This window comes from Tachyglossus aculeatus, chromosome 14 (assembly GCF_015852505.1).
Source record: "Tachyglossus aculeatus isolate mTacAcu1 chromosome 14, mTacAcu1.pri, whole genome shotgun sequence".
Lineage (NCBI taxonomy): Eukaryota > Metazoa > Chordata > Mammalia > Monotremata > Tachyglossidae > Tachyglossus > Tachyglossus aculeatus.
Window position 1 is genome coordinate 20,436,173 of NC_052079.1, and position 127,263 is coordinate 20,563,435.

Below are 127,263 nucleotides of genomic sequence, written 5' to 3' on the forward strand. Positions count from 1 at the left end.
CAGAATGCAGAAAGGGCAGTAAACAACCCTCTTAGGGCCTTCAAGTGTAACTAGCAGACTTGGGGCCAAAGCCGTTACACTTTTCCTTACGACTGGCTGCTTTGGGTTTAAATCCTGTAATGCAGAATCTCAAAAGGTTCAAAAAGGGAAAAGCAAAAGGGGACTGCTCGCTTTGTACTGTAAACACAGCCCCGGGAAACTAACCCAAACACAAATCTCTTGAGCACCAGAGTGTGGTAAGTGAATCGGGAAGAGCACAACACAAGGGAAGGGAGAAGGGGAGGTGGGGGGGTGGGAGGGGAGGGGGAAAATAAAAGGAATAAAATAAAAATACAGGTCAGTCAGTTGGATGAGCTATACTTACGTACATGATGTTATGAGAATCTGGCAGGACTCAGAAGCAAGCCAAACAGGGAGTTCATTTATCCAACTGGAGAGGATTAGGTTCATTGCTTCCCGTTTCAAGGACAAACAGATTGCAAGGATTTGATCGGACCACCAGAGCGGGCCTCTGTCTTACACAGGCCTCGGCATGGGATCAGCCTAATCTCGAAGAATCATTCGAATGATTTTGGCAATTTATTAATAGGCTATACAGGCCTGACTGCACGCAGTGTTCAGTGATACTTGCTCTCTGTTTTGGAAAGGTTTAAATTTAAGAGCTCGTTTAGGCTGACTCCAATCTCTTGGCACTTGGAAACTAGTTTTCTCAGGTTATCAGTTTTACCTCCTCCTGATGCTTCGAACAAGAGTTGCTGCAAAGAGACAGGGAAGCGGACAGGTCAGGCCCAGGCCCGGCTTGAGCGTTACCACATCAATGGACATGGCAAATGCAGAAAATTTTTTTTCGCAAGCATCGAGTTGAAACAAAAAGTGAAAACATTACATCTTTCCACAGTGTTGCACACAGAGGTAACTTCTGAAAGGCTCTCTGATATAAATGATGGACCTGGAAGATAGAAATGTCAACTCCACGTTACCTAGGCAAATAAAAAAAGAAAAAGACTCTGACAACACAGACTGCCATTTGGTCTAATAAACCATTCCCTCAGAGAACAACCAATACGCATTAGACCTCGAGATGCGTCACGGCTACTGAGACGCCACACGGGGTTCTGACTTCCATTTCCCCAAATTTAGTGGAAGACAGAGTGTTAACCCTGCAGTTTCTCTTTAAAATTCGGGGTTAAGAGATAAGACCGAGGGTAGTTCCTGCTCTCTACTGAAATGCAGTTTAAAAAGGAGCCGTTCGGTCAACGACAGCCGCTTACCTCTCTCTGTCCCTTTAGAAAGCACTCGGCAGCAATGGCTCTGAGAAAGAAGGAATATAAAAAAGGGGAAAAAAAAATTACATATCTTGGTACATAATACGATGCCCCTGCTGGAACAATACTGATTTCTGGGTGCACAACGCCCTGAAAGGAACAGGAATCTAACTTCCAACTGAAGGGAACCTATAGTGAAAAGAAAAATTCAACAATTGTTTTTAACAGCTTTGCTTGAATGAGACAGCGTTAGAGAAGAGGGTCAATGTAGGGTAGAGGTCCTAAGGCCTCTTAAAATAGGGGCAGAGAAGCACTAGAGAAAAACCACCATGTAATGTACACCAAAGCAGAAATTCTTCCCCAAAACACGTGGGATTAGATGCTCTCTCTGCATCTTTTCCTTCCCGGAAAGTGCAGGGCCTAACCCTTCCTCTCATTTGGACCCATCAGCCAGGGCTGAGAAACTCAAATTCTGGGGTGGAGGTGGGGTGGGGTGGGGAATCCTTTTAGAGACCGAGAAAACACCATTTTCAAGTTTACCTGTGCGTCGCAAACCTTACAAACAAAAGCTATGGCTATGAAAACAGTTATATGATTGTTGCATTACATTTTCCAGATGGCCAGGCATGTTGGGATATTATACGTAAACATCTTGGCTTGCAGTTTCAGAATCTGAACATTGTCCTCTTCCCATTCTTGCTGGAGGAGCCTGTGAAGTACATTCAGAAAAGTGAACGCAACATTGAAATCGCGCACCATCCCCGTACCGAAAGGGGTCTCGTGTAATGACTTCAGGTTTTAAATCTTTTATTTCCCCCAAAAGCCCTCTTAGACGGCACCAAGGAATATCAACCGAGAAACCCGGCAGCGAGCCGAGTGGGTATCTGCTGCTCTTTGGCAGGAAGGCACACCTCCAACCTCTGCCCCAGGACAGAAGCAACGGCGTACCCTTCAAATTTTCCACAAGCGTTTGCTTTACCTATGTATTTTTCCTTCATGCAAGCTTCTAAAAAATACACGGCATATCTAAAAAGTGAATACGGACGTTACATTTTCTGCGGAAGTGAGAGAACACATCATAAATGCTCCTCGGACTACAGTACAAAGTGGATCAGAACAATAGGAAAATTGACATTTTCTTTCCCCATCTTTTATTAGAAGAATCAAGAGGGGCATAAAGAAGAATGTGGGCAAACATTAACCCAAATAATGGTCTGCTGAGAAGGATCGACAACTTACTCACATCCTACATAGTCCAAACAAGCTTTTTTTTTTTCCTCCCTTTTGAGCATGGGTCCTCTGCCTTCTAGACTGGAGTTGAGCAAAGGTCACGAGGGACTCCTGCTGTCCCAATAGGGACATCCTGACCCTCACTTCCCGCATGCTCCGAGCAAGCGGGAAGAGGAGGGATTTATAGGTGGAGGCGACGGCGGCAGCAGCAGCAGCGTGAAGCCTGGGAAGGTTTTGATTGTGGCTGGACTCTGCGCAACGAAGCCACCAAACTGAGCCTTGTCTTTCATGGTGTTTGTGCATTTCCTCTCCATCCCCCCGCCTTACCTCCTTCCCCTCCCCACAGCACCTGTATATATGTTTGTACGTATTTATTACTCTATTTTACTTGTACATATTTATCCTATTTATCTTATTTTGTTAATATGTTTTGTTGTCTGTCTCCCCCTTCTAGACGGTGAGCCCGCTGTTGGGTAGGGACCGTCTCTTTATGTTGCCAACTTGTACTTCCCAAGCGCTTAGTACAGTGCTCTGCACACAGTAAGTGCTCAATAAATACGATTGAATGAATGAATGAATTTCTACTGTTTCATCTTAAGTGCTTGTCACTAAACCCATCCCCATCATTATTTCTAGACTGTGAACCAGCCCGTGAGTGCTAAACGCGGGTCTAATTCTCACCCACGGAATCTCACTCTAATGCTTTACACACAGAAAGAAGGCACTTCAAAAGGACTAGCCATAAATGCCAACTTTTCATTTTGAGTCTGGGGGGCAAAGATTAAGTGAGAGGACAGAGACTGGGTGGGTATCGGCCTGGTTAAGAGTTCACAAGCCAGGATTATATTGCATTTATTGTAAACTGTATTAAAAATGGTATTTATTAAGTGCTCACTGTGTGCAGAGCACTGTACTGAGTGTTTGATTACCAAGGCTGGGTGTCTACCTCGAAACAATGTGGAGGCTATTGCCCCTGTGCCATAGAGGAGTGGGCGCATCTGACTGCTACTACCAAGTGTATGAATTGAGGCTGTATAAATTAAAAACATTAACATTTGCCTCTGGTCTGGCTTTGCCCTCTTTCACTCCCTGCGTATTAACTAACAACCTCTAGGTTTCAAATGCTTTTGGTGGTGAATTGACCATGAGTGAGACTATGAACTCCACTCTAGGTCCTCCACTATTAGCTCTTGTTAGGCCACTGGATGGAAAGGACAACCCTAAGGAGTTGAACCTTGATCCAAGACATTTTTACGGAGCTCCAAGTCCACTCCCTCACACAACGCGTGTGAATGTTTTGGAACATTTTCTGCACTCGTATTTGGATTCACCTCCAAGACCTGTAACCAGAAGCTGGTAAAAACTGGGCTGAATTCAATGGGAAGTAGGGGGAATGCATTTACTGTAAATTTGTGAATCTCAAGACCTCCAGGGAAGCTTGAAAAAGATTCCTATTCCTGCTCCAAGAGACTGCAATGGAGGAATTCATCATCTCCCGGTTACAAGGAAGGCCAGAACAAAGACATTCACTCCATGTCCTTTGGGGGTGACTTAGGGAAGTAGGCTCCAGGATGGTTCATTCCAGGTCTCTGACAAGACTTCAAAGTTTTCCAATCGGGTTTGGAAAGGTACAAAAATGAAGCCTGGGCCTTCCCATACTCATTCTTCCTAAAACCTCATCCCACTTTCCTGCTCTGGGTCCAAAAATGAAAAGGTGGCACCTGGGAACAGAAGACCCAGTTGGGGGGATGATGGGGGAAAAGGGGAGGTGTAGAGAAAATCAAATCTTCTAACTACACAAAACTTAATTATACTGCTCTCGAGTTAAGCCATCAAACCCACGCATCTCCTTAAACGCATGGACAGTGCTAGGAGAGGAGCACCTTGACAATTTTCCATACTCCCTTACCTTAGTGCAAGTCCAGAATTGGTAGGCATCGTAGAGCAAAATCGTTCCAAGATTTTGGAATGCTGGGACTTCGGAACACAGCTCAAATAATAGAAAATCACCTGGAAAATGCAGGTTCCAAAAATGAAGGCAATTAGTAAATGACTACCTGCGAGTTTGACCACAAAGACAAAGTGTTCTTTCAGATGGTATGTGTTTTACTGATAAAATTCAACCAAGAATTAATGCCATTCTTCCCTCAGCCCAGGGCATTGCCTAGAGTCAGTTTTTAAGACTGGTGGGCTGTGATTTGGATACTGCTCTGTAAAAGGAGTGATCCAGTCTAGTGCTCAGAGTTACTTCCATTCCTGAATCCACGATTTGATGCATGCTTTCCAGTTAAATGGCAAAGCTCATATTTTCCCATTTGGTTTATAAGGAGCTTGACGCTGACATTAAGGAGCATTAACAACTACTGTGGCTGGAATCCTTGGATAAAGAGTTCCATGAAAGAAGGATAAAGAATAATTTTTCACTGATTACAAATCCAACCTTGAGCTCTGTGCCTCAGTAGAAAATTTAAAAACTTCCCCTTCCATTGAAAAAAAAACAACACCAAAAACTGAAATATCGTCCACAACAGTAGGAAGGGTATCTCTTGAGTGCAATGCTCTGTAGGATTAAACCTGGAGTTAACACTCTAATAGGGCTAGCAATCAAAGCTGTTTCCACATTCTGACACCAATTCCTTACCCTTTCACCTCAAAACCCCCACCCAAATTTTATGGATATATATATATACAAGTTTGTAAGAACCTTATTTAGGCATTTTGAGCCATTTGGACATTGCTTAATGTAAAATAGGAACAGATCCTGAAACTTATCCATGCTATTACATATATATATATATATATATATATATATATATATATAAACTCGTCAATTCTTATATATTATGTGTGTATGTGTGTGTGTATATATATATAGAGAGAGAGAGAGAGGGAGAGAGAGAGAGAAGCGTACATATGTATATTTTTTGTTGGTGAAAGGGTGAGGAATTATTTTTAAGGAAGGACCATGGTAGTCATAGTGCAAAGATAAAGGCCCTCTCTCAGATTTTACCCAATCAATGGTATTACTGAATGCTTATTGTTTAAAAGGGACTCAAGTGCTTGGAAAAAAAAATAAATAGTAATGATAATAATAATGGCATTTGTTAAAGCGCTTACTATGTGTCAAGCATTATTCTAAGCGCTGGAGTAGATACAAGTTAACCAGGTCGGACCCAGTTGCTGTCCCACATGGGAGTCACAGTCTAAGTAGGAGGAAGAACAGGTACTGAATCCCCGTTTTACAGATGAAGAAACTGAGGCACAGAAGTGACTTGCCCAAGGTCACGTAGCGAGCAATTGGTGGAGACGGAATTAGAACCCAGGTCCGGTGACACCCGGGCCCGTGCTCTTTCAACACAAAGGAGTTGGAAGGCACAATCCCTGCTCACAAGGGGCTTACAGTCTAGAGGGGGGAGACAAATATTAAAATAAATAACCAATAGGGGAAATGGTAGAGTGTAAGAAAATGTACTTAAATGTTACTGAGCTGGAGGGTGGGCTGAGGATCGAGGGCGTAACGGAGGGCGGATAGGGGACTTACAGCTTGATCAGAGAAGGCCTCTTGGAGGAGATAAGAACAATAAAAATAACAATTATGATACTTGTTAAGCGCTTACTATGTGTCAAGCACTGTTCTAAGTGCTGGGGTAGATACAAGGCAGTCAGGTTGGACACAGTCCCTGTCCGGCATCGGGCTCCCAGCCTTAATCCCCATTTTACAGATGAGGTAACTGAGGCCCAGAGAAGTGAAGTGACTTGCCCAAGGTCACACAGCACACATGGCGGAGCTGGAATTAGAATCCGTGACCTTCTGACCCCCAGGCTTGTGCGCTAGGAGACGTAATTTGAAGCACGGAAGCAGCGTGGGTCAGTCGAAAGAGCCCGGGCTTTGGAGTCAGAGGTTATGCGTTCAAATCCCGGCTCCACCAATTGTCATCTGTGTGACTTTGGGCAAGTCACTTCACTTCTCTGGGCCTCAGTTACCTCATCTGTAAAATGGGGGTGAAGACTGAGCCCCCACCCATGGGACAACCTGATCACCTTGTAAACTCCGCAGTGCTTAGAGCAGTGCTTTGCACATAGTAAGCATTTAATAAATACCATCACTATTATTATAAATGGGCCTTGGAAGGTGGGGAGAGTGGCGGACTGCTGGTTATGACAGAAGGAGAGGGTTCCAGGACAGAGGGAGGACAAAGGAAAGGGGTCGATGGCGAGATACATTAGATTTGAAGTTCAGTGAGTAGGGCATTGTTAGAGGAGCAAAGTGTGGGCTGGATTATAGTAGATCGGCAACGTATCGAAGGACACTGAGAGCCGACTGAGTGCCTTAAAGTTGACGGTAGGGAGGTGTAGAGGTGATTAAGCAACAACTGGAGGTTTACAAAGAGTGGGGAGTTGTGGGTTCAACTTCTTTTAGAAAAATTATCCGGGCGGCAGAATGAAATATGGCCTGGAGTGGGGAGACAGATGTGGGAGAGGGTAAAAGCTTGGATCGGCAAGATAGCAGTTGGGATGGCAAGGGATGGGTGGATTTTCGAGAAGCTGTGAAGGTTGAGATGACAGGATTTGGTAACAGATTAGTTGAGGGTAATGCCAAGGGTGCGGGTTTGTGAGACAGAGAGGACGGCAGTGTCAATCAGTCAATTGCATTTACTGAGTGCTTATCATGTGCAGAGCACTGTACTAAACACTTGGGAGAGTACAACATAATGTAACAGACACATTCCCTGTCCACGGAGATGGAAATTTGCGGGGAGGCCAGGATTTGGCTGGGAAGAAGAGTTCTGTTTTGGAAGGGTTAAGCTTGAAGTGGCGGGGCGACCTCCAAATAGAGATGTCCCGAAGGCAGGAGGAAGTGCGAGCTGCGGAGAGGAGAAAGGTCAGGGCTGGAGGTGGAGATTTGGGAATCATCTGCCCAGACACAGTAGCTGAAGCCATGGGAGCAAATGAGTTCTCGAAGGGAATGGGTCTAGATGGAGAACAGAATGAGAAGACCGAGCTGTGGGGTGCAGCTAGCGAAATCCAGACATCTCAGGCCCTCCTTGTTCATCTCAAACTCATTTTCACCTGCTTATATCTGCCCTTTCCTCCACACAGCAACATAGTTCTCCACCTTTGTTGACTTGCTTGCCCACTGCCCGCAGCGGCTGTTTCGGACGTTTAACACTCTCCTCACCCGCCCTGCCCCCTATTTTGCCCCTGAATGGGTGTAGATGGAGAATAGAAGGGGGCACAGAAGTAAACCTTGACAGGACTCCCACAGTTCTGGGATGGGAGGCAGACAAGGAGCCCGCAAAAGAGACTGAGAAAGAGCAGGTACAGAGACAGGAGGGGAACCGGGAGGTGAAGCCAAGGTTAGATAGTTGCCCAGAGAAGCGTTGAGGTCCCCAGTGCTGGAGATAACTGAGCGGTTGAGGTGGATTAGACTGGAGTAGAGGCCACTGGATTGGCAAGGAGGTCATCGGTGACCTGAGAGAAGGCAGTTTCCTTGGACTGGAGAGGGGGGAAGCCATAATGCAGGATTCAAGAAAAGAACTGGAGGGGAGGAAGTGGAGGCAGTAGGAGTTGGAAAAGGAATGCTAGGAGGAGGGAGTTGGAGGGAGGTAACTGGAAGAAGCCATGGGATCATGGGAGGGTTTTTCCTAGGAGAGGGGATAGATGGACAGGTTTGACAACAGTGGGAAAGGAGCCGTTGGCAAGTGACTGGTTGAAGATGGTGGTCACGGAGGGGGCAAGTGTTTTAGTATGGTGCGATGGGATGGGGTCGGAGGCAGAGGTGGAGGGGGTAAATTTGAAGAGGAAGAGTGTGGGACTGGAGAAGAGCAGGGAAGATTTTAGGAAGATCACACACGATGGTTTCAAGTGAATCAATAAGTGGCTAAACGGTCCGAAACAGGTCGCGTAGCCAAGGGGCAACCGAGTCGATATGGGTGGAGAAGCCGCGTTGCTGGATGGGGGAGAGGGCTGATTTTAGGCAGAAGAGAGTGAGTTTGAGATGAACGAGGTGGGCCTGAGATGTCTGGGTTCCGCTCGTAGCGCTCTGCAGCTGGCTTACGGGAGCGGTGGGATCGCACTGTGGGGGTGAATGAAAGAGGGACAGAGGAAGTTGAGTTCAGCGGAGTGCGCAGAGTTGAGGGTGTGGATCTGTGCATCCAGTGCACATAGGTTGGGTATGACGACCTAAGGGGGCATGACGGCTGGAAAATTGGACGGCTCAAGAGACCAGAGGTTTCTGTGGGGGGACAGGACTGATCCGCACGGGTTGGAGGGGCTGGGAAAAAAGGCAGGTCAGAGAGTGGAATTTCAGGGATTGTAGAGTTTCCATAAACGGTGAGATAGAGCAGGCATCATTGTCGGTGAGATGGGGTGGAACAGACAGTCGATGGAGCTGAAGAGTGAGGGGAAGCGGGTGGCTGGAAGGTCATCATCATCAGGAACCTCCACAAGGATACTGAAGCTTCCGAGGATCGGTTTAGGGACAGGGAGAGAAGGAATGTGAGGACGGGGGTCTGAGGGGCGGTAGATAATGCCAACAAATAAATGGAGTGTGGGTGGTAGAAGTGGATGATATGTGCTTCAAAGGAAGGGAAAAGGGAGAGGTGGGATGGTACGAAAGTGGCACTGGGGGGCAAGAAAGAAGCCAACTCCTCCCTGTCCCATTAAGTCTTGGGGAGAGGGAGGGATGAGGCTTCCTTCTGGAGACAGACCCCCACACCTCAATAAGCTCAGATGGATTCTACAAGAACGTCTATTCGGATGGCATGCAAAGTTTGTGAAAGCAGTCTGCAAAGACACACGTATCATAAGAGTTTGCACCTAAGATTGCAACAAGTTACATACATTGTCTTACCCTATTATGAAATTCATAGTTGGTCCAATAATCAGCAGTACTAAAAGGAATCGGGTATCGGGTGGGGACCGTAACCAGGCATCTGTTCACTAAATCAGTGAAAAGTTTGAACTCTTGGACTTTATTTTTAGATCCAACAGCTTTGCTATTGGCAAAGACCAGATAACTGCCAAAATAAAGAAAACATTAAACATTGTGCTTCCGAAGTATTAAAAGATGCGTTCGATTACCATGAAACCGGGCAAGTCCTCCCCTTCCGCACCCCCACGCCCAGCCCACCGCCGCCAAAACTTTATTCTCACAAGGGAACAGAACTTACTCCATCCAAATGTCCTGTACCGTTTTGGATCGCATGACTGCCCCAAGAGCGGCCTCAAATGCATCTACGGCCCCTTCGGTGCTTGGGTGAATAGACTGACAGAGGCTGTTGTGAAAAAATTAAAGTTAAAAAGGAAATGAGTTAGGCCCGCCTCTCACTTGGACGTGTACTTGATGAGCTGAGAAAGAGGAAACGCTTTAACTGAAAGACAGATCATTTCAGTGAAAGAGGAAACGTAAACTGTCAGATCAGAAGTCTTACCTTCAACATTAGGGAATTATTTTGTGCTTTTTTTGTTTTTGTAAAGCCACTTACATGTTGACATTCTTAAAACAAGGCATGCATTAAACATTTATGTTCAGCAAAGAGGCGTTATACATTTCCTCACTTCAGGCTAGATAATCTCTCACCAGTAAATTTGCCACAAATATGGGATTTGTTGATTCAACATCTCATCATCGAAATTTCCTTTACTTAAAGGTGATGGAAAGTCACACTGCCCTGGAACCTTCAAGAGATACCTGAAACAAGAACATGAACTAAGGTCTGAAATGATTTCCAATCTACCGTAATATAATAAATCGTATAAAAAGAAATCGTAAACATTTTGAAAGCGAGAGCCGGTCTGAGCTAATATGAAACACTTAAGAGCCGCACTTCCATAACTAGACATCACGATGCCTGTACAATAGCTTGTTGCTGCATTATCACAGAGAAAAGGTGGCTAAATGAGACTAGTCCTTTTTACCAGAAAATGTTCTCTAGTTCTAATCTTTTTACCCTATTTCATCCTTCAAATCAACCACAAGAGAGCAGCATGCACTTTTTAAATTTCCACGTAAAGAAAGGGAATACTCTTCATTAGTTGAACGATCTTTTGCGTTTTGGAATCAGGGAACCAAAAAAAAAAAATCTAGCCAACTACTTCTATATCAGTATTGGATTTTTTGAGGAATGGGATACTTCAGGGAGAACGGAAATTTCACGTGTAGCTCAGAAAGACAAAACACTTGCCAAAATCGAAATTAGAACCTATTTTCAAACAACTATTCTTGCTGTCTCCTTAGACCCCAAATCAACAAAGTACAATGGAAGAAATTGATCCTACCCACACTTTTATAGATAATGCTTATCCAACAATGAAGGCAAATCCATACCTAATATCAAACTGTTTTACAAATGACTATCCCTGAAATAATACATTCTCACCAAATGACAGTTTTACTTCTAATCAAACAGCTTTGCATTAAACTGCAAAACAACCCAACCAAAATGTATAGGTGGAGGGGGAATAAAAACCCTTTGAAAGACCAGGTCTTAAGCCAAGTCCTCCTCTACAAACATTCCTGCTCCACAAAATGGGCGCTATAAAGCCTTTCAAAATTCCTCCCCAGAAAGTCTCTTGTTCAGATTAAATGCAAACCAAATGATACCAAAACCAGCTTTCCATTGACATTTCTGAGAGCAATTAAACATCAACTGGTCTAGGAACTGAAATTACTGTATTCCCTCGCACGATAATTCTCTCCTTCCCCTGAGCTCCCCACTGATTTTTGAGGCAGAGCAAGATTATTTTTGTAAGGCGTGACAGGGAATAGAGTCTTTGCTGACCTGTCTCTCCCCATTCCAGTGCATACTTTTCCTCTGCTGACCGGATCATCTTTCTATAGACCGTTCAGTCTGCTTCCCCACTACTTGAGAATCACCAGAGATCGTCCATCCACCACCACATCCAACAGAAACGTCTTACCAATGGCTTTACAGCCTTCCATCACCTTGAGCCCTCCTATCTTATCTCGCTGATTTCCTACACAAGCCAGAACATCCCTCTACGGCCAATCCACTCACTGTACATCAATCTCATCGTTCTCGCCACCGAACCCTTGCCCGCATCCTGCCTCTGGGCAGGAACTCTCTTCCCCTTCTCATCTGACAGGCCGGCGCTCTCTCCATCTTCAAAGTCTTATTAAAATCGCATCTCCTCCAAAGGCTTCCCCACTGGGTCCTCATTTCCCTCCACCCCGGCTTTTTTTTAAGGTATCCGTTAAGCGCTTACTCTGTGCAAAGCTCTATACTGAGCACTGGGGTAGATACGAGCTAATCCGGTTGGACACAGTGGTAAAACCCATCTTAGAGACGACAACTGAGGCCCAGAGAAGTTAACTGATTTGCCCAAGGTCACAAAGCAGACAAGTGGAAGAGCCAGAATTACAACACAGGTCTAACTCCGCTACACCCTCTCCCTTTCGCACTTCCTTTGAATTTGGATCTCAACCTCTTAGGCACGATCCGTTGCCAAATTGTACTTGCCAAGCGCTTAGTACAATGCTCTGCACACAGTAAGCACTCGATAAATACAATTGAATGAATAAATGAACCAATATGCACCCCACCTGCACCCCTAGCCCCACACTTATGGACATATCTTTTATATCTGTACTTTATAGATCTGCAATTTATTTTAATGTCTGTCTCCCCTTCTAGATGCCACATGCTATTATGGACAATAACAAAAAAAAAAAAATAAAGTCTTTTGTAACGCCACTACTTTGGTAAATATTTAACTCAATTCTCCCAGCGCCCCATAAAGAAACTAGGCACTTGGGGAAGGCTGCTAACTCTTTCTGAGCTGAGGTGCACTACATGGGGCTCTACTGGTTGGGAAAGGTGACTGCTCCATAGAGAGTTCCTTATGCAGCTAACGAGCTGAATTCCTAGAATTGTGTGCTATTCCTAATCCCTCATGGAACTGTCACGGTTCTGTATTTCCAAAGTGCGCAAAGCACTTCCTCGGAATTCGCCATTTCCCTCTGTAGATTAGCGGCACAGGAAGCAGGCATAAACATGCTGAACGCATTCGTCAAGGACAAATAATGGTCTCAGAAGGATAGGAAATTAGAACCATTCCAGAATTCCCTCCATGGGGAGGGGCAGCGTGGCTCAGTGGAAAGAGCCTGGGCTTTGGAGTCAGAGGTCATGGGTTCAAATCCTGGCTCCGCCACTTTTCAGCTGGGTGGCTTCGGGCAAGTCACTTAACTTCTCTGGGCCTCAGTTCCCTCATCTGTAAAATGGGGGTGACGACTGTGAGCCCTACGTGGGACAACCTGATCACCGTGTAACCTCCCCAGCGCTTAGAACAGTGCTTTGCACATAGTAAGCACTTAATAACTGCCATCATTATTATTATTATTATTATTAGGTTGTGGGGGGTGTTTTTCATACCAGCAAACCCCTTTCCCTATGGGTAACATGCAAAACTTTTTGCCTGGTCCATCAGAACTCTGCAATAAGTACCAGGGGTGCCTGGTTTTCCGGAATTTCTGCGGTTCCTCACAACTTTCATCCCCTCAGCCTCCGTATTCCTGCTGCGTCTCCTAAGGTGCGGGGACATGAGACCTTGGAGCAGTGATTTCAGAAACTGTAGCTTGTGCCTCCAAGGAGGGCTATAAAGGAAGTGGCCATTTCCAAGAAACTGCTGAAAGCTCTCAATTCAAAAGTGGCATTTGCCATCCGCCAACAGTATCACATAAGGAAAATAATAATAATAATAATAATGTTGGTATTTGTTAAGCGCTTACTATGTGCAAAGCACTGTTCTAAGCGCTGGGCCCTGAAGAAATCTCGCTGGGCCCTGAATCACTTAATGTATTTTAATTGTAGAAGAATCTGCAAACTTACCGGAAAAGATCTAAGGGGTTATGCTCCTCGAATCCGGGTTCAAAGAATGGTGCAATAAACTCTCGCAACAATGGAGGAATACTGTCTGATCGATCCTATAAACAGATGCATATCATATATATTCTGCTAATTTGAAGAATACGATATGAAGTTAAATACAGGCTTAACCGACCTGAAAATAACTAGGAAACTGATTTAAAGGGGAGCTTCTTGGAAAAGGGGTCAGAGGCCATTTTAATGCATCCCCCTCTAGCTAGCCAGAAATGGACAAAGGCGAGTATGCTCGATAAGTACCACTGCCACTGTCAAATGCCTTTCCCACAGCATGACCTGGTAATCGTATATAAGAAGCAAATCGGCAACCCGAATAGATCTCGGTTTTTACCTGCAAAATCAGGAATTTGCACACATGATAAAAAACCTGTGCGTTCTGAGGGTGGCTCTCAAATGTCGAAAGCCACACTGCACAAGCTTTGTCATACTGGTCCACGTGCAAATACAAAGCGACAAGGGCTTCCAACAACTGGCAATTCACGGGACATGACTCCAACAGTGATTTGCAGAGTTCCATGGCAGCTTCGCCCCTATAAGCCAAAGGGATTGCATTGGAAGATGCGTACCGGAAAGCTCCGCTTCGGGAAACTGTAACTTCGGTGAATTTGGCTTTACCTGTCGAGAAGCTGCTGGAGAGCAATCATATTTGTGTAGAGCGGCAGACAGACCTCGATTCTCTCGGCAACTGAAAGGCTTTCATCGGTGCAGGCTAGGACGGCATCTGCCCAAGAAACAAACGCCCGCCGCTGAAAGCTGAACAGAATAATCTCCAACGAAATTTCAATCCCTATGACTTGCTTGAATTCGGAGACATCCACAGTAATACGGGAAGCGCTTCTCATTGCCCGCTAGCTGGCCTTCCTAAACGCCACCAAAATGGCATTGACCTTAGTACCACAGAAGTGCCACACTACATTCTGCAGCTCTACAGCTTTCTATTTACAAGGGAGCCCTCGAGCTTCATGACAACAAACAGAAAAATTATCTGTTTTAAGCGCTGGGGAGGATACAAGAATTATCTACGTGGTCTGGGTCCTCATCACCTTACATAGTAACTCCGTTTGCAATTATGATCCACTTTGGAAACGCACACCTGTAAATTCCCCTCAAAACCCATATTTTCCAGCAGACACTTAGTTCGCTTAGGCATTGGCCAACCACGTATTTATGTTCCTTATATGCACGGGCTTAGAAATGGGCCCATTTTTGTTACAAATAAACACGGTGAGAAATTCCAAGGTCAAGTCACATGCGTATGACGTACCTTCGAAAACAGCTAACAGCATGTCAGGATTGGTCTTCACATCTTGAACTGTTTGCCAGGGTATTAAAAATGGCTCTTTATTAACAATCCTTGAAGGATTGGCGTTAGTTGGATCGTACAATTTCAGAGGGAGAGTGTTGAATTCAATGAGATGTACGTAGGCTAGCCAAGCCAAACAGCGGTCACTCGTCGTAAGGTGTTCGGCCACAATTCTCTCATTCGCTGACTTCAAAGCATTCTGTGGAAAAAATGAAAGTTCAATCCAAAAGATGATTATCGTCATTTCTGAAAACAAGATTACTCATGTACTAGACGAGGGTAATCAAAAGTGCAGGAGTACAACGCACCTAGGAATGAATTTAAGGAATAGAAACTAAAAATAAAGGAAAATGATTGACAACTCCCTTCCAGCCACAATGAATTCAAAACCATGTTACTTCAAAGAGAATGTTCATAAAGGACCTGGCTGATTTTTTTTCCATAATAAAAACCATAAAGTAGTATTTCGATTAAATACATTTCTGACTACCTTGGAAGTTAAGAAATTCAAGAAAAAATATATTTTGTATATTCAAAAGTGCCTCAGTATTGAGAATTTGTTGCCACTGGAAGAAAAGGAAAGAAATGTTAAGTCACGCTGAAGTTCAAGATTGGTGTAAATTTCCTTCTGATGAAGGTCTTTAGAGGGAAATGCTCCCTGAAGATTCCTTGCACTGAGGCGAGTTATTTCTCAATTGTTTTATTCTCCATATTTCGCAAAAAATAAGTCATTCCTCCATCACAACACAGCTGTTCACCTTGACTTAGAATTCTAATTATACCTGTACAGTGTAGGGATTTTGTAAATTTAGGACAGATGAGGCAGTTGGGCAGAGTACTATTTGGCCTGGCCGGTAAGATTTTCTTCTCCTAGAGGGATGAGTTCAGAAAACAGTACTAGAGGCACAGCTGAAATAAAAATGACAAAACTAAAGTCAAAATATCCAACCTAAAATGCGTTCAGATGTTCGAGTCACCAATACTCACCTGTAGAATAGCAAGGGCATTTTGGTGTTTTCCAGTGAATAAACTCAGCTGAACTCTGAAGAAAAGCGTCTCCAAAAGTTGAAAGGAGAGGAGGTCGGACTTTTCTTTCTCGGTGGCTTCCATTAGGAACTGCAGCATTCTTCCACATACATAATCCTTTCCATCAAAAGTCGTTTCTAGGTTCAGGAACTACACAAACATATTTTGGATCATTTCATTATAGCTGAAAACTTTAGGGCACTCACTCATTCAAAATTTGAATTCATTCAAATGGATCTGAACTCATTCAAAAATGAGATCTCATCTGAAATCACCACCAATCAATATCTGGGTAATCTTAAAAAGTTTCAGCACAACCACCTCTTCTTATTGTTTACTCACAAACTGGGGCGGGGGGCTGTGGATTGTTTAGGATGCCAAAAGGCGGTAAGGACACTGACCCGATCGCTCTTTCGGTCAGAAAATCGCGTGGCCGAGGGGCAACGGGAAAAGGGATGACGCTGCCGAGGCATTTAATCCCTAATCCAGGGGTAAATACAACGTGTCTGCTGTGTGACTACAATAAGTCACTTGGCTCCTCTGTGCCTCAATTACCTCATCTGTAAAATGGGGGTGAAGACTGTGAGCACCACTGTGGGACATGGACTGTGTCTGACCTGATTAGTTCCTATCCACCCCAGCAGTTAGTACAATGCCTGGCACATAGTAAAGGCTTAATGCCATAAATATCTGAAACAAATCTGCCATCGAAACCTGAAATAACCTGAACATATTAACACTAAAAATGTTCTGCTGCTTCAGTGCTGCAAAAACTGTAACATTCATTCATTTTTATTGAGCACTTATTGTGTGCAGAGCATTGTATTAAGCGCTTGGGAAATACACAGTGCACAAGTCTCAGAGTGTCCTTATAGGAAAGTCACATAGGTGAAATTATTTCCTACTGAATTTCTATTTTTCCTGGGTAGACTGCTATTTGTGAGGCTTCTAGGATTTGAAGGTAACAAGAATGTACCCTTTGTGGGAAGCTGCAAGGCTTGGGAGTCAAAGGACCTGGGTTCTAATCCCAGCTCTGCCACGTATCGGCTGTGTGACCTTGGGTAAGTCAATCAACTTCTGTGCCTCACTTCCCTCAGCTGCAAAATGGATCCTCCCATAGGGTGATCAATGAATCAACTGCATTTATCGAGAGCTTATTGTACTAAGCGCTTGGGAGAACGGGGCTGGTAGGCACATTTCCTGCCCACAATGAGCTTACAGTCTAGAAGGGGAACAGACAGTAATGTAAACAAGTTAAGGATGTGTACATAAGCGCTTTGAGGTTAAAGGAATGGTAAATAAAAAGTGCAAATCCAAATGCAACATGCATAATATAATATGTCGTATGGCTCGGCGCAAAAAGCCCGGGCTTAGGAGTGAGAAGTCATGGGTTCAAATCCCGGCTCCGCCGCTTGTCAGCTGTGTGACTTTGGGCAAGTCACTTAACTTCTCTGTGCCTCAGTTACCTCATCTGGAAAATGGGGATTAAGACTGTGAGCCCCACATGGGACAACCTGATCACCCTGTATCCTCCCCAGTGCTTAGAACAGTGTGTTGCACATAGTAGGTGCTTAACAACTACCAAAATTATTATTATTATTACCCCAAAGTTGAATATAGCACTTGACACATAGTAAGTGCTTAAATAGCACAATTATTAACCTTCTGTGTTTCAGCCAGCAATCTATTTTGATACAGCTCACAAGACACCCCAAGAATGAACAGCCCACTATATGCCACTGCATGGTCGCACTATATTAAACAACAAAGAACCACCCAAATTTACTTACAGTCCACCAAATTTGGTAGGTAGGGGCATACTCTACAGCTGTTTCACACATTTCTTGCACCTCCTCCTTGGTTCCCCTTTTTGAAAACAACCTGAGGTAATGGCACCAAATTTCTGGATTTTCTTTATTGTTTTCCAATGCTCGCGCCAGGACATTTAAAGCAGAATCCAAGCACTCCGAGGATGACCTGCAGGTTTCGTTTTTTTAAAGAGAGAGAGAGAGCCACTTAACTGTGGTCTGGACTCAATTTGCTCATTTGTAAAGTACACATACCAGGACCACGAGCAATAGACTCTTTCATCTTGACTATTACTCCATTATAAACACCTTGTAAAGAGCCAGCCTCACTTGCATAAAATTGTGCAATGGATATACAGCACACGACATTCACCCACTAGGGATCTCATTTGACGTAAAAATTACATTTCCCTGGTGAAAGTTAGATTTGAAGCCAGGAAGGCGGGTTACGATTTTAAAATACTTTACCTCATGAAACTCAACAACAAATCTTCTCTTCAAATAGAGGTAAGCAAGTGTTGATCACACACGCAAAACCAAAATGCAGCCATAAGATGATCTCCTCAAACATGTTTTCCATTACTTTTCAGCAGTGCTTTTATGATTCACATTTGCCCAGGAAAAGTTAAACAACTCTTTCAAGGCCAAGAGCTGCTAGCAGAGAATTATCAAAGCACTCAATATAAAAGCACTTTTCAACTGTCAAGGGCTTGTTATCTCTATGGGAAGATAATTCTCTCTAATGACCCCATCTGTACCAATACGGCATCATTCTTTTGACCTTCACTCAGCAAATGAGGCAGAAAAGAAAACAGTCATTTCTATATGACCAAATACCCAACAAGATGAAAAAGTTAAATTAGTTCCAAACTCACAATTCTTACATTATCCATCTTTAAAGACAACATTGCATGTGCTGCTGGCTACTGCTTAGCAAACATTTTGTTTAGTGTAGTTTTCAGGGCCATTTTGGGTTAATAAGAAAATCTGAATCCTCAAATTACCGAACCTTTGGAAAACAGCGTTCAGAAGATGAAAAGTACTTCTCAAAAGTAATACAATCGTTACAACTTTAGAGTTACGATGGAAAAATACATCAGAGAATGTTGGTTTAACTGAATTCAGCATTAGAAGGGAAATTAGGTAAAATGTCATTTGGCTACGAGCCGTAACCAACCACCCCACCCTCAAATGTTCACTTGCCAATGGCTCCTTCCAAACTGCTTTCAAAGATTCTCATGCACCCCCGTCCTAAAAGAACCTTCCCTTAACCGCACTGCTCCCTCATTGTCCTACCTCTCTCGAGCGAGTTGTCTACACCTCCTGCCTCTACTTTCTCTCCCCAGTTCTCTCCATCTGCCCACTTCACTCCATGGAAGCTCAGGTCACCGTCGATCTCCTCCTTGCCAAATCCAACAGCCTCTACTCTATCCTGATTGTCCTCAACTTTTCAGCTGCCTTCAACATTGTGGACCACCCCCTTCTCATGGAAACATTATTTAACCTTGGCTTCACTGACACTGTCCTCTCTGGTTCCCCTCCTTTCTCCCTGGCGGCAGATTCTCAGTGTCTTTCACAGGCTCTTCAAACCTCCCAATCTGACAACAAAGGTTTCCCGAGGCTCAGTTCTAGGTCTTCATCGTCACACCCTCCCTTGGAGAATTCATTCATTCCTGCGGCTTCAACTACCATCTCTCTGTGGATGATACCCACATATACCTCTCCAGGCCCGACGTCTTTCCTTCTCTGAAGTTTCACATTTCCTCCTGCCTTCAGGATATGTCGGCTCCAGTGTCCTGCTGAAACCTCACACTTAACATGTCCAAACAGAACTCTTCATCTTTCCGTTCAAACCCTGTCCTTCCCACATCTCTCCCATCACCAACCTCCACGCTTCACAAGCCTGTAACCTTGGCGTTATCCTAGACTCACTTCTCCCATTCAACTCAACCCATTCAATCTGCCACAAAATCCTGTAGGTTCTACCTGCATAAACTCACCCTTTCCTCTCCATCCAAACTCCTACCACGCTGATCCAAGATCCAAGCATCTTGACTAATGTATCAGCTTCCTCGCTGAATTCCCTGCCTCTTGTCTCTGCCAAATCTACTCCTTCACTCTGCTGCCCAGATCATTTTTCAGAAAAAACCTCCAGTCCACATCTCCCGACTCAAGAACCTCCAGTGGTTGCCCATCTGACTCTGCATCGAGAAGAAACTCCTTTCCATCAGCTTTAACTCAATCAGCTCTCCCCCTCCTACCTTCACCTCGCTGCTTTCCTACAACCCAGCCCGCACACTTCGCTCCAAAAGCCAACTGACCATCTGTACCCCAATCTCATCTATCGCACTGCCCGACACTTGTGCATATCCTTCAAAAGAAGAGCTATGCAACCTTTTTGTGTAATGAGTATTACAAAGCTCTGGGTGGGGTCAAGTATCTCTGAAGATCTAATTGTAAACCGTTTCAAAATAATTTTAATCCATTCTGTGGCTTTAAAAAGCAACAAAAACTCCTTTGCCACTAGGAAGGAAACGCAGTGGTTCCAGGTGAAACTGTCCTAAAACACAAAACAATTGGAAATATGAACTTGTTACCCAAAGATAAGCGCTACTTACCCATCATTTTGATTCAAATACTTATATGCCAGTTTGAGCCAAAGCTGCACATCAGAAGGGTTTTCAAGTACACTTGCTTCTAAATTAGAAATGTCATCTGTTTCATTTGTAAAATATCTGACATCATCTGGAGTGACAACTGTATCCAAAACCGGAATACTGCTCTGTTGTTCTGGTGGGGAAGCTACAAGGTTGAATATGTCTTTGTTGAAAGAAATAAAAAACACCCCAGCCCCACATGCCCTACAATATACATTTTGATAAAATAACCCTCTAGTGATTCATTACACTCAACATTTAGATTCCTAAAATAATATTCATTTATATTCAGTCTGTTAACTCTGCATCATCACCTGATAAGGGACATACAGTTCACTTCTGCTGTCCAGCTACATTCCAGCTGAATTCAATGGCCAGTTTTCCTGGAATGGTGGGGTTGTGTTCTTTAAGAGCTGCCGAGTACAGAAAACTTGCCCTGCAGAACCCACTCTATTGCAAACACCACGAGGATATTAAGTATATTTATTAAGTGCTTAGTACAGTGCTCTGCACACAGTAAGCGCTCAATAAATACGATTGAATGAATGAATATGCACAACCCTTTCTCCCAAAAGCACATCACAGTCTATGCACATAAAGCCCTTTGATTCTGCCATACTTTCTGAAAACACATTACGGCAAAAATGCCTATATATTTTCTTCAGGCCCAAAGTGTCTTACAAGTGAACAGCTTAGCAAAAGACGACATCTGGAAGCACGTTTCTCTTAACGCGATTACTAATTTGCAGAGGCTCTGTATCCACGACCCATTCAGTGCATCTGCACGAATGTGGTGCCAATATTGCTGCGATCCTTTCAGCTCCAGGGCTGTTGGCTTTTTATCTTCACATGGGACCCATTCTCTTACCGTATCTAATAGGTCCCACAGACTGTTCCTCATCACCACTGCTGCTATCTGAAACGGGTTTTCTCCAGAACTTTGGTCTCCATTTTCTCTTATCTTTGTAAGTTGTGAATGGAGGTGCTGTTTGCAAGGTAAAACAACACGCATTGGTTGGGAATGTACACCGTTTAAAAGCGTGGCTTATAACTCAAAACAGTAATCTGAAGTCAGTGAGTTGTATTTCTTGAACGCTGTGGTGTGCAGAGCACTGTACTAAGGGCTTGGGGGAGGTACACTATAACGGAGTTGGAAGGCACATTCCCTGCCCACAATGAGATTACAGTCTAGAGGGTGAGGCGGACATTTATAGAAATAAATTATGGAAATGTAGTTAAGTGCTGTGGGCCTTCAATAAGGCCTTGAAGGTGGGGAGGGCGAGCCCACTGTTGGGTAGGGACTGTCTCTATATGTTGCCAACTTGTACTTCCCAAGCGCTTAGTACAGTGCTCTGCACACAGTAAGCTCTCAATAAATACGATTGATTGATTGATTGATTGATCCGAAGGACATGAAGAGGGAGGGGCATTCCAGGCCAGAAGCAGAATTGTGGTCGAGGGGTTGGCACCAAGACAGACGAGATCCTGGCAACAGAGGAGCGAAGTGTGTGGCAGGAAAGCAGTTTTCCATACTAAAACCAGTATACAACCAGTAAACTCATCGGATAAAGTGCCACTCAATAAATACCAATGTTGATACACACAATGCAATCCTACGAATTAACCAAAACTTTGCTATATATTACAGCACACTGTACATCGCCTTAAGATAACATAAAAAGCACCTGAAGGTTTAGAAAATGAAAGCCTACTTACTGTGACCTTTGCTTTCATTGATATTGCTAACAAGGAGAACTGCCATCTGATCCATTGACATGCGATCTTTGTTTACTCCGAAAAGCTTCTCAACGTACTTTTCTGAAACCCATGGTTTTGAAAAATTAGAAAAGTCAAAGCAGGGTTTTGGAGTTTCAAGTACTTATAAAACCAGTTAACTTAAAAACTAAAAAGAGGTAATTTTAACTCACTCACCAAATGAGACCACCTTCCTTTTTATAGTTTTGAATATGGTTTCTATTAGATGGCATTTTCTAAACTTTTAATTTTCTACTGGCCGGAAAGCATTCCTAGTTCATTTAATTTTGGAATTTGGGATCGCCTTCTTAAAATCGTGCCCAAATCTTAAACAAGGCTTTCAATAAAAACAAACTAAAGAACTACTTGAATTGCATCTACTGTGTGGATTGCATGGCATTAACATCCGTGTAAACATTTTCAACCCCCCCGCAAAAAAATGACTCTTTGCAAAGGAGAGAAACAAGTGCTTATGTTCCTTCAAAGGCAATTAAAAAAAAAAACCCTCTCACTTCAACGTGTGCACACTATCTTCTCGGGATTCAAACGCCAGCCATCAAATGTAAAAGTGCACTCTACATTACATATATGACTATGTTTTAATGAGGCTGCAAAACAACAAAAGTAAACTATTGCATCATGACATACAAGGAAATTGCAACTTCACGTCCTTTTTAGATTTATATTGGATATTAGGGATATCATGTTGGGCATCAAACTGCTCAGATTTTAAAGCTTCTAAGAATTAAAAATTTTGAATACTGTTTTGAATGCGGATTTTTCTCTAAGTTTAACTTTCTAAATGAAAATACAATCTGAGTTAGGACATCTTACAAAATGCAAACTTCAGCATTTCTTTGGTTTCAACTTTTTGAGCTATTCCAAATTTTTTTTAAATGGCATTTATTAAGCGCTTACTATGTGCAAAGCACTGTTCCAAATTCTTGAGAAATGAAAATAGTTCAGTGATTCAACTAATTTAGTTTTCATATACAAAAAGGCTACTGATTTCAAACAAAAAAAATCTGGTAATTTCACATGAACTTAGTAAGATCTTTGGCCCATCCACAATTTATAAATGCTAAGGCTAATTTTCCAGACATAATTGATATTTAAAAAGACTGACTCCAAACCACCCCTGAAGGAATCTTAATACTTGGCTGGACTATTTTAGGTAATACAAGCTATTTCTATACTGGAGTGGTAACGTTTGAAAAACAAAAACCAACCTGGAGATCTTGGCACAGAGCAAGCATTTAATAACAAACGATCGTACTTAAGAGAGTGACAAAATATTTTCCCAAATTCAAAAAACGCCAGCCTCAGCTAGTTTAAAAACGAGATTCAGCATACTTGTTTCAAGTTTTCACAGGATGAAAATACGAAAATTTGAAAAACCTGTTGCGGTGGTGATCTCCTCCTCTGTACTTTTCTCTGAACAACCAATCAATGCTAAATTATAAGAAAGAATGTCCTGGAATAGTTGTTTTCTGCTAAGAGTGCAGTCCTGCATATGCTGCCTAAATTGACGAAGCAAGAAAAAGGAATTATGCATCTGAATGGCCAGCAAGATGCTCTCAATTACAGGAAACGTTACTGGCTTCAAATGACTCACCACTGACAATCGTCGTCATTACACGTGCCTGTCAGATCAAAACGGCAGAAACACTGTTTCGGTTCAATCATATTACTATATGATACAGAGCTGAGGTAAAGTTTTTCCTTGGTTCGAAAATAAGGACTGAACCTAGGAAGAAGAGAAAAAAACACGTTAAATCCTGAGGAATCTACAGCACCAATTTTGGTCGTAAGCACCTTTGACACATTTACCAGAAGACAGTTTACGGTACACGTTTCAGGCCGCGTTCAATGTCTCCTGGCATTCCTGAAATCCAAAACAAACAGACCACCACCCTTCCCACCTTCAAAGCCTTATTAAAAAATCACACCTCCTCCAAGAGGCCTTCCCCAGCTAAGCCCTCCTTTCTCCTACTCCCTCTCCATTCTGCAACTCCCTTTCTTCTCTCCACCCTCAGCTCCACAGCACTAAGGTACGTATCCGTAATTTTTTTTAACGTCTGTCTCCCCCTTCTAGACTTTAAGCTCCTTATGGGCAGGGAATGTGTTGACTACGTTTGTTTTATCGTACCCTTCCAAGGGCTTAATACTCTGCACAAAGAAAGTATGCAATATGACTGATTGAAAACACAGTTCTCAAGTGATCAGAGCATGTCTTTATAAAGCCACCAGGCCTACAGTGAATCTATTTGAAGAATAATGAGTTTCGAGGTAAGTTCTACATACACACTTAGCACTGAAAAATCTAACAAAGAGTAAGTAAAAAATGACCCCTCTTGTAGGTACTTCTTTCAGTTTAGCCCCTCCAAATCATTCTGAGGTTTTATGATACAAACGCAATAAAGTCCTTCAAACGTATGCAGCTGAGGACCAAGGGAAAATTACAAGGAATTGAATCTTTACTTTGTGGTAGGATTACAAAACAGTGAACCTGCATGCAAGATTTGTATTAAAAACAATAGTAGTAACTTAAAGGAATAATAATGATGGCATTTATTAAGCGCTTACTACATGCAAAGCACTGTTCTAAGCGCTGGGGTAGCTACAAAGTAATCAAGTTGTCCCACGTGGGGCTCAAGGACATAATCCCCGTTTTCCCGATGAGGTAACTGAGGCACAGAGAAGTTACGTGACTTGCCCAAAGTCACACAGCTGACAAGTGGCGGAGCTGGGATTTGAACCCATGACCTCTGACTCCAAAGCCCGGGCTCTTTCCACTGAGCCACGAATCAACAGCAGATACTAATAGCAATAGTGGTAAACTAGTTTCTAAGCGGTTACCGGGTGCAGAGCCCTGTACTAAGCCCTGGAAAGGAGTACACGAGTGGGAATGAGACGTGAACCCGTAACTTGAGGAGTGAGCAAAGTTTCTGAAAGAGATTTCAAATGTATAACCAATTGAGGAATGAGATCTTAATCACATGGATCTTAGAAATTCTGCCAGCTGAATAACTGAAGATTTATTCAATTCTGTCCTCAAGCCAGAACCTTGGCATGCATGAATACCAATCAATCGCATTTATTGAGTGCTTACTGTGTGCAGAGCACTGTACTAAGCGCTTGGGAAGTACAAGCTGGCAACATATAGAGACAGTCCCTACCCAACAGTGGGCTCACAGTCTAGAAGGGGGAGACAGAGAACAAAACCAAACATACTATCAAAATAAAATAAATAGAATAGATATGTACAAGTAAAATAAATAAATAATAAATAAATAAATAAATATGTACAAACATATATACATATATACAGGTGCTGTGGGGAAGGGAAAGAGGTAAGATGGGGGGGATGGAGAGGGGGGATAACCACAAACATGTTTGACAACCTTTACATCAATCAATGGCATTTATTGGGCATCTACAGTGTGCAGAGCCCTGTACTAAGCACTTGGGAGAGTACAGAGTTGGTACTCACTCCCTGCCCACAACGAGCTAATAGTCTAGAGGGGGAGATAGACATTAATATAAATACTTTAGATGTACAAAAGTGCTGTGGAGCTGTGGTGGGGTGAATACCAAATATCTAAAGGTCACAAATCCAAGTGCACAGATTTATTCAATCGTATTTATTGAGCACTTATTCTCTGCAGAGCACTGTAATAAGCGCTTGGGACGTACAAGTCCGCAACAGATGACACAGAATGGAGAGGGAGATGAGGAAAAGAGAGCGAAGATGACCCCTATTTTTCGCATCACTTTCTTAGTCACCTTCCTGCATTACTCTAAAACTGGAACTTGCAAGACGACAGAAGCCTCAGGAAGGATTTGTTTTCTGAGAACCGGCTGGGATCAGACACCAATAAGAGATGATGCCCATCCCTTGAAAATCACATATCATTTCTGGGAAGACCACCCGCTTACGCAAGGTTCCCTCAGGAAAAAATGAAACAAAATGGCCCTGAGAGCAGGGAACATCACCAAATATAGTATCCTCAGACCTTCATATTATACCTGTAAGATTTGAAAAGGAGAAGAGGACTATGATACGGGCCAAATGGAAATGGCTTCCCTTCTGTTTGTTTACCCTGGGCTGTAACAAGATCCACATCCACAGAAATTTCCTGAGAAATAAAAAGAGAAATGTTTCAGAAGATCAACAGGCTTCTGAAAGCTGAATCTCACTACAGCATATTTTTAAAAGCGGTTATGGAATCGTTACCTGACCACGCAAAACTTTTTCAGTTGTGAGGGTAGCGCTTTGCAAAATCAGTTCTGGCAAGCTGTCGGCCTTAGAATATAATCTTCTCAGCTCATCTATATTTAACCCCAGGAAAAGTTCAGGTTTTTCTGTAGTGTTTTTAGTTTTCTTATTTACACAGTCTTTGTTGGGGGTGTCTGTGTGCTTAAGGTTAGGTTTAGTGAACGAGTTGGACTCCCGGAAGGATCTCCTTCGCTCCCTATTTGATGTAGACAGAATTTCATCATCAACGTCATTCTCTCCACTGTCAAGAGTCAATTTGTCTTGGGTTAAATCATGGAGGGAGGGCTGAGGTAATGTGAATTCGGGCTCCTCTTCCACCGGAGGAGCGGTATTTGGCTGTTCCTTGGTTTTAAGCGCACGAGCCTCTTTCAGCTTCTGAATCTTTAGGGCGTACTCATATTCCAGTTGCTGAAGTCGCTTCTTTTCCAAAGCAATCAGTTCAGCTGAATGTTTTTTGGGACTCGATGCAGGAGAAATATCCAGTTTTAACATTTTGTTTGGCTACGAAGATAAAGCTCTGATTAGTTCCACATTTGTCGTCTGATATTAAACATGAATAAGACAACTGTAGCCTTTAAAAATTATCTGATAAATTCAATACCAAGGGCAGCCGTACATTTCACAGAGCTGTGGCTCTCAGTTTCCCAGTTAAATGAAATATATATAGTATAGTAGAGAAGCAGCTTGGCTCAGTGGAAAGACAACGGGCTTGGGAGTCAGAGGTCATGGGTTCTAATCCCGGCTCCGCCACTTGTCAGCTGTGTGACTTTGGGCAAGTCACTTAACTTCTCTGGGCCTCAGTTACCTCATCTGTAAAATGGGGATTACGACTGTGAGCCCCGTGTGGGACAATCTCATTACCTCGTACTCCCCAGAGCTTAGAACAGTGCTTGGCCTATAGTAAGCGCTTAACAAATACCATCATCATCATTGTTATCATTACTTCTCAAAAAGATTTATAATGTGAATGTCCTGGGAGTCGGGGAGAAGAGAGGTCTACAAACATCAAAGTGATTTCTCCTCACCGTTCAGTTTCCACAGCAAAATATTTTTATGCTCATTTATTCCATTCCCCCTTACCTCCAAATATAAAAAAATATTTTCCACTTCAAATAATTACAAATATAGTAATGTTTCCGTGTCTTACTCCAAGGTGGTCTTGTTCCAGTTTCCGTTTCCCTATTTCTTTACTAGCCACTGCTTTTGCTCGATAAAGCTCTTCTCCATATTTTATTGCCAGTGCTTTCTTTACAGTAACTCGCTGTTGAACTCTATGAATCTGAAAGGATAATCAGAACACTAAAGCGCTATACATTTCAAAAAGTAGCTAACAACCTAAAGTGTGTGTGGGGGGGGAAACTCTGTCTAAAGTTTAAAAAATGGGTCTAACACTTGAAGGCTCATTAAAAATGTGAACTTGTAAAAAATCTTTTACCAAATATAAAGAAATTATAGCTCTGCATTACTTGACATATTTAAAGTTTTTTTTTTTACAGGTTGCTGGGAAATTCTAAAGCACTTTAACCAACTCTAATTATGTGGGGCCATGAAGCCCGTTATTGGGTAGGGACTGTATCTGCTGCCAAATTATACTTTCCAAGCGCTTAGTACAGTGCTCTGCACACAATAAGCGCTCAATAAATATGATTGATTGATTGATTGAAGGACATCATTTAATGGAAGTGGAATGCTTAGCAGAGTAGGGTGGAGGCCTGGAATTAGAGCAAATTTGAATTTGAAAATGCACTATTACTTGTTCCTGAAGCTTTTTTAAAAACATTCTGTTGGCGTTAAGTATCTTCTCGGTTGCTTGAAGCTGTTCCGTGAGTTTTGTAATCTTTGTTTCCGCATTTCGAACAGATTCTTTTTTCTTGGCCTCTTGCTGCAAGAGATTCTTCAACACAGACTCATCTTTCAACAGGAGAAGCCTAAAGAAATAGTTTGACTTTAAAACAAACTACACTTAAAAAGGTTACTGCAATAATTAATACAGCCTAATCCCTACTCCAATTTAGCTCAAGAATTATGTCTGGCATAGACTATATTGTCTTATTTGAGTACCATTCATTCTGATATACAATTCAGAAGAACATTTTTCTGGAGATTATTTGCTAGGAAAACGTCCAGACAAGAATGCTTCAAGACCACAAAATTCAAATAGCCTAAAGAGAAAAATGACTACCTGCCAACCCAGGATGATTATGGATACAAATGGTGATCCACAGAAAAAACACAATTTTTGACAGATCTCGGAACACATCCAGTGAGGGTCATTATTAGATCCTGGCTTTGGAATTTTAAATTATTTTAGGAAAAACAAAAGTGGTCAGGCTAATCACATGAAATACATTTTCACTGATAAGACCACCTGTTGGATTAAGTAATATAAGCTTGGATCACCACTATCGATACTTATGAGGTGGCCGAAAAATTAACACACTCTTTTTAAAGAATCACTGGATTCATTGCAAGGCAGATAAACAAACAATCCCCAGGCTATTTTACATTTTAAAAACTGCCACAATTAAAACTCCAGAAGGACCAGCATTTTTCACATTTTCACTGTATCTCATTGATATTTTCAATTTAGTCACAATTCTATTAGCCAGATTTACTAAATCATTAAAAAAAAAAGGTACGGTCCGGGAAAAAAACCCAACACAGATGCTAAAACATGGTTTTTGAAAAATGGCAATGCAATTATTCATTTTATATAATATCCCTTAAGAACAGGGGCAAATAATTAGGTTAGAATTCTAATGCAAACTTCATTAGTCAAAGAAAAACCTATGATATTTATGAATTTTTTTCAAATCCACTTCCTTTAGATATAATTTCTATTCAACACTTGTTATAGGGCTGCCAATCAGCATAAATACATTTTTTTTTCTACTAGAATATTTGGGGTTTCATTTCTAAAACAAATCAGTATGTACCCTTAATCCACAGAAAAACTCCCCACTGATTAGATGTTCTCAGTTTTCTAAATACAAGTCCATAAAGCAGTCTTTCCCCTTGAATATCCATACTTAAGTCTCAAAAGCACAAGGAGCAATGCCAATCTTAACGGAACCAGTATAGTGCTATTGCAGGCTGGCCTCATGTTGACTTAATTATTAACTTATCTATTGATAAACTTTAGAGATTGTTGTTCTAAAAATGGAAGATTGTTTAAATATTACTTTTTCCAACTATTCAAACCTCTGAGGTTGATCATAAAACGAGCTATTTTTGAAGGCCACTAGATCTTAGATCCAAAATGAAGCAGAGGAAAATGTGACTTACTTGTGTTTCTTAAGCTTCGCTTCAGCTTCTGTAACCTGTTTAGTAACCATTGCTATTCTACAAACCCCATCAATTTCAACATCAGAGTTTGCAGGGGATGAACTGGTCTTCAGCTGATCAGATTTTATTAAACGTTGCTTTTCACGACTATAACAAGTTGAAAAAAGCGAGTTAATTATTGCGATATCATCAGTGTGTAAATACTGTAATTCATAAAACCCATCACCAAGCAATTAGAAATCACTTCTATTTTTACAGTAAACAGCAGTTTGAATCAACAACAGAATTTCTACATTCACAGAGACCCCCTATTTTAACCTTTACCGGGTTACTTAGATTCAGTCTCACTTTCGTTGAAGATTGTTCCCTAAAATCAATTCTTCTTTTCTCATGTTTGCTATCTGAATAAGGTAGCAATTTATTTTTCTTTGCGCCTGAATATAAGGATTATAAAATCACTTCACTCGGTTCAGTCTAAAATAAATCCTTCCTCAGTCGTTTCCAACAGAGGTTCAAGTACTTGATCAATTGACTGCACAAAAATGTCGCCCTTACCTGGCAATCTCTTCCTTTAACAGCCTATATTCCATCTTCTTGTCTTCTGGTAACGCCTCAGGAGTTCTCATGGGATCATTTTCTTTTTCTGCTTTTGGAGGGGCTTTGGGCTTTGAAGCCTGCTAATGGGGAAAAAAAAATCTGAGTCACCTTCAAAATTAAGGGCCGTAATAAGAAATATCATATAAATAGCAACAATACTTTAAGTATCTCTACGCTTAATGTACATGGGTTAACAATGCCAGCAACTTAAATGCCTTGCTCACATCTTGTTTGTTTTTCAAACAGTCCTCTGTTTAGAAAGGACAATCAAATGCTCCCTTTTGCCTTACTTCCCATCTCCTACTTACCTCCGCCGTTCGTCTTGCTTCCTTTATCATAGATTCCAGTCCTCCAAATACACTATTTGTTGAGTTGGAAGGTTCACCGTCAGACTCGCTATCATCAGAACCATTGAGGGTCACAACCACGGATTTATGTTTAGGAAGCTGCAATGACAGTCCATTTGTTATGCTAAATGGCAAGCGGACATATCTAGTCTAACGGACAACACTTTGATTTTACTCCCAATTAATCGTGTCCTAGTTATGTGCCAATCAACGGTATTATTTGAGCACCTTCAGTGTACCTAACACTGTGTTAAGCACTTGACAAGAGACAAAAGACAAATTGCTGTGCCCAAGGAGTGTACAGTCAAAACCCAGAATCAATTACTGAACAAGTGCCTAAATAATGGAGAATGTAAATCAACAGAGAAGCAGCGTGGCTCAGTGGAAAGAGCCCGGGCTTTGGAGTCAGAGGTCATGGGTTCAGATCCCGGCTCCGCCAATTGTCAGCTGTGTGGCTTTGGGCAAGTCGCTCAACTTCTCTGTGCCTCAGTTACTTCATCTGTAAAATGGGGATTAAGACTGTGAGCCCTGTAACCTCCCCAGTGCTTAGAACAGTGCTTTGCACAGAGTAAGCGCTTAATAAATGCCATTATTATTATCATTATTATGAATGAACTACAGTGCTAAAGGGGTCAAGAGTACACAGGTAATGAGGTGAGATTTGGGAGAATATGAGTGGTGAAAGAGAAGAATTCCTCAGAGAATCCCTCCTAGAAGCGGTGGGATTTCAACAGGGCTCTGAAGACGGGAAAAGCGATGGCCAGCTGATTTGAAGTGGAGTTCCAGGGCAGGAGGAAGGCTGTGAGCCACAGGTCAGAGGTGGGAGAGGTGAAAGAAAACAAGACTCAATGACATTAACTTAGGAGGAATGAAGAATACCAGCTGGGGTTGGACTGGGACGAGAGCTGACAGCGTATCTTAAAGCCAAGTCTGGAGTTTCTGCTTGGCAAAGAGAGGACTGGGGAGCAGCTGGAACTTATAGGAATTGAGAAATAAGTGCAGAATGAGGTTCTAGGGAAATTACTCAGGCTGAAGAATGAAGCGTGAACTAGGGCGGGAAAGAGCTGAAGGCAGGGAATGCAGTGAGGACACTGACGGAGAAGACTAACAGGGATTGGAGGAGTTCCTGAACCAGGACGGTGGCCACCTGAATGGAGCAAAGGGGACGGACCTGGGAAACGTCATGGAGGAAACCGACCGGGTTTAATAATAATAATAATAATGATGATGGCATTTATTAAGTGCTTACTATGTGCAAAGCACTGTTCTAAGCGTGGGGAGGTTACAAGGTGATCAGGTTGTCTCACGGGGGGCTCACAGTCTTAATCCCCATTTTACAGATGAGGTACTGAGGCACAGAGAAGTTAAGTGACTTGCCCAAAATCACACAGCTGACAATTGGTGGAGCCGGGGTTTGAACCTCTGACTCCAAAGTCCATGCTCTTTCCACTGAGCCACGCTGCTTCTCTGTTTAGCGACCCACCGAGTTGACAAAGAGTGAAAACTGAGCTCCTGGGCCAAACATGAATTTCTACTCTGCTCTGAAATCACTACTGGGACTTCTCTTCCATCTTTGAAAAATTTTGGTAATTGGCTTGGAAAATGAACTAACTGCCTTCACTCCGATGGGACGCCACGGCTCACGTTCCGAAAACATGACGATAAAACCAAGGATAAAAGATGAGGGATCTATGGTAGAAGAAAATGATCGCTTCTTGTGTGTGTTGCTTTTTTAAATCTCTCTCAAAATGCCAACACACAAAGGCACTAATTATCACGCTTATGTTTGGGGAACACAATTGAACATAACAACAGTTCCGGCCCTTCAATGGGCTATACTTTCTAACAATTGCCTAATTACTAATATTAACAACGATACCTTGGTCTGTTGACGCTGTTAATTATTACTGTCGGGAATTCACTGTTACCTTTCTACCTCCATCCACACAGATTTCAATTCCTTGCGGGACGGGCCCTGGGTCTGATCCAATTATACTGTGTCCACCCCAGCGCTTAGCACAGCGCTCCGTACATAGTAAGCGCTTAATACCCTAGCCACCGGTGATGATGGGAAGAGGAGGTCGGGGAAGAGTGGAGGAGGGGAGGGCGTATGGTTTGCATGGCCCAGGGAGAAGTGGACAGTTTCCAGAGAGCTACCATCATAGTGCCGCCAATGCTGTCACTTCGCGGTCCAGGGCCACACGGCTGCAGCTCCAGAGATTTGGTAACTTCGTCGCAGATCTTCCGAGACGCCCTCGCCACCTGATGAGGCAGGGGAGAGGGCCTGATTCAGCAACACACACTCTCCTTCGCCGCAGGAATCACGCGTCACACGGGGTTCCTCTTGGAACCAAATGTGGCGGGTGAGGGGGCCGCCCGCCTGGGGACTCAGAACTGAGGGCATCACCATTGGCTTCACTTTTACAGCAGGGAATGGGGTGGGATGTCGCTGGGCCATCCTGCCCCTTTGAGCTATAAAGGTTCCCAAGTGGGAGCCAAGAGAGGGTGGCTTTGGGCCCACAGGGTGAACTCAAACTCTTCTGGGCATCCCCCCACACACACCGCCCGCACCCAGGGAGCAGCAGGCGCTTGCCCACAGGGGCCCAAACCAAGCCCCGTATGCACGGATAATGGCCATGGGTGGATTAAGCACAAAGCTGGACAGCATGGAGGAAGGGGACGACTTCAGGTGTTGTGCCACGTATCTACCCACTTATCACGGGCTCCCACGCGTGCCACGTCTGTTTGGAGCGCCAAGTTAAGTCGTAGCAGTGGCAGAAGGGAAGCTAGCTCCAAGTTCGTTTTCTTTCTGTTTCCCCCTCAGTGTCTGTCTGTGTTTCCCTCTCCGTCCCTTCTCCCCTACTGTGGCCACCGTCCAGATCCCCCCACCCACCCCTTCTTTGCCCAGCTTCCCTGCTGGGACTGACGCAGGTGAAAGTTTCCCGCAGAATCGGCCTCGTGGGCTGGGCCAGAGCGGGAGCACGGTTAGGGGCCAGAGCTCAGCCCCCGCTTCCTCCTCCTCTGCCAGGTCGGCGGCTTTCCAAGCCGGGGGAAGGAGGAGTTGTGAGGCTGGGGCGGAGGCAGCCAAGTGCACGGAAGTACCTTGAGAGAGGGGGATTCTCTGCCCTTTGGCTGTGCAAGGGGTGGAAAGCCCTTCCCCTACATGGTTCGGGGTGAAGGTTTCCCAGGCAGGAGCCTGGCTCCTAGGAGTCTGAGTCGCTGGCCTTCTGGAAGGCAGCACCCACACACTCTGCCCACTGGAGATCCCTAGGTGAGCTGCCTGTTGCTGCTATCAGGAGCTCGAGAGGGGAACGTTTGTGGATAATTTTGTCTCTTGACCCTCTTTCCTTCACCTTCCTTTTTCCTCTTGCTTCCCTCCCTTTCCCCTCGCTTCTCTTTCCCCTCCTTCCTTCCCCTTCCCTCCCTCCTCTCATTCCCCTCCCCTTCCCTTTTCCCACCTTCTTCCCTTCCCCCTCATCCCTTTGTCCCCTTTCCCCCCTCCATTCCTTTTCCCTCCCCCTCCCCTCCTTCCCTTTTCCCACCTCCTTCCCTTCACCCTCATCCCTTTGTCCCCTTCCCCCTCCATTCCTTTTCCCCCTGCCCCCCTCCATTCCCTTCCCCTCCCTTTCTCCCCCTCCTTCCCTTTCCCCCTCCATTCTTTTCCCCTCCCTTTCTCCAGCTCCTTCCCTTTCCCCCCTCCATCCCTTTCCCCTCCATTTCTCCCCTTTCCCCACTCCATTCCTTTCCCCTTTCTCTCCCTCCTTCCCTTTCCCCTCCTTTTCCGTCCCCCTCCCTTCTTCTCCCTAACCCTCACTTATCCCTGCCAGTAGCAACATCTGCTGCTCTAAAGCAGCCGTGCTCTGCGAGCCGTAAAGGCACATGTCGCGTGGGGGTTCCCACAAGCATGGCTTTCTACAGGCTAGGATCCCTTCATGTGGAATGCTCTCTAAATGACCTTAGTACACAAGATATTTTTGCTTACCGAGATGACAGTTCGCGGAAGCCTCGGTCCTCTGTGAAACTTGGGGTTCTGTACCCGAGGCTGGGACACGGTATTAATACTGACAATAGAAAGATTACTTCTTGGCACAGGATGAGAATTGTTTGGAACCGGAGGGGAAGGTGGGCCACTATTACTGGATGTCTCCTAGTGGGGGGAGAAAGGTTATATCAAGGTGAAGAAGCAGTATTGAACATCTACATTTTTAAAGAACCGAATCTACTTGACTTCAGTCGGCTGGGCTACTGAATCTAATCTCGTTCTCGTTCCGGAGAGGACGCCCAGTGAACTCTAGCTAAGCACTCCTCGCTGATGCTGAGTAGAGAAACGAATGTCAAAGTAAACCTGGCTCAAGATTGCCATCTTGAGCTCCGGGTTTCTACTTACCTCAGACTTAAATGCCCTTTTATTAGCGAGAGATTTGAGGAGTTCCTCTCGGAGGAGCATTTCTTCTTCTTCCTCTTCATCTGCAAAAGGAGGTTTCGGTGGCTGCTCGGGATCTTCGGGGGGAAGGGGTGGAAGAGGCGGAAGAGGCGGCAGAGACTCAAGGGAAATGCAGACCCCTTCGAGATAAGGCTGGTTCAAAGGTGGTATGGCCTAGAATCATTTAAAAAGGCAAGGAGGTTTACACAGTCACCCTCGTGACAGGAGTTACTTAAATAATACTTAATCACGGACGAATGGCAAACTTTGCTTTGAAAAAATACTTTGGAATAAAATTTCACGTCACAGTAGCCTGACCCTCAATCTGCTCTGAACGAGGGGTGCCTATTTGATGTACCAATGACGCAGCTTCTGTGATACTTCAGGATACGGAATGGGTAACAACTGGCAAGATTTGTTGAGGAAAGCAATGGGGAGAAATCGGCCGAATTAAAGATTTTGACCACTTTGCTGTCTTTTTTCATCTGATCGGGCCTACTCTGTGCGTGCGCAAAGGTTGGGATTCCGAAAGGCAAAACACGTTCAGCACAAACTACCCTTCCATGCCCGGAGGGCAATGTCCATTACGGCCCGCCTTCTTTACCGCCCCTGCCTCTGCCCCTTGCTTCTTGATCGACGTCCTACAGAGGACTCTCTGGTGTGGATCCAGAGAAGATCCCTGGGCAGGCCAGCTAAGAATGGGAATTAGCCTCCCCTGCTGCCTCCACAGTGAGCCTGGACGGAAGAAGACGGGAGTAGGAAAGAGAAGGTCAAACGGTGCTTCCCGCCTCCATCTTGCTTGCAGGGATTTCAAACTGCGGGCGGCTACGAGGGCCAATTAATCACCCTCCTTACTCCTCTCCAATTGTTCCTGTCCTCCCATGCTCCAATGCCGCCACTCCAAATCAGAGATCTTGGTTAGATGCTGAGAGTATTTGTCTGGGTGTACTGGCCAAGAGAGTGCGACCGTGTGTGGGAGGAAGCAAGTGTGGGACGAATGAACCCCGTTTCCATCATCCTGAGAAGCAGCATGGCTTAGTGGGAAGAGCCTGGGCTTGGGAGTTAAGGGATGTGGATTCTAATCCCGGCTCCACCACCTGTCTGCTGTGTGACCTCGGGCAAGCCACTTAACGTATCTGTGCCTCAGTTACCTCATCTGTAACATGCGAATGAAGACTGTGATCCCCACGAGGGACAACTTGATTTCCTTGTAGCTATCCCAGCGCTTAGAACGGTGCTTGGCACATCATAAGCACTTAACAAATACCATCATCATCATTATTATTATCCTGGGTGAAGACGGGAAAGCCTTTAGAATTCATTTCACTTTCATTTCCAGATGTCAATGGGAAACCATTACAAACAGCACCCACTGAGTTACCGGAAGGCCTGGTGACGCTTTTCATCTTTTCCCATGCCTTAAAAACCGGAAAGTTTTACCGTGAAATAAAGACACTAAGTTAAGTTAAAGGAAGTAGAAATCATTAAAACATTACTCACTGAAACCTGAGGTGGTGGAGGTAAGGAAATGGGTGGTACTGGAGGAAAATAACCCAACGAGCAGTCAGTGAAGAAAGGCGGCTGCATTGGCGAAGCAGCTAAGGAAAAATATATTCCGTTATTGCAAGAATGCTTTTATAGAATTACTCCAACAGAAACAATATCAATCAATGGGATGTACTGAACACTTACTGTGTACAGAGAACTGACCTAAGGGCTTATAAAATGAAAATGACACTTAAATGAGAAGCTCAGCAAGGCGAATGAGGATCAGTGGAACCTAGATTGGACAATCCAGGCCTCTAAATCCACCTGGCAATCAAAAACGCCACTTCTCACCCAAAAAAAGGCAAAATCACTAGCCCCTTCCAGTGGCTTCTAGACTGTGAGCCCGTTGTTGGGTACGGACTGTATCTGTTGCCGAATTGTACTTTCCAAGCGCTTAGTACAGTGCTCTGCACACAGTAAGCGCTTGATAAATATGATTGATTGAATGAATGAACGAACGAATGGCTCTTCTCCCCACCCAAGCAGGAAGGCAATACGTCAGTAGTAGCAAATGGGAATGTGTTGGCTGCTAAGGTTGCATTTTTGGTGGTTTGTTTTCAAAGCACTTGTCTTTTTCTAGTATCATTTGCACATAGGCAGCACAGAGTTCCAACAATTCCACTGTTGTTGTCCCCGCCTAGCAAGACAACTGGTGGTCAAGGGGGCTAGTTGGAGGCCGAGACCTTCATTGGCCTGCTTAAATGAAATGCCAAATTTCTGTCTGCAGTCTTCACTATTCCCCATCCTGTCAATCTTCAAAATAATGGAAATAATCGGGGGGGGGGGGGGGGGCATCTGAACATTTCTTGTCTTAGGGCTCATCTCGTGTCCGAAATTCAGAGTTGGTCATTTCTTCCATGGAATAAACTCAGGGGGAAACTTGGGAATTCCAGAAAGTGAATGCACTGCCCAAGGGATGGATCACATTGTGGGTCAGAGCGTGCTGTGAAATTTCAACAGCAACACTAGTACTGGTGACTAAAACACAGTGTTCTGAGAGAAGCAGCGAGGCTCAGTGGAAAGAGCCTGGGCTTGGGAGTCAGAGGTCATGGGTTCTAATCCTGGCGCTGCCACTTATCGGCTGTGTGGCTCTGGGCAAGTCACTTCACTTCTCTGTGCCTCAGTTACCTCATCCGTAAAATGGGGATGAAGACTGTGAGCCCCACGTGGGACAATCTGATCACCCTGGATCCCCCCCAGAGCCTAGAACAGTGCTTTGCATGTAGTAAGCGCTTAACAAACACCATTATTATTATTATAGGATTCTGAGAAGCAGCGTGGCCTAGTGGAAAGAGCACAGGCTTAGGAGTCAGATGAACTGGGTTCTAATTCTGGCCCCATCACGTGTCTGCTGTGTGACCTTGGGCAAGTCACTTCTCTGTGTCTCAGTTATCTGCAAAACGGGGACTAAGACTGTGAGCATCCACCTCAGTGCTTAGTACAGTGCCTGGCATACAGTAAGGATTTAAATACCATACAGTCCACTTATTTTCACTTTAAGAATCATACTGGGATCTCCTAATCAGGTGACATTATTTTATACAGGCACCTCAGAGACATGAAAATGAAAAACCTCAAAAAACTGGAATCTTACCTGGAGAGTTTGTTTCACTATCTGTATCCATAGCGACTTCCTCATAGTTGTCATATTGATAGATGCCTCCCGCACTTTCTGGTGGCTGCTTATCTAAAGAGCGTCTCAAGTCTGTATCTAAGGACTAAACACACAGAGCGAGGCCTGCTTTGAACCGAACTTTAGGACAAAAACTTAAAAGGGGATTCTACTTTATTGCAGGAACTGAACGCTACGGGAACAGTGATGTACAAGTAACTATTTATCCATCTACATTGGAAGGAGTCACTTGGATTTTGGAAGCAGAATGTCCCATAGGAAAGCTTGGATACCATATACTAAGTACTGTACTGGATACTACTGGGACCTAGTAAGTACGCTGTTTATGAAGACAGGCAGAGCTTTTTTCCCTATTACAAACGTACAATTAACTATTTATCCATCTGCACTGGAAGGAGTCGTTTGGATTTTGGAAGCAGAATGTCCCATAGGAAAGCTTGGATACCATATACTACATACTGTATTGGATACTACTGGGACCTAGGAAGTATGTAGTTTATGAAGACGGGCAGAGCTTTTTTCCCTATTACAAACGTACAATTAACTATTTATCCATCTGCACTGGAAGGAGTCATTTGGATTTTGGAAGCAGAATGTCCCATAGGAAAGCTTGGATACCATACAGTAAGTACTGTACTGAATACTACTGGGACCTAGTAAGTACGTTATGAAGACGGGCAGAGCTTTTTTCCCCTATTACAAAGGATTTGGCACTGACGCCTTCTGGCTCCAAGCCTGGGGGAGTGGGAGAGAAAGACTGTAAAATTGGCTAGAAATGTCGATCCTGGAGATTGGAAATGGGAGACGCCCAACAGCTGTTTTAATAAAGGCAGAAACAGCTTTTGAAAAATCTCTTGCCTTCCCCACATCTTTTTCTAGCTTAGAAGTTTGCTCTCCTACTGAATGTCCAGGCAACGGGGATCCACTGGGTAGGTTTTTCAGCTAACCATTAAGGGATTCTTTTAGAGAGGCGGGAGGGAAAAAAAAAACCTTAGGTACCTTCTCTGTAGAAAATCCCCAACGGAAAACTCCCAAACTCCAAAAAATCTGGGTTTGTGCCGATGGCCCTGAGCAAAGACTTTACCGAAGGTGATTTGTCAGAGTGGAATAGGATGGGACTGAGTGAGTTCTTGGAGGATGAAAGGCAGAAAGTTTGGCAGCTCCAATGTGAAAAAGCTGCTTCCCACTCATACAAACAGTCCACTAGCCAGAACCAGCCTTCCAAAACTAGAACTGAGTAAGTATCCGTCATGGGTGCCTCCCATACTGCTGAGTAATTAGCCAATTCCCTGAAGTAAACTATATTGTTTAAAGACACCAAAAGTACAGCAAATTTAGCCTGCTGTCCCTCCTTAATTATCTTTGGGTTTGTTCAAACACCATAATTTCTCCATTACAGCAGGGATGTCAACTCCAGCTAAGCAAGCTCTGCAGTTCAGGAGGGCAATGCAAGAAGGGATGACCTCAAGTTTGGCTCCCCTGGTCAGCACGTCCTCCTTGGCCTATTTTGAGGACGTCACAAACCGTGGCACGTGCGCAACGGCACAGGGCTAGGTGCTAAGCACATATTTCCTCCTTTAGTGGACACCTCTCACCTCCTCTCTGGACTTCTTATACTTATTCCACTGCCGCACACCAAAACGTTCCCTGGCTCTTTCCTGACACTCAATTCCCAATCCCCTGTCTACCACCAAGTCCGCAGTACTGGAATAAACTTTCTTCCCTTTCATGATTCAGTCTCAAAGCGGCTCTTATTCCATTTCGTTTTAAGACGGTCCACATAAACAGATATTACGTCACAGTTGTATTTAAATAGTCCAGGCCCAAAGGCGTAAAGCACAGAAAACTCAAGACTACAATTAGGAATGCTCGGCAGCGGGCATATGCAATCTGTTGCTTTCATATGCCATTCACCAACACGAACGTGTATCCAGCACCGTTGACTGGTACTTGAAAGCAAACAATCGAAGTAGAAGATGGGGTCCCTGCCCTGAAGGAATTTACAGTCTTTCGGGAGGAACTTACAATCCTCGTTTGTAGAAGACGGGGTCATTGTGGCAGGGAATGTCACTGTTCTTACTGTGTTGTACTTTCCCAAGTGCTTAGTACAGCGAGGAATTTACAGTCTTTTGGGAGGAACTTACAATCCTCGTTTGTAGAAGACGGGGTCACTGTGGCAGGGAATGTCACTGTTCTTACTGTGTTGTACTTTCCCAAGTGCTTAGTACAGCGAGGAATTTACAGTCTTTTGGGAGGAACTTACAATCCTCACTTGTAGAAGACGGGGTCACTGTGGCAGGGAATATCACCGTTCTTATTGTGTTGTACTTTCCCAAGTGCTTAGTACGGCACTCTGAGCACAGTAAGCACTCAATAAATACAACAGTGATAAAATTGATAACCCCTGTCAGGAAGCCTGATGGCAGTCCAAGAGTCTTGAACCATCTGGCTAGTCGTCATAGTATTTCTTGTCAATAATGGATGACGACGGAGCCGTTTTAAGTACGTCATCACTCATACAAATTTTCATAACTAAGAGCAGACTGCTGGAAGATAACCCGCGCGTCAGGAAATCCACTAAACCCCAGGGTTTCCTTAGGCTACGTCTATTCCCAGACAAGCTCTGGGAAACGGGAAATATATGGAGGGAGCATTTGGGCAAAGATTGTTTAAAATTTTGAAGTACATCACTTGCATGCCTCACCTTGCTTCTCGATCTCCTCTTTCCCCCAACTAACTTCATGAACCGGTTGTACTGCTCCTCTTGATTTGAGAGATCTCTGATTTTTCTTATTTCCTCTTCTCTTTTTCGTCTTTCTTCTTCTTCGGCGTGTTTCCTCTGATCCTCTTCTTTTTGCCTCTCTTGCTCTTTTTGCATCTGCATTTTCTTCCATGCCTTTGTCTGTTGTTTTCTCAAAGCTTGCTTAGCTGTAAATGAAAAACATGCCTAGAGTAAGTACACCGTAGGTATTTGTTAAGCGCTCACTGTGTGCCAGACACTGTTCTAAGTGCTGGGATAGCTACAACCTGTCCCACGTGGGGCTCAGAATCTTGATCCTCGTTTCCCAGTTGAGGAAAGTGAGGGACAGAGAAGTTAAGTGACTTACCCAAGGTCACACAGCACACAAGTGGCAGAGCTGGGATTAGAACCCAGGTCCTCTGATTCTCAGGCCTACACTCTTGCCACTGGCTCACACTGTTTCCCTAAGGACACATTTCTGTGTCAAGGCCTTCAAAAGAATTCAAAAATCTACTCACACACTATACGAACCATACACATATATTATACAAACCACACCACAGTTGGATGAAAAATAAGTATTACACAATATAACTCACCTGTAGTGCTAACTTTTTTGGTTGAGTGTGTTTTTGTACTGGTTTTAACTTTCTGTTGCAAAGTCTTTGTCTTTGTCAACTTTTCCTTGCTTTCTTTCATCACCTGTTGTTCTTTCTGTTGCCATTTTTTGCTGGCAGACTGAAGGGCCAGTAGCCGAAGCTGCAATTCAGATAGCTCTTCTTCATCTTCACCAAGTTTCTTTACATAAAAAAAATTAACACAAGCTCAAAAAGGAAAATTTTCAAGTTTGACTAGGAAACATAGACTAATGTGACTGGAATGTTTTGTTTACACCACAAACATCTCGATCCAATATAAGGCGGAACTGCTATGCAAATAAAGAACAACGAAACCTGAGTGATTTATCCCCCTGGGCCACCGCAACTCAACAATGGTACTTCTAGCAAAAGCGGATACTGGTTCAAAAATAGGTCTAGCTGGAAAGCAAGGGACTCCAGGAACATGAAAGAAATAGAATGGGAACTAGAGGAAAAATACAAGACCTAGGATATGTAAGGATATGTGGGGGGAGGTGAAGAGAAAGAATGGTCCCGCAAACGCCCTTCCTAATGTTGCTTCCTTGAGGTCTACCCCCTGATCCCCTGGGCTAGAGAGCTTTGAGCACTCCCTCCAAAAACAGGTCTTCTCATCCTTGTCACTGTCCCTTCTTCGTAACCTGTAAAAACTCTGCACTCGGTACAGAAAATGGGCAGTAACGGTTTAGAAGGAGAAATCTCTGGGGTACTTGATTAGAAATGTTAGTGATATTAGGAGGTAGACAGAAAACTTGTCATTTGGAGCTCAGGGGCAGACCATGGGTACTGCCAAGGGAGGGGAAGGGCAGAGAAGAAACGGAGGAGAGGGGAGACAAGGAGGGAAGAGGAAAGGAAAAAGGGAGAGAGGGGGAGAAAAAGATAGGGAGAAGGAAGGTCGGGAGAATTCGGTACTCGCCCTCTCTGCCTCCCAGACTCTGGGGCCAGAAAGGAAGGTGTTTCCTGACACCCAACCCAGGTAGATGAGGCCTAGTCCTCCCAGGGAGCCTGGAGGATCCTCTGGGCAGCGGCAGTCAGCTGAATGTGTGCTCACTGCAGCCCTGTCCCCACCAGAAGGATGGCACGGGAGCTGTGGCTTAATAATAAAAATAATGACAATAATGATATTTGTTAAGAGCTTACTATGTGCCAAGCACTGTTCGAAGCGCTGGGGTAGATACAGGATAATCAGGTGGTCCCACGTGGGGCTCACAGTCTTCGTTCCCGTTTTACAGAGGAGGTCACTGAGGCCCAGGGAAGTGAGGCCCAGTCTTCGTCCCTCTTCTAGACTGTGAGCCCACTGTTGGGTAGGGACTGTCTCTATATGTTGCCAACTTGGACTTCCCAAGCGCTCAGTACAGTGCTCTGCACACAGTAAGCGCTCAATAAATACGATTGATAGATTGATTGATTGAAGTGACTTCTCTGACACAGCTGATACGTGGCAGAGCCGGGACTAGAACCCACGACGTGACTCCCAAGCTGGCTCTTGCCACTAGACCGCCCTGCCTCCTCTCCAGATAACTTTCCAGGCTACGCAGGCAGACCAGCAGCATGGCCTACTCAACAGAGCACAGGCCCGGGAGTCAGAAGGGCCTGGGTTCTACTCCCGCCTCCGCCACCTGAAGCAAGTCACTTCACTTCTCTGGGCCTCAGTTTCTGCACCTATAAAATGGGGACTAAGACTCTGAGCCCTGTGTGGGACAGGGACTGTGTCCAACCCGATTTGCTTGGATAATAATTTTGGGACTTGCTGAGCCACTACTATGTGCCAAACACTATTCTAAGTGCTGGTTCTAAGGGTGGACACAGTCCCTGTCCCACATAGGGCTCACACGCTTATCCCCATTTTGCAGATGAGGTAAACTGAGGCCCAGAGAAGAGCAGACGTGTGGCAGAGCCAGAACCCAGGTCCTTCGGACTCCCAACCCTACGCCCTATCCACTGAGCCACACTGCTTCTGTATCCAAGCTGTATCCACCCCAGTGCTTAGAACAGTGTCTGGCACATTAGGATGTGCTTAACAGATACCATAATTACTATCAGAAGGGGGTGAGGAAGATGAAAGGCTAATCCTCCTGTGGGCATAGTGAGAAGCAGCATGGCGCAGTGGATAGAGCCGGGGCCTGGGAATCAGAAGGTCATGGGTTCTAATCCCGGCTCCGCCGCTTGTCAGCTGTGTGACCTTGGGTGCGACCCTTCGCTTCTCTGTGCCTCAGTTCCCTCATCTGTAAAATGGGGATCGAACCTGTGAGCCCCACGTGGGACAGGGACTGTGTCCAACCCGACTGGCTTGTGGCCACCCCTGCGCTTAGTACAGTGCCTGGCACATAGTAAGCGCTTACCAAATACCATAATTATTATTATACGGTACTTTCCCGAGCACTAGGTCGGGGCTCTGCACCCAAAAAGTGCTCAATAAATACCACCGATTGAGGGTTGGGTCACGGAGCTTAGAGCTTTGAGCCAGAGCCCGGTGAGAACAGGTGAAAACAAGGCAAGCGGCAGGGTCAAAAAAGAAAGCCATCATTTCAGCTCCGAGAGGTGGGCTAGGCTAGATACCGCTGCCTGTCCTGTTCAAAAAGCCTCCCGTACTCCCACTGAGGCACGCAGGCTCCCCTCGCCCTGACCAGAAGGATGGCTGTCAGAGGACAACCCTCAAACACTGATCCTCCAAGGATCTATTGTTGCCCTGTCCCCAACACAGAATTGCATTTTTATGTTCTGAGGAAGTGGTAAGGCAATCGCTTAAATTCAAAGATGACAAAGATGTTATAGGGAAGAGGTTAGCAATTCACATCTGCTGTTCAAAGACTTACTGGGAAAGCAAAGGACTACTTCTGAAGCCTTCTTTTTCATTCTAAATACTAAGGGTCTTTTAATCTTTAAGGGCTGAGGGCATCTGTGTAGATTTGTCACAAAACGTGCTAGACCTTAATTTAGAATTCGGCATTATAAATGTTTAACCTTTTTTACAACTTGTTTTGCCCTTGGTACTTCAAAATACACTTAAAAAACCTTTTGCAATAAAGCTGAGATAAACTAAGGAGCAACACAAGATCAGTTGAAGTCTACTCTGTGCATCCAAAAATGGTCTCAAAGCAGGAGCTGTGCTTTTAAAGCAGAACCATGCTACACATAAAAAAAAAGCCCTTTTTTAAATGTTCATTAACACTGAAACATGATGCGGAAAGAAAAAACCTTTTACCCTCAAAGGAGCATCGTTAGATACTGAAGAGGCATTTAAAAAGAAAGATTTAAAATTGGGGCCCTCAAGCAATCTTAAAACTGCTGCATGTTCTTAAAACCTTAAAAAAACTGATAAACTTAGGTTATCACTAACACTTATTAACTACTTTTGTTTTGTGTCTCATCCATTTTAATCACCTAGACCAGAAATGAAGTGACATTTTGGTCTGTGATCAAATTTTTGCATCACTCAATTCTTGATCCATACAATGACCAACTGTATTTCTTCAGTCTCTGGAATAAAAAGATGATTTCCTCATCTGCGTTCATTTAAAATAAAATTAATGTGTTATGAGAATATTTAATGCTCTAGCAGAAAACCAAGAATTAGCCTAAAGATAAAGGAATATGGAAAAAGTTGCACTATTAAGAAAAGTAATGCACTCACCATTTGTAAAAAGAAACAATTTAAGGCAAAAGCAGAAATGGAAATTGAATTGTGCGATACAAATGACATGTCATTACTTTGGCTTACTTCTTAATTTACTAAGTTTCTCCAAAATCTATTTTACCAGAAAACCACCGAGAGTTGCTACTGCTTTGAATAAGAGGCTATTATTCACCTTCGTGCCTGAAGGAAAAGCAAATAGTACATTCTATTTACTAGTCCCAAACCCAGCAAAATACTTTAGAAAAAGCCTCATTTCAAGGACAGAGAGCTAAATTACCAATCAGATAATTCTGAGGCAGGAAGGAAAGATAGGCACTGATAAGATTCACCTTTCAGAAAACTGAAGAGAAAAACACTTTAAAAAGAGGCCAAAGCTGCTTTTCATTAAGATATTTCAACCTTACAAAACTATCACAAAACTGTCACAAAACTATTACAAAACTGTCACAAAACTATCACAAAATTTACAAAGCTGTTTTGTTTTGTTGTCTGTGTCCCCCCTTCTAGACTGTGAGCCCGTTGTTGGGTAGGGGCCGCCTCTATATGCTGCCGACTTGTACTTCCCAAGCGCTTAGTACAGTGCTCTGCACACAGTAAGCGCTCAATAAATACGATTGAATGAATGAATGAATGAATAGTCTTTACCTTTTCTGATAGAATATCTGAAGTGCTAATCTTCCGGGTTAAACTTGGCTCTTTGTCTTCTAAACCTTCAAAATAAAACAATCTTTTTTAATGTTTTAAGAATCCCACACAGTTAACAGTAAAAATAACGTTCAAGGAGGAAACCAAAATCAAAACCACCAGATGCTAGGCCTGGGGAGTAAAAAAGGATATAACCCTGGTAATAATGATGGCATCTGTAAAGCGCTTACTATGTGCGAGGCACTGTTCTGTGCGCTGTGGTAGATAACAAGGTAATGAGGTTGTCCCAAGTGGGGCTCAGTCTTAATCCCCATTTTACAGAGGAGGGAACTGAGGCACAGAGAAGCTAACTGACTTGCCCAAATTCACACGGCTGGTAAGTGGCGAGCCGGGATTAGAATCCAAGACCTCTGACTCCCAAGCCACTAAGCCGTGCTGCCTAGTCTCAGGGAATAATATTAATTCTTACCGAACACTAAGGGGCCATTAGATATATACTTCCACAGTTCAATACCAATACTGGCAACCGACACTCAATAATAGCCTTAGCCGGTCTGTGAAAGGTTATCTGATTTACTTTTAGGGAATGGCTTAAGGCACTGAGCTCATTAGGCTCATTAGGAACAAAGGGCAAAGCCCTTCCTTAGGAAGGATGAAAAACCCTGGAGAGAAGCAAAAAAGGGCAATTTTGCTTTGATTTACATACCTGCCACTTTTCTACGGTTACATGAGACACTCAGAAGACATGCTTTTATGATTTATGACCACATAAAGAGGGGAACAAATGAAGATGAATATGTACACTTAATTCTCCTCTAATGCTTTCTTTCGTGAAACCAGAATGCTGCTTGGGAATTACGGAGCCGCCTTCTAACTGCACGCGTCTAGCTGAACAAAACGTAACGCGACGTGAGAAGAACGTGCTGTGCCCGTCGCGTGGCCGACAGAGGTCACGGCCCGCGGGTTTTCCTCACTCGGGAATCATCAAGATCGCAACCCCCGCATCGTGTAGAAGAACTGCGTGTTGTTCCTTTCAAGATGTAAGTGAATTCGATATTCACAAAATACTCCAGGTAGGTCATTCCCACTACTATACTGGTGATGTGACCACCTGTTCATTTAGCAAGGGGCCCAGACAAATTCACGATTGATTTCTTTGAGATTTCTCAAGCAATCTCGTGACGTGCATTACAACACGCCACGGGGGTGAGGAAGGAGTGGAAGCATTTGGAATGCTAGAAACTTGCTAGGAAAAACAAATACCTACCTCCTTCCCCTCCCCACAGCACCCGTATATGTTTGTACAGATTTATTACTCTATTTTACTTGAACATATTTACGATTCTATGCTGAGAGCTCACCTCCTCCAGGAGGCCTTCCCAGACTGAGCCCCTTCCTTCCTCTCCCCCTCGTTCCCCTCTCCATCCCCCCATCTTACCTCCTTCCCTTCCCCACAGCACCTGTATATATGTATATATGGTTGTACATATTTATTACCCTATTTATTTATTTATTTATTTATTTATTTTGCTTGTACATTTCTATCCTATTTATTTTATTTTGTTGGTATGTTTGGTTTTGTTCTCTGTCTCCCCCCTTTTAGACTGTGAGCCCACTGTTGGGTAGGGACTGTCTCTATGTGTTGCCAATTTGTACTTCCCAAGCGCTTAGTACAGTGCTCTGCACATAGTAAGCGCTCAATAAATACGATTGATTGATTGATTGATTTTGTTAATGATGTGCATCTAACTTTATTTCTATTTATTCCGATGACTTGACACTTGTCCACATGTTTTGTTTTTTGTTGTCTGTCTCCCCCTTCTAGACTGTAGGCCCGCTGTTGGGTAGGGACCGTCTCTATATGCTGCCAACTTGTACTTCCCAAGAGCTTAGCACTGCACACAGTAAGCGCTCAATAAGTACAACAATGAATGAATCAAACAGCAAATCGATCATTTCGTCACACCTGCTGTGCTCACCTGCACTCACACCCTACCATTTCTGGCCCCCCGCTAATCTCGGTCTGCCCCGTCTCTCCAAGTGGCTCAGGCATTTCAGAGGATCTAGGACCATGAGGTGGCTCTGGTTGTGGTGAAGTAAACCCACAACTGACCCCAGATGACTTAATTGTTCTGCCTTCCCCGGTCACTCCCACAACTTAACACAATAACTGCTCTTGGTTGCCAACGACCCAGACTGGATTTTAAAGCGGGTCAAACTAAAACGACAACAGCATTCCTTCCATTCGTGATTCCTGGAGCCACAAGTGAGAAGGGAATTTAAACGCCATCAAATGACCTGGCCTTATTCCTTCCCGAATCTCTCAGTTCACCCATAACGTGAGGGTCGCATTCTCGATGGAATCCGTGTGAAGGAATGCTACAGTGTGCGCGGCATGCGCCTTGACGGACATCACATCTCAGACTAGCGAGCTGTTCGAAGAACATTCCCAAGCAGCATTCTGCAAAGAGAACTGAAATGTTCTAATCTGACAAATTTCAAATTCATCCCTTCGTATCCCACAAGGCAGCAGGCCGGAAAAGCACAGACAAATGATTAGAGGTTTGGGGGCTCTCGGCGATATCTACCCTTGCTTGGTTGTTTTTAAGGGGAATCAATCACATTAAATTAGAGTCCCCATATTAAATGCTATTCTGGAAGAGTCAGGGATGCAAGTTCAAAAGGAAAAAGGAAAGCAGCGCGACCCCTTTCAAAACCATTTTAAAATGTACCGATCAGTAGTTTGTGATAGTTTTCATTCGACTCAAATGTTCCTCGAAAATAAGATTAAAATACTGCTGCCTTGATTTCCAGCTCTTCGGGGGAATTGCGAAATGGGGGCTCAATCCGAAATGCTCCTCAAAATAAGATTAAAATACTGCTGCCTCGATTTCCAGCTCTTCGGGGGAATTGCGAAATCTCACCTTCAAAATAGATCTGATTTTCACACACAAAAAACTTTTAAATTCAATTATCTAAATCTTCCCATTCCAATGTATGATTTTGGAAGTAAAATTAAACCTAGGTACACGTTCTAAAAAGAGCACCTCTTCATTGAAAACATTAAATTCTGTGATAAATGCTGCTCTAGAGAAGATTTCTAAATTCCAAACATCAAAGTAGGCAGTATATCATGAATATAATTTACAGAAGAGCAAGGCCTATTGGAAAGGGCACAGGACTAGAAATCAGGAGACCTGGGTTGTAATCTTCACTCCTGAATGACCTTGGGTACGTCAACTTCTCTATGCCTCAATTTACTCACCTATAAAGTGGTTATAAAATATTTGTTCCCCCTCCCCCTTGGGCTACGAATCCCGTGTGGGCAGGGACTTTACTCAATCCAATCTACCCCAGGGCTCAGTACAGTGCTTGAAACATAGTAAGCATTGAACAGATACTATTATCATAGTTTCTAAAACATGAAATCTCAGCTAGACGTAATTCCTGGCAGTTTTACTAAGAGAACACTTAATCCGGTTACCTTGACTGGATTCCGAAGGCTCAGATTTAAGTGACAGCTGCTTGGCTCTGTCTTTAACTTTTTTCAATCGGTTTTTATCTCCTGGCAAAGTCAATTTCTGCCTGAGAGGTTTCAGTTCAAATGCCTGAAAAGTTTTAACTGGTGCTTTCTCCTCAGGAGATACTTCTTTCACCGGGTCCTTGGTAATACTGTCATTTTCGCCGGCTGTTTGGTCCTCGGAGATTGAGATTTTAGCACGGTCATACGCATTTTCTTCTTTGTTACTTAGAGCCAATTTTTCATCTTTATTAATACACTCAAGCTCCAGTTGAATCTGCTTATATTTCAGAAGCAAATCTTCAAAACTCTCTTCCCCGCCGCTTTCATTTTTGTTTGAATAATTCTGTTTCCTGGAGGGAGATCTTCCAAAACTTTTGGCTGAGAAGCATATTAAGGAAAACTTCCAGAGAGTCAAGATTTCAAAACTTTACACGCTGGATTTTGGGTGCATCAACTGTTCTAAAATCCTCTGGCAAGAGGTTTCTAGGAAACTGCCACAATTATGATTCAGTGCTAAATACTCATTTTTTTCCTACACTTTCCACCCACATTTAACATACTTCTTCGCCACCCAAGCTTTCTTCAGCTTAGCATGGCGCAAAAAGTACCTGCACATGTGTAAGTCCATGCATGTAGAGATACATATACATGGGTGTGTGTACACACACACCAACACAATACTATTACTATTGCACACTACTATTAAGGCTTTCAGTCCCTTCTTACACACCATTTTTCCCAAGTTCATTCAAACTACCGGCTGTAGTAATTCATACATCAAGAGAGCAAGGCCTTAACTGTGATCCTATCACTGGCTGAGCAGCAATCACATCACCAGAGAGCTGGCCGGGCTTGTCATCGACAAAGCGGCACCCGAGGCCAGGCAGATTTGGCTACCTAATAGATCTAGCACGGTGGCCTTTAGGACAGGATGCTTTATTTACCGGAGTGGCAAAGTGCTTCAGAGGGCACTGAAGCTGTCTCTGAAAATACTCGGTCTGGTCCCCAGAGGAATTACGGTGCTGTCCTTGGATCTATGGCGCAATCGAGTCACGCTGCGGAGGAGCCTCCGGGAGACAAGGCGACCCTTCCTCGCACAGAAGAGCAGAGCTTGCTGATGCCCACGGGGGGACTGGACGAGAGCAAACCCGTCACCAGTTATGAAAACCCATTCAGGTACCTATCGCGCTGACAGTGGAATCTCTCGCACTGAGCCCCGTGGAACTGACAAACTCAAATTGGCCATGACTTACATCTCCTGAGTGAATGTATCGAATACCCGCTAGACTGAAGAAAAACAAAACCCCCAGATGAACCCATGATCAAAAGTGTTATCTCATCAACTATTTACAGATCCAAGTATAATTTCTTTAATCAATCAATCGCATTTATTGAGCGCTTACTGTGTGCAGAGCACTGTACTAAGCGCTTTATATTAACATCTGTCTCCTCTTCTAGACCGTAAGCTCGGTGGGGGCTGGGAATGTGTCTACCAAGTCTGTCGTATTTATTAATAATAATAATAATAATGGCATTGATTAAGCGCTTACTATGTGCAAAGCACTGTTCTAAGCGCTGGGGTAGATACAAGGTAATCAAGTTGTTCCACGTGGGGCTCACAGACTTAATCTCCATTTTACAGATGAGGTAACTGAGGTACAGAGAAGTGAAGTGACTTACCCAGTCACACAGCTGACAAGTGGCAGAGCCAGGATTCGAACCCGTGACCTCTGACTCCAAAGCCCGGGCTCTTTCCACTGAGCCATGCTGCTCTTCCAAGCGCTTAGAACAGTGCTCTGCACACAGTAAGCGCTCAAATACGATTGAATGGTGGAACTAATGAATGTTTGATTCACTCCAAACTAATACTGGCTGTACAGTAACCCCCACAATGCCAAGACAGTTACATGCTAGAGAAGCAGAGAGGCTTAGTGGAAAGAGCCCGTCTCCATCCCCACCCCGCCTTAGCTCCTTCCCTTCCCCACAGCACCTGTATATATGTTTGTACATATTTATTATTCTATTTATTTATTTTACTTGTACATATCTATTCTATTTATTTTATTTTGTGAATATGTTTGGTTTTGTTCTCTGTCTCCCCCTTCTAGACTGTGAGCCTACTGTTGGGTAGGGACCGTCTCCATAATGTTGCCAACTTGTACTTCCCAAGCGCTTAGTACAGTGCTCTGCACACAGTAAGTGCTCAATAAATACGATTGATTGATTGATTGATCCATCACTGGGCATCAGGGAAGTCATAAAGGCAACCAATGATCTAGTTCTTCAGAAGACACTTCCCGACAAATCCCCATCCTCGCTTCTCGGGTCAACCCATGGCTTAAGACCTCCAAACCAGATCAGGACTCCAGCGATCAATGCTATTAACTGAATGCTTACTATGGGCAGAGAACTGTACTATGCACTTCAAAGAATACCACAGAGTTGAAAGACGCAATCCCTGCCCTTAATGAGTTTGTCTTTATCTTTTTAAATGGCAGTTTAGGGTTGGGGTAGATACAAGCTAATCAATTAGGACACCATCCATGTCAAACATGGGGATCACAATCTTAATCCCCACTTTACAGATGAGGTAACTGAGGCAAAGGGAAGTTAAGCGACTTCCCAAGGTCACACAGCAGACAAGTGGCAGAGCTGGGATTAGAACCCAGATCCAGGCCCGTGCTCTGTCCGCTAGCCCACACCGCTCCCCATCTACAGGGAAAGAGACATTAAAATAAATGGCTTAGCGGAAAGAACCCGGGCTTGGGAGTCAGAGGTCGTGAGTTCTAATCCCGGCTCCGCCACTTAGCTGTGTGAGTTTGGGCAAGTCACTTGGCTTCTCTGGGCCTCAGCTACCTTATCTGCAAAATGGGGATTAAGACAGTGAGCCCCAAGTGGGACAACCTGATAACCTCATATCTATCCCAGCGCTTAGAACAGTGCTTGGCACGTAGTAAGCGCTTAATAAATACCATCACCATAACATTAACATAAATTGCATTTGGACATAAGTGCTGTGGAGCTGAGGGTGGGGTGTGCTTAAAGAGTACAGATCCAAATGTGCAGGCGAGGCAGAAGGGAAAGAGAGTCGAGGAAAAGGCCTCTTGCAGAACACGTGCTCTTAATAAGGCTTTGAAGGAGGGGAGAGCGGTCGTTTGCCAAGTATGATGGGGAAGGGAGTTTTCAGTCAGCTCCTCGGTAAACTGGGGATTAAGACTGTGCGCCGCATGTGGGACATGGATCGGGTCCCACCGGATTATCATCGATCTATCTCAGCGTTTAGAACAGTGCCTGGCCCGTAGTAAGTGCTTAACAAAGACCATATTTTTTAAAAAGGAGGAAGGACAACAAGCAAGCTGGCGCTAGAGGTGTGAAGCGTGCGGGCTGAGTTGAAGCAGGAAATCAGAGCGGTGAGGTGGGAGGGGGCGAGCTGATGGGAATGATTTAAAGCCGACGGTAAGGAGTTTCTGTTTAATGCAGAAGTGGACGGGACACCATTGGAGGTTCTTGAGGAGTGGGGAGACTAGGACTGAATTTTTTTTTCCGAGAAAAATGATCTGGGCGGGATGTATTTTTGGAAAAATCATCCGGATCTCCCGAATTTTTAAAAAAAACGATTCTGGTCGGCACCTTTTTAAGACAAATGATCTGGGCAGCAGAGTGACACTTGGACTGGCGGGGAGACAGGAGGCAGGGAGGATGGAGGAGGCGGATACAGTACGCCAAGGAGGATATAAGTGTTTGGATCAATGTAGGAGCGATTTGGATAGAGGAAAGGGCAGATTTTAGCCATGTTGTGAAGGCAGAACCAAACGGGATTTGGCGACGGGCTGAATCCGTCTGTTGCTTCTTGTGGTCCGGGACTGCGTCTGCTGATTCTGCTCTATTGTACTCTCCCAAGAGCTTAGAACAGTGCTCTACACATATTAAGCACTCAGTAAATACTACTGAATGAATGAGGTGAGGATAAAGCATGCAATCCCCTTGCCCCCTCCTATCTCACCTCGCTATTCTACTATGACCCAGCCCACACACTTCCCTCTCCTCACTGTACCTCTATGCCATCTATCTCGCCGCCAACCTCTTGCCCACATCCTGCCTCCGGCCCGGACCGCCCTCCCTTCTCATATGTGCCGGAAAGTTACACTCCCCACCTTCAAAGCCTTATTGAAGGCCCACCTCCTCCTAAGGGCCTTCCCTAAGCCTTCACTTCCTCTTTTCCCACTCCCTTCCACGTCGCCTCCAACCGCACAGCACTTGGGTACATCTCTGTGCTTTTATTTATACCAATGCCCGTCTCCCCCTCAACTGTAAGCTCACTGTGGGCGGGGAACGCGTCTGTTCTATTGTTGTACTGTACTCTCCCAAGTGTTTAGTCCAGCGCCCTGCACATAGTAAACACTCAATAAATATGACCGATTGGTATGGCCTACAGTGATGAAAAAGACAAGGGGAGGTCAGGGTTTGGGTGGGAAAATGAGGAGTTCCGTTTTAGACGTGGAGGGGAGAGAAAGAGGGGGGTTCCGGGTAGAGATGTCCTGAAGGAAGGAGATGAGGAAATGCAAGACTGCAGAAGGCGAGAGTAAATTTGGATACTATCCACGTAAAAATGATGGTTGAAGCTACGGGACCGAATGAATTCTCCAGAAGGGGTGTCAATGCCGACGGCGAATCAGTCCATCGTATTTACTGAGGGCTTACTAAGGGCACAACACTGTTAAGCAGTCGGGAGAGTACAACACAACAGAATTAGCCCACGTTCCCTGCCCATAACGAGCTTGCAGTCTCGACGGGGAGAATACAAGACGATGCAGAGCTGAGCCTTGAGAGCCCACCCCAATGTCAAGAGGGTGGGAAGCAGAGGAGGGGTCTGCACTCAAACCCACTATGGTGTTTGGCTTTGTCCTTTAGCCAAGTGCGCCCAGCAGTTCTATCTACTCTGGTACCTTCATCCACTTGTACCTCTTTAACTTTCCCCAGAAGCACCACAGAAGCAGGAATCCCAACTACTTTTCGGTGTGACCCTCTACCGCTTAGTTCTGTGCACAGAGGTGATGACGACAGCGACAGAGGGGAATGGAGGCAGACTTACGACTCTTCTCATGAGCCTGCCTTCTGAGAGTGTGTTCTGCCTTCAGTCAAAAGCGACTAATTCACGAAAACGGCACCCAGTTACCAATAAACAAAACAAAAATCATCAGGAATCCATTGTAGCCATGAATTTTCTTCCTCTTTCCAAACATTTTTATGAGAAATTCTACAGCGGCACAAAGTACCGACTGCTTCTTTTCCTTTTCTCTGCCCACTGTCTGAGGACCCTGACAGTCACATTCAAGTGTCCCCACAAAGGGAAGTCGGGGTGGGGGGGAGGGGGTGGAGGGTGATGGGGAAAAAGGAGACTGGGATCATTTACAAACAAGGTAACTGGTGAATAGGAACACTGTGGCATACCTGGGCGTCAGAAGACCTGGATTCTCATCCCAGTTGCGCCACTTGCCTGCGGTGTGACCTTGGACAAGTCACTTTACTTCTCAGTTTCCTCCCCTGTAAAATGGGGATTCGATGCCCGTTTTCCCTGCTACTCAGACTACGTTCCCAATCTGGGACAGGGATTACGTCTGACCGGCTTAGTCCGGATCGACCCCAGTGCTTGGCAACAGGTTGAGCACTCACTACCCCAATTATTACCATTATTATTATTTAGTTGGCCAAGGCTGCGTCGGGCAAAACTGCGACTGAAAATCATCCGCGGTATCTGTATTTCCTTAAAGGTCCCAGTAAAATACAATACACCCAGTTCACCGCACAATAACCCGGATGACACATTAGGGAACATTCTTATTCCACTTGGACCCTATTCTTGTATAACACGACCCTCAGACTGAGGGTCTTGGTTCAGGAAAAAGTCGTGACAACCAAAGCACGATGCTGCTGCTGCTGCTACATTGCCCTCCTCCGCCTCAGCCGTGCTATACTGAACCATACAGGAGTTTGTACGATCGCAAGTTCACAGTACTAATACATAGTAATTAGGATTGGGTATAAGCCATTATACCCAACAGCAGACATAACGTTGGAACTTATACTTGAAAACGTCAGCCCCGGTGCTTTCTTCAAACCATTTGCCGGCTCACGAATTAAATCAGTGGTTGATTGATCAAACACTTCCCAGAACGCGGTTTCTTCAACGACGCAAACCACCCCACACATTAGCAAACTCCCTGTATTTACCTCCTGTGGCTTTCTACTCTACTGAGGCTGGAAGTAACTGAAAAACCCAGTGAGAGGGTGTACAGAAAGTGCTTGGGCCGCCCTGCGGACCCGACCGCCTTACAGGATTCTGGGCCGCCCTGACATAGGCACAGAGAGTTAGCGGGGTAGCAGCAGGGTGGGTAACTTGGGGGAGAATGTCCAAAAATGTAGTCTACAATGCCGTCGGCTCTCCCCCTCTTCCTCCTCCTCCCCTTTCCTCTCCCATCACACCCCACCTGGGGCTCTTCATCTCTTTCAAGCAGCATTCTCTCTCTCCCACCTCCGAGTCTCTGTTCACGCCATTCAATACTTCGGGTACTTGTTAAGCGCTTGCTATGTGCCGAGCACTGTCCTAAGCACTGGGGTAGGCATAAGGTAGTCCCACACAGGGCTCACACTCTTAATCCCCATTTTCCAGATGAGGGAACTGAGGCCCAGAGAAATGACACGACTCGCCCAAGGCCACACAGCAGACACGTGGCGGAGCCGGGGTTAGAACCCATGAGCTTCTGACTCCCAAGCCCTTGCTCCATCCACTAGGCCATGCTGCTTTTCGAACAATCATAATATATTAATAATAATAATATTTCCTCCCACCTGTACTCTATGGGCCTTCAAATATGCCAAACTTTGTGAAAATCACAAGCCCTCCAGGAAGCCTTCCCCAGTTAATTTTTCTTCTCCCAAGATCACATTCATTCATTCATTCAATTGTATTTATTGAGCGCTTACTGTGTGCAGAGCACTGTACTATCCTCCCAAATACCATCCTGGCATATTTCTGTGCCAACCAAGCACTTCCACACTGACCCACGGAGCTTCGGGACCTATCAACTTACCCTATTTAAAAACTCCCTTATCCCACATACCCAATTAATCTACGTAACCAGTTGGCCTTTTTCGTCCAAACTGGAAAGTGCTCTGTGTCCGTCCACTCCATTAAACTACAATAATAATAATGATGGCATTTATTAAGCACTTACTATGTGCCAAGCACTGTTCTAAGCACTGGGGGGATACAAGGTGATCAGGCTGTCCCACGGTGGGGGGGCTCACTATCTTCATCCCCATTTTACCAATGAGGTCACTGAGGCCCAGAGAAGTAAAGTGACTTGCCCAAAGTCACCCAGCTGACATTTGGTGGAGTCGGGATTTGAACCCGTGACCTCTGACTCCCAAACCCATGCTCTTTCCACCGAGCCATGCTGCTTGTCTAAATCTACAAGATCCCAGAGGGATCCCAGGGTTCCCAGAGGGAACCGTGCCTTCGTAACCCTAGTGAGCTCTCCAGGTCCGTAGAACGGTACGCCACACAGAGTTGGCGCTCAATAAATACTACAGATTGGCTATCGATCAGGAAGAAATGTTATTATCAGGGTACTAATACTATAATCACTAGTCTGGTCATCAAGGGGCACAGTTCATTGGAGTTAGGTTGGTGTTTAGGCTTGCCTGGGGCCATTCTTTAAAAGAAGGAATATTCCATTAGAAAATGTATTGTCAAAAAATGTCTGGCCCCCCTTTCATAGGAAACATGGCGCGATCTACAATATCAGCCCCAAATCAAAAATAAAACGAGCAGGGCAGAATGGAGAAGCAGCGTGGCCCAGTGGAAAGAGCCCGGGCTTGGGAGTCAGAGGTTATGGGTTCGAATTCCGGCTCTGCCAATTGTCAGGTGGGTGACTTTGGGCAAGTCACTTCACTTCTTTGTACCTCAATTACCTCATCTGTAAAATGGAGGTTAAGTCTGTGAGCCCCCCGTGGGACAATCTGATCACCTTGTAACCTTCCCAGCATTTAAAACAGTGCTTTGCACGTAGTAAGTGCTTAATAAATGCCATCATTATTATTATTAATGGGCGTAAGACTTGACAACTCTGGTTTGGCAGATGGTCAGATGATGTTCTCTAAATTGCCTTGGCCTTCGGCCACAAGGAACCTAAGGTACTTTACCTTAGGATAGCAACAACCAACTCCACGACTATCCCGGGAAAAAAACATAACTTTACCATAGATTTCGGGATTCCGGGCCCGGTGCTGACGAACAACATTAATAATAATGAAAACAATGGTGGTACTGTGTGCCAAGTGCCGTACTAAGCGCTGAGGCAAACACAGGATAATGATAATAATAATGATGGTATTTGTTAAGTGCTTACTGTGTGCCAAGCACCATTCTAAGCGCTGGGAGAGATACAAGGTTGTCCCAGGTGGGGCTCAGAGTCTTAATCTCCATTTTGCAGATGAGGTCACTGCGGCCCAGAGAAGTGAAGCGACTCGCCCAAAGTCACATAGCTGACAAGCGGCGGAGCCGGGATTAGAACCCACGGCCTCTGACAACCCAGCCCGGGCTCTTCCCGCTAAGCCACGCTGCTTCTCTAGAAGAAACAAGATCATCAGGTGCCACGGGGGCCTCTCTCTTAGCAGGAAAGAGAAGGGGCATTGGGGGCTCTCTTTTAGGGAAAAAGGGGGGTCACATCCCCATTTTGCAGATGATGGGACTGAGGCCCAGAGAAGCTGGGGGCTTCGCCCCAAGCTGACAGGCCGGCAAAGGGGCTCAGCGGGACGGATTACGGCCTAATCGTTCAATCGTATTTCTCGAGCGCTTACTGTGTGCAGAGCACTGTACTAAGCTCTTGGGAAGTACAAATCGGCAACATATAGAGACGGTCCCTACCCAACAACGGACTCCCGGTCTAGTCACAGAAAGCCCGAGCTAAGGAGTCGGAGGATGTGGATTCCGATCCCGGCTCCGCCGCTTGTCCACCGGGTGACCTTGGCCGGGTCACTTCCAGACCTCATCTGGAAAACATGAGCCGCACATGGGCCGGCCTCCTCTTACCTCGTGGGTCCCCCAGTGCTTAGCACAGCGCATCTGCTGGGTGACCCTGGGTGAGTCACTTCCCTTCTCCGGAAAACATGAGGATTGGGAGCGCGAGCCGGCCTCCTATTACCTCGTGGGTCCCCCAGCATTTAAAACGGCGCATCTGCTGGGAGACCTTGGCCAAGTCACTTCCCTTCTCCGGGCCTCATTTGGAAAACATGGGGATTGAGAGCGTGAGCCACACGTGGGTCGGCCTCCTATTACCTTGCGGGTCCCCCCAGCGTGTCTGCTGGGTGACCTTGGCCAAGTCACTTCCCTTCCCCGGGCCTCGTCTGGAAAACATGAGGATTGGGAGCGTGAGCCAGCCTCCTATTACCTCGTGGGTCCCCCAGTGTTTGGAACAAGCACATCTGCTGGGTAACCTTGGCCAAGTCACTTCCCTCCCCCGGACCTCATCTGGGAAACATGAGGATTGAGAGCGTGAGCCGCACGCAGGCCGGCCTCCTATTACCTCGTGGGTTCCCCAGCGTTTAGAACGGCGCATCTGCTGGGAGACCTTGGCCAAGTCACTTCCCTTCTCCGGGCCTCGTCCGGGAAACGTGAGGATTGAGAGCGTGAGCCACACGCGGGCTGGCCTGCTATCGGCTGGGTGACCTTGGCCAAGTCACTTCCCTTCCCCGGGCCTCGTCTGGAAAACATGAGGATTGGGAGCGTGAGCCTGCCTCCTATTACCTCGTGGGTCCCCCAGCATTTAGAATGGCGCATCTGCTGGGAGACCTTGGCCAAGTCACTTCCCTCCCCCGGGCCTCATCCGGGAAACACGGGGATTGGGAGCGTGAGCCGCATGCGGACCGACCTCCTATTACCTCGCGGGTCCCCCAGCGTTTAGAACGGCGCATATGCTGGGAGACCTTGGCCAAGCCACTTCCCTTTCCCAGGCCTCATCCGGGAAACACGGGGATTGAGAGCGTGAGCCACAGGCGGGCTGGCCTCCAATCTGCTGGGTGACCTTGGCCAAGTCACTTCCCCCCCCCCCGGGCCTCACCCGGGAAACACGGGGATTGGGAGCGTGAGCCACATGCGGACCGACCTCCTATTATCTCACGCCCTCCCCCCCCCACCCCCAGCATTTAGAACAGCACATCTGCTGGGAAGTCTTGGCCAAGTCACTTCCCTTCTCTGGGCCTCGTCCGGAAAACACGGGGATTGAGAGCGTGGGCCGCAGGCGGGCTGGACTCCTATCTGCTGGGTGACCTTGGCCAAGTCACTTCCCTCCCCTGGGCCTCGTCCAGGAAACACGAGGATTGAGAGCGTGAGCCGCACGTGGACCGACCTCCTATTACCTCGCGGGTCCCCCAGCGTTTAGAATGGCACATCTTGGCCAAGTCACTTCCCTTTCCCGGGCCTCACAATAATAATAATAATAGCATTTATTAAGCACTTACTATGTGCAAAGCACCGTTCTAAGCGCTGGAGGGATACAAGGTGATCAGATTGCCCCACGGGGGGGGCGGCTCACAGTCAATCCCCATTTTACAGATGTGGTAACTGAGGCCCAGAGAAGTGAGGTGACTTGCCCAAAGTCACCCAGCTGACAACTGGCGGAGCCGGAATTCGAACCCATGACCACCGACTCCAAAGCCCGGGCTGTTTCCGCTGAGCCACGTGGATTGAGAGCGTGAGCCACAGGCGGGCCGGCCTCCCATCTGCTGGGTGACCTTGGCCAAGTCACTTCCCTTCCCCGGGCCTCGTCTGGAAAACATGAGGATTGGGAGCGTGAGCCGGCCCCCTATTACCTCGCGGGTCCCCCAGCGTTTAGAACGGCGCGTCTGCTGGGAGGCCTTGGCCAAGTCACTTCCCTCCCCCGGGCCTCACCCGGGAAACACGGGGATTGGGAGAGTGGGCCGTACGCGGACCGACCTCCTATTACCTCGCGGGTCCCCCAGCGTTTAGAACGGCGCATCTTCTGGGAGACCGTGGCCAAGTCACTTCCCATCTCCGGGCCTCATCCGGGAAACACGGGGATTGGGAGCGTGAGCCACAGGCGGGCCGGCCTCCCAGCTGCTGAGTGACCTTGGCCAAGTCACTTCCCTTCCCCGGGGCTCATCCGGGAAACACGGGGATTGGGAGCGTGAGCCGCAGGCGGACCGATCTCCTATTACCTCGCGGGTCCCCCAGCATTTAGAAGGGCGCGTCTGCTGGGACACCGTGGCCAAGTTGCTTCCCTTTCCCGGGCCTCATAATAATAGTAATAAGAGCATTCATTAAGCACTTACTATGAGTAAAGCACTGTTCTAAGCGCTGGGGGGATACAAGGTGATCAGATTGTCCCATGGAGGGGCTCAATCAATCCCCATTTTACAGATGTGGTAACTGAGGCCCAGAGAAGTGAGGTGACTTGCCCAAAGTCACCCAGCTGACAACTGGCGGAGTCGGGATTCGAACCCATGACCACCGACTCCAAAGCCCGGGCTGTTTCCGCTGAGCCACGTGGATTGGGAGCGTGAGCCGCAGGCGGGCCGGCCTCCCATCTGCTGGGTGACCTTGACCAAGTCGCTTCCCTCCCCCGGGGCTCATCCGGGAAACACGGGGATTGAAAGCGTGAACCGAAAGCGGACCGACCTCCTATTACCTCGCGGGTCCCCCAGCGTTTAGAACGGCGCATCTGCTGGGAGACCTTGGCCAAGTCACTTCCCCTTCCCGGGCCTCATCCGGGAAACGTGAGGCTTGAGAGCGTGAGCCACAGGCGGGTCGGACTCCCATCTGCTGGGTGACCTTGGCCAAGTCACTTCCCTTCCCCGGGCCTCGTCTGGAAAACATGAGGATTGGGAGCGTGAGCCGGCCTCCTATTACCTCACGGGTCCCCCAGCGTTTAGGACGGCGCGTCTGCTGGGAGGCCTTGGCCAAGTCACTTCTCTCCCCCCGGGCCTCATCCGGGAAACACGGGGATTGGGAGCGTGAGCCGCATGCGGACCGACCTCCTATTACCTCGCGGGTCCCCCAGCGTTTAGAACGGCGCATATGCTGGGAGACCTTGGCCAAGCCACTTCCCTTTCCCAGGCCTCATCCGGGAAACACGGGGATTGAGAGCGTGAGCCACAGGCGGGCTGGACTCCTATCTGCTGGGTGACCTTGGCCAAGTCACTTCCCCCCCCCCGGGCCTCACCCGGGAAACACGGGGATTGGGAGCGTGAGCCACATGCGGACCGACCTCCTATTATCTCACGCCCTCCCCCCCCCCCCAGCATTTAGAACAGCACATCTGCTGGGAAGTCTTGGCCAAGTCACTTCCCTTCTCTGGGCCTCGTTCGGAAAACACGGGGATTGAGAGCGTGGGCCGCAGGCGGGCTGGACTCCTATCTGCTGGGTGACCTTGGCCAAGTCACTTCCCTCCCCTGGGCCTCGTCCAGGAAACACGAGGATTGAGAGCGTGAGCCGCACGTGGACCGACCTCCTATTACCTCGCGGGTCCCCCAGCGTTTAGAATGGCACATCTGCTGGGAGACCTTGGCCAAGTCACTTCCCTTTCCCGGGCCTCACAATAATAATAATAATAGCATTTATTAAGCACTTACTATGTGCAAAGCACTGTTCTAAGCGCTGGAGGGATACAAGGTGATCAGATTGCCCCACGGGGGGGGGCGGCTCACAGTCAATCCCCATTTTACAGATGGGGTAACTGAGGCCCAGAGAAGTGAGGTGACTTGCCCAAAGTCACCCAGCTGACAACTGGCGGAGTCGGGATTCGAACCCATGACCACCGACTCCAAAGCCCGGGCTGTTTCCGCTGAGCCACGTGGATTGAGAGCGTAAGCCACAGGCGGGCCGGACTCCCATCTGCTGGGTGACCTTGGCCAAGTCACTTCCCTCCCCCGGGAAACACGGGGATTGGGAGCGTGGGCCGCAGGCGGGCCGGCGTCCCGTTACCTAGCGCTTAGCACAGCAGGCGGTGGTCGACGGAAGGATACGGGTCTTCCTGGGGGAGGGGGCCCTCCGCGGCGGGGGTCCGGCAGCGGCGGCTGTGGGGGCGGCTCCGGCGGCGGGGGCGGCGCTGGGCCCCCCGCCCCTCGGCCTGGGGCCGCCTCGCCCCCGGGCCCAGCGGCCCCCGGAGCCCCCGCCGCCGGAGCCCCCGGCGGAGCCCCCCGCGGCCGCCGCCGCCGCCCTGGGCGTCGGGCCCCCGGAAGCGGAGCCGGTGGAGGGCCAGGTGGCTCCGCTCCCAGAAGGACGGCCGCCCGCGGAACGCCTCCTTGGCGCGCTGAGGGTCCGGGGCCGCCGGGGCCGCCATGGCCGCCGCCGGGGCCGGCGGGAAGACCCGCGAGGCCGCGGGGCAGGACGACGACGACGAGGAGGAGGAGCAGCCGTCCCCGCGGGGAGGCCTCCGCCGGGGGTCCGGGCCCCCGCCCCCGCCGCCGCCGCTGCTGGTGTCGTCGTCGCTGATCTCGCCATCTTCCAGCTCCCCTTCCTCCCTGGGCGACAGGCCGCGCCCGGCCGGGGCCGCCATGGCGCCGCCCCTCAGCCCCCCAACGACCCCACTTCCCCTCGCCTCCTTCCCGAGCCCCGGGGCCGACGCCTCGCGAGAGCAGGGCGCGAGGACGGAGCCCCGCGTCACCCGACTCTCGCGAGAGCACGGGACGGCGCGGGGCCCCACGGGACTGGTAGTCTTCGGAGGGGCGGCGCGGGGCCCGACGGGATAGGTGGTCATTCATTCAATCGTATTTACGGAGCGCTTCCTGTGGGCACAGCACTGGGCTAAGCGCTTGGGAACTACAAATTGGCAACATATACGGAAGGTCCCTACCCAACAGTGGGCTCACAGTCTAGAAGGGGGAGACAGACGACAGAAGGAAACATATTGACAAAATAAAATAGATAGAATGAATATTCATTCACTCAATCGTATTGAGCGCTTACTGTGTGTGCAGAGCCCTGTGCTAAGCAATTGGGAAGGACAAGTTGGCAACATATAGAGACGGCCCCCACCCGACAGTGGGTTCACAGGCTAGAAGGGGGAGACAGAGAACAAAACCAAACCTATTGACAAAATAAAATAAATAGAATGAATATTCATTCACTCAGTCGTATTTATTGAGCGCTTACTGTGTGCACAGCACTGGGCTAAGCGCTTGGGAAGGACTAGTTGGCAACATATAGAGACGGTCCCTACCCAACAGGCTAGAAGGGGGAGACAGACGACAGAACGAAACCTATTGACAAAATAAAATAAATAGAATGAGTATTCATTCACTCAATCGTATTTATTGAGCGCTTACTGTGTGTGCGGAGCACTGGGCTAAGCAATTGGGAAGGACAAGTTGGTAACATCTAGAGACGGTCCCTACCCAACAGTGGGATCACAGTCTAGAAGGGGGAGACAGATGACAGAACGAAACATATTGACAAAATAAAATAAATAGAATGAATGTTCATTCATTCAATCGTATTTATTGAGCGCTTACTCTGTGTGCAGAGCACTGTGCTAAGCAATTGGGAAGGACAAGTTGGTAACATATAGAGACGGTTCCTACCCAACAGCGGGCTCACAGGCTAGAAGGGGGAGACAGACGACAGAACGAAACATATTGACAAAATAAAGGAAATAGAATGAATATGTATTCATTCATTCAGTCGTATTTATTGAGCGCTTCCTGTGTGCAGAGCACTGGACTAAGCGCTTGGGAAGGACAAGTTGGCAACATATAGAGACGGTCCCTACCCAACAGCGGGCTCACAGGCTAGAAGGGGGAGACAGACAACAGAAAGAAACATATTGATAAAATAAATAGCATGAATATTCATTCATTCAATCGTATTTATTGAGCGCTTCCTGTGTGCAGAGCACTGGACTAAGCGCTTGGGAAGGACAAGTTGGCAACATAGAGATGGTCCCTACCCAACAACGGGCTCACAATCTAAAAGGGACTATAATAATAATGGCATTTGTTAAGTGCTTACTATGTGCAAAGCACTGTTCTAAGCGCTGGGGAGGATGCAAGGTGACCAGGTTGTCCCATGTGGGGCTCACAATCTTCATTCAATCGTATTTATTGAGCGCTTACTTGTGCAGAGCACTGTACTAAGCGCTTGGGAAGTCCAAGTTGGCAACGTCTAGAGACGGTCCTTACCCAACAGTGGGCTCACAGTCTAGAATTGGGAGACAGAGAACAAAACAAAACATATTAACAAAATAAAATAAATAGAATAAATATGTACAAATAAAATAAATAAATAAATAAATAGAATAATAAACACGTACAAACATATATACATATATACAGGTGACGATGAGGAGCTGCTTAATCTTAATCCCCATTTTACAGATGAGGGAACTGAGGCCCAGAGAAGCGAAGTGACTTGCCCAAAGTCACCCAGCTGACAAGTGGCGGAACCTCTGACTCCAAAGCCTGGGCTCCTTCCACTGAGCCACACTGCTCCCCGATAATAATAATAATAATAATAATGGCATTTGTTAAGCGCTTACTATGTGCAAAGCCCTATTCTAAGCGCTGGGGAGGATACAAGGTGATCAGGTTGTCCCATGTGGGGCTCACAATCTTAATCCCCATTTTCCAGATGAGGGAAGTGAGGCCCAGAGAAGCAAAATGACTCGCCCAAAGTCACACAGCTGACAAGTGGCGGAGCCGGGATTTGAACCCACAACCTCTGACTCCAAAGCCCGGGCTCTTTCCACTGAGCCACGCTGCTCCCCGATAATAATAATGGCATTTGTTAAGCGCTTACTATGTGCAAAACACTGTTCTAAGCGCCGGGGAGGATACAAGGTGATCAGGTTGCCCTATGTGGGGCTCACGAGCCCACTGTTGGGTAGGGACTGTCTCTATATGTTGCCAACTTGTATTTCCCAAGCGCTTAGTCCAGTGCTCTGCACACAGTAAGCGCTCAATAAAAACGATTGATTGATTAATCCCCATTTTCCAGATGAGGGAAGTGAGGCCCGGAGAAGCGAAGTGACTCGCCCAAAGTCACACAGCTGGCAGTTGGCGGAGGCGGGATTTGAACCCACAACCTCTGACTCCAAAGCCCGGGCTCCTTCCACTGAGCCACGCTGCTTCTCCTTCCTCTTCCCCTCTCCAACCCTCCCGCCTTACCTCCTTCCCTTCCCCACAGCACCTGTATATTTGTACGTATTTATTACTCTGTTTATTTATTGTACTTGTACATATCTATTCTATTTATTTTATTTTGTGGGTATGTTTTGTTTCTTTGTCCGTCTCCCCCTTCTAGCCTGTGAGCCCGCTGTTGGGCAGGGACCCCTTCCTTCCTCTCCCCCTCGTCCCCCTCTCCATCCCCCCCCGTCTTACCTCCTTCCCTTCCCCACAGCACCTGTATACATGTACATATGTTTGTATATATTTATTACTCTATTTATTTATTGTACTTGTACATATCTATTCTATTTCTTTTACTTTGTGAATATGTTTTGTTTCTTTGTCCGTCTCCCCCTTCTAGCCTGTGAGCCCGCTGTTGGGCAGGGACCCCTTCCTTCCTCTCTCCCTCGTCCCCCTCTCCATCCCCCCCGTCTTACCTCCTTCCCTTCCCCACAGCACCTGTATATATGTACATATGTTTGTATATATTTATTACTCTATTTATTTATTTTACTTGTACATATCTATTCTATTTATTTTATTTTGTGAATATGTTTTGTTTCTTTGTCCGTCTCCCCCTTCTAGCCTGTGAGCCCGCTGTTGGGCAGGGACCCCTTCCTTCCTCTCCCCATCGTCCCCCTCTCCATCCCCCATCTTACCTCCTTCCCTTCCCCACAGCACCTGTATATATGTTTGTATATATTTATTACTCTATTTATTTATTTTACTTGTCCATATCTATTCATTTTATTTTGTGAATATGTTTTGTTTCTTTGTCCGTCTCCCCCTTCTAGCCTGTGAGCCCGCTGTTGGGCAGGGACCCCTTCCTTCCTCTCCCCCTCTCCATCCCCCCATCATCATCATCATCATCATCATCATCATCAATCGTATTTATTGAGCGCTTACCGTGTGCAGAGCACTGTACTAAGCGCTTGGGAAGTACAAATTGGCAACATCGAGAGACAGTCCCTACCCAACAGTGGGCTCACGGTCTAAAAGGGGGAGACAAAACCAAACACGCTACAAAATAAAATCTTACCCCCTTCCCTTCCCCACAGCACCTGTATATATGTTTGTACATATTTATCACTCTATTTATTTATTTTGCTTGTCCATATCCATCCAATTTATTTTATTTTGTCAGTACGTTTGGTTTCGTTGTCCGTCTCCCCCTCCTTCTAGACTGTGAGCCCACCGCTGGGGTAGGGCCCGTCTCTAGCTGTTGCCAACTTGTCCTTCCCGAGCGCTCAGTCCGGTGCTCCGCACACAGTAAGCGCTCAGTAAATACGATTGATCGATTGATTGATTGATTGATGCCTTGGGCTGGAGACCTGGCGAGCTGCCCGCCTCTCCGCCTCACCGCGCGCCATGTTGGTGCGGGAACAGGCCGGGCGCGGTCGGCCATCTTGGTAAAGGGGCAGGGGCTGAGGGAGGGACTGGGCCTGAGGCCGCCCGACTCGGGTTTTTTTTTTCCGGTGTCCCCGCTCTTCATCCCCGTCCTCCTCCTCCTCCTCCTCTTCGTCCTCGTCCTCCTCCTCCTCGGTCCCCGGGCCCGGGCGATGCCCACCAACTGCGCCGCGCCGGGCTGCGCCGCCACCTACGACAAACACATAAACATCAGCTTCCACAGGTAATAAATCACCCGCCCCACTCACGGGCCTCCTTACTATTATCATCATCATCATCGTCGGGGGGTCATCTTTACCGTCATCATTCACCGTCCTCATCTTCATTACTGTCATCATCATCGTTATCGCGGGGGGGGGGGTCATCATTACCATCATCCTCGTTATTATTATCATCCTGGGGGGCGGGGTACATCATCATCATTCTCATTGTTATTATTACTATCATCATCGGGGCGTGGGTTCATCATTACCATCATCCTTATTATTATTGTCATCATCATCATCCTCATTGTTATTATTATCATGGGGGGGGTTCATCATTACCATCATCCTCATCCTCATTATTATTATTATCATCATCGGGGGGGGGGCTTCACATTACCATCATCCTCGTTACTATTACCATCCTGGGGGGGGTTCATCATCATCATTCTCTTTGTTATTATTATTATCATCATCGTGGGGGTGGTTCATCATTACCATCATCCTTATTATTATTGTCATCTCCGTCATCATCCTCATTGTTATTATTATCATGGGGGGTTCATCAGTACCATCATCCTCATTATTATTATTATCGTCATCGGGGGGGGCTTCACATTAACATCATCCTCGTTACTATTACCATCCTGGGGGGGGTTCATCATCATCATTCTCTTTGTTATTATTATTATCATCATTGTGGGGGTGGCTCATCATTACCATCATCCTTATTATTATTGTCATCTCCATCATCATCCTCATTGTTATTATTATCATGGGGGGTTCATCAGTACCATCATCCTCATTATTATTATTATCGTCATCGGGGGGGCTTCACATTAACATCATCCTCGTTATTATTATCATCCTGGGGGGGGTTCATCATCAGCATTCTCTTTGTTATTATTATTATCATAATCGTGGGGGTGGTTCATCATTACCATCATCCTCATTATTATTGTCATCTCCATCATCATCCTCATTGTTATTATTATCATGGGGGGTTCATCAGTACCATCATCCTCATCCTCATTATTATTATTATCGTCATCGGGGAGGGGCTTCATCATTACCATCATCCTCGTTATTATTATCATCCGGGGGTGGGGGGGGTTGATCATCATCATTCTCTTTGTTATTATTATTATCATCATCGGGGGGGTTCATCATTACCATCATCCTTATTATTATTATCATCTCCATCGTCATCCTCATTGTTATTATTATCATGGGGGGGGTTCATCAGTACCATCACCCTCATTATTATTATTATCGTCATCGGGGGGGGGCTTCATCATTCCATCATCCTCGTTATTATTATCATCCTGGGGGGCGGGGTACATCATCATCATTCTCATTGTTATTATTATTATCATCATCGGGGGGGGTGTTCGTAATTACCATCATCCTTATTATTATCGTCTCCATCATCATCCTCATTGTTATTATTATCATGGGGGAGTTCATTATTACCATCATCATCATCCTCATTATTATTATTATCATCATCCGGGGGGGGGGGCTTCATCATTACCATCATCCTCATTATTATTATCGTCCTGGGGGGGTTTCATTACCATCATCGTCATTGTTGTTATTATCATGGGGGAGTTCATCAGTACCGTCGTAATCATCGGGGGGGGGGGGGTTCATCATTGCCATCATCCTCATTATTACTGTCATCCTGGGGGGGGTTCATTACCATCATCATCATCCTCATTGTTGTTATTATTATCATGGGGGAGTTCATCATTACCATCATCATCATCGGGGGGGATTCATCATTACCATCATCCTCATTATTATTATCATCCGGGGGGGTTCATTATCATTGTCATCATCCTCATTATTATTATCATGGAGGGGGGTCTTTATTACCATCGTCATCATCCTCATTATTATTATCATCAGTGCGGTGGGGGGGTTCATCATTACCATCACCACCATCCTCATTATTATTATCATCATCGCGGGGGGGGGGGGGGGTGTTCATCATTACTATCATCATCCCCATTATTATTATCATCATCATCATTGGGGGAGGTTTCATCATTACCATCATCATCATCCTCATTATTATTATTATCATGGGGGGGGTCATCATTACCATCATCATCGTCATCATTATTATTATTATTATGGGGGGGTCATCATTACTATCATCATCATCATCCTCATTATTATTGTTACCATCGGGAGGGAGGGGGGTCATCATTACCATCATCCTCATCGTTATTATTATTATAATCATGGGGGGGTTCATCATTACCATCATCATTCACCATCCACATCTTCATCCTCATTATTATTATCATCATCATCCTCATTATTATTATCATCTCTGGGGGGAGGGGTGTTCATCATTACCATCAGCATCATTCTAATCCTCCTTATCATCATCGGGGGGGGGTCATCGTTATCATCATCCTCATCCTCATTGTTATTATCATCGGGGGAGTTCATTATTACCATCATCATCCTTATTATTATCATTATCGGGGGGAGGGTGTTCATCATTACCATCACCTTCATCATTGTTATTACTATCATCATGGTGGGGGGGTTCATTATTACCCTCATCATTCACCACCTCATCTTCATCCTCATTGTCATCATCATCATGGGGGTGGGGGGGTTCATCATTACCATCATCCTCATTATTGTTATTATCATCATGGAGTGGGGTTCATCCTTACCACCATCATCATCCTCATTATTATTATCATCTCCTGGGGTGTGGGGCAGTGTTCATCATTACCATCATCATCCTCATTATTATTATTATCATCATCATCACTATTATTATCATCATCGGGGGGGTTCATCATTATCATCCTCATTATTATTATTATCATCATTCGGGTGGGGAGGAGTCATCATTGCTATCATTATCCTCATCATCCCCCAGGATGCCCCCAAATTCATTCATTCACTCAATCGTACTTAATAATAATGGTAACGATGGCATGTGTTAAGCACTTACTCTTCATTCATTCATTCAGTCGTATTTAATATTGAGGACGATGGTATTTGCTAAGCGTTTACTCTTCATTCATTCATTCAGTCGTATTTAACAATAGTGATAAAGGTAGTACTTAACTGCCTACTATTCATTCATTCATTCAATCGTTTTTAATAATAATGATACGATGGTATTTAAGCACTTCCTATTCATTCAATAGTTTTTAATAATGAGGATAACGATGGTATTTGTTATGCACTTACTATTCATTCAATCGTATTTAATAGCACTGATAATGATGGTATTTGTCAAGTGCTTACTATTCATTCATTCAGTCATATTTAACAACAGAGACAACGATGGTATTTGTTAAAGCGCTTACTAGAGAAGCAGTGTGGCTCAATGGAAAGAGCCCGGGCTTGGGAGTCAGAGGTCATGGGTTCTAATCTTGACTTTGCCACTATCCAGCTGTGTGACTTCGGGCAAGTCACTTAACTTCTCTGGGCCTCAGTGACCTCATCTGTAAAATGGAGATTAAGACTGTGAGCCCCCCGTGGGACAGCCTGATCACCTTGTAACCTCCCCAGCACTTAGAACAGTGCTTTGCACATAGTAAGTGCTTAATAAATGCCATTATTATTATTCGATCATATTTAATAGTAATAATAACGATGGTATTTTTAAGCGCTTACTATTCATTCATTCATTCAATCATATTTAATAGTAATGATAACGATGGTATTTAAGCGCATACTATTCATTCATTCAATCGTATTTTATAATAACAATATTTGTTAAGCGCTTACTATTTTTTTTTATTATTATGGTATTTGTTAAGTGTTTACTATGTGCCAAGCACTGTTCTAAGTGCTGGAGTAGATACACGGTAATCAGGGTGTCCCACATGAGGCTTGCAGTCTTAATCCCCATTTTACAGATGAGGTGACTGAGGCCCAGAGAAGTGGTTTGCCCAGGGTCATACAACGGAAAAGTAAGCACTTAGTACAGTGCTCTGCACACAGTAAGCGCTCAATAAATACGAATCAATGGTAGAGCTGGGACTAGAACCCACATCCTCTGACTCCTAAGCCAGCCGTGATCTATTGAGCACTTACTGGATGCGAAACACTGTATTCATTTATTTGTTCCATTGTATTTGTTGAGCACTTAACTGGGTGCAGAGTACTGTACTAAGCGCTTGGAAAGTACAATTCAGCAACAGAGACAATCCCTGCTCACAGTGGGCTCACAGTCTAGAAATGGGGGGAGACAAGTAAACAGGCATCAGTAGCATCAATATAAATGAATAGAATTTGAGGTATATATTTACCTCAGAACAAGTGAAACAGGCATTAATATAAAAAAGTAGAATTATAGATACGTACATATATAAACAAGTGCTGTGAGGCAGGGAGGGGGGTAGAACAAAGGGAGCGAATCGGAGCGAATTGGAGGGAGGGAGCAGAGGAAAAGGGGAGCATAGTCTAGGACTTAATCTGTACTGAGCGCTTGGATTCATTCATACATTTATTCAGTTGTATTTATTGAGCGCTTACTGTGTGCAGAGCGCTGTCCTAAGCGCTCGGGAAGTACAAGGCGGCAACATATAGAGACGGTCCCTACCCAACAACGAGCTCAGAGTCTAGAAAAATAATAATGATGGCATTTGTTAAGCGCTTACTATGTGCAGAGCACTGTTCTAAGCTCTGGGGAAGATACAAGGTGATCAGGTTGTTCCACGTGGGCTCAGTCTTCATCCCCATTTTACAGATGAGGGAACTGAGGCCCAGGAATGCCCTCCCTCTGCCCATCCGCCAAGCTAGCTCTCTTCCTCCCTTCAAGGCCCTACTGAGAGCTCACCTCCTCCAGGAGGCCTTCCCAGACTGAGCCCCTTCCTTCCTCTCCCCTTCGTCCCCCTCTCCATCCCCCCATCTTACCTCCTTCCCTTCCCCACAGCACCTGTATATATGTATATATGTTTGTACATATTTATTACTCTATTTTATTTGTACATATCTATTCTATTTATTTTATTTTGTTAGTATGTTTGATTTTGTTCTCTGTCTCCCCCTTTTAGACTGTGAGCCCATTGTTGGGTAGGGACTGTCTCTATATGTTGCCAACTTGTACTTCCCAAGCGCTTAGTACAGTGCTCTGCACACAGTAAGCGCTCAATAAATACGATTGATTGATTGATTGATTGAAGTGACTTGCCCAAAGTCACACAGCTGACAAGCGGCGGAGCCGGGATTTGAACCCATGACCTCCGACTCCCAAGCCCGGGCTCTTTCCACTGAGCCACGCTGCTTCTTGGCTAGACCCCAGGTCCTGAGTGTTTGCTCTTTACAAAGCGTGGCTCGGTGGAAAGAGCACGGGCTAAGGAGTCGGAAGTTGTGGGTTCTAATCCCGGCTCTGCCGCTTGTCAGCTGGGTGACTTTGGGCGAGTCACTTCACTTCTCTGGCCCTCAGTTCCCTCATCTGTAAAATGGGGTTGAAGACTGTGAGCCTCCCGTGGGACAATCTGATTGCCTTGTATCTACCCACCTGTCTACATGTTTTGTTTTGTTGTCTGTCTCCCCCTTCTAGACTGTGAGCCCGTTGTTGGGTAGGGACCGTCTCTATATGTCGCCGACTTGCACTTCCCAAGCGCTTAGTACACTGCCCTGCACACAGTAAGCGCTCAATAAATACGATTGAATGAATGAATGAATACTTAGCACATAGTAAGCGCTTAGCAAATACCATCCTCATCACCATACTAAGTGCTTGGGTCAGCAGACATGATCGCAGCCTTGAAGGAGATTACATTCTAGCAGGAGAGAGAGATGTGAAAATAAATTACAAGTACAGAGAACAAAGTTCAAAGATATTTACATAAATGTTACCAGGAAATATAAATGTTTCCAGAAGTCCTGGAGGGGCAATTAGGGAGAGAAGGAGGGTTGGGAAATGAAGGAGGAATCAGGGAAGTAGATGGGCTTGGAATACCAATGGCTTGGGATGCTTGGGACCTTCATTGATTCATTCAATCGTAGATATCGAGCGCTTACTGTGTGCAGAGCACTGTACTAAGTGCTAGGGAGGGTGCAGTGTAACAGTAAACAGACACATTCCCTGCCCACAAAGAGTTTACAGTCCAGAGGGGGAGGTGGACATTAATATTCGTTCATTCATCCGTATTTATTGAGTACTCACTGTGTGCAGAGCACTGTGCTGAGCGCTTGGGAAGTACAAGTTGGCACCATATAGAGACGGTCCCTACCCAACAATGGGCTCACGGTCTAGAATATAAATGAATTACAGCTATTGTACATAATTCTGCATAGTTCTAATCCCAGCTCCTGCCACGTGTCTGCTGTGAGACCTTGGACAAGTCATTTAACTTCTCTGTGCCTCAGTGACCTCATATGTAAAATGGGGATTCATTCATTCATTCAGTTGTATTTATTGAGCGCTTACTGTGTGCAGAGCACTGTACTAAGCGATTAAGACTGTGAGCCCCCCGTGGGACAACCTGATTACCTCTATCTACTCTAGAGCTTAGAATAGTGCTTGGCACATAGTAAGTGCTTAACAAATGCCATCATCATCATTATCGTTACTTCATCTATAGATTGGGGATTAAGTCTGTGAGCCCCGTGTGGGACAGGGATTGGTTCCAACCCAATGGCTTGTCTCCACCCCAGTGCTTAGTACAGTGCTTGGCACCTAGTAAGCACTTAAAAATGTTATCATTATTATTAAGATGAGCAGAGTGGTTATCAGGCTCGCCGGGCTGCAGGCACCTGATCGCAATTCCCAGCCTTTCAAAAATTCCATAAAAACACGCACAAATTAGTCGTGTCCAGAAGACCCGATTAACATTTCGGTGTCAGTAAATTCAGGCAGCGGCCACATCGAAGGACTGCAGGAGGGCAGGAGGAATTGTGGTGTGTGTTTGTTGGGGGGGTAAGAGGGTGCTGTCATTGAAACGGTCCCCGCCACCTCATTTAAAGCCGTGGGTGTCCGGATTTGGCACTTGTTTTGAGCCCAGTCAGCTGCTTCCATGTGAACAGCCACCACCCCTGAACGCTTCCCCCCGACACACACATACACACTCCTCATCTGTCACCAGGAAAAGTCGGAACGTCAACAATAACTTCCATTCCAAGTGTGTGTAAAAAGCGTTCTTCTCAGCAGTTGCCAACCCTGGGGCTTGCTGGGTGACGTGATTTGCATCCGTGACCTTTGGGGGAGCGTCACGGGCCCCTCTGACTTCAATCTGGGACTAGAAATAGTCCGTTTCATCACCAGTTTTTGTTCAATCAGTCATTTATTGAGCGCTTGTACTGTGCAGAGCACGCTAGAGAAGCAGCGTGGCTCAGTGGAAAGAGCCCGGGCTTTGGAGTCAGAGGTCATAGGTTCAAATTCCGGCTTAATAATAATGGTATTTGTTAAGCGCTTACTATGTGCAAAGCACTGTTGTAAGCGCTGGGGGGGTTAGAAGGTGATCACTTAGCTGTGTGACTTTGGGCAAGTCACTTCACTTCTCTGGGCCTCAGTTCCCTCATCTGTAAAAGGGGGATGGAGACTGTGAGCCCCCCGTGGGACAACCTGATCACCTTGTAACCTCCCCAGCGCTTAGAGCAGTGCTTTGCACACAGTAAGCGCTTAATAAATGCTATCATTATTATTATTATTATTACTAAGCGCTTGGGAAAGTACAATACAACAATGTGACACTCCCTAGTAAGCACTGCACACAGTAAGCGCTCAATAAATATGATTGATTGATTGATTCCCTGCCCACGATGAGCTTGTAGCCTCGAGGGGGGGGTGCCAGACATCAGTACAGATGAATAAAAGTACAGATATGTGCATAAGTGCTGTATGTGAGTGTTGTGGGGCTGGGAGGGGGGAAGAGCAAAGAGAGGAAGTCAGGGCAGAAGGGAGAAGAAGGGAAGGAGTGGGAGTGGGAGATGGGACGCAGAAGGGAGTGGGAGATGAGGAAAAGTGGGGCTTAGTCTGGGAAGGCCTCTTGGAGGAGACGGGCCTTCAATAAGGCTTTGAAGTGGGGGAGAGTTATCGTCTGTTGGATATGAGTAGGGAGGGCATTCCAGGCCAAAGGCGAAATATGGGCTAGGGATCGGCGGTGAGACAGGCGAGATCAAAGCACGTTCATTCATTTCATCGTTTTTCTCGAGCGCCTACCTTACTAAGTGCTTGGGAGAGTACACATTCTTGCTCACCAGGAACTCACAGTCTAGAAGGGGAGACAGACATTAATATAAACTAAAATAGATAAGTCAGTTACAGATATATCCAGATATATCCATATATGCTGTGGGGATGGGAGGGAGGATGAATGAAGGAGCAAGAAAGAGCGGAGCAGAAGGGAGTGGGAGGAGGGCTTAGTCAGGGAAGGCTTCTTGGAGGAGATGCACCTTCAATAAGGTTTTGAAGTCGGGGAGAGCGATTATCTGTATGATATGAGGAAGGAGGGCGTTCCAAGCCAGAGCTAGGATGTGGGCAAAGGTGGGAGGCGAGAGAGATGACATCAAAGTACAGCGAGAAGGTTAGCAATGCAGATCGCGCTCTTCAGGTTCTTTGATTCTTATTTTGGCGATTACTTTGGGGATCTCTCAAAGTTAGAGGGAAACCTATCTAGTCACCTGTTATATTGGCTTGAGATCCGTGTGATTTGTTCTCTAGATTCCCCTTAGATCCCAAAAGAAGAAAAGAATGGGTTCGTCTAGTTAGGCGCAAGAATTTTGTGCCGGGGAAACATGCTTTTCTTTGCTCCAAACATTTTGAAGCCTCCTGCTTTGACCTGACTGGACAAACAAGGCGACTGAAAATGGATGCAGTTCCCACAATTTTTGATTTCTGCACTCATCTAAAGCCTGTGGTAAGTAATAGACTTCTCCGTCAAACTTTGCCGTCTGTAAAGAATCAGTGGGGGCTAGTGGAATAATAATAATAATGATGATGATGGCATTTATTAAGCGTTTACTATGTGCAAAGCACTGTTCTAAGTGCCGGGGAGGTTACAAGGTGATCAGGTTGTCCCACGCGGGGCTCACAGTCTTCATCCCCATTTTACAGATGAGGGAACTGAGGCACAGAGAAGTGAAGTGACTTGCCCAAAGTCACACAGCTGACAATTGGCGGAGCCGGGATTTGAACCCATGACCTCTGACTCTTTCCACTGAGCCACAGACTGGGAGGCCAAGGAGCTGTGTTCTAATCCCAGTTCTGCCCCTCGCCCGCTGGGTGACCCTGGGCAAGTCACTTTACTTCTCTGGCCTCAGCGGGCAAATGTGGAGTGAATCCCCATTCTCCCTCCCTCTTAGGCTTGGGACAGGGGCTGTGTTTCTGTCAGATCTGATAATAATAATAATAATAATAATGGCATTTATTAAGCGCTTACTATGTGCAAAGCACTGTTCTAAGCGCTGGGAAGGTTACAAGGTGATCAGGTTGTCCCACGGGGGGCTCACAGCCTTAATCCCCATTTTACAGATGAGGTAACTGAGGCCCAGAGAAGTTAAGCGACTTGCCCAAAGTCACACAGCTGGCAGTTGGCGGAGCCGGGATTTGAACCCATGACCTCTGACTCCGAAGCCCGTGTTCTTTTCCACTGAGCCACGCTGCTTATCTGATTATCCTATATCTTCTCCAAGTGCTCAACGCAGTGTTGGGTACACGGTGCGCGCTTCACAAACACCACAATCATTACTATTTACCAATGCGTAAGGTATGTAATCGACCGGAATACACGTAGGATCAGACGTGACTACCTCTGTCGGTGAAGGTAGAAGAAAATTCAGTAGATTTTCAGAACATGCAGTCGGGGTAGCAAAAGCCAATCAGTCAATCAATCAATCGTATTTATTGAGCGCTTACTATGTGCAGAGCACTGTACTAAGCGCTTGGGAAGTACAAATTGGCATCACATAGAGACAGTCCCTACCCAACAGTGGGCTCACAGTCTAAAAGGGGGAGACAGAGAACAGAACCAAACATACCAACAAAATAAAATAAGTAGGATAGAAATGTACAAGTAAAATAAATAAATAAATAGAGTAATAAATATGTACAACCATATATACATATATACAGGTGCTGTGGGGAAGGGAAGGAGGTAAGAGGTTAAGGGGAGGTGAGAGACAACCAACGAACAGCCTACAGAGTCTTTCAGCACAAAATCAACACCCTTAAAGAGCAGCACTTAGTACAGCGATTGGCACATATAAGCACTTAACAGATACTGTGTTTAAAAAAAAAAAATTATCTCACCCACCTAACCCTGGCCCGGTCTCATAGCCACGATTATACTCCAGGATCTTATTTTTAGTCCCGTGAGCCTGAATTGATCTGTAGCCTTTCTGAATTTAGCAATACGAATGTACCTAAAGAAATGTGAAAAAAATTTAGCCCCGTCACTGTTAGAAGTGACTCAAAAGGATACTTCAATACCGCTGAGCCTTATATTCTAAACTTCAATAGGAGAAGTGAACATTAGCCGAAAGGAAGCATGTCAAGCGCTTAGTACAGTGCTCCGCACAAAGTAAGCGCTCCATAAATACGATTGAATGAATGTAACAGCTGAACCCGGCTGGTAACTGCCCTCTACCATGATGTGTGTTTTTCACTGTGGCGTAACGGACTATAGTCAGTTCCGTAAGGGGTGAGTTGTGTTCCTGTCGAAGAGTGTGTAACAGGAAGCTCAGTGTGTGGTATTCCTACACACACTGGCGGAAATTCACAATAGGGTTCCAGCCCAAATGCACAATGAAAACCCACATTATTGCGGAACTGACCATATTCCATTTTCAGGCCCTCTCCTAAGGTATCTAGTGCCAGGATGTTTTGTCAGGTATAAGTATTGTGGATATTTTTAGGGTATCTTTCCATTTCCGAGATCTTCTTTTCCCACTGTGTTTCTGTGAGGATTGGCATCCTTGCTGTTTTCAAAACGGCGAGCGGAGGAACCTTTATTGGTGAACGCAGACCCTGACACAATTTTGTCCGTTAATCGCGAGGCGAAAAACAAGCTATGAGAGAGAAAGAGACACATCATCATCATCATCATCAATCGTATTTATTGAGCGTTTACTATGTGCAGAGCACTGTACTAAGCGCTTGGGAAGTACAAAAGAGAGCGGAAAGCTACAGCTGTAGCTGGAGAACTCAACAAGTCGCAGACGGCGGGACCCAACTGTCAGCTGTGTGACTTTGGCCAAGTCACTTAACTGCTCTGCGCCTCAGTTCCCTCATCTGTAAAATGGGGATTAAAACTGTGAGCCCCCAGTGGGACGACCTGATCACCTTGTAACCTCCCCAGCGCTTAGAACAGTGCTTTGCACATAGTAAGTGCTTAATAAATGCTATTATTATTATTATTATTATTATTTGGGTAATTCATTGTTCACTGTCAGATTAGTTGATTCTGTTTTGGTGTTGGGTGGATGGAGGGACAGGGAGGAGAGAATTGAAATTTCAAGAATTGGCTGTGATATAGTATATCAGTTTGTGGGGAAATAGTTTTATAACCAGCTCACAGTTTATCCATCCATCAATTAAAAGTATTGAGCATATACTGTGGGCAGACCACTCTACTAAGCACTTGGGAGAGTACAGAGTTGGTAGACACATTTCCTGCCCACAACAAGCTTACAGTCTAGAGGGGGAGACAGACATTAATATAAATAACTGTATATATTACAGATATTCATTCATTCAATCATTTGTGTTTATTGAGCGCTTACTGTGCGCCAAGCAGTGTGTCTCAGTGGAAAGAGCCCGGGCTTGGGAGCCAGAGGTCATGGGTTCTAATCCCGGCTCCGCCACTTGTCAGCTGTGTGACTTTGGACAAGTCACTTAACTTCTCTGGGCCTCATTTACCTCATCTGTAAAATGGGGGTTAAGGCTGTGAGCCCCACGTGGGACAACCTGATCACCTTGTATTCTCCCCCAGTGCTTGGCACATAGTAAGCGCTTAACAAATGCCGTCATTATTATTACTAAGTTCTTGGGAGAGTACAGTATAACAGACACATTTCCTGCCCACAACAAGCTTACAGTCTAGAGAGGGAGACAGACATTAATATAAATAACTGTATATATTACAGATATTCATTCAATCATTTGTGTTTATTGAGCGCTTACTGTGCGCCAAGCAGCGTGTCTCAGTGGAAAGAGCCCGGGCTTGGGAGCCAGAGGTCATGGGTTCTAATCCCGGCTCCGCCACTTGTCAGCCGTGTGACTTTGGATAAGTCACTTAACTTCTCTGGGCCTCGTTACCTCATCTGTAAAATGGGGGTTAAGGCTGTGAGCCCCACGTGGGACAACCTGATCACCTTGTATTCTCCCCCAGTGCTTGGCACATAGTAAGCGCTTAACAAATGCCGTCATTATTATTACTAAGTTCTTGGGAGAGTACCGTATAACAGACACATTTCCTGCCCACAACAAGCTTACAGTCTAGAGAGGGAGACAGACATTAATATAAATAACTGTATATATTACAGATATTCATTCAATCATTTGTGTTTATTGAGCGCTTACTGTGCGCCAAGCAGCGTGTCTCAGTGGAAAGAGCCCGGGCTTGGGAGCCAGAGGTCATGGGTTCTAATCCTGGCTCCGCCACTTGTCAGCCGTGTGACTTTGGATAAGTCACTTAACTTCTCTGGGCCTCGTTACCTCATCTGTAAAATGGGGGTTAAGGCTGTGAGCCCCACGTGGGACAACCTGATCACCTTGTATTCTCCCCCAGTGCTTGGCACATAGTAAGCGCTTAACAAATGCCGTCATTATTATTACTAAGTTCTTGGGAGAGTACCGTATAACAGACACATTTCCTGCCCACAACAAGCTTACAGTCTAGAGAGGGAGACAGACATTAATATAAATAACTGTATATATTACAGATATTCATTCAATCATTTGTGTTTATTGAGCGCTTACTGTGCGCCAAGCAGCGTGTCTCAGTGGAAAGAGCCCGGGCTTGGGAGCCAGAGGTCATGGGTTCTAATCCTGGCTCCGCCACTTGTCAGCCGTGTGACTTTGGATAAGTCACTTAACTTCTCTGGGCCTCGTTACCTCATCTGTAAAATGGGGGTTAAGGCTGTGAGCCCCACGTGGGACAACCTGATCACCTTGTATTCTCCCCCAGTGCTTGGCACATAGTAAGCGCTTAACAAATGCCGTCATTATTATTACTAAGTTCTTGGGAGAGTACCGTATAACAGACACATTTCCTGCCCACAACAAGCTTACAGTCTAGAGAGGGAGACAGACATTAATATAAATAACTGTATATATTACAGATATTCATTCAATCATTTGTGTTTATTGAGCGCTTACTGTGCGCCAAGCAGCGTGTCTCAGTGGAAAGAGCCCGGGCTTGGGAGCCAGAGGTCATGGGTTCTAATCCCGGCTCCGCCACTTGTCAGCCGTGTGACTTTGGATAAGTCACTTAACTTCTCTGGGCCTCGTTACCTCATCTGTAAAATGGGGGTTAAGGCTGTGAGCCCCACGTGGGACAACCTGATCACCTTGTATTCTCCCCCAGTGCTTGGCACATAGTAAGCGCTTAACAAATGCCGTCATTATTATTACTAAGTTCTTGGGAGAGTACCGTATAACAGACACATTTCCTGCCCACAACAAGCTTACAGTCTAGAGAGGGAGACAGACATTAATATAAATAACTGTATATATTACAGATATTCATTCAATCATTTGTGTTTATTGAGCGCTTACTGTGCGCCAAGCAGCGTGTCTCAGTGGAAAGAGCCCGGGCTTGGGAGCCAGAGGTCATGGGTTCTAATCCCGGCTCCGCCATTTGTCAGCCGTGTGACTTTGGATAAGTCACTTAACTTCTCTGGGCCTCGTTACCTCATCTGTAAAATGGGGGTTAAGGCTGTGAGCCCCACGTGGGACAACCTGATCACCTTGTATTCTCCCCCAGTGCTTGGCACATAGTAAGCGCTTAACAAATGCCGTCATTATTATTACTAAGTTCTTGGGAGAGTACCGTATAACAGACACATTTCCTGCCCACAACAAGCTTACAGTCTAGAGAGGGAGACAGACATTAATATAAATAACTGTATATATTACAGATATTCATTCAATCATTTGTGTTTATTGAGCGCTTACTGTGCGCCAAGCAGCGTGTCTCAGTGGAAAGAGCCCGGGCTTGGGAGCCAGAGGTCATGGGTTCTAATCCCGGCTCCGCCACTTGTCAGCCGTGTGACTTTGGATAAGTCACTTAACTTCTCTGGGCCTCGTTACCTCATCTGTAAAATGGGGGTTAAGGCTGTGAGCCCCACGTGGGACAACCTGATCACCTTGTATTCTCCCCCAGTGCTTGGCACATAGTAAGCGCTTAACAAATGCCGTCATTATTATTACTAAGTTCTTGGGAGAGTACAGTATAACAGACACATTCCTGCTCACAAGGAGCTCACAGTCTAGAGGGATAGATGACATTAATATAAATAAATAAATTACATATATGTGCTGTGGGGATGCAAGGGAAGATGAATGAAGGAGCAAATAAGAGCGGTGCAGCAGGGAATGGGAGAAGAGGAAAGGAGGGCTTAGTGAGGGAAGGCTTCTTGAAGATGTGCCTTCAATAAGGCTTTGAAATGGGGGAGAGCAATGCTCTGTCTGAGATGAGGAGGGAGGGCATTCCAGGCCGCAGGTAGGATGTGGGAGAGAGATCGGCGACGAGATGGACGAGATGGAGGTGCAGTGAAAAGGCTAGCATTAGAAGAACAAAGTGGGCAGGCTGGGTTATAGTAGGAGAGTAGCGAGGTGAGTTCGGTGATTACGTGCTTTAAAGCCAACGGGGAGGAGTTTTTGTTTGGTGTGGAGGTGGATGGGCAGCCACTGGAGTTTCTTGAGGAGTGGAGAAACATGGTCTGAACATTTTGAAGGAAAATGATCTTGGCAGCGGAATGGAGTATGGACCAGAGTGGGGAGAGACAGGAGGGTGGGAGGTCAGCAAGGAGGCTGATACAATAATCAAGGAGGGATAGGATAAGTGCCTCCATTAATGTGGTAGCAATTTGGACGGAGAGGAAGGGGCCGGTTTTGGTGATGTTGTGAAGGTAGAACTGACAGGATTTAGTGGTGGCTTGAATACGTGGGTGGCACCAGAGAGAGGAGTCAAGGATAATGCCAGTGTTACAGGCTTGCGAGACAGGAAGGACGGTTGTGTCGTCAACAGTGATGGGAAAGCGAGTGGGAGGACAGGGTTTGGGTGGGAAGATGAGTTCAGTTTTAGCCATAGTAAATTTTGAGGCGATGGGAGGACATCCAAGTAGAGACGTCTGGATGGCAGGAGGAATTGCGGGATTGCAGAGAGGGAGAGAGATCAGGGCTGGAGGTGTAGATTTGGTCGTCGTCAACGTAGAAATGGTAGTTGAAGCTGTGTGAGTGATTGAGTTTTCCAAGGGAGTGAGTGCAGATGGAGAAAAGAAGGGGGCCCAGAACTGGACCTCGAGGGACCCCCACAGATAGGGGTGGGAGGCAGATGAGGAGCCTGAGAATGAGCGGCCTTAGAGATAGGAGGAGAACCCGGAGAGGACGGTGAAGCCGAGGTTGGTTAATGCTTCCAGGAGAAGGGGTTGGTCCACTGTATCAGAGGTCGAGGGAGATTAGGGTGGAATAGAGGCCGTTGGATTTGGCAAGAAGGAGATCATTGGCGACCTCTGAGAGGGTGGTTTCTGTGGAGTGAAGGGGACGGAAGCCAGATGGGAGGAGATCCAGGAGAGAATTGGAGGAGAGGAATTTGAGACAGAGGGTGCAGACAACTCGCTCAAGGATTCTGGAGAGGAATGGTAGGAGGGAGATGGGGTGGTAACCGGATAGAGCCGGGGCGGGGGTCAAGGGAGGGTTTTTTTAGGATGGAGAGATATGGGCGTGTTTAAAAGCTGTGGGATAGAAGTCACTGGAGAGTGAACAGTTGAAGTTGGCAGGCAGTTGGGGAGAGAAGAAGGGAGGGGGCAAGAGTTTTGATGAGGTGTGAAGGAATGGGATTGGAGGCACAGTTGGAGTGGAGGGATTTTGAGAGAAGGCAGGAGATTTTCTCTGAAAGTAGTACTGGGAAAGATGGGAGAGTAGAAGAAGGGGCAGGAGACGGGAGGGACTGAAGGTGGGCAGGGGAGATTTTCAGGAGATCACGCCTGATCGGGTCAATTTTGTTGTTGAGATAAGTGGCCAGGTCACTGGGGGTGAGGGATGGGGGAGACGGGGGCACAGGGAACCTGAGGAGGGAGTTAAATGTCTGGAACAACTGGTGAGGGTGATGTGTGTACTGTGTGCAGAGCACTGTATCGACTAATTGGGAAAGTACAAATCCAACAATTAAAGACACATTCCAGCCCACAGTGAACTTACAGCCTAGAGGGGGAGACCGATGGACAGACTGTCTGGCACACAGACATCAATACAAATAAGTAAATGAAAGATAAGGACGTAAGCGCTGTGGGGCTGGGAGTGGGGAAGAACCAAGGGGCAACGAAGAAGACCGTAAGCTCTGAAATACCAATCCACTGGATTCCTGGAGCAAAATACTTCTTATAATAGGAAGAAACAGCATGCTTCACCTTTAGATAATAAGAATCATAATAATAATGGCACTTATTAAGCACTTACTATGTGCAAAGCACTGTTCTAAGCGCTGGGGGATACAAGGTGATCAGGTTGTCCCACGGGGGGCTCACAGTCTTCATCCCATTTTACAGATAAGGTAACTGAGGCCCAGAGAAGTTAAGTGACTTGCCCAAAGTCACACGGCTGACAAGTGGCGGAGCTGGGATTTGAATCCATGACTTCTGACTCCAAAGCCTGGGCTCTTTCCACTGAGCCATGCTGCTTCTTTAGATAACCGTTTAAACTTGCCTTTCGTATAATTTCACGTGGCTCATGAATGTAAATGACATATAATTGTAAAAATACCTAGACTGTATCTTTCATTCATTCAGTCGTATTTATTGAGCGCTTACTGTGTGCAGAACACTGTACTAAGCGCTTATCTTCCTGGGAGTGGGCACCATGTGTGACAGGGACAGAGCCAGACCCACTGATCTTCTATCTACCCCAGTGTGGAGCGCAGCGTTTGGCACATAATACCAGTGTAATTATTTTTAAGTAAATAGTAAATGCAAATATTATTATTATTATTAGAGAAGCCGCAAGGCTTAGTGGATAGAGCACGAGCTTGGGAGTCACAAAGTCATGGGTTCTAATTCTGGCTCTGCCACTTGCCTGCTGGGTGACCTTGGGTAAGTCACTTAACTCTCTGTGCTTCGGTTACCTCATCTGTAAAATGGGTATTAAGAGTGTGACCCCTATGTGGGACAGGGACTGTGCCCAACCTCAGTACAGTGCTCTGCACACAGTAAGCGCTCAATAAATACGATTGAATTATATTGTATCTATCACTTAGAGCAGTGCCTGGCACATAGTAAGCGCTTAACAAATACCGTCATTATTTATTGTTATTCTTAAGTTACATTAACCTGAAGTTTCGAACTAAAAGAAAAATACTTAGAGCAGTGCCTGGCACATAGTAAGCGCTTAACAAATACTGTCATTATTTATTGTTATTCTTAAGTTACATTTACCTGTAGTTTCGAACTAAAAGAAAAATACTATCTAATGTGTTACCTACAGTGTTGCCATTTTGTAGTTGAATGTTTAGTTCCGAGTTCTATTTTTATTTAAAATTGGATGGTAATTATGTCGTTTTTCATTCATTCATTCAATCGTATTTATTGAGCGCTTACTGTGTGCAGAGCACTGTACTAAGCGCTTGGGAAGTACAAGTTGGCAACCTATAGACACGGTCCCTACCCAACAACGGGCTCACAGTCTAGAAGAATAATGTTGGCATTTGTTAAGCGCTTACTATGTGCCAAACACTGTTCTAAGCGCTGGGGGGATACAAGGTAATCAAGGTTGTCCCACGTGGGGCTCACAGTCTTAATCCCCATTTTCCAGATGAGGGAACGGAGGCCCAGAGAAGTGAAGTGACTTGCCCAAAGTCACACAGCCGACAAGTGGCAGAGCCGGGATTAGAACCCATGACCTCTGACCCCCAAGCCTGGGCTCTTTCCAAAAGGAAAAACCAAAAGAGTATGTGGGGAGAATGATTAGCCAGAAGTCCTTGTTGGAAAGTTGAAAACTGAGGTTTACCAGGTTTTTCTCTAACCCTTCAAATGTATATGCCCCTGACATGCACCTTCCTGGCAAAAGTTTATTTCTAGAAGGTCAGTAATTTAGTTACATTATTCTGAATCTGATCACAATATATTTATGATCCGTAATTCCGCTCATTTTTGTTTTCGCGTTTGACCTTCTCCCTCTACTTTTTAATAGACCCCCAAATCCAGAAATCTTCTCACGAGAAACACTTGCTCCCCTGACGGACCACCTAATTTGAAAGCAAATATTAGCAGTCAGCAAGTATTACTTGAACACAGCTATGCCTTCCGAAGTCCCATGGAAGCAAAGAAGAAGATAATTAAACTGGAAAAGGAAATAGCAAGCCTGAGAAAACGGATGAAGAATTGTTTGCAGAAGGAACGCAGAGCAACGAGGAGGTGGATTAAAACTACTTGCCTTGTGAAAAGCTTGGAAGCAAATAATATATTGCCTAGGGGCACATCAGAACACATTTTGCCAAGTGCCTTAAGCAGACTTCCTATGGAAGATTTTAAAATTATTGAACAGGATCAACAAGATCATCAGACAGTTCCAGCTCTCTAAATCTGCAATAAATCTACAAACTCAATTTACGGGATTAACTCAGCCTGAATGTTAGGCCCAGGCTGGAGAAATTGGGCAATTTTGAGATGAGTACATTTTCTGGGAAATTTTACTTCAACTGGCATTACACGCTCAATATTGCTTAGGTGAGCTCTATCACAATATTCGGTAAAGTTAAATACATTTTTGTGAGTCTTTCACAAGTGCCTTGAGTGGGGCTTACCTACATTTTCAACAGTTTTGCATTGCAAAGGCGTTTACAGGTCACATTCTTTTTTAATGAAAAACTATTTTTGAAGAAAGAATCGCTGTATCGGGTAATATATTTGGAAAATTTTTCAGGTGCTTAATATATATTAGAATAGAAATTTGAATGCGGGGCATTAAGAAGGGGATGTCCTGTTCTGTATCCGATGCCCAACTTGATGCCGAAGGTGGACTTGCTGAAATAAATGTGATTTTATAAAAGCCAACTTTGTGCTGTCTGGCCTAGTGGCTTTGGAAGATTGTTAGCCCGAATCCATGAGTTCAAAATACGACACTGACAGACATGTGAGAAGTTACTTAACCTATCTTTTGATTGGACATGTTTATTTGGTTATATAAGGGGGTAAACAGTAACGCACCTCATAGGAATATTAGATTTCTGAATGACGAATATATTATATAAATGATGAATGTAAAATATTCTGGAATGACACATTGCTGAAGCTCACGTGAGACGCGATTATTCATTCATTCAATCGTATTTATTGAGCGCTTACTGTGTGCAGAGCACTGTACTAAGCGCTTGGGACGTACAAGTTGGCAACATAGATTATCCAATCTACTTGAAGTCCCTAGTATAAAATGATGTGAAAATCAGAATATGTAACAGAAGAAATGACTTAAATTCATTCAGCTGTCATGTTGTATTCTCCCGAGCCCTTAGTACAGCGCTCTGCACGTAGTAAGCGCTCAATAAATACCATTGATTGATGGATTCATTCATTCAGCTCAATGGGAGGAAGAGTAATTTGCATCTTGTGACAGCATTAAGGTTCAGCACCAAAAAATGAATAAATCAACATAATTTGGTTGTGGAAAGTGACCCATTTTTCTTTTTTTTGTCATAGAGCTTTTCACCAGAGCTTGAATAATTTAAAACTTTAAAAATTTGAACTGTGACTCTAATATTTATTTGGAGAATCTATTCACATCTAGCACTTACAAAAAATTGTTGCACAGATGGATAATTGAAATTGTTTCTTCCAATACAGTGGCGTTTCATGTATCGATCAGTGGTATTTCTCAGTCTGTGGTATTTTTGGAGTGCAGGCGAGTGGCGGGATCCGGATTAGAATCCACGACTTTAGACTCCCAGCCACCAGGCCATGCTGCTTCTTGTGGGACAGGGTCTGTGTCCAACCTGATTATCTTTTATCAATGCCAGCGCCTAGTAGAGCGCTTAGTAAATACCTTTTTGTAACAAAGCACGTGGCTTAGTGGCAAGAACCGGGGCTTCGGAGTCAGAAGTCGTGGGTTCTAATCCCGCCTCCGCCACTTGTCAGCTCTGTGACTTTCAGCAAGTCTCTTCAAGAGAAGCAGCGTGGCTTAGTGGAAAGGGCCCGGGCTTTGGAGTCAGAGGTCATGGGTTCTAATCCTGGCTCTACCACTGATCAGCTGTGTGACACTGGGCAAGTCGCTTAACTCCTCTGGGCCTGTTACCTCATCTGTAAAATGGGGTTGAAGACTGTGAGCCTCATGTGGGACAACCTGATTCCCGTGTATCTCCCCCAGCGCTTAGAACAGTGCTTGGCACATAGTAAGCGCTCAATAAATACGATTGAATGAATGAACGAACAAATGCCATCATCATTATTATTATTCTTCTTTGGCCTCAGTTACTTCATCTGTAAAATGGGGATGAAGACTGTGAGCCTCACGTGGGACAACCTGATTCCCGTGTATCTCCCCCAGCGCTTAGAACAGTGCTTGGCACATAGTAAGCGCTCAATAAATACAATTGAATGAATGAACGAACAAATGCCATCATCATAATTATTATTATTATTATTCTTTGGCCTCAGTTCCTTCATCTATAAAATGGGGATGAAGACTGTGAGCCCTATGTGGGACAACCTGACTCCCTTGTATCTCCCCCAGCGCTTAGAACAGTGCCTGGCACACAGTAAGCGCTTAACAAATGCCATCATCATCATTATTATTATTATTTGGGCCTCAGTTCCCTTTTCTGTAAAATGGGGATGAAATCTGTGAGCCCCACGTGGGACAACCTGATTCCCTTGTATCTCCCCCAGCGCTTAGAACAGGGCTTGGCACACAGTAAGCGCTTAATGAATACCGTCATTATCATTATTATTATTAGAGAAGCACCGTGGCTCAGTGGAAAGAGCCCGGGCTTTGGAGTCAGAGGTCATGGGTTCAAATCCCAACTCCGCCGCTTGTCAGCTATGTGACTTTGGGCAAGTCACTTCACTTGAGAAGCAGCGTGGCTCAGTGGAAAGAGCATGGGCTTTGGAGTCAGAGGTCATGGGTTCAAATCCCGGCGTTGCCAATTGTCAGCTGTGTGACTTTAGGCAAGTCACTTCACTTCTCTGGGCCTCAGTTCCCTCATCTGTAAAATGGGGATTAAGACTGTGAGCCCCCCGTGGGGCAACCTGATCACCTTGTATCTCCCCAGCGCTTAGAACAGTGCTTTGCACACAGTAAGCGCTTAACAACTACCATTATTATTATTATTATTATTCTCTGGGCCTCAGTTACCTCATGTGGAAAATGGGGATGAAGACTGTGAGGCCCCCGTGGGACACCCTGATCACCTTGTATCTCCCCAGCGCTTAAAACAGTGCTTTGCACATAGTAAGCGCTTAACAAATACCATTATTATTATTATTATTATTATTATTCTCTGGGCCTCAGTTACCTCATGTGGAAAATGGGGATGAAGACTGTGAGCCCCCCGTGGGACAACCTGATTACCTTGTAACCTTCCCAGCGCTTAGAACAGTGCTTTGCACATAGTAAAAGCTTAACAAATACCAAAATTATTATTATTACCGTCACTATTATTATTGTTACAATTAATAATAATAAAAACGACCTGTTCTAGGTGGGGCGCTGGGCTGGGCCTGGCGCATGCGCGTGGCTGGGCGGGCCCATAAGCGGCGGAGGCCCCGCCTCCCCGTCCGTCTCGGACCAATAGGAGGGCGTCTCCCCTGCGCGAGGCAGGGCGGGGCCAGAAGCGGCGGAGGCCCCGCCTCCCCGTCCGTCTCGGACCAATGGGAGGGCGTCCCCCCTGAGCGAGGCAGGGAGCAGGGGCGGGGCCAGAAGGCGATGGCTGCCCCGCCTCCCCGTCCGTCTCGGACCAATGGGAGGGCGTCTCCCCTGCGCGAGGCAGGGCGGGGCCAGAAGGAGACGGCTGCCCCGCCTCCCCGTCCGTCTCGGACCAATAGGAGGGCGTCTCCCCTGCGCGAGGCAGGGCGGGTCCAGAGGCGGCGGAGGCCCCGCCTCTCCGTCCGTCTCGGACCAATGGGAGGGCGTCCCCTCTGCGCGAGGCACGGAGTAGGGGCGGGGCCAGAGGGCGACGGCTGCCCCGCCTCCCCGCCCGTCTCGGACCAATGGGAGGGCGTCTCCCCTGCGCGAGGCAGGGCGGGGCCAGACGGAGACGGCTGCCCCGCCTCCCCGCCCGTCTCGGACCAATAGGAAGGCGTCTCCCCTGCGCGAGGCAGGGCGGGGCCAGAGGCGGCGGAGGCCCCGCCTCCCCGCCCGTGTCGGACCAATGGGAGGGCGTCTCCCCCGCGCGTGGCGGGGCTTTCCAGTGAGGCGCGGCGGCCCCCCCCCCCGCCCCCCCTGCAGTGCGTCGCCTCAGCGCTGCAGGGCCTCGCCTCAGCACTGCAGGGCCTCGCCTCAGCACTGCAGGGCCTTCCAGTGAGGCGGCGGCTGCTCGTCCTCCTTCTCCTTCCCCTTGAGCAGAGCTGGGCCCGGCGTCCTCGTCCCGGTCCCGGTCCCGGTCCCGGTCCCGGTCCCGGTCCCGGTCCCCCGAGTCCGGCGGCTTGGGATCCCCCGCCGCCGCCCCGCAGCAGTAGGTGTCCTCGGCCCCGGTCAGTTGCCCATCCTCCCGACAGGCTCCGAGGCCCCTCCGGCCAACATGGAGCTGGGCCCTCGGCCCCTTCCCCTCCATCCCCCCCATCCCACCTCCTTCCCTTCCCCACAGCACCTGCATAGATGCTTGTACATATTTATTACTCTATTTATTTTACTTGTACATATCTATTCTGTTTATTTTATTTTGTTATTATGTTTGGTTTTGTTCTCTGTCTCCCCCTCTTAGACTGTGAGCCCACTGTTGGGTAGGGACTGTCTCTATGTGTACTTCCCAAGCAGTTAGTACAGTGCTCTGCACACAGGAAGCGCTCAATAAATACGATTGATTGAGTCCCAAGCGCTTAGTCCACTGCTCTGCACGCAGTAAGCGCTCAGTAAATAGGATTGATTGATTGTTTGATTGCCCCCGCTCCCCGCTCCCTCAGGCCTCGTCCACGAGAAGCAGCGGGGCTCGGTGCAAACAGCCCGGGCCCTGCGGTCCGAGGTCATGGGTTCTAATCCCGGCTCCGCCAAGGGTCACCCTTGGGTGACCGTGGGCAAGGCACTTCACTGCTCTGGGCCTCAGTTTCCTCATCTGCAAAAATGGGGGTGAAGACTGTGAGCCCCCCGTGGGACAACCCCATCGCCTTGTAACCTCCCCAGCGCTTAGAAAGGTGCTTTGCACTTAGTAAGCGCTTGATAAATGCCATTATTATTATTCTCTGGGCCTCAGTTCCCTCATCTGTAAAATGGGGGTGAAGACTGTCAGCCCCCCGTGGGACAACCTCATCACCTTGTAACCTCCCCAGCGCTTAGAACAGTGCTTTACACATTATAAGCACTTGATAAATGCCATTATTATTATTCTGTGGGCCTCAGTTCCCTCATCTGTAAAATGGGGATGAAGACTGGGAGCCCCCCCGTGGGACAACCTGATCACCTTGTAACCTCCCCGGCGCTTAGAACAGTGATAAATGCCGTTATTATTCTTCTCTGTGGGCCTCAGTTCCCTCATCTGTAAAATGGGGATGAAGACTGGGAGCCCCCCGTGGGACAACCTGATCACCTTGTAACCTCCCCGGCGCTTAGAACAGTGATAAATGCCGTTATTATTATTCTCTGTGGGCCTCAGTTACCACATCTGTAAAATGGGGATGAAGACTGTGAGCCCCCCGTGGGACGACCTGATCACCTTGTAACCTCCCCGGCGCTTAGAACAGTGATAAATGCCGTTATTATTATTCTCTGTGGGCCTCAGTTCCCTCATCTGTAAAATGGGGATGAAGACTGTGAGCCCCCCGTGGGACGACCTGATCACCTTGTAACCTCCCCGGCGCTTAGAACAGTGATAAATGCCATTATTATTATTCTCTGTGGGCCTCAGTTCCCTCATCTATAAAATGGGGATGAAGACTGTGAGCCCCCCGTGGGACAACCTGATCACTTGGTAACCTCCCCAGCGCTTAGAACAGTGCTTTGCACATAGTAAGCGCTTGATAAGTGCCATTATTATTATTATTATTATTATTATTATTATTCTGTGGGCCTCAGTGACCTCATCTGGAAAATGGGGATGAAGACCGTGACCCCCCCACAAGTGGCACAACCTGATCACCTTGTAACTGCCCCAGCGCTTAGAACAGTGCTTTGCACATAGTAAGCGCTTGATAAATGCCATTATTATTATTATTCTCTGGGCCTCAGTTCCCTCATCTGAAAAATGAGGATGAAGACTGTGAGCTCCCCGTGGGACAACCTGATCACCTTGTAACCTCCCCAGCGCTTAGAACGGTGCTTTGCACATAGTAAGCGCTCGATAAGTGCCATCATTATTAGTATTATTCTGTGGGCCTCAGTGACCTCATCTGGAAAATGGGGATGAAGACCGTGACCCCCTCCCCCCAAGTGGCACAACCTGATCACCTTGTAGCCGCCCCAGCGCTTAGAACAGTGCTTTGCACATAGTAAGCGCTTGATAAATACCATTATTATTATTATTCTCTGGGCCTCACTTCCCTCATCTGGAAAACGGGGATGAAGACTGTGAGCTCCCCGTGGGACAACCTGATCACCTTGTAACCTCCCCAGAGTTTAGAACAGTGCTTTGCACATAGTAAGCACTTAATAAATGCCATGATGATGATGATTATTATTATTATTATTATTATTATTTCTTTCCCCCCCATAGGGGGCTGGGAGCCGGGCCGGCCCATGACCTCCCTCCTGCCCGACAACATCTGCAAGGACTATTTCAAGATGATGACCAACATAGTCGTTTTGAGCGTCATCATTTGCATTTCTTTATCCTTCTGGATCATCTCTATGACCGCCAGTACCTACTATGGTAAGTGAGCCCCGGATCACTTGTTGAGCGCTTATTGTGTGTGCTGAGCACTGTGATACTACTACTACTACTAATAATAATGGCATTTATTAAGCGTTTACTGTGTGTGCAGAGCACTGTGATGCTACTACTACTACTACTAATAATAATAGCATTTATTAAGCGTTTACTGTGTGTGCAGAGCACTGTGATACTACTAATACTACTAATAATGCATTTATTAAGCGCTTACTATGTGCCGAGCAATGCTCCAAGTGCTTGAGAGAAAGCACTTGTGTCTATGTTTATATGTCGGCGCTTAGAACAGTGCTTGGCACATAGCGCTTAACAAATGCCGTTCATTCAATCGTATATATTGAGCGCTTACTGTGTGCAGAGCACTGTACTAAGCGCTTGGGAAGTACGAGTCGGCAACATATAGAGAGGGTCCCTACCCAACAGCGGGCTCACAGTCTAGGCAGCAAAACAATATGTTGCCAACTTGTACTTCCCAAGCACTTAGTACAGTGCTCTGCACACAGTAAGCGCTCAATAAATACGATTGATTGAAAACAAAACTACTAATAATAATGGTATTTGTTAAACGCTATGTGCTGAGCAAGGTTCCAAGCGCTTGGGAGAAAACACTTGTGTCTATGTTTATACGTCAGCGCTTAGAACAGTGCTTGGCACATAGTGAGCGCTTAACAGGTACCATTCATTCAATCGTATTTATTGAGCGCTTACTGTGTGCAGAGCACTGTACTAAGCGCTTGGGAAGTACGAGTCGGCAACATGTAGAGAGGGTCCCTACCCAACAGCGGGCTCACAGTCTAGGCAGCAAAACAATATGTTGCCAACTTGTACTTCCCAAGCACTTAGTACAGTGCTCTGCACACAGTAAGCGCTCAATAAATACGATTGAAAACAAAACTACTAAGAATAATGGTATTTGTTAAACGCTTACTATGTGCTGAGCAATGTTCCAAGCGCTTGGAAGAAAACACTTGTGTCTATGTTTATACGTCAGTGCTTAGAACAGTTTTTGGCGCATAGTGAGCGCTTAACAAATACCAATCGTTCATTCCATAGTATATATTGAGCTCTTACTGTGTGCAGAGCACTGGACTAAGCGCTTGGGAGGTACAAGTCGGCAATGTCTAAGCGACGGTCCCTACCCAACAACGGGCTCACAGGCTAGAAGGGAGAAGCAGATGACAAAACAAAACTTCTAATAATAATGGTATTTATTAAGCGCTTACTATGTGCCGAGCACTGTTCCAAGCGCTTGGGAGAAAGCACTTGTGTATATGTTTATACATCAGCGCTTAGAACAGTGCTTGGCACATAGTGAGCACTTAACAAATACCATCATTATTATTATTCTGTAATTCTATTTACATTGCTGTCTGCTTGTCTTGATGTCTATCTCTCCCCCCCCACCATATTAATAATGATGGTATTTGTTAAGCGCTTACTATGTACCAAACACTGTTCTGAGCGCTTGGGAGAGAGCACTTATGCGTATGTTTATACGTCAGCGCTTAGAACAGTGCTGGCACATAGTAAGCGCTTAAATACCATCATTATTATTATTCTATAATTCTATTTACATCGATGCCTGTTTGCTTGTCTTGATGTCTGTCTGTCTCCCCCCCATAATAATGATGATGGTATTTGTTAAGCGCTTACTACGTGCCAAACACTGTTCTAACCGCTTGGGAGAGAGCACTTACGTATATATTTATACTTCTATAATTCTGTTTACATTGATGACTGTTTACTTGTCTTGATGTCTGTCTTCCCCTCCCGCCCCCCGCCATAATAATAATGGTGGTATTTGTAAAGCACTTACTATGTGCGAAGCACTGTTCTGAGCACCGGGGTAGATACAAGGTAATGAGGTTGTCCCACGTGGGGCTCACAGTCTTCATCCCTATTTTTTAGATGAGGTAACTGAGGCACAGAGAAGGTAAGCGACCTGCCCAAAGTGACACAGCTGATAAGCGGCGGAGGCGGGATTAGAACCCACGACCTCCGACTCCTAACGCCGGGCTCTTTCCGCTAAGCCACGCTGCCCCTCTAGACTGCCAGCCCGTTGTGGGCAGGGATTGTCTCTCTTTATTGCTGTATTGCACTTTCCAAGCGCTTAGTACAGTGCTCTGCACACAGTAAGGGCTCAGTAAATACGATCAAGTGAACGTGTGTGATGTTATATTGTCCTCTCCCAAGTGCTTAGTACAGTGCTCTGCACACAGTAAGAGCTCAGTAAATATAATCGAGTGAACGTGTGTGATGTTATATTGTCCTCTCCCAAGTGTTTAGTACAGTGCTTTGCACACAGTGAGAGCTCAATAAATACGATTAATAAATAATAATGAAGTACAACAAAGGCAGTAGACACACTTCCTGCCTAAAAGTGTTTGCTTCCGGTGACTTCGCTTAGAACAGTGCTTGACACATAGTAAGTGCTTAACAAACACCATAATTATTCATTATTATTATTATTCAGTGATGGTTTTAGACCCTGCAAAAATACCAGTGTCTCTTTGTGGTAACCTGATGTTAATTGATCAGCTCTCCCTAACGCTCCGCCGCTTGTCTGCTGTGTGACCTTGGGTAAGCCACTTCACTTCTCTGTGCCTCAGTTACCTCATCCGGAAAATGGGGATTAAGACTGTGAGCCCCACGTGGGACAATCTGATTACCGTGTCTACCCCGGCTCTTAGAACAGTGCTTGGCACACAGTAAGCGCTTAACGAATGTCATAATTATTATTGTTATTATTGTAATTACAAAGTAGCAATTAGTTTTGCAAGTGTCATTGCAGTAACGTCTTTGATTATCAACAGCTATGTGCAATTTGTCATCAACCTTCCAGGTTCTTCCTAAAAAGATTTTTTTTTCATCCGAATTTTAGAAGGGTGGGTGGTTTTGGTTTGATTTGGGGAGAGGTTGTTATTGTGCTGCTTGTTTTTTGAGCCGTTTAAAGAAAGAACATTCTTTTAAATTCTGACTTACTGTCCTGTCATTAAAACAGTTAACAGATGGTGTTTATTATATTCAGTCTTAACGAATTCATAAACTAAGGAGTATATTTAAGTAACTCTGAAAGAAAACAGTGAATGGTAAAACGTTTTCTGCAAATATATTTTTCATGCTTCCTCATTAGTAAAGCTTCCATTAACAGTTTTTAATACCGATAGCATTTATATCTTTAACTTTATGTGTATAATCCTGGAAAAACCTTTTTCTTACATTTTTCAGGTAATTTACGTCCCATTTCTCCCTGGCGTTGGTTATTTTCGGTGGTGGTTCCAGTTTTGATTGTCTCAAATGGCTTTAAGAAGAAGAGTTTAGATCACAGTGGAGCTTTGGGAGGTATTTATCTATTGGAATTAAACTGTTACAATGTTTAAGGAGGGCAAAATAGTATTTCATTTCTGCAGTTTACATTTTGAACTCATCTTTTTCCTAAAGCCAATGCAGATGTGGAGAATAAATGTAGAATAGGTGCCTTGGGATTGCATATAGCTTGGACAAAGCGTGTGATGTTTGCAATTAGAAAATGATAAACTTATTTACAGTTGGTCAATGTCGTAACCTTCAGCACTGTTATGAAATAAGTCGAGGAATTTCTGTGCCGGAACCAGGCTTGCAATCAAATCATTTTGCTTTTGGGCTGCTGTGGATAGATTATTCTCTAGGAGCCCCCTTTCAAACTAGAGCTGTGCTTGGCACATAGTAAGCGCTTAACAAACACCATCATCATCAAACAAAGGTAATAGCTTTTCTGCTGCCAGGGAGGGAAGGGAAGAACAGAAGAAAGTGCCATCTTGGGTCAAATCGGTGGTTGTCCAACGCAGGTTTCTCCCTCCAGTAACAGCCACCAAAAGACCCTTGGTGAAGCAGTTCTAGAATTGCCCTCCTTATGTCCATTTCATGCTTAGTGAAAGCCCCTCTTGCTTCTAGAAACCCATCATGGACCTAACTATCTAAACTAGGACTGAGCATCTATTTTTGTCCAAGATTCCCTTGCTCTTTATGTAGCTGTCTGTGGAGAAGGAGGGGCATGGGGATTAAAGCTGAAATGTGATCACTTCTAACTGCTGGGGCTCCTTGACTCCAAATTAGCCACAGATTTTCTCAGAAACCCATGGGCTTTGCTTTTCTCGGGATCATGGCGTTCCCCTAGACTGTAAGCTCATTGTGGGCAGGGGACATGTCTACCAGTTTGTTATATCGTAGCCTCCCAAGCGCCTAGGACAAAGCTCTGCACACAGTAAGTGCTCAATTAATACCATTCGTTGATTGGGAAGGAGATTTTGGGAATCCATCTGCATAGAGATGGTTGGGTTTATTCGGTCTTTCTTCAATCTCCCGAACCTATTTTCTTCCTCCCCGTTTTCCCATCCAATCCGTGACTCCCCAGAACTGTGTTAAAGGCACAGTTTTAAACATAATCCTAAAAAATAGCCATTAGCATCTATTACATTGTCCGGTCTCAGGTATTAACAGTGTACCATCATTTTCCATAATTTTCCATCATTTTCATACATATACATACCTGTATATATGTATATGTGTTTGTATATATTTATTACTCTATTTATTTATCTTGTACATATCTATTCTGTTTATTTTATTAGTATGTTTGGTTTCGTTCTCTGTCTCCCCCTTTTAGACTGTGAGCCCACTGTTGGGTAGGGACTGTCTCTATATGTTGCCAACTTGTACTTCCCAAGCACTTAGTACAGTGCTCTGCACACAGTAAGTGCTCAGTAAATACGATTGATTGATTGATTGATTTCCTGCTCTGTGTGATTGTTTCTGATTGTAAAATCCAGCAGTTTGTGATAACTGGTAACAGCAGGTATGGCTTCCGTCCTTAGACGAGTTTTCAGTTTAGCAGTGAATACTGACTTTAGACCATCATGAGGAAGAAACAGGAAAGTTGGATATTCGATTGTGAGGGTTTAGAAGTAGGTTTGCAAATTGACCTGTTTGCTGTTAAGAAACACTGGGGCCGATACAAAATCAACTTCCATTCCCTCCTTCTGATGAGGGGCCCTTCCGGGCTCAGTCCTGCACCCCTTCTGTTCTCCATCTACACCCACTCCCTTGGAGAACTCACTCTCTCCCGTGGCTTCAATTACCACCTCTCTGCAGACGATTCCCAGATGCACATGTCCAGCCCTGAGCTCTCTCCTTCCCTGCAATCTTGCATTTCCTCCAGCCTTCAAAACAGGAATGCTTGTGTCCTGACACCTCAAATTAAACGTGTCCAAAACTGAATTCCTTATCTTCCCATCTGGACCCCGTCCTCTCCCATCTTTCCCATCACTGATGTGTATTTAGCTTTAATTCTGTTTGTTTTGATGACTTGACACCTGTCCACGTGTTTTGTGTTGTTGTCTGTCTCCCCCTTCTAGAGCCTGTTGTTGGGTAGGGACCGTCTCTGTATGTTGCCAACTTGTACTTCCCAAGCACTTACCACAGTGCTCTGCACACAGTAAACGCTCAATAAATACAATTGAATGAATGAATCACTGTAAACAGCACCACTATCCTCCCTATCATACAAGCCCACAACCTTGCTGTCGTCCTCTCCTTCCACCCACATAATCAGGCTGTCACCAAATCCTGTCAGTTCTGTCTTCACAACATTGCTAAACATGTACGTATCTATAATTCTGTTTATGTACACTAATGCCTGTTTACTTGTTTTGATGTGTATCTATCTATAATTCTGTTTATTTATACTGATGCTATTGATGCCTGTTTACTTGTTTTGATGTCTGTCTCCCCTCTTCTAGACTGTAGGGATTGTCTCTATTGCTGAATTGTACTTTCCAAGCGCTCAATACAGTGCTCTGCACACAGTAAGCGCTCAATAAATACGATTGAATACGATGAATGACAATCTGCCCTTTCCTCTCCATCCAAAATGCTACCAGGCTCATCCAAGCATTTATCCTATCCCTCCTAGATTACTGCATCTGTCTCCCCACTGACCTTCTTGTCTCTTCCCATTCCAGTCCATACTTCCCTGTGCTGCATGGGTCATTTATCAAGAAAAACGTTCAGTCCGTGTCTCCCAATCTTCAAGAACCTCCAATGGCTACCCATCCCCTTCTGCATCAAGTCAGATACTCCTGACTGTTGGCTTTAAAGCATTTAATAATCTCAGGAAAGGAATGTGTTTTCCAACATGTTTCCCAAGTGCTTAGTACAGTCCTCGACACTCAGCACTCAATAAATACCACTGATCGACTGAATTAAAGACATTAGAGAGGAGACCTCTTATCGGAGGGCGACTTTTGAAATGCAGCAATAAACTCTCCGTTAATGACTTATTTTAAGGCAACTAGACTGACCGCATATAGGAAAATGAAAAGTTTTCCCTCCGGAAGCAGTACTGGGGAACGAAGAGCAGGGGAAAAGGAATTAGAAGAACAACCAAAGTGAAAGAACTGTGACTCTAGATTTATTCGTGAGTTACTCTCAACTTTTCCCCGAATGGTTCACCTTTTGAATGTTTAATCTGTTACTGGATGAGAGAGCTCTGGAAATGTACTCAGCCACTAAGTCAAGCCGGAAAGGTATTTCATGAGAACATTGACACTAGTTAAATTGTATAATCTTGATCCTGTTTGGGCAAGGCGTTCATTGCGAAACCCAGTCAAAAATGTGTTCCTGGTCCTGATTGTGGGCGGATCTCCTTTGCTGTGTTTTCATCTTGTGAGAAGAGCTGAAGCTTTTAGTTTCGGGGATTGTGTCTAAAAACTGTTGTGTTGGAATAATAATTATAATAATTGCGGTATTTGTTAAGCACTTACTATGTGCCAGGCACTGTACTAAGTGCCAGGGTGGATAAAAGCAAATTGAGTTGGACACAGTCCTTGTCCCACATGGGGCTCCCAGTCTTAACACCCATTTTCTAGATGAGGTAACCGAGGCGCAGTGAAGGGACTTACCTAAGGTCACACGGCAGACAGGCGGCAGAGCCGGGATGAGAACCCAAGTCTTTCTGACTTGTAGGCCCATCCTCACTAGGCCATGTTGCTTCTCTCCCAAGCGCTTAGTACAGTGCTCTGCAAACGGTACGTGCTCAAGAGATATCACTGATTTTTGCTGCTTGAAGCTCTAATCATAGAACTCAGTTCACCTACTGCCCAAGATAACTTTCAGCTAATGCTTGGTAAATTTTTCAGGCTACTGGAGTTTATTCATTTAGTCGTATTTATTGAGCGCTTACAGTGTGCAGAGCACTGGAGTTGCAGTGTGACAGTGTATACACACATCAACGCCACTGCTGGACTGCCATCTTCGGTGGTCTTGAAAAATTGATGTTCTTCCCAAAGAAACTAAGGCTTGAGGGTGAACTTCAAGATTTGGGAAAATTGGGCTCTAAATATTAAGTTGTTCTTTTCATGGCTGTCATCATCTAATCTCAGTCAGGGTCTCAGTGAGTCAGATGGCTAAATTTTTACTGTGCGATGTGGTAATTCTGTTTTAGAGCAATGCTTGGGGAGCAGTGCAAAACTCTTGACAGTGAAAAATTGAATCAGTTTCCGCCAACCACAAATTTGTGATCTCATGATCAGTGGATTCTTGTTGAGCATCTGAACCCATTGGTATCGCCATTAAGAAGCAACCCAAAGTTTAGAATAATTCTTTCATTTTAAAAATTTCATCAGGGATTAGTGGGTTTGTTTCGAAAAGCAACCGTGTTGAGATAGACAAGAGAACATCAAAATATTGTAAAAAAATAACCCAGCCATCATAGTTTAAAAACTTAATTGTGAAGCCCAACCGCTCTGTACAGTGCTCTGCACGTAGTAAGCGCTCAAATGCCACTGATGATGAAAAAGGCACTAGCTTAAAATGGTGTAGATACTTTGGAAGCTTTTCAAGCGCTTAGTACAGTGCTCTGCACACAGTAAGCGCTCAATAAATATGGTTGAATGAATGAATGAATGGAAATATGGACAATGGTAGTGTTTTGAACATATTCATAGATCACTTAAAAAGTAATAAATTCTGTCAGCTAACTTTTGTCTATATTTTCTTTCTTCCAGGACTTGTTGTTGGATTCATCCTAACCATTGCCAATCTCAGTTTTTTCACTTCTTTGCTGATGTTTTTCCTCTCTTCCTCAAAACTCACTAAATGGAAAGGAAAAACAAAGAAATTAATAGATTCAGAATATAAAGAAGGTGAGCTATATTTCATCAGGCAATAGAGTAAACTTTCTGCAGAAATGCTCTCATCAGGAGCTGTGAGATCGGAACTTTCGCTGTCTTGTTTTTGGGTGGTGGTTTGTAAACTCCTATCATGTTTAGGTCGTCTGACACAGTGAAATTTATTTGAAACGTCTTCTCTCACTTCTACACACACCAAGAGTTTCTTAGTTTATTGAAACGGCAGATAAGGAGAGAATTTGTCATTTTGTAGATTTTAAATCTTACATTTATCCTTCCCGTCTCACAAGCCTGTAGCTTTGGCATTATCTTTGACTCCTCTCTGTCATTCAGCCACATACTCAATCTGTCACCAAATCCTGTTGGTCCCACCTCCACAGTATGGCTAAAATCCGTCCTCTCCACCCAAACTGCTACCACGTTAATACAATCACTCATCCTACCCCACCTAGATTACTGCATCAGCCTCCTTGCTGACCACCCAACCTCCTGTCTCTCCCCACTCCAGCCCATACTTCACCCTGCTGCCCGGATCATCTTTCTACAAAATTGTGTCATCCCCCTCCTCAGAAATCCGCAGTGGTTGCCCATCCATCTCCGTATCAAACAGAAACCCCTCACGAGTGGCTTTAAAGCCCTTCATCACCTTGCCCCCTCCTACCTCGCCTCGCTTCTCTCCTTCTACAACCAGCCCAAGCACTTCGCTCCCCTAATGCCAACCTTCTCACTGTGCCCCAATCTCACCTGGCTCGCCGCTGACCCCCGGCCTACATCCTATTACTCTATTTATTTATTTATTACTCTATTAATTTATTTTACTTGTACCTATCTATTCTATTTATTTTATTTTGTTGGTATGTTTGGTTTTGTTCTCTGTCTCCCCCTTCTAGACTGTGAGCCCACTGTTGGGTAGGGACTGTCTCTATATGTTGCCAGCTCATACTTCCCAAGTGCTTAGTACAGTGCTCTGCACACAGTAAGCGCTCAATAAATACGATTGATTGATTGATTGATCCTGCCACTGGCCTGGAATGCCCTCCCTCCTCTGACAGACAGTGACTCTCCCCACCTTCAAAGCCTTACTGAAGGCTCATCTCCTCCAAGAGGCCTTCCCAGACTAAGCCCCATTTTTCCACATCTCCCAGTCCCTTCCGCATCACCCCGACTTAATTCCTCTGTTCTTCTCCCCTCCCGGCCCCACATCGTATATGTATACGTATGCATACCCACAGGTATATATCTGTCATTTTATTTATTTGTATTGATGTCTGTCTCCCCCCATCTACACAGGGAATGCCACTGTTTATTGTCGTATTGCACTTTCCCAAGTGCTTAGTACAGTGCTCTGCCCACAGTAAGTGCTTAATAAATTCGATTGAATGAATGAATGACTTTTGAGCTTATTTTGGATTTTGAAGGCTACATAAGTCGAAGTTCAAGCGATTGGGTGTGGAAAATGTCATAACATAGAATGCATTTGGGGGGTGCTGATGTGTGTTTCAGACACCTTTATAATGATAGTAATAATAATGATCGCATTTATTAAGCGCTTACTATGTGCAAAGCACTGTTCTAAGCACTGTGGAGGTTACAAGGTGATCAGGTTGTCCCACGGGGAGCTCACAGTCTTAATCCCCATTTTACAGATGAGGTAACTGAGGCCCAGTGAAGTGACTTGCCCAAAGTCACACAGCTGACAGTTGGCGGAGCCAGGATTTGAACCCATGACCTCTGACTCCAAAGCCCGTGCTCTTTCCGCTGAGCCACGCTGCTTCTTTATTTGTCACCATGAATTGCAGTTTTCTGGGCTTTTCCTTCCCCCACCCTCTGAAGGTGAAAAATATTCGTGATTTTTTTTTCAGGTGGGCAGAGGAATTGGATTCAAGTTTTCTGTAATGGAGCGGTGCCCACGGAATTGGCCCTGCTGTATATGATTGAAAATGGGCCCGGTGAAATTCCAGTCGATTTTACCAAACAGTATACTGCATCGTGGATGTGCTTGTCCCTTTTGGGAGCATTGGCTTGCTCGGCTGGAGATACCTGGGCTTCTGAAGTCGGTCCCGTCCTGAGTAAAAGCCAGCCAAGACTGGTCACAACATGGGAAAAAGTTCCAGTGGGTGAGATTTTATTCGTGTTTCTAATCTCTTGATTTACATACACTCTCTCTCTGTTTGTGACTTTCCAGAATGGTTCTTATTTCTCTAAATTAGAAAATTTCATCAGTCAAGCTTGAAGACATTATGGTAACTACCATGTGTTATTTGGTTTTAAAAAAAAACTGGAATCTGGAGATAAATGCAGTGTTCTGTGGGAATTCATTCACTCAAGCATATTTATTGAGCGTGTACAGTGTGCAAAGCATTGTACTGAGCGCTTGGGAGAGGACTGTATAATAATAGACGTATCCCCTGCCTACAATGAGCTTACAGCCTAGAGAGGGAGACAGACATTAATATAGATAAATTACAGTTATGTACGTAACAATTGAAAGGGGTAGTTGAGAACATATGGTGTCCGTTTAGGGTAGTTGAGTACATATGATTTCCATTTAGGGAATTTGAGAACTATGAAGGAAAAGGAAGGAAATTTCACTTAGGATTTGTCATAAGGTACCTTACTGATGTTTCAGCTTTGGAATTGGAGATTAGGTGGGCATTAGACATTTGTTCCCACTTTCAGCTCCTGGAGGCCATGCCAACCTTTCTCGTGCGCTTGACTTTATCCTTTGATTGGCAAGAAGAATGCCAGTCGCTCTTAACCGTTCTTGACATTTGCTTTCTCCCTGTGCTTGTTTAAACCATAAAACATTAAACCAAGCATTGCTCATTTAAACCAAACTCTGTAACGGTCACTTCTCTCAGTCAGTGGTCTTTATTGAATGCTTACTTTGTGCAGAACACTGTTCTAAGCTTTTGGGAGAGTACAGTATAGCAGAGTTGGTAGACGCAATCCCTGCCCATAAGAGCTCACAATCTTCACAGTCTAGAGGGCTTCAGCTTCTACATAAGAATAAAATATTGTCCTAACCATGTAGTAGCTCTCATGTGGAGCAGAAGGATCCCTTTCTCAGGTGGATTTTTCCAAACCCAGAGCCACCGCAATCTAAAACTAAAGAAGTCTTAGAAGCGGCCTGGCAAATCATTCCTTGAGAGTCAATTCAGGATTACTGTTTCCCAGTAACAGTAATGCAATTAGATGAGTATATGATATATTTAAATGCCAACAGGGCACAAAGTGACATCCACACTAGCTAGCCAAGCCCTCATATAGATTCTGTTTTCTCTCCCATGCTCTTAGAGGTAATCCCCGCACTCAACAACGCAGCACTTATATGCATATCTTTATACCCTGTGGGATTCCTCTCTTGCTTTATTGACTGAATCTCCTGCTAGAATGTAAGTTCCTTGAGGGCAGGGGTCATCTCTTTCACCTGTATTATACTTTCCCGAGTGTTTAGTACAGAACCCTGCACCAAGTAAGCACTCGGTAAAAAACCGTGCTTTGGTTGATAGCGCTCAGCCCGGGCCGGCATCCGACTTTCTTTTAGCCCAATCTTTTTACTCTCTTTTCTCAACTTGTGGGGACCAAGTGGTAGGGGCTTTATCCTGTGGCCTTTCCCGCTCCCCAAAGACTGGGTTTCACTCTCTGGGTTTTTTTATAATATTTGTTAAGCACTTGCTATGTTATAGACACTGTGCCTAAGCACTGGGGTAGATGGAAGATAATCAGGCCGGACACAGTCCTTGTCCCAAATAGGGCTCACCGTCTCAATTCCCACTTTACGGGTGAGGTTACTAAAGTACAGAGAAACGAAATGACTTGCCCAAGGTCACACTCAAGACAAGTGGCAGAGCTGGGATTAGAACTCAAGTCCTCTTAGTCCCAGGCCCGCGTTCTTTCCACTGGGCCACGCTGCTTCTAATTCCATTGGTCAAGTTGTAGCCAAAGAATGTCGTCTCTAGTTATGATTTTATGACATTGATTTTTGCCGTGCCAAAGCGAGTACACGTTTCCGTAGAAATCCGTTTGCTCTTTCGCGGACTTCTCTCCTACCTCGGCCCTCTGTGGTTATTTCTCCGTAACTGAAATCTGCTTGATATACATCGCATACCCTTGGCCAACTCTATCGCTTAAATTTGGCCTCTGAACAGAGAGGTATGTTTTGGATCTCCTCCTGTCTGATATTTCCCTCCATATGCCGTATATAGTCCTTTGCCAATACTCACATTTGCTATGATTTTCCAACAATTGCCAATCTTCTCTATGAACGGTGGAATCTACAGATTCACTTACTGCGCCCTGTGGGACAACCTGATCACCTTGTAACCTCCCCAGCGCTTAGAATAGTGCTTTGCACATAGTAAGCACTTAATAAATGCCATTATTATTATTATTATTATTATTATTATTATTATTATTATTATGTGCCAAGCACTGTTCTAAGTGCATGGGTAGATACAAGGTAATCAGGTTGTCCCACGTGGGGCTCACAGTCTTAATCCCCATTTTACAGATGAGGTCACTGAGGTGCAGAGAAGTTAAGGGACTTGCCCAAGGTCACACAGCAGACAAGTGGCGGAGGCAGGATTAGAACCCACGTCCTGCGACTCCCAAGCCCATGCTCTTTCCACTAAGCCATGCCGCTTCTCATTGAGGATAATGCCAGGGTTATGGACTTGTGGGGATGGTCATGGAAAAGCCAAGGAAAGGACAGATTTGGATGGGAGGATGAGGAGTTCTGTTCATCCCAGCCACACGGCACTTTTTTTCTTTGTTTAATGGTATTTGCTAAGTGTTTACTATATGCCAAGCACTTTTCTAAGCGCCGGGATAGATACAAGTTAATAATGGTATTTGTTAAGCGCTTAGTAGGTGCCAGCACTACTCTAGGCACTGGAGTAGATAAAAGGTAATCAGGTTGTTCCACATGGGGCTCACATTCTTAATCCCTGTTTTACAGATAAGGTAACTGAGGCACAGAGAAGTTAAGTGACTTGCCCAAGGTCACACAGTAGACAAGTGGCAGAGCTGGGATTAGAATCCATGTCGTCTGATTCCCAAGACCGTGCTCTTTCCCCTAAGCCACGCTACTTCTCTAATCAGGTTGGACACAGTCCCTGTCCCGCATGGGGCTCACAGGCTTAATCCCCATTTTACAGATGAGGAACATGAGGCCCAGGGAAGCTAATTGACTTGCCCAAGGTCACACAGCAGACATGTGGCAGGGTAGAGATTAGAACCCAAGTCCTCTGAGTCCCAGGCCTGTGCTCTATCCACTGGGCCATGCTGCTTCTCATTTACGTGCATGTCTTTTTACACTACTCTTTTCCCTGGCTGAGCTATTCATTCATTCATTCAATCGTATTTATTGAGCGCTTACTGTGTGCAGAGCACTGTACTAAGCGCTTGGGAAGTACAAGTTAGCAACATATAGAGACGGTCCCTACCCAACAGCGGGCTCACTTCACTTCTCTGGGCCTCAGTTACCTCTACTGTAAAATGGGGATTGAGACTGTGAGCCCCATATGGGACAGGGACTACGTTCATCCTGATTTGCGGGTCTCCGCCCCAGCACTTAGTACAGTATTCTGGCACACAGTAAGTGCTTAACAAATGCTATTAATTATTATTATTTTTAATTACAAGGCAGCAGGGAGACACACAACCCATTTCCCTCATCATTTCATTTTTAGTCAAACGTATTTATTGAGTGCTTACTGTGTGCAGAGAACTATACTAAGCTCTTGGTGGAGTGCAGTTTAACAGAGTTGGTAGACACATTCCGTGTTCACAAGGAGCAGCGTGGGCTACTGGAAAAAGTGTGGGGTTGGGAGTCAGAGGACCTGAGTTCTAATCCCAGCTCTGCCACTTGCCTTCTGAGTTACCCTGGGCAAGTCATTTCATTTCTCTCTGTCCCTCATTTCCCTCATCTGCAAAATGGGGATTCAGTCATTCATTCAATCGTATTTATTGAGCGCTTACTGTGTGCAGAGCACTGTACTAAGCGCTTGGGATGTACAAGTTGGCAACATTTTCAGCAGCTGTTCCCTCTCCTATTTGGGCTGGGAGCCTAATTATCTGATTATCTTGTATCTACCCCAGAGTTTAGTCTAGGGCTTGACTCGTAGTAAGTGCTTCACAAATAGCACGATCATCAACATCTTCAAAGAGTTTACAATCTACAGGGGGAGACGGACATTATAGTAGATTACGGATATGTAACTTTACGTCTTTAATGTCTGTCTCCCCCTCTAGACTGTAAGTTCCTTGTGGGCAGGGAACGTGTCTGTCAACTGGGGCCAGGACTGAGCAACACCCTGGTGTCGGAGTTATATTTTTAATCAGACCATCGTGGTTCACAGTGGCCGGGTGATCTTCATTTAAGAACGTGCCTTTCTCAAAGAACTCGTTTTTCCTCCAGGCACTAATGGCGGGATCACCTTAACGGGCATCGTCGCAAGCCTTCTCGGCGGCACATCTGTGGGCCTGGCCTATTTTCTCACCCAGCTGGTTTTCGTCGATGATTTGGACATTTCAGCTCCCCAATGGCCACTTGTGGCATTTGGTGGCCTGGCGGGATTACTAGGGTCAATCCTTGACTCGTACTTAGGAGCGGCAATGCAATTCACCGGTAAATAGGTGCCATCTTTTCATTCTAACGTCAACGTTGCGCTCCGGGAGATCGCGGAAGTCGGTGGAAGAGTGCTGTGGATGGTTGTATCGGAGCACCTCCTGAATCGACAGAATGGGGCTGGGCGCTTGAGACACATAGATGTATATGATAGGATTCTTGCCTGCAAGGAGATTTCGGCTCAAGAAAGGTGAAAAAATGCAGTGCCGGGACATCAGGAACTCCTCAGGCCCATGCAGAGATTCCTCTAGAGTTTCTACTTCTTGCTTATAATAATAATAATGATGGCATTTATCAAGTGCTGACTATGTGCAAAGCGCCGTTCTAAGCGCTGGGGAGGTTACAAGGTGATCAGGTTGTCCCACGGGGGGCTCACAGTCTTAATCCCCATTTTACAGACGAGGTAATTGAGGTACAGAGAAGTTAAATCAATCAATCAATCAATCGTATTTATTGAGCGCTTACTGTGTGCAGAGCACTGTACTAAGTGCTTGGGAAGTACAAGCTGGCAACATATAGAGACAGTCCGTACCCAACAGTGGGCTCACAGTCTAGAAGGGGGAGACAGAGAACCAAACCGAACATACTAACAAAATAAAATAAATAGAATAGATAGGTACAAGTAAAATAAATAAATGACTTGCCCGAAGTCACACAGCTGACAATTGGCAGAGCAGGGATTTGAACCGATGACCTCTGACTCCAAAGCCCGGGCTCTTTCCACTGAGCCACGCTGCTTATGTGTTTCTGCTACATTAAGCGTGATCTTACGAGAAGAGATTAGAAAGTTGAGGGTGAGAAGAGCTGAGTTCTAATTAAGTAAACTTTCCCTGGACATTCTGGACCGAAAGACTCGATTTCGGATGATGGAAAGTATGCCTTTTGCCCGTTTATCCCCCCATCAATTATTTTTATTTGACTGGCGTTCAGGTTTCTCTGCGGGCATTTTTTTTCTCTTCCCTCTCCTCCCCGTTCGCTTCTTTCCTCAGATCCTTTTGAGGAGAAGGTCGGACATTATGCTGGCGTTTCCGGGAGCGGTAGCTATTTTGCGTTCCTCATCCTTAGCATTCGTAAATTTGTTGGCAGTATCCCATCTTGTCCGTATTATAAGCATCGAAAAAATGAGTAACGAATGGTCTGACCTGCTTCTCTTGTGTCTAACCCAGCACTTAGTACAGTAGTAATAGTACTTATTACTATGTGCAGAGCAATGGGAAATACTACACCATTGAAGATTAGACACAATCCCTGTCCGTAGTATAGTAAGCCCTTAACCGTTTACTACAGTTATCACACAGTTTCAATCGGTGGGAGAGGAGTTGGTCTCTGACAGAATGCCTGCCCTCGCTGTCTTTTGGGAGATTGCTTCACGCCGAAAGGCTTGGAAACTGACTCTTTCTTTACTTTCCACCCCAGGTTTGGATGAAAATACCGGCCTCGTTGTCAACCATCCTGGAAATGCTGTGAGGCACATATCCGGGAAACCGATCCTTGATAACAATGCAGTGAATCTGTTTTCTTCCGTACTCATTGCTCTGTTGCTTCCTAGTGTAGCCTGGGCGTTTTGGCCCCGAGAGTGAGACGTGTTTCATGTTTCTAATCTGAAACCATGGTAAGTTCAGATAAATATATGGTGAATGTGAGCTTTCTCCTCACGAACATTTTAATGGGCTTTTTTTTTTTTTTGGTGTGTTTGTGTGGGTGGAGGATTTGTTAAGCACTTGTGGAGCTGGGGGGAGGAATCCTCATAATTAACCTCTCCTGGCTTGTAACTTCATGTGACATTTGAAATCTTTAGAGCCGAGGACTGTATATCGAACAAAAACTCCTCACTGTTGGCTTCAGAGCTCTCCAACACCTTGTCCCCTCTTAGCTCACCTCCCTTCTCTCTTTCTACATCCCTCGCCCGCACGCTCCTCTCCTCTGGTGCCAATCTTCTCACTGTGCCTCCCTCTCGCCTGTCCCGCCGTCAACCCCCGGCCCACGTCCTCCCTCTGGCCTGGAACGCCTTCCCTCCTCAAATCTGCCAATCATTCTTCCCCCCGCTTCAAAGCTCTACGGAAGGCTCACCTCCTCCAAGATGCCTTCCCAGATTAAGCTCCCCTTTTTCTAAGCTCCCCCACCCTCCCACGTCACCTAGACTCACTCCCTTTGGTCCCCCCACCGCCGGCACCCCACAGCACTTATGTACATATGTATAATTCTGTTTATATTGATGCCTGGTTTTTGATGTGTATATATCTATATTGTATTTATATTGATGCCCTTTTACTTTCTTTTATGTCTGTCTTCCCCCTTCTAAGATGTAAGCCCAGTGTGGGCAGGGATTGTCTCTTTTTATGGCTAAACTGTATTTCCCAAGCTCTTAGTACAGTGCACTGCACACAGTAAACGCTCAATAAATACAATTGAATGAATGAATATAACTGTCTTTCATTTCCCAAGGTGGCACTCCAGACCATACGCCCCTATCCATGGGTGCAGATATGTCTGAAAAAGCTGACACAATCAATCAGGGATATTTATTGAGCGCTTTCTGTGTGCAGTTCACTGTACTGAGTACTTGGAAGAGGAATTCCGTTTCCTAACTCTTCTGTCTACCCAATCAGTGATATTTTACAAGTGCGTGGACCTGTTCCTTGCCCACAAGACACTCGCAAGTACTTACAACGTACCCTTCTGTACTGTTTGCAATTGAGGCTAGATTCTTGTGATAATGGGTCTGTCCCATCCAGGGACTGTCTCAGTTTTCAAACTCGTCTCTTGATGCCCTGATGCTGGTGAAATCTCTTCTCAAAGAGAGCAACCCCTCTCCCGACTGCCACCCGCCAGGCTGATATGTCCACGGCGATCAGTGGTTTTTCAACAGCCCCGTTGTTTCACATTACCTTGGGCTGTGCTTCTCTCTGCCCTATTGGCTCCACACTCTGATTTATAGTTGGCCAGAAGTCACGCTGACTCTTCTTTTTCCTCATTTTTTATCCAGTCAGTGATATTTTATGAGCACCTTCTGTTTGAGGAACACTAAGCCCTTAGGAGGGTTAAATAGAGGCGGAAAACAGGGTCCGTGTCCCTGAGGAGCTTTCGTTCCGATGGGGGACGTAGGCATCAATCAATCATATTTATTGAGCATTTACTGTATGCAGAGCACTGTACTAAGCACTTGGGAGAGTACAACCCAACAGTCATTCCCTGCCCACGATGAGTTTCCAGTCTTGAGCTTACGTAAAATTACAAATAAAGAAAGAAGTACCAAATAGAGCATATACCTATCTATGTGTGTGTGTGTATAAATACATGTATATATGTGTGTATATGTGTGCAAAAATAATTGCAGGCACAAAAGTGTTGAGATGATTGAAGGAAAATATGCCCCAGAGAGCAGAAAAAATTGGTTTGGAGAAGCTCCTGAAGGAGGTGGGATTTCAGAAGGGTTTTGAAGATGGGGAAAATTATGGTTTGTCTCCCAGCTCTATTGTGTTGTACTCTCCCAGGTGCTTACTGCAGTGCTTTCCATTCAGGAAATGCTCTATAAATACCACTGATTGATTAATCTGGCATATTTGAGTAGGGTGGAACCTGAGGCAAGAGGAAGAGTGGGAGCCAGGAGTTAGAAGTAGGAGGGTTGAAGCCCAGGGAGAAGGCGAGCTTGCAAAGAAGGTTAGCCTAAGGAGGGGTGGAATAGCAGAAAGAGAATAGGTAAGAGGGAGAGAGCAATTGGGACATCTTAAAATCCAGTGGTCAGAGACGAATGGGTAACCCTTGAAGGTGTTCGAAGAGTGGAGAGAGGGATGCTGAACATTGTATTGGGAATACGATCGGAGCATTGGAGGTTTAATGTAGAGATTGGAGAAGCTGAGGCAGGAAGACCGTTGAGGATTTAGGAGCACAGTAGGCAAAAAGGGGTGAAAAAGGGATCTGTATAACACAACACAGCAGGCAAGCCCGGAGATGGCCATTGTAGCAACCATCTGGATGGAGAGGAATGGGTCGATCCAGGAAATATCATGGAGAAAAAATATCAGGATGTAGTAACAAACGGAAGTGAGCGTTAGAAGAGAGTAAGGATTCGAGGATATTGCCAAGGATACAAGCTCAGAGAGAGAGAGAGTTGTCGGTTATTAGTGGAAAATTAAGTAGTGGAGAGGATTTGGTTGGGAAGATGTTCAGTGTCGCAAGGTGCCGGCGGGATATCCATTTGGAGATGTGCTGCGGGGAAGGGAAGAAGGAGATTACAGGTGGGGAGAGAGGTTAGGGCTGGTTAAGGTTGAGGAATCACCCACCTGGAGATAGGTGCTGAAATTGTGGGAGCAGATAATAATAGCAATAGTAATAATGATGGTGGTTATTAAGCGCTTACTATGTGCAAAGCACTGTTCTAAACGCTGGGGAGGTTACAGGGTGATCAGGTTGTCCCATGGGGGGCTCACAGTTTTAATCCCCATTTTACAGATGAGGTAACTGAGGCCCAGAGAATAATAATAATGATGATGGCATTTATTAAGCGCTTGCTATGTGCAAATAATAATAATAATAATAATAACGTTGGCATTTGTTAAGCGCTTACTGTGTGCAAAGCACTGTTCTAAGCGCTTGGGGGGATACAAAGTGATCAGGTTGTCCTACGTGGGGCTCACAGTCTTAATCCCCATTTTACAGGTGAGGTAACTGAGGCTCAGAGAAGTTAAGTGACTTGCCCAAGGTCACACAGCAGACATGTGGCGGAGCCGGGATTCGAACCCATGACCTCTGACTCCAAAGCCCGTGCTCTTTCCACTGAGCCACGCTGTTGTTCTAAGCGCAAGCACAAGGTGATCAGGCTCTCCCACGGGGAGCTCAGAGTCTTCATCCCCATTTTACAGGTGAGGTAACTGAGGCCCAGAGAAGTGAAGTGACTTGCCCAAAGCCACACGGCTGAGAATTGGTCGAGCCGGGATTTGAACCCCTGACCTCTGACTCCAAAGCCCGGGCTCTTTCCACTGAGCCACGCTGCTTCTCCTAATCTGTGAATATCCTAATCTGTGAACATCCCAAGTATAAAGTGAAAAGAGTAAGAGACTCCGAATGAAGCCATAGTGAGGCGGGGAGAGGTGGAAGCTGAGCCAGCCAAAGAGACTGAGAAAAAGTGGCCATAGAGGTGTGTAGGGGGAGAACCAGAAGAGGACTGTATTAAAGAAACCAAGATTAGTTAGCATCTCCAGGAGGAAGTAATTTACGATGTCCATAGTGGCCGAGAGGTCAAGGAGCATTAGAGTAAGAGTATATTCAATTTGTCGGAAGAGGTTATCGATGACCCCCGAGAGTGTGGTCTAGGTGGAGTGAAGGACGGGAAAATTGTGGTACGTCGAGAAGAAAGGAAGTGGGAGATGAAGGGGAATACAATCTATTCGCTCTAGGGACTCAGACCGGAATAGGAGCAAAAGAACGGCACAATAATAATAATAATGGCATTTATTAAGCGCTTACTATGTGCATAGCACTGTTCTAAGCGCTGGGGAGGTTACAAGGTGATCAGGTTGTCCCACGGGGGCTCACAGTCTTAATCCCCATTTTCCAGATGTGGGAACTGAGGCATAGAGACGATAAGTGACTAGCCCAAAGTCGCACAGCTGACAATTGGCAGAGCCGGGAGTCGAACCCATGACCTCTGACTCCAAAGCCCGTGCGCTCTCCACTGAGCCACGCTGCTTCTCCACAACAATTCCAAAGTACAGTGTGGGGTGAGATGACATTTTTTCACGGGGAGGAGAATTGAACACATGTGAGGGTAGGCGGAGAGGAGCCGTCGGAGGGAGAGGATGAAGATGGCAGTCAGGCAGGGAAGAAGGATGGGAGCAAGTGTTTTTTAGAAAGTGAGAGGGGATGGAGGTAGAGGGATAGGATTAAACTTGGCACTTTAGCCGCGAGAAGCAGCGTGGCTCAGTGGAAAGAGCCCGGGCTTTGGAGTCAGAGGTTGTGGGTTCAAATCCCGGTTCCACCAATTGTCAGCTGTGTGACTTAGGGCAAGTCACTTCTCTGGGCCTCAGTTCCCTCATCTGTAAAATGAGGATTGAGACTGTGAGCCCCCCATGAGACAACCTGATCACCTTGTAACCTCCCCAGAGCGTAGAACAGTGCTTTGCACATAGTAAGCGTTTAATAAATGCCATCATCATCGTCACTTCTCCTCAATAAACCGTTCCCTTTTTGGTGAATTTTTCAAAGTAGCCAAATCATCATCATCATCAATCGTATTTATTGAGCACTTACTATGTGCAGAGCACTGTACTAAGCGCTTGGGAAGTACAAATTGGAAACATATAGAGACAGTCCCTACCCAACAGTGGGCTCACAGTCTAAAAATCGACTTGGCCCTTTTCAGAGATGGCCTTTTGATGGTGTCAAATTGTCCGCTGTGTGACCTTAGGCAAGTCACTTAATTTCTGTGTGCCTCAGCTCATCTGTAAATTGAGGATTACAGTTTGAGCCCCACACGGGATGATCTGATTACCCTGTATTCATTCATTTAGTCATTGAGCGCTTACTGTGTGCAGAACATTGTACTAAGCGCTTGGGAAGTACAAGTTGGCAACATATAGAGACGGTTCCTACCCAACAACGGGCTCACAGGCTAGAAGGGGGAGACAGGCAACAAAACATGTGGACGGGTGTCAAGTCGTCAGAACCAATAGAATTAAAGCTAAATGCGCATCATTAACAAAATAAATAGAATAGTCAATATGTACAAGTAAAATAGAGTAATAAATCTGTACAAACATATATACAGGTGCTGTGGGGAGGGGAAGGAGGTAGGGTGGGGAAGATGGGGAGGAGGAGAGGAAAAAGGGGGCTCAGTCTGGGTCTATCCCAGTACTTAGAACAGTGCTTGGCTCATAGAAGCGATTAACAAAACCATCATTATTATTTCTTGTATCTGTCGTACTCCAGAGGAAATTTCTCCCGTCTGCACTTTGGTCTGGGGTCACAGTGTGATTCCGGGAATTCCCAGATGACTACATTCTCTAATAGTCTGTTCAGGATCGGGGGGGCCTGGAGGATAGAGAATGAACCTCGGAGTCAGAAGTTCTAATCCCAGCTCTGCCACTTGTCTGCTCTGTGACCTTGGGCAAGTCACATCACTTCTCTGGGCCTCAATTCCCTCATCTAGACAATGGGGATGAAAGCTGTGAGCCCCACGTGGGACAGGGACTGTGTCCAAACTGATTGTCTGGTGTCTAGTACAGTGCCTGGCACATAGTAAGCACTTAAGTACCCTGGGGGATTAAAAAAAGATTGTAGTTTAGAATCTTACCTGTAATGGAAAGCCAGGAAATTCCCTATGGTTTCTTCCTTTTCTTCTTGAATAGTATCGCTATCGCTGTGAGCCCCATGAGGGACAGGGATTATGTCCAACTGGATTATCTTGTATCTACTTTGGTGTTTAGTACATTACTTGGCACATACTTAACAGGTATCATAATAATAATTATGACCAGCTCTACTGTATTATACTCTTCCAAGTGCTTACTAGTGTGCTCTGCAGACAGTAAATGTGTAGTAAATACCACAGGTGTCCCTTTGCTGTACTTCCAGTCATGATGGCTACCACCTAAACAGTCTCTGAGAAACTCCCATTTGCCATTCACCTTGACTTATTCATTCATTTGTATTTACTGAGCCCTTACTGTATGCAGAGCACTGTACTAAGCGCCTGGAAAGTACAGTACAGCAAAAAAGAGAGCGAATCCCTGCCCACAGTGGACTTACAGTCTAGAGGCGAGGGGACGCCTGTAGCTAATAATAATAATAATAATAATAATGGTATTTGTTAAGCGCTTACTATGTGCAAAGCACTGTTTTAAGCGCTGGGAGGGATACAAGGTGATCGGGTTGTCCCATGTGGGGTTCACAGTCTTAATCCCCATTTTCCAGATGAGGGAACTGAGGCACAGAGAAGTTGTGACTTGCCCAAAGTCACACAGCTGACAAGTGACAGAGCCGGGATTAGAACCCATGACCTCCCAAGCCCTTGCTCTTTCCACTGAGCCACGCTGCTTGCTTGATTTTTCTTTCTAGACTGTGAGCCCACTGTTGGGTAGGGACCGTCTCTATAGGTTGCCAACTTGTACTTCCCAAGCACTTAGTACAGTGCTCTGCACACAGTAAGCGCTCAATAAATACGATTGATTGATTGATTGATTCTGTCGGGGCAAATGTAATGTCACAGAGTGCTTTCCATTTTCTTAATTTTCCATCAGCTAGATGTTTAGTTTTGTTGGTGGTTCGGATGCCACCTTTTTCTGCCTCGGAGGCATCGCTAGCTGGGGTCGGAAGCAAGAGCCGACGGTCAGTTCCCTCAGACCTCACTCCTGGCCGCGCTGATCTAGACGTCGTTAGAGTCCGGCCGATGAGCCAGGATGTCGTCTGTAAAGTGCCACTCTCAGGCCGTGGGCACGCCTGGGATGCCTTTCTCGAATTGGAGAGGCAGAAGGTCGTATTGGTTCCAGGTCGATATTCGGCAGGTTGCCTGACCAGTTCCATCTGATCTGTCGACTATTGCCCATGTTTCAATATGACGACCCACTCTTGCATTGAAATCTCCCGCGATTATGAGCGTGTCCGTCTTGGAAGTCAATATGTACGCCCTTCCAGATCCTTTTTTCTTCCTCCTCTTTGCTCTTTGACACAACAGGCCTAATGAGGTTAGCAAAGCACTTTTGGCTTAGGGACGCCAGTTAGTCACTTATGCCGCTCGGCAAATTTGGGGGGACAGAGAGACTGAGTCCCACCTGCTTGCAAAACCCAGGTGGTAGAAGGGGACGTCTTCTCCAGACTGAGGCCCGCCCCCGTCTCTGAGCCATCTGCTTTGACCCAAGGCCGGGATGTCGACGCTTGATCGGACCAATTCACGAGCAGCAAGGGCCGTCTTTCTCTGGGGCCGTTGCTATTACGATTTTTCAGCGGCTTCCCGATGTCCCACGTCGCCGCGGTCGCTTGCTGCCTTTTTCATGGGTTTTTTCTGTTGTTGCACCCCAGGACGACTGCAGCTTTGGTAAGCTAGCTGGGACTTGGAGGCGCTGAATAACATCCTCCGGGAACTCGTTAGGACTGCTTTTCAGCTGGATGATGATGGATCTTTAAAGAGGAGAAGCGGCTCCTTCACCACATCCTTCGGAAAGCGGAACGTATTCCCCTGCCCCGCGGTATCTCTCGGTTTCTCCTACCTTGGGGAGCAAGAGAATGAATGAAAAAAATTGAACAACCCATGATGGTGCCATTATGCTGCCCACAGACGTGTTACCTGACTCAAGCGAAAGGGGGTGGAAGAAAATTAATTTCAGAATCTCGAACTTTCCTTTTTTCCGTCTTATCTGGCGGAAAACCGCAAGCGTCCAAAGCTTCAGTTTTGGATCCATCGCTCTCCAAGTTTTGTCTGCTGAAAAATTTCAAACGCATGCACTAGATAGTCTCAGATTCCAAGGAGTTGGAAAAGCGTCTAAGCCAAGATTTTAGGGGAATTAATGCAATTCTGTGAGATTGAAAATCTTCATTTCGTGATGGAGATAAGAATTTATGTTCATGATACCCATTTGCGGTCAGTGTATAATTCATTGAAGTTTTTTAACTGCCTCATGTGATGCTGTTTTTAGAATTGGTGTAGGAATCCAGTTTAAACTTCTCACGTTAAGCAGTAAAAACGTTTTTATATGCCTTTATGGTATTTAAGGTCTTACTATGTGCTATGCATTGTACTAAGCTCTGGGGTAGATAAAAGCTAATCAGGTTGGATGGACATGTCCAAGTCCCACATGGGGCTCACATGCGTAATCCCCATTTTACAGATGAGGTAACTGAGGCACAGAGAAGTGAAGTGACTTACCCAGGATCACACATCGGACAAGTGGCGGAGAAAATTAATTTCAGAATCTCGAACTTTCCTTTTTTCTGTCTTATCTGGCGGAAAACCGCAAGCGTCCAAAGCTTCAGTTTTGGATCAATCTCTCCACAAGTTTTGTCTGCTGAGAAATTTCAAATACATGCACTAGATAGTCTCAGATTTCAAAGATTTCCTCTGACTCCTGGGCCCTTGCTCTATTCACGGGGCCACTCTGCTTCTCTTTTATATCTATTTTCCATAGTTTCTCTGGATGACTGTTGCACTAAATTAGGACTGGTTAATAGGGGGTGTTTCTAAAAACGTGTATGTTTTCTTTTGGATAAAGTCTTTTTTTTTAATGATAGTTAAGCGCTTATTATGTGCCAGGCACTGTTCTAAGCACTGGGGTAGATGCCGGCTAATCCGGCTGGACAGTCATGTCCCATATGGGGCTCACAGTCTTAATCCCCATTTTGCAGATGAGGTAACTGAGGCACAGAGAAGTGAAGTGACGGGCCCAAGGTCACAAAGCAGACAAGTGGTGGAGCCAGGATTAGAACTCAGATCCTTCTGATTCCCGGGCCTGGTCTCTATTCGCTCGCTAATGCTGCTTTTACGTTTTCTAGGGTGGGAAGTATTAAATGTGTCAAACAGCAGTCCATGGACTATCACCCTAACTATAATTCAGATTAAGAAGGAATGGTAGGGTAGAATGTCATTAAACTTGATTGTAAATCAGACCAACCAAGATTTACTTACATAGGAAAGGGACAAAATTAGGAGCACTGAGAGACAAAGAGCCAAAGGAATCTTAGCTAGAGGTTAGAGTAGGAAGACTAAATACTGTGTATTTGGGTTGGTTGGAGAAAAAAAATTAGGGCAGAGAGGTGTTTCTTTATCGTAGACACTTTTTGAGTATTTGTATAAATACTTTGGTTTTGTGTTGTGATTCAGTACATTGGAGTTAATGCAGATAGTTATATTTTTTAATACAAAACTAGGGATGTAAGTTTCTAAAAAAGGAAAATCCTCTGGTCAGAAAAATGGACTTAATATGTGATGACATTGATCTTTGCACTTTATAACGTATCCTTTAACCAGTTACCTGAAATTGAAAAATTCCATTTGAGGATAATGAAGTATTTTCTGTTTATGGTTCAGCGGGTGCCTGGTGTTAAAAATCAAAGTACGGATTTGTTTTAGCGGTCACCTAACAAAACAACACGGCTTAACTAAAAAACATGGTTGATTTGCATGGTCAGAATCAATCCTCTAGGGTCTGTGTACTCAAGGAACTTTCTTTCTGGGTGAGTCCAGGATTTTATTCTACAATACTGAGGTTCTTTCCATGATTTTATCAGAGTTTATGTGCCCCACACCTTGTTCCTCAAAGGGGGAAAGGTTTATGATTAACAGAGTTTTCTCTTAGCCTTTGGGGAAACCCAGTGCTGAGGTCTGGAAGCTCAGCTCATTTCTTTTAGACTGTGAGCCCACCGTTGGGTAGGGACTGTCTCTATATGTTGCCAATTTGTACTTCCCAAGCGCTTAGTACAGTGCTCTGCACATGGTAAGCGCTCAATAAACACGATTGATGATGATGATTTCTCTTGCCACTTTAGGTCTGTGCTCCGAATTGCAGTTATAGAGCTGTGGGGCTTGTTCATTTCAATCAATCGGTGGCATTTATCTCACACATGCTGTGTCCAGAGCGTTGTACCGATCGCTTGAGAGAGAACGGTGCAGTAGAGTAGACGTGATCCCTGCCTACAAGGATAAAGTTTAAAGCCTCTGGTGGGGCTTAAAATAGATTACAGAGAGGGGAAATAGCGAATGTTGTATTGTACTCGCCCATGTGCTTAGTACAGTGCTCTGCACACCTACGCCTTCGATAAATACCGTTGTTCGATAGAAGGATATTTATCTAAGGGCTGTGGGGCTGGGGTTTATTTTTCGGCACCCAGCTCCTGCCGAACCTTGTAGGATGCTGCAGCCTGAGTATTCTTGGGCTAAATAGTGGAAGTTTCTAGCGGGGCACCAAAAACTGCTCCGGAGAGGGATTTTAGGGCAGGTCTTAGTCGCTCAATGAGCTATCCTGGCCTGTATTGTCTGGCGCTCAGGTTAACCTACAGTTTCCATGAGCATTCTAACGTTTTTTTTCTCAAAGGTTCATGTTTTGAGTAGACAGCGTAAGGAAGGAAGAATCCCTGTCCACTGGATGGTCACGAGAATATCACGGACTTAAAGGTCTTGGAATTGAGTAGTTATTTCTAACTTGATGTGCCCTTAAAGCACTTTCCCTCTGTCTCCTCATCCTCTTCAGGTTTCCTTCTGTCACCATCTCTTTCTTCACTCCACTTTTTTTAATCATCGCTCCATCACCCCGCACCCCTCCAAGTATCCGATCACCCTAAGGCAATCTTCCCCCCTCCCAATATAAAGGAATTGGAATTGGTTGGTCTGGAGACGTTTTTTGGGTTTTTTTGGTGTGTGTGTGTGTGTGTGTTTTTAATTTGACATTAAGAGCAGTTCATACAAGCAAACCTAGGTTAAAGATTCTTAAACTGTTCCCTGATTATCTTTTTTGTTTCCAATTTGCCACAGAGCTCTTCATCCGATTGTATCCATACGAGGGGCTGCTTCCGACCCCTTCTTTTTTCCACCCTTTCCGTAAAAAACTCATCCCCAGAATGAGGTTTAGTCAATTCCGTGTGCTTAGTTTTTGAAACATCCATATGCCCTTCCCTTCTGGGTGTTTTTTGTTTGTTTTTTTAAGAGTGAGCTTGTTATGGGCAAGGTATGAATCTGCTAATTCTGTTGTATTATACTCTCCCAAGCTCGGTACTAACCACTGGGGTAGATACCAACTGAAACCCCGATTCCTCAGCCCAAGCCCTCCGGAAATCTTGACACCTGACACTGACAAAATATTATTTCTATCCCTCTGCAGTTCCCTGATCATCGTGTTGCCTCTGACCTTTGCTTTCCCACACATCGTCATCCATACCACATCTCTCTGTCTCCCTGAGATTCGCCTTGTTCAAACCGCAGGGGGTTTCTTTCATCTCCTCTGCTACGCATCATTCCTACTGAACCCAACCCAAGGCCTTTGTAAAATTACCCCTTATAAAAAATATATCCTTTCTTTCCATTTTAAGTTGGTCCTTGTTATTCCCCATTTCTTGGTCCTGTGGTTGACTACTCTTCCAGAGCCACTTCTTCCCAACCCACTTTTCCTGCTTCGCCGCCACCTGGGTTTCCTCCTGCTCGGCCAGCTGCGGGATGTGACTTTTAAAACGTTGTCTCTACTAAGTTTCTCCTGGTGTCTTTTGCACTTTTCAATTTATAAAAATCAGTCCATCAAACACATTTGGATTTATCTTCCCCCAAACCGCATCTTTCGTGTCCGATTTTGTGTGCTCTCCATCCCACTCCCCCCCAGAGCGTGAAAAAAGGTCCTAAAATGTGCAAAGAGAGTCCCAGGCACCATCCATACGTGACTGATGTATTAAAAACACTGGGATTAAAATGATTTCCATAGCTTTTGTAGCTCTGTCCATCTTCGGTCCCCTTCCAGTTTCCCCTCCACATTCTCTCTGATGTCATCTTGTCCCTTGAACAGAAGTCCTAAAATAGTGATTTATCCTTCAGGTTTTACCCTGTAGACAGTTGTCTGTGTGTGGTCCTCGACTCCAACCTTATTACTCAACGGTTCTCTTTATTAATTTTTGCCCCTGCACATTTCACGTACTTCTCATTCACCTGAAAACAGTTCTTGTTCATCATCATCGCTGTCCTTGACTGTCATGACCGGCTCCAAATGACACTTTTTTCCTTCCCTCCTATGCTCCATAATAATGATATTGTTAATGTTATTGTATTCATTAAGTGCTTACTGCATGCCAAGCACTGTTCTAAGCACTGGGGCAGATACAAGGTAATCAGGTTGTCTCACGAGGGGCTTACGGTCTTCATCCCCATTTTACAGATGAGGTAACTGAGGCACAGACAAGTGGCTTGCCCAAAGTCACACAGCTGATAAGTGGCAGAGCCGGGATTAGAACCCACGACCTCTGGCTCCAAGCCCGGGCTCTTTCCACTAAGCCACGCTGCTTCTCTAGTCTGTAAGCTCCTTGTGAGCAGGGAGCGTGTCTTTTTTATATTTGCTGAGCGCTTTTTTGTGTGTCAAGCACTGTTTGGAGCGCTTGGGTGGATACAAACTAATCAGCATTTAATCCCCATTTTACAAGGGATTAGGGGCTATACTAGTATATTAGACGATGTTGAGGAGCCCGCTTATGTGGCCCTGATGGTGTGCTTATTACGTGATTCTTCGTTTGCGAGTGAGGCCAAATAAAGAAATCAAAATTCTCATTTTGAGCGCATCTGGGCTTGTTCTTTCTAGCCCCCAGGCTCATACTGTTGCTACCGATGCCGGTCTGTTTTGTTTTGTTGTCTGCCTCCCCCTTCTAGGCTGTGAGCCCGTCGTTGGGTAGGGATTGTCTCTCTCTGTTGCCGAATTGTACTTTCCAAGCGGTTAGTACAGTGCTCTGCACACAGTAAGTGCTCAATAAATACCATTGAATAAATGAATACTGGGGGGCGGAGGGCGCTTAAAACAGTGTTTTACACATTTTCCTCTCCTCCCCTACCTCCTTCCCCTCCCCACAGCACCCTTATAGATGCTTGTACAGATTTATTACTTGTACATATTTACTATTCTATTTATTTTGTTAATGATGTGCATTTAGCTTTAATTCTATTTGTTCTGATGACTTGACACCTGTTTACATGTTTTGCTTTGTTTGCCTCCCCCTTGTAGACTATGAGCCCGTTGTTGGGTAGGGGCCGTCTCTGTTGCCAACTTGTACTTCCCAAGCGCTTAGTCCTGTGCTCTGCACACAGTAAGCGCTCAATAAATACGATTGAATGAATGAATAGGAAGCGCTTAACAAATCAATCATTATTATTATTATCATCCCGGAACTCAGATCTAATGGACTGGTGACACTTCCCTAGACCTTAATACAGTGCTTACCGCGTAGTAAGTGCAGAACAAATACCACATTATTATTATTATTGTCAAAGAAACAGGTTGAAGGTGGCAGTTGAGAAGGATGGGAGTATGTATTTAGTACAGTGCTCTGCAAACAGTAAGTGCTCAATAAATACGATTGAATGAATGAATAGTAAGCGCTTAACAAATCAATCATTATTATTATTATCATCCCGGAACTCAGATCTAATGGACTGGTGACACTTCCCTAGACCTTAATACAGTGCTTACCGCGTAGTAAGTGCAGAACAAATACCACATTATTATTATTATTGTCAAGGGAACAGGTTGAAGATGGCAGTTGAGAAGGATGGAAGTATGTATTTAGTCCAGTGCTCTGCACACAGTAAGCGCTCAATAAATACGATTGAATGAATGAATAGGAAGCGCTTAACAAATCAATCATTATTATTATTATCATCCCGGAACTCAGATCTAATGGACTGGTGACACTTCCCTAGAACTTAATACAGTGCTTAACGCGTAGTAAGTGCAGAACAAATACCACATTATTATTATTATTGTCAAGGAAACAGGTTGAAGATGGCGGTTGAGAAGGATGGGAGTATGTATTTAGTACAGTGCTCTGCACACAGTAAACACTCAATAAATACGATTGAATGAATGAATAGGAAGCGCTTAACAAATCAATCATTATTATTATTATCATCCCGGAACTCAGATCTAATGGACTGGTGACACTTCCCTAGAACTTAATACAGTGCTTAACGCGTAGTAAGTGCAGAACAAATACCACATTATCATTATTATTGTCAAGGAAACAGGTTGAAGATGGCAGTTGAGAAGGATGGGAGTATGTATTTAGTACAATGCTCTGCACACAGTAAGCGCTTAACAAATCAATCATTATTATTATTATCATCCCGGAACTCAGATCTAATGGACTGGTGACACTTCCCTAGAACTTAATACAGTGCTTAACGCATAGTAAGTGCAGAACAAATACCACATTATTATTATTATTGTCAAGGAAACAGGTTGAAGATGGCAGTTGAGAAGGATGGGAGTATGTATTTAGTACAGTGCTCTGCACACGGTAAGCGCTCAATAAATACGATTGAATGAATGAATAGTAAGCGCTTAACAAATCAATCATTATTATTATTATCATCCTGGAACTCAGATCTAATGGACTGGTGACACTTCCCTAGAACTTCAGTGCTTAACGCATAGTAAGTGCAGAACAAATACCACATTATTATTATTATTGTCAAGGAAACAGGTTGAAGATGGCGGTTGAGAAGGATGGGAGTGTGTATTTAGTACAGTGCTTTGCACACGGTAAGCGCTCAATAAATACGATTGACTGAATGTTAGCACTAACTCTTGGTGCCTCCCTGTAACCGTGACCCTGAGCTGTTGACATAGATGAGAGAGAGGTCACCATGCGGAGAGTATGTTAGCCGGGCCCTTATGGAAGAGTTGGCTGCCATCAAACAGCATCATCATCATCATCATCAATCGTATTTATTGAGCGCTTACTATGTGCAGAGCACTGTACTAAGCGCTTGGGAAGTACAAATTGGCAACATATAGAGACAGTCCCTACCCAACAGTGGGCTCACAGTCTAAAAGGGGGAGACAGAGAACAAAACCAAACATACTAACAAAATAAAATAAATAGATATGTACAAGATAAATAAGTAGAGTAATAAATATGTACAAACATATATACATATATACAGGTGCTGTGGGGAAGGGAAGGAGGTAAGATGGGGGGATGGAGAGGGGGACGAGGGGGAGAGGAAGGAAGGGGCTCAATCAATCAATCATCAATCAATGGTATTAACAACTACATCCACCTCCTGTCCCTCCCCAATCCAGTCACCCGTATTTATTGAGCGCCTAGTGTGCAGAGCACTGTTTTAAATGCTTGGAAGAGTACACTATAGCAATAAACACATTCCCTGCCCGCCATGAGCTTGCAGCCCAGAGTAGGACACAGACATTAACATAAATAAATTACAGATATCTACATAAGTGCTGCAGAGCTGGGAGGGAGGATGAATAATAATAATATTATTATTACCACTATTACCACCCACTGTTAGGTAGGGACTGTCTCTATATGTTGCCAATTTGTACTTCCCAAGTGCTTAGTACAGTGCTCTGCACACAGTAAGCGCTCAATAAATACGATTGATTGATAAAATAATAATAGTGGTATTTGTTAAGTGCTTACTGCGTGCCAAGCACTGTTCTAAGCATCATCATCATCATCAATCGTATTTATTGAGCGCTTACTATGTGCAGAGCACTGTACTAAGCGCTTGGGAAGTACAAATTGGCGACATATAGAGACAGTCCCTACCCAACAGTGGGCTCACAGTCTAAAAGGGGGAGACAGAGAACAAAACCAAACATACTAACAAAATAAAATAAATAGAATAGATATGTACAAATAAAATAAATAGAGTAATAAATATGTACAAACATATATATGCAAGGCAACCAGGTTGTCCCACGCGGAGCTCACAGTCTTAATCCCCATTTGACAGATGAGGTCACTGAGGCACAGAGAAGTTAAGTGACTTGCCCGAGGTCACACAGCAGAGAAGCGGCGGAGTCGGGATTAGAACCCACGTCCTCCGACTCCCAAGCCGGTGCTGTTTCCACAAAGCCTCGCTGCTTCTCAGGGAAGAAGGGCTGGGGGTGGGACGGCGAGGGCAGGGTACTGGACTTAGCACAGTGCTCTGCACACAGTGAGCGCTCAATAAATACGATTGAATGGACACCCCCTTGGCTGGTGCTGCTACTGCTGCAACGGTGGCAAAAATAAATGACAATCGGAACCGCAGTTTGAGGGTCGCGAGAGCCTCAGGCCGACTGCCCTTGTGCTGGTCAGTTGAATTCACACCCGTGGCTTTTTGTCAGATGTGTTTTCCTGCTCCAATGACGCTTCTTTTTATCTTTTGCAAAATAATAATAATAATAATAATGGCATTTATTAATATAATAATATTAAATATTATTAATATTTAATATTTATTATTAAATGGCATTTATTAAGCACTGTTCTAAGCACTGGGGAGATTACAAGGTGATCAGGTTGTCCCACAAGGGGCTCACAGTCTTAATCATCATTTTCCAGATGAGGTCACTGAGGCCCAGAGAAGTGAAGTGACTTGCCCACAGCCGCACAGCTGACACTTGGCGGAGCCGGGATTTGAACCCGTGACCTCTGACTCCAAAGCCCGGGCCTTTTCCACTGAGCCACGCCGCTTCTCGAGCCCTGGGAGGATCTGAAGCACTAGGAGGGGAAGGTAGCTCGGTTTCTTCGGGCCGGTTCCCACCTCAGCCGTCGTGGACATCGATTAAATATCTGTGAAAAACTTATTTACGCGCTGGACCGGATTGTGGAATTGAAGGCTTCTTCGGATGAACTACAGGAGACGACAGAGAAGACGGCATGATGTCGCGACGGGAGAATTTTCTTTTAGGCAGCGTCGCGGTTAAGAAGACCAACATCATATATCAGCCAGCATCATAGAAACCCAACACGGCAGACAGTTTTATTAGTTACAAAAGCAATTTATTGAATTTTTCTCTGACAGCAGTTTGATCATTTCAGATATATAAGCGGCGTGCTGTAACATCATTTACTAGACTATATTTTTTTCGAAGACTGTAGACTCCAAAAACCATTCAACGAGAAGCGGTGTGGCCTAGCGGAGAGACCACAGTCCTGGGAGTCAGAAGGACCTGGGTTCTAATCCCTGCTCTGCCGATTGCTGTGTGACCTGGGGCAGGTCACTTTACTTCTCTGTGCCTCAGTTTCCTCAACTGGAAAATGGGGAGAGCTCTTCTCCCTCCTCCTCAGACTGGAAGCTGCATACGGGACAGGGACCCCGTCCGACCTAATTAACGTGTATCATCTCCAAGAGAAGCAGCGAGGCTTAATGGAAAGAGGACGGGCTTGGGAGTCAGAGGACGTGGGTTCTAATCCCGGCTCCGCCACCTGTCTGCTGGGTGAGCTTGGGCAAGCCGCTTGGCTTCTCTGTGCCTCAGTGACCTCATCTGTAAAATGGGATTAAGATTGTGAGCTCCATGTGGGCCAACCTGATCGCCTCGTATCTACCCCAGCGCTTAGAACAGTGCTCGGCGCATAGTAAACGCTTAACAAATATCATCATTCTTAATACCTCAGCGGTTAGAACAGTGCTTGGCCCATGGGAAGCGTTTAACAAATACCGTCATTACTATTAGGGGGAAAGGGGGGGAGAGAGGAATGTAATAATAATAATAATGGCATTTATTAAGCGCTTACTATGTGCAAAGCACTGCTGTAAGGGCTGGGGAGGTTACAAGGTGATCAGGTTGTCCCACGAGGGGCTCACAGTCTTAATCCCCATTTTACAGATGAGGTCACTGAGGCCCAGTGAAGTGACTTGCCCAGAGTCACACAGCTGACAGTTGGCGGAGTGGGATTTGAACCCATGACCCCTGCCTCCAAAGCCCGGGCTCTTTCCACTGAGCCACGCTGCTTCTCTACTTTCCAAGTAGAGAAATTTCCAAGCGCTTAGTACAGTGCTCTGCACACAGGCACTCAATAAATACCATTGAATGAATGAATGAGAGAGTACTTTCCAAGTGCTTAGTACAGTGCTCTGCACCCAGTTGGTGCTCAATAAATACCATTGAGTGAATGAAAGAGAGGAGAGTACTTTCCAAGTGCTTAATACAGTGCTCTGCACACAGTAGGTGCTCAGTAAATACCATTGAGTGAAAGAGAAGAGAGAGGAGAGTACTTTCCAAGTGCTTAATACAGTGCTCTGCACACAGTAGGTGCTCAATAAATACCATTGAATGAATGAATGAATGAGAAGAGAGACAGAGGGAGACAAGGAGAGAGGAGAGTACTTCCCAAGCGCTTAGTACAGTGCTCTGCACACAGTAAGCGCTGAATAAATATGATTGAATGAATGAGTCCTTTCCCAGCGCTTAATACAGTGCCCTGAACACAGTAAGTGCTCAATAAATATGATTGAATGAATGAATGAGAAGAGAGAGGGAGAGGCGAGTCCTTTCCAAGTGCTTAGTACAGTGTCCTGCACACAGTAAGCGCTCAATAAATATGATTGAATGAATGAGTGACTGAATGAGGAGAGAGGAGAGTCCTTTCCAAGCGCTCAGTACAGTGCCCTGCACACAGCAATAGCTCAGTAAATATGATTGAATGAATGAATGAGAAGAGAGAGGGAGAGAGGAGAGTCCTTTCCAAGCGCTTAGTACGGTGCCTTGCACACAGTAAGCGCTCAATAAATCTGACTGAATGAATGAGTGAATGAATGAGAAGAGAGCAGAGTCCTTTCCAAGCGCTTAATACAGTG

General features: G+C 45.5%; 3 protein-coding genes across 8 annotated transcripts; 2 read left to right on the forward strand and 1 right to left on the reverse strand.

The window, feature by feature from the left end:
* Positions 1-566: 566 nt before the first annotated feature.
* On the reverse strand, positions 567-62,601 carry ZFC3H1 (zinc finger C3H1-type containing). The gene is made up of 37 exons (XM_038756055.1): positions 62,543-62,601; positions 62,285-62,478; positions 49,202-49,618; positions 45,718-45,782; positions 41,400-41,598; positions 40,765-40,988; positions 38,022-38,145; positions 36,380-36,477; positions 34,844-35,053; positions 34,439-34,603; positions 32,614-32,718; positions 30,418-30,555; positions 30,068-30,189; positions 29,513-29,659; positions 27,981-28,155; positions 27,375-27,506; positions 26,186-26,728; positions 25,978-26,087; positions 23,564-23,695; positions 23,347-23,468; positions 21,910-22,011; positions 21,062-21,178; positions 20,155-20,338; positions 17,519-17,705; positions 15,690-15,878; positions 14,664-14,901; positions 14,015-14,120; positions 13,731-13,929; positions 13,346-13,440; positions 10,078-10,188; positions 9,668-9,772; positions 9,349-9,514; positions 4,405-4,505; positions 1,873-1,974; positions 1,272-1,311; positions 887-949; positions 567-755 (listed from the first exon to the last, which is right to left on the reverse strand). The coding sequence occupies exons 1-37, from the start codon at positions 62,599-62,601 to the stop codon at positions 618-620; spliced, it is 5,724 nt and encodes a 1,907-aa protein (XP_038611983.1). The 3' UTR covers positions 567-617.
* A 4,351-nt stretch (positions 62,602-66,952) lies between these two features.
* On the forward strand, positions 66,953-87,082 carry THAP2 (THAP domain containing 2). Its single transcript, XM_038756640.1, has 3 exons — positions 66,953-67,052; positions 75,686-75,881; positions 85,370-87,082. The coding sequence occupies exons 1-3, from the start codon at positions 66,982-66,984 to the stop codon at positions 85,757-85,759; spliced, it is 657 nt and encodes a 218-aa protein (XP_038612568.1). The 5' UTR covers positions 66,953-66,981; the 3' UTR covers positions 85,760-87,082.
* A 2,706-nt stretch (positions 87,083-89,788) lies between these two features.
* On the forward strand, positions 89,789-125,046 carry TMEM19 (transmembrane protein 19). 6 transcript variants are annotated; one of them, XM_038756152.1, is made up of 8 exons: positions 89,796-89,862; positions 92,034-92,189; positions 95,436-95,549; positions 100,250-100,387; positions 102,235-102,489; positions 106,794-107,003; positions 108,420-108,615; positions 125,025-125,046. In XM_038756152.1, exons 2-7 carry the CDS (start codon positions 92,057-92,059, stop codon positions 108,581-108,583), a joined length of 1,014 nt encoding a protein of 337 aa, XP_038612080.1. In that variant the 5' UTR covers positions 89,796-89,862; positions 92,034-92,056; the 3' UTR covers positions 108,584-108,615; positions 125,025-125,046. The 6 variants fall into 6 exon arrangements, with proteins under 6 accessions (XP_038612076.1, XP_038612080.1, XP_038612078.1 ...); XM_038756150.1 differs by lacking the exon at positions 125,025-125,046 and adding an exon at positions 119,807-120,013; XM_038756149.1 differs by lacking the exon at positions 125,025-125,046 and adding an exon at positions 116,019-116,764.
* Positions 125,047-127,263: the final 2,217 nt, after the last annotated feature.

What these genes read in the sequence shown, in the direction of transcription:
- ZFC3H1 (XM_038756055.1), bottom strand. Translation starts at nt 62,601, where the DNA reads ATGGCGGCCCCGGCGGCCCCGGACCCTCAGCGCGCCAAGGAGGCGTTC. An exon ending in AAGCAAGACGAACGGCGGAG is followed by an intron (nt 30,190 to 30,417) that starts GTAAGTAGGAGA and finishes TTTCCCCATTAG; the next exon opens with CAGGCTTCAAAGCCCAAAGC. An exon ending in CCTACCAAATTTGGTGGACT is followed by an intron (nt 15,879 to 17,518) that starts GTAAGTAAATTT and finishes ATGTTTGTGTAG; the next exon opens with TTCCTGAACCTAGAAACGAC.
- THAP2 (XM_038756640.1), top strand. Translation starts at nt 66,982, where the DNA reads ATGCCCACCAACTGCGCCGCGCCGGGCTGCGCCGCCACCTACGACAAA. An exon ending in ATAAACATCAGCTTCCACAG is followed by an intron (nt 67,053 to 75,685) that starts GTAATAAATCAC and finishes TTTGTTCTCTAG; the next exon opens with ATTCCCCTTAGATCCCAAAA. An exon ending in GCACTCATCTAAAGCCTGTG is followed by an intron (nt 75,882 to 85,369) that starts GTAAGTAATAGA and finishes ACTTTTTAATAG; the next exon opens with ACCCCCAAATCCAGAAATCT.
- TMEM19 (XM_038756148.1), top strand. Translation starts at nt 92,057, where the DNA reads ATGACCTCCCTCCTGCCCGACAACATCTGCAAGGACTATTTCAAGATG. An exon ending in TCACAGTGGAGCTTTGGGAG is followed by an intron (nt 95,550 to 100,249) that starts GTATTTATCTAT and finishes TCTTTCTTCCAG; the next exon opens with GACTTGTTGTTGGATTCATC. An exon ending in AGATTCAGAATATAAAGAAG is followed by an intron (nt 100,388 to 102,234) that starts GTGAGCTATATT and finishes TTTTTTTTTCAG; the next exon opens with GTGGGCAGAGGAATTGGATT.